The sequence below is a fragment of the Manacus candei genome, unplaced genomic scaffold (genome assembly GCF_025592945.1).
Source record: "Manacus candei isolate 608988 ecotype Guabito, Panama unplaced genomic scaffold, ASM2559294v1 h1tg000050l, whole genome shotgun sequence".
Lineage (NCBI taxonomy): Eukaryota > Metazoa > Chordata > Aves > Passeriformes > Pipridae > Manacus > Manacus candei.
This window is the reverse complement of record NW_026138098.1, coordinates 2,506,331-2,650,028: the sequence shown is the minus strand read 5'-3', so window position 1 is coordinate 2,650,028 and position 143,698 is coordinate 2,506,331. Positions and strand designations below refer to the sequence as shown.

The following is a 143,698-nucleotide window of genomic DNA, read 5'->3' as shown; positions in this document are numbered from 1 at the left end:
GTGTATTTAGCTTTTCCCACCACCAGTTATGAACAGGGCATTAAAATGCACTGGGTCCTCTGCACAAACCCTGGATAAGCAGATTCCTGTCCTCCTTATCTCCTGGTCATTCATTCTGTATCTGTAAGTGCTTCCTGTATCATTCCCATTAATCTCAGGCTGCTTTCCTAAGAGAAGCCCTCTGACATACTGCTCCAAATGCAATTATTATTACTATTATTGCTGTTATTATTGTTATACAAAAACCCCAAGCCCACATACTTCCCAAAGTGAGAATTCACTTAGTGGGAATTCTTTAAAACATATTTATTTTATTTAATTTTCCAAATCCAAAGGTAAGGAGAATTTTGTATGCAGCCCATGCAGCATTCATGGCTCGGGGCTGTGCCTGTGGGCAGCTGGAGCCTCCACACTGCTTCCAGGGGAACACTGCTGCACACAACCCAACAGAAAACTGATATTTTTACTGGCATTCCTGCTGCAGCAGAATTTGGAGAGAGGGCATGGAGGAGCTTTATGGTGTGGTCTTCTTGTTCTCATTGTCACTGGTGCAAAAAAACAGATAAATTTTAAAACTGCAGCCTCTGTTCTCTGCATAATGATGGGGGAAATGGTCCTCTGGTCTGCTTCCCTAGCTGAAATGTCACTCCACACCTGAGAGAAAAAGTAAGGTGAGTAAAATGGAAAAAAGAAACATGTTTTTTTCCCTTTCTTTCCTAAGTGTGTGTAATAAGTATGAAAGGTGAAGGTGTATTTTTGCTGGGACACTAAAACTGAAGTAATCACTGAAATTTATGTTTATTGTTGGATCACATAATATTTAAACTACTTCACTCACAGAATGATGTATTTAACTCCTAGAATGAAGTCCAGTGGAGCAAAATGATTGGTTTTACTCTGAAATAGGTGATCCTCACAAGTTCTCTATTATTTTATTAAGAAAAAAATTAAGTCTTTGCACAGAAGCAACTGATGCTTCATCAGGGTTTGGATGTCCTCTCACCTCCCCTGTGGGACTATGATCTCAGAGATCTGACAGATTTCCAGCTAGAAGGGAATGTTATCTGGGGGTGTTCCCAATGCCCAAACACACTAACCAGGGACAGGGGCTGGACAATTCCCCAGAGAAGGCAGGCCATACCAAGAAAACATCACTTGCAGTAAGTCACTGGAGGGGAGGTGCATTTTGCTCTGAGGCTCTACCTTTCTCAGTCTGGATCATGAATAAAGCTGTGTCCAGTATAAAAATTTAGATATTTTTTTTTTAAAAAATAACTGGGCATTGAATTTGTTTTCTCTATTTGTCTTTTTGCTGACTCATTTGAATGTGTCAGGCAAAGTTGTGTACATTTGTTATAAGCACATGTTTCTTTCTATGCCTTGAGTTTCGTTTTATTCTTTCCATTCCTTTACGTCCATTACCTTGCTTTGTTGCAGTTCAGATTGTAAAATCTAAGGGGTAAAAATTTTACTTCTACAGAAAAAGACCCACAGTGGTATGTAAACCATGATGCAGAAGGCACAGTGTGTATTTTCATGGGTTTGTTAACAGGAAAAAGTTCTTTTTTTGCAGATGAACGAAGAGGATGCAAGTCAAGTGGAATTTGAATTTCGTAGAATCATTTAGGTTGGAAAAGACCTTTAAGATCATTAAGCCCAACTATAAATTTACCACTGCCAAGTCCACCACTAAACCACGTCCCAAGTGCCACTTATAAGCTCACAGAGCTCAGTAATGCTGTGCCCTTTCTCATGTTTGAACTCTCTGGAGGACCAGGACAATGTCAGATACCACGTAGGCAGTAGCTGGGAGGAAAACCACTCACAAAACCTCCAGAATTTGGGTGTTGATGATGTTAAACATAACGTTCATCAATTTGCTTGGAGCAAGGAGGAGCTGGAGTCACTCCCCTCCCTGGGGAGCTGTCGCAACAGGACCGCGATTGCTCCCGACCCACTGAGGTTCTCACTCCAGCCTCTTGGCCCACTTCCCAGTAAGGATAATTGGATTTTTATTTTTTTTTTTTTAATTTTTCTCCTTGCCTTTGCACTGCTTGTTAAATGCCACACATTATTCACTCCACATTTGCTGCCTGGAGCGCTGAGCGATATTGGTGAGGGCTGGTACCTGTCCCGGCAGTGGAAGGGCTGGGGGGCTGGTGAGGCTGTGCAGGCTCCCTCAAGATGAAAGACCCTGTCTTAGGAATATCGTGTTTTATTATTTATTTAAAGGATGTTTTCATGACACTGCAATTTTCTAACCCAGCATGGCGAGACCATAAAATAATAGTGGGTCTGTTCGGAGGAACGTGTTTTATTTGGCACATTTCTGGGATAGCAGTACAAAGGAAGAAAATAAAGTTGCAATGTTTATGGCAGCTGGGCTCTCTGTCCGTTGGTAACCACTCACCACAAATAACTGCTTGCTGGTGCCCACACATGATATTTTAAGATCCAAGCTCTTAAAAAGAAGGTCTTCAACATCAGCAATATTTAGTGCTGTACAGCCTTCTGGCCACCACATAATGACTGCAGTGTTTTTTATGAAAATGAAACTCATCACATTCTGGGCTTTGCTTAAAGACCTCACATCAATCACTCAACCCCAAGCTGTGCCTCACACCTTTTCAATTCCCACAGCCTTGGTCTTTCCGTTACCTTAGTCTTAATGTCTCCTTTTTTTTTTGCTTTCTTCCTTGCTGCCTACTCCTTGAGGAAATATCCTCTCTCCAAAACTGCCTGCTGAACAATCCTCCTACTGATCTGGAGGAGAGAGGGAAACCTGGTCAGGTCTATAAGGCAGATGTAATTAGAGCACAGTTATTGATTGTTACAATAAAACCAAACATAAGCAGTAAAAAGATCAAGCAGCAGGTAAGACTAGTAAAGGAAAAAGTATTTTTGTCCACCACAAAATTAATGGTGGGACTCATTGCCACAGGATATTGTGTGGGACAGAATTAGAAATCACTTTTAAAAATTAACTAAGAAAATGAACGAAGGCTGAATTCATCACTAGTTATGAAATGCAGTGACTCAGATGAAAAAGGCCGCTGAGAAAGCGCCCAGGAAGTTGGTAGGAGCTGTGAGGACCAGGCATCCACTGCTGCTCCCGTGGGAAGGGGGATGGATCTGACTCAGCCACTCCCACGTGCTTTTCAATCATGCCACCTGTAAGGAATAAAACAATTATAAACATAATTACAAACTGTTACAGACCATATAAATGCAGTTAATTTAAGGAAAGGGATCACCTTGCTGATGAAATGACCCAGTTCTTTAACTTTTTCATCTCTCTGTTTCCTCCTTTCTGCCTAATAATGTCTTTCTCCTGCTCTGCCATGATGAGTTTTGTTTGGCTGCTCCCCAGGGCTATGCCTGTGGCTTTCTGTCTGTAAGGTTGTCTCATGCAACTAAAATAAGTACAGCAGTTTATTCATTCAGTTTTACTTTCCCCCATTCCCTGACAACCCCACATCCTACGGTTCTCCTTGCTCCTCAGTCTCCCCCTCTCTACACAGAGGACAATAAATGCTGCACAAACCCTTTCCATCAAGCAGGAAAACTGGTTGGACCTTTCCAAAGTGCTTTGCCTCTTGTCACAGACCCTTGTGGTGAAGCTGGGGTTCAACAAGCACCGAGGCCAGTGCTGAGTATCTGAAAACTCTTCCCACCACTCCATTTCACTTTGAAACCCCCCCACCCGCCGGTTGTTTTGAATTATGGTTTTGGCCTGGGATCGCTGCATCACACGACGTGACGTGAGAATATATATTGCAAACAGAGCACAAAGCTGTTCTGTGACCCTGGGTTGCCTGAGCATCTCTTTCTGTGCTGTGACTAGGCCAGTGCAGGATGCAGCCAGCCGAATTTCTTGCACGGAGACGGCGGTTTCCCATCCAGGGCTGCGATACCACGAAGGAAATGAAGGATAAGACACTGCTTCAGCAACCTCATTTGTCTTGTCCCTGCTCATCTGAGATGCTGGTGTACCAAGAGACACTGATGGGCTTTGTTTCACTGCCCTGCTGAGGATGCTGGGCAGCGGGGCAATGCCCAGTGCTGCCAGTCACCAGATGTCCCGGCGCTGCGGAGAGCGAGAGCGCCCGCAGTAAACAACCAGGGACAATGGGCACTCTGGGGAGGAGGAATGGGGTTGTACCAGGGCTGGGAACTGTACCTGACATAACAAAGGGGCAATTCAGCTCCTTGGGACGGCGGCACACTGCGGCACAGCGCGGGGAGAACGAGGGAGGAGAGATTAGCAAGGCTTGGCTTGTGCAGGCTGGCACATGATAACATTATTGGTTCTGTCATTTGATGCCAGGTGAAGAATGCAGGAATAAAGTGCTTTTAGTCAGCTAAGTTAGCATATGATGTTGGTAAGGTTATTTTATGGTATTTTTCTGTCCCCCCGAGTCATTACTCTTCTCCTCTCATCAGGTGATATTCCTGGTTTTCAGGCAGCAGCAGGATCACAGGATTCCTGGCATAGCATCGCCAGTGCTGACCCAGTAAGGATTGATACACTCAGAAATTTTTGGGGTGGTTCACCAGGTGTCTGGGCAGGCTTTCAATGGATCAAAAACTGGGTATCTGGCCTGGGGCATTCATAATGGAGGAAAGGTAACTCACACCTGAGGAAAAAATGGTCTGATAAAGTTTTTCCTCTGAGAACTCTGGATAGCTCTGCACAGCACTCACCCAGAAACCCAGCACTGGACACCTGGGCTTGAAGATGTTGGTTTGTACTCTCCGTGACACACTTTGTAATGTAAATAGTAGCAGACAAAGGATTTTTTAAAATGGCCCCTTGCCATGAAGAAAAGGAGCTGGGCAAGCAAACAAGCAAAGGCAGCTGAGAGAATGGTCCCATAACTCACTGCATTTGTTTACTTACTTTGGCTTGAGACACAGGTGTGAGTTTGTTCTTTGTTTCTTTCTGCGGGCTGAAGGAAGGCTGCCTGCTCCTTGCCGTGCAGGTAAAATAACTCCAGTACTCTTTAGCCACCTTTTTTTAATGAAAAGCCTTTCGGGGGAAAAAAAAAAAAAAGAAGTCCGTGGACCAGCTGAAGTTAAACAAATAAAGCCTGTAAAGTGTTTCACGTGTGGCTCTAACAATGGTTTTCATTTACTCCGCTCACCTCTCTCTGAAACAACATAAACTGAATGTTCATGGATTACTCTCTCCAGTTTTGTTTCCTAGCGTAGGTCTTTGCACATTTTCACCTCCCAGGTGTTGCAAATCTCCACAGCCCCTCCCCAGTGCAGACTCTTTAATAGAAGCAAGAAGAAAGTGTGCAGTCTTTCGTATTTTAAACGTATTTTTTGGCCACATCAAATTGTAAGGATTTTTTTTCGTACACACTTTTTGATCTTAGACCCTTTTTGTGTGAGTTTAATGATATCTTCACAGAGAGGGCAAAGTGTAAGAGCAGTGGTGAGGATGGCTGAGCAGAGCCCAGGTAGGAGCTGCTGGCTACAGAGGAACTGGTTTTGGGGAAGACTGGCCACATCCAGCCTCAGGAAAGGGAGTTTAATTTTCAGAACTTCATGGAGCTGTGGGGAAGCTCCTGGAGCTCCAGGTGGAGGAGGTGTACGTGCAGGATCACAAGGCAGCTGCATAACCTGAACACCTTTCCAGTGGGCTGGATATCAGGGAGAAAAGGAACACTCAGAGAGAGTAACCTGGGTGGACCGACAGCGTTATCTAATATGTGGAGACACCGAGGTTGGAGAGCAGGAAGGGAGAGGAAGAGTGGGAGAAAGAGGAAGAGCAGACAGCTGCTGTGTGGATGGTCGATGTATTTGGCTAATGATGGTAATAAAACAGGATTAGCTGCTAGTCCTGGATTGATGGCCATGGCAATTGCCAGACACTCTGCTTCCCTTCTGTGAGCAAAGGAAGGTGGTGGCTTGTGGGAATTACTTTTAAAAGCTCATTAGCTGGGTGTTAAGTCTCATCAGACAGTTAACATTTCAAACAAGAACAACCTGGGTATAATTGCAGCCTCCGTAAATTTGTTTGCCCCATTAATACCTGTCACTATCAATTATTTAATTCCTCCTCAGCTGTTTGAATGCTTGTTTCAAACCGGGCTTCACATGGATTTGTTTATTTGTTTCTGGCCAGAAGATAGCAGGAGCCTTTTAAACCAGAAGATGTGTTTTCTGCTCCAGGAGCTCTGTAATCTGAAGGTAAGAGGTTTAGTGGGAGACTTGAGAAAGACAATGAGGATGGTCTCCTGATAAATCTTTGGTTTGGTGCTACAAAATCCATGTGGAATTTTTAGGGAGAGGGCAAGACCAGGTTTGAGAAGGTTGATGTTTGGAGGACCTGGCTTGGGTCTTGCAGATGCGACAAGGAGTTCCTACCAAAGCAAACAGCCTGAGTCACGCAGGAGACTTCTGCTGGTGTTTATACCAGCAACGGGAGAACCATAGCAGCAGGAAAACAAACTCTGGGAGAGACGACAGACAAACGAGACAGCCTCGGGGAGCGGGAGCGATTCCAACGGGGATGCCAGAGGGGAGAGAGGGGCGCCTGCCCTGGAGCACTGGGGAAGTGCAAGAGGGGTGAATTGTCCCTGCCAGCCTGATAAGGAGAGCAATAATCAGGAAAAATCTTTATTAGTGCTGACTCAAACATTTTTGCCATATCTCACCTCAGAATGTTTGCTTTCACTGCTGTTGACTTTTTCCTGGCCGCTGCATCTCTGCTGAAAGTTTTGTGGCACAGATGGCTCCCCAGTAATTTCTGTGTGTGTGTCCTTTCAGGAATATGCTACTCCAGGACAGCTTTTTAATTATTTTTTTTAATTTTTTTTTGAAGTGACACCTGCTGTATGTGAGTATTAATTGGAGACAGCAGTAAAGTCGGCTGATAGGTGAAAACCCTTCTCTTGATCACCCCGTGCTTATCTTTAATGCTTTAAAGCTCACAGAATCAAAATAATTAATTAAGGTGGCATTTCTGTGGTGGAAGGGAGAGCGTTCCTTTGGCTCCCAGCTCTCCCCAGCTGCTCAGCTGACACGTGAGCAGGCATTTCTGTGCAGTGCATATGTGGCACTCTGCGGTCCTGGCGACCAGGAATAGGGGTTTATTTTGGAAACTGCTAATGGCTTTGTTTGCACATTTATTCCCTTTGCTGAGAGAGGCTGCAAACTGTTCCTGTGACCTTTTGTGTTTCTGTGACAAGAAGCTGTTTTGGAGGGAAGCAGGATCTGATGCTTTGGGCACTCAGGAGCCTTTGGAAAGGCCATCCATGCAGAGGGAGGCACATGCTGGTTGCAGCTGGAATCCATAGGCTGGGTAATGTTTGCTAGGGTAAATATTTAGAATGTAGGTGTAGGAATTTAGAAAGAAAGAGGTACATATGTAAGTATGTACTTACTCAAGGCACCGGGCTGCTGATTTAGGGAGTTCTGGAGGCATCTCCAGCCATGCCAGGACTGCTTCAAGGTGATTTCCTATAGCACAGAGAGATGTATATGGAAGGGAATGTGCCTTCCTCCCATCTTCACTGAGAAACCCCATAAAGCTGTTCAGATGCCAACTGAAAAGGGGCTTTTGGTTTCTAAAAAGGGAAATGGCAAACCACCCTGAAGACAGAGCAGCACTAGACCTCACAGTGTTCTTCTGTCTTTGTGCCATCTCTTAAATATAGCTACAAAAAATTAAAGTTTAAGTGTTAATTTTTATATAAGAAGCAAACTATAAATTGTGCTTGTTCTATATTTTGACACTAGAGCTTCAAACAACAAGACATGTCCTATTGCCTTCATAAGTTAACCCCCAAAAATTAGCTCTAATTTACTTTCAAGTTTTGGTAACATTGGTTTCTGTATATGTTCCCAATTTATATTAGTAAGGAAATTCTAGTTACATGAATCATAGTTTATGACAGGGAAAACTGCATTATGAACACATCCACGCTGAAAGTACAATGTGTTGGTTTGGGTTTTTTTGTTCAATAAGTAGCTTGAAACTGGTCATTTTGAAAAAAAGAGAAAGAACAGTGCTTGTTCCTTTTTCAGTGGCCTTTTCAGATCATGCATGTAATAGCATATAAAATGAGGCATATTTCCATAGCTGCCTTTCTGGAGTGAACAGAGCTTGTTATTAGCTTGTCTAGCCCAGTTTGTTTGATTTGAACTGCAGTCAGGGGGATGAGTGCATGCTTGACATTTCTTCTGCACTCAAATGTCTAAAGCAATGCCAGCCTGGGCTCCATTATGGGAAACCAGTAAAATCCATTCAGTATGTTCATGAGCAAGTATTCTAACTTCCAATAACCCTACGAAGTATATAACCACTTCTGGCTGTTTATGCAGCCAAATGTTTTTGATGTTTAAAAAAAACCCCACTAGCGTAGGTTTTCTTAGATATGGGAAAAGTACCAGCAAAATCCAGTTTGTTTTATGCAGCTGAGCCTGTTTATATTGCCCATGCTAAGGATTATATGCCCTCAAACAGGAGAGGAATCTTGTCTACAGCTGTTGTGGGGAGCCTTTACTATAAAAGAAGATGCAGAAAAAGTGAAGAACTTTCTTAATGAGTATATAACTAATGAGAATAGAAGGCAGATGAGGAGCAACTTGATTGAACCCTGGAAGTACTCTAAGTACATCCCTGAGCTGATCCTTGTTGAACAAATAATGTGAGTGCATCTTTAAGTTTTATAAGTTTAAATGGGGCTTACACATGTGTTCAATAACTATGTATAATAAAAGCTCTGCTGAATTGGGGCTCCAGGTTTGCTTTTCAGGTCATGGATAATGGTGTTTGTCCAGCTTGCCCTGACAGTTACAGATAAAAGCACTCCTCGTGTTCAAACTATATTCTCCATGCTTAAAAATGTTAAAGAAGTAGACAAAGTGTATTTCTCCCTCTCAGATTCCCTGGAGATGTCTGTCTTATTTGACTGATGGCTTGCCATCCTTTCTGGTGTATCTGAGCACATCAAACTGGAGTATAGTGCTACCTAAAAGATCCCCAACTTGGCTTCTCTTTTGCACCTTCACACCAAGGATGCTGCATGTCCAGCTCTCTGTCCAAGCTCCAGGAGCAAGTGGCATTTCACTGAGGTTGCTCACAAGCCACCAGCTGCCTAAAATGGGAGTGGACTGATGTCACTCTAGAAACGTGATCTCTCTTTCTCTCTCTCTCTCTCACTTATATCCTGGGAAATCAGCAAAGAGAGAAGCATCAAAAAACAGCAGAGCCCCAAGACCAGGGCAGCTATTTCAATCTTTTTGGGGCTTCTGTAGCTCAGCCATGAGGGCTTGGCAGGTTGCTGCTGGGGCAGGGGAACACAGGGAGCTCCACTTGGAGCATTTGCCCTTTGTTTCTTCAGTCCCTATTCATTCATATGCAGAGGAGAGACAAGGGAGATAAAGAGGGAGGAAACCTGATACACCCTCCAAATCCTTTGCTAGGTGATTAGCAAAACCTAAACCCTGACAAGAACTTAATATGGCTTTTGAGTTGGGGCTAGGACAGAATCACGGAATCATTAAGGTTGGAAAAGACCTCTAAGATCGTTGTTGACCCAGCACTTCCAAGTTCACCATCAAACCACGTCCCCAGGTGCCACATCTGTATGTCTTTTACATCCCCCCCAGGGTTGGTGACTCCACCAGTTTCCCAGGACAGCCTGTTACAATGCTTGCCCATCCTTTCAATGAAGTAAGTTATCCTAATATCCAATCTAAACCTCCTCTGGCACAACCTGAGGCTATTGGCTCTTGTTTTATCACTTGTTACTTGGGAGAAGACAGGGATCCCTGATGATATCTGTTGCTTTAGATATTACTGTGCAAGCTGTGGATCCCTTTTACTTAATGGCATTATTTATGGATCTTTAACTATGCCCAAACCTTTTTTTTTCTTTTTTGGCCACATCAATTACTTAACCAGCCTAAAGGCTGATAAAAATGGGAATGAGTAAGACCAGAAATCAGTGTGCAGAGGTGGCCTCTATCACACACCTTTACTGCTGGCTCTGCTGGAGCCCTGTCAAGGCTCCTTCCCACAAGCTGGGTTGGAATGGCTGGAGAGATGGTCTAATTCTCACCCAGTGGCTACAAGCTCAGTCCAGACTGATGTGATGGGAGGCATCCAGGCACTGCCCTTTTCCAGCAGCAGGAAGCAGTTTCAGAGTTCCTCCTTTGGGTTCACGCCACCCAAACATGGATATTTTTTTGGTAAATAAAGAATGTGTGCAGCTTACTTGACCTTGGTAAATACAGCATGAGCGTGTGTGTAAACTCGAGGCCAGCACAGAGCTGGTGACTTTGAGAGGCTGGTCTGGCAGCCAGGGAGCTGCCACCAGCCACAGCCTGCTTCAGGGCTTCAGCCTTTGCCAGCAAAGCAGGCAGTGTTCACACCAGCAGGGCTGGAGGAGCAGCACTACCACCACAGCAGAGATCCGTGCAGGGAAGATGATGATGGACCAAAGGCAAAAAGTCTAGTTATCTGTGGGATCCATTTCTAAATGAAGTAAAAAAGAAATGTTTTCGTGCACAACAGTGCATGAAGATGCCTGGAAGAGCAGAAATGCATCCTCCCAGCATCCCCCCTGGGAGAGCATCCTGGTTAGGGATCCATCAAAGGGTCTTACCTGCTCTGGGTTTATTCTTTTGGGCAGTTGCATTATCTGATCATTCTAGGTCCCTTCCACTGAAACATCCTATTCCCATTCTATTTTCTAACCACTTCCCTCCTCTGATCTAAATGAGGCACTTAGGCCAGGCTCTCTAACACAAATGTCTCAGCAAGTCATCACTAGTGTGATGTGGGATCCTCCAGGCACAGGCAACCTCTCAGTAGGAGGCCTTCCAGGCTGCTGAAGGCTAAGTCCTAATATTTTAAATAATCAATAAAAACTCCAGGTGAGGAGTATGCTGATGACAAAACACTGCTGTATGATGTAACTAATCTGTGCTACTGTCATGTGTGCACAATAACATCACATCCACACCTTTCCCCAAATTAGCCACTGTCATTTTTGTCCTGCTGGCTGGCAGCTCTCGTTTGAATCTTCCTAACTAACTAGTTTGAGTCCCAAATAGTTCCAAACTGCACCTTAGTCAGTTTGTTATGGAGAGGAGATAAAGCTCTTCATGCACAAATGCTGTGAATTTGTGTTTCCTTCATGAAATCCCTCCTTTGGAATGCCCACGAAGTCTTTAAGCTGTCTGTCTCCAAATCTTCCCATAAAAGTCAAGGTTAGCAGCTGTTCGTAGTAGTTTCCCTTAACACTTCACATCAGACAGTGCAACTAACATTTTACTATTTATTGTTTTGTTTGGGGGAAATTTTACTGATTTTTTTTTTTTTCTGAAGGTTAACCTGGACATCCAAAACAGGGGATGAAGTCTTCTGTAAACAGAATTATGCTAATGGTCCCCCTTCCAAATGATTCTTGGCACTGTTGCATTTCTTAAATCCTCACTATGGACTTCCTAACAGTTTTTGATGGTGGGATGTTTTTAGTCTCTGTGCAAGAGCAGAGAGCTACTGCCCCTGCCATTTCTACTGTCAGCTGTTAATCTGTGTTCACCTCTGCAGGAGTGCAATGAGTTTTTCCACAAGGCTTCTGTTTTTTGCATGTATATCCATTCCTTTTATAGATTTTTTTTTTTTTTTTGGGGGGGGGGTGTGCATTTTAATTAAGATAATCTGTCAAACAAGTGTGTGACTGGCAGTGATGAAATGACCCTTGTGTCATCATTGGTTCCTGTCAGGACAGTTTCAGTAGTGGTCCACTAGTGTTAAAGATGGAGATGAAGGAAGACAATATGGATCCAATGAAGCTAATTGGAAAAACTCCCATGAACTGCAGCAGAATCAGGATTTAATCCCTGCTATTGTACAGTAAAGAAAAGCTACATGAGAGAGAAGCTTTAAAAAAATTATTAGAGAACAGTTGTGATCTTGCATGTCAAATGTATTTAATTAGAAGAATTTTTCCAGTATCTCTAGAGATTTAGGGACATTCAGTGGGACCTTCTTTTCTGTTTGGAAAATACTTTGCCCATTGTGGGCACTAGGAGAGGAAAAAATTGAAATAAGCTGTCTCCAATTGCAGTTGGAAATGTAATACAATGGGATAGGGCTGAGACCCACAGGGAAGCAGTGGCAGTACTCCCACTGACCTTAATGGGAACTGGACCACATCCCACACGGCCTCAGAGACGTTTGTGGGGGGAAAAAAAAGTCTTCTGTAAAACTGAAAGATGAGAATGAAGAAACGCATGGATTTCAAAACTTTGTGGCTCGAGTGGGGCCAGGGCCAAAACCTGCTAAAGCAAACACAAAGTCAACGGTCAGGCTGGCTCTGTTTGACTCCTTCTGTCTGTCCTTTTGTTGTGCAGAAAATTTTGTCAGTTGGTCAGCTCCTGCTCTTAGAAAATATCAGTTTCCCGAGCAGATAATGTGCATTAGCAACTCCTTTTTTGAATGACGTACTGGATTTTATCCAAAATCTCAGGAGAGAGGTTATTGGTGTGTTTTCACTCCTCACTAATGAAGTGCATCAGGAGCTGGTGACCTCCACTCTCGGGCAGTTCCCTTCCCTGCAGGTGATGTGAGACCTGTGGGCACAGACTGGGTCATCCTGCAGCCTGAGGAATGGGGCTCTCACAGTGATGGGGTCCCTGTTACTGCCAGCTGAGGTAGACCAGGGTGCTGTACAAATGCTGCTGTCCTGCTGGTTTGGAAGACAGCAGCAAAAAAATGAGGAGGAATGTTCCCTGGAGGTCAAATATTTTCTGGGTTTGAAATACAGCTGAGGAAAGGCTTAACGGTGAAAAGGCATTTGCTTCACATAGAGGGGAAAAAAAGAACACCCAAAGGACTGCAGAAAGGGAGTGAAAATACCTTCCACATCGACAGTTCAGGGCCAGCAAGGGCCAGAAAGCCCTCAAGCTGCTGTTGCTTCCTTGCCTCTTTATGAAATTATGGAAAGATATCTCCACCACGGTTCAGTTCCCAGCAATCAGGTGTCTGATGCACAAGTGTGGGCAGCAGGGAGCTAAAAGGCAGTAAAACCACAAAGCCTCATCCTGGGTGCCAGGATGAGCTCTGTGCTGTGTCTCTCCAAGTGCATCAGTTCTCCAAACTACATGGAAAAACTTCCAGAACTTCCAACAAAGCAGGGCTCGCTAACACCACCTTTGTAGGGAATTAGGAGGGTCCTCACCCCCAAACAGCACTCAGAGAGGCAAAGCCCGACTAAGACACGGCAAACAGGCAGGAAAAGCCCAGCTCCCGAGCAAAGGGCTGCTTGTGCTTTCAGAAGAACTTGCCACAGTGCATCTTGGAAGGGGCTGGGATCGTATTTCAGCCTCGGATTTTAGGCACACGTTGTGACAGCCCGCGGCAGACCTGCCAGGAACTTCGTTCCGTAAATCACATTTCTTGCAAAGGAGGCCTCTGTGCTCAGTAGTAGTAGCATTTGTTTCTTCTTTTTCTTGGCTGCTTTGCTTGGAAGTAGTGTAAAGACTTAACCCTGGTGAGAAGGACCTGCAGAGAAATAATGGAGTATGTGAGAGCTCCGGCTTTTGCCTTGTTAAATGAAACTTGGTCTATATAAACACCCTTGAAAAAACCCACTGGTAATGCTGCAAACACAGGATTCGGCAGTGGGCTGTTTTCATTTAGCTTTTTGGCAGCATTTTTAACAAGAATATGTTTTTTTGCGACTTTCAAACCAGACACATCATCTTGGATGAACTATAATGGTAATAAAAGCATTGCAAATATCTCTATTTCTAACCCAGGTTTTGCTGGAAACATCTTACTACCCAGAGGAGAAATAGAGCCTTTGTGTACTGAGTGTAACAACTTGCTTAGAAGTGAGTGTGTACTAAAGCATATTCCTGTCTTTACTCATACTCCAGCTTTACTCTTGGTGTTCTTCCTTTGTATTGCTCACCTTGCTATGGGTGGCTTTTACTTTCATCCAGCCACACTGCAGAAACTTCAGAAGCTACTGATGTATGTTGCCTTTTCCCTCTGAAGTATGTGATGTGTTTAGTGTAACAGTGTTTCATATACACAAAGGCTATCAAAGGCTGCCCCAAATTATCTGTTTGTGGAGAAATATCTCTTCAGTCGGTTGGTGAGGAATATCTCTGTTGTCAGGTAGGAAGATGCCTCAGTCTGGAGCAAGGTCTTTGAACATTGCTGAATAAATATTTTGCAAATAAATGTGTATATGGAAACGTGACGTTCAGTTTGACTATAGTGGCAACCCTGAAAAATGGTAGTGGAGATAGACCCTTTCTAGGATGACTAATTAGTAAAATCACCCCCTGATTTGTAGAATTTGTGAGCAGCTGCAATTCAAAGCTCTGAACCCCATAATCAGCTCTCCCTTCATCACCTAGTGTACTCCTCTGCATATCCAGGCTAAGGTTAGGTAGGAATTTTCCCTCCCTGCCATATAGAAAATTATTTCAGAATCTCTCTCTGTAGGTAGAAACTTGCTAACTTCCACGTGTTCTAAGTTCTCCTGTCATTGCCAGCTGGTAAGCCTGGCATAAATTGTCCTTGCTAATCCTGAGCTGCACAACTCTATTCACTGTACCAGTGAATTCAGTCTACTTTTTTTTTATTCTGGTCTGTTCTGATCCTCTTCTCCCAGAATGGACATTCCCACCTTCCTCTATTTGACAGTCTCTCCCAGTCTTAGGCTATCAGCAAAATTCAGCAAAATAGTGCTTCTATTTCCTGTGCCAAGAATATTAATGAGAATATCTCATATATTCAGCTCCAAGATCCAGCTTCTGGGAACTCTCCTCTTTGATTCCCTCTATGCTGATGGCCATCCCTTCAGTTTGAGATGATACCACCAGCTTTCCTAAGAAGTTCCCTCTGCCCTTGTACCCTGCTAGTTACTGAGCAGCCCACTGAAAGGTGCTGATGGTGGGTCACCAGGACTAAAATGGCCAAGGGTTTGATTTGTGTTTCAATAATTTTGCTGGACAAAATACCGTAAGAATGTAAAGAAGCCCTACAAATTCATTGTTTCCATAGTGAGTACTCCTGTGGTATGAGAAAAATAGCCAACTGTTGATTTCAGAGGCTATGCCTAAAAAAACCTGAAGGCAGTGTGGAAACAGGTGAAGGAGGGAGTCGATGGGGAGATAATTCAGGGAAGTGAAGCTTTGCAATTTTTTTGCATTTTATAGTCTCCTGAGGTGGCTGAAAAGTGCTGTAATTGTCCTCCACCCTTTGACAGGCAAGCAACAGTTTCATTTTGTAATGACAAGGCCAAGAAATACAACTTTTTATAATGTACCAGTCATAGAATCATAGAATGTTTTTGGTTGGAAGGGACCTTAAAGATCATCTTGTTCCAACCCCTGCCATGGACAGGGGCACCTTCCACTGTCCCAGGTTGCTCCAAGCCCTGTCCAACCTGGCCTTGGACACTTCCAGGGATGGGGCAGCCACAGCTTCTCTGGGCAACCTGTGCCAGGGCCTCCCCACCCTCACAGTAAATAATTTCTTCCTAATATCTGATCTAACCCTGCCCTCTGTCAGTCTGAAGCCATTCCTCCTTGTCCTGTCAATACATGCCCTTGTAAGAAGCAAAAAAAAAAAAAAAAAAGGCAGAACTCTTGAAACTGGAGCTGTCTTAGAGCCAAAACACATCTTAATAATAAAAGGCTGAGTGTGAAAATGTGTCGCCTCTCCTGCAAAATGGCTGGGTTTATAAGAATTACATGTAATGGGATGTTTATCACCAGTAGTTCATTGCTTTGATTAAACCTCAGCCTTGCTGTCCATGAAGGTACAGATCTGGTATATTGTCACACAGCTGCTGTTTACCAGCACAGCTTATTTCCTTGTAAATGTGTCCTCTGCACGGGGAAGGCTCCCTTCCTCTGGAGCAGAGCTTCCTTCTGGGGATGCCAACTGTGCTGCCCCAGCAGCTGCCAGGCAACCACCACTGACCACAGCAGAAACCATCAGCTCCAAACTCACTGCCTGCTCCCAGGCAGCGCTGTGGGCAGAGGATTTGCTCTTTCCCCTCTGTCCTCCTGCACCCAGCCAAGTGACCAGCTCTTGCACACCCATGAACACCAGCCCACTGAGGGGGGTTTGAGCCTCACAGCCCGAAAAAGGAGCGAGGGTGAAGCGAAGCGCTGTCGATGTGCTGGTCACTGTACTAGTCTACACAGTGTTTCATGAGGCAGGCAGTGATTTAAATTTGTGCTCTGCTGCAGCTTGGAGTTACAAGCCAGCCTCTGGGCACGAACACTGCCCACGCATCAGGGAGAGCTGTCAAGCCGCAACACGCCGGAGCCACCGCGCCACACCCATCGGAATGGTGCCTCTGCTCCCCCTCGCTGCTCCTCGCCTCAGCCTCCAGATTCCAATGGAAAATAACAACCAGGTACTGCATTGTTTGTTTTCAAATCCTCTGTGCCAATGCCAATAAGCATTCCCTGCGCTGTGAGGTGTAGACAGGCACAGGAGCAGCCCGCTCGCAGTGTCCTGCGGGTTTGTGACTCTGCACGTCTAAAGCTTCTTGCATTCTGGGCTTGTGGTGACAACAGCAGCCACAGCCCTGCATGTGCTTCAGTTTTGTGTTAGTATTGCTATTTCATAGAATCACAGAATGTGCTGAGGTCGGAAGGGACCCATCAGGATCATGGAGTCCAACTCCTGGCCCTGCACAGGACACCCCAAGAGTCACACCCTGTGCCTGAGAGCGTTGTCCAAATGCTTCTTGAACTCAGGCTTGGTGCTGTGACCACTGCCCTGGGGAGCCTGTTCAGTGCCCAACCACTCTCTGGGTGAAAAGCCTCTTCCTGATATCTGACTTAAATCTTTATAACATATATATATATATATATATAAATTTAATGATGTTTGACAATAACAAAACATATGAGGATAAGCTCCAAGAACAAGGACAGCACAAGGAGCACTTGGTGGTAGGAATGAGCCCCCCATGAGCACTTCTCTGTGTGGTGGGTATGCTCAGGGCTGTGTCTGGCCCTGGGACACTGCTCTTGGCTGGAATGGTGGGGATCAGGGAGGGAAATATGGGAGCAGAGATGACGTGTGACTCCAAAGGCACTTTCCTGCCTGGGGCCACCAGCAAACCTGGGATGTGCTGTGCCTACTGTCGGTCATACACTGCAGCTGGTGTGTGCTGGAAGCACAACTGACCAGGCTTTATTTTCTTTCAAATGTTAAATTGTTCTAAACAAAAAAGATTGGGTAACCCAACTTAATTTAGGTTACTGAGGAAATTCCTGTAAACGTAGTGAATTTACACTGAGTTTACTGGCTATTCCATGCCAGGTCTATCTCTCACAGCGTGTGCATCACCCCACCATGCTCTGTGTGGACAAACCATTAATGCAAAAGGGTACTGGTGTGGGGAAAGGGCTCCTTAATGAAGCAAAATTATAATGAGGTTTTGCGGCTGAAAGCTGAAGCTGAAGAATTCCGACCTGTAATAAGGTGTGCATTCTTGGCCACTGGAGAATTTAATATCTGAAACAATTTGCCTAGGGATATGACGAATTCTCTCTTTGAAAACTTAAATTAAGATGGGGTTCTTTTTTTCTAAACCATCTGGTTCAACCAGAAGTTATGGTCTTGATGCTGGAGGTTCTGGGAGCAAGTATATGACCCAGGAGATGCAAGAGTTCAGACTAGAAGCTGCAAGTCTCCACTTGGGTGAAATAAAATGTTTAGAATGGTGTACTAAACCACTGCTTACCTTCGTGCTTTAAATCTTAACTCAATCTGGAGTTAGGGGGAAAAAGTGAGAACAAATGACATTTTCTGAATTGTTTCTTCTGTGATGGATCATTATTTCTTTAGCTATTCCTTCAATAATTTCTCACTGACATTAAATGTGCTTGACCTAAAGGGAATCAGCTCACTTTTATAGAGCCTCCTGATCCCTTTTGTTGTCCTGGGGAATTGGTTACTACTTGCCTGCTAGAATACCAGTGCTAAGGGATAATTCACCAGGAAATACCCCAGGCCAAGTAATGAACTGCACACTACAGCAGCCCTCTTTCTACTCATTTTCCTGCAAAAACAATCCTTATGCTTAGATATTTAAGGAATGCAAAATAAAATGGTGGTAGTGACTTTGAGCTATTAAGTACATTTTCCTACTGTCCCCTTGGCATCGAGGGGAGTTTTACAAAAGCCCCTGTATTGGGCAGGGCACAGACCTCCCTGGCTGGAGTGGGACTGCTCCTTCTCCTCCTCCTCCTTTTAGAAGAGCTGTGGCTGAAGTGCAGTGACATCCAAGCCACTGCTACCTGCCCAGATGGCTCCTGACTCCATCATCTGCTGCAGATGAGCTGGGGAGAGTATGGGCATGGAAATGTTTGCTGCATCCCTGGAGCCACCTGGGCTGGCAGGAGCTAACAGGGCTGCTACCACATCAGTGCTGACCAGTCAGTGACAGGTTTTTGATGAGAAGGAATTAAAAAGGCCAGTAAGAAGAGGACCTTTGTTTGACACAGTGCCATAGAAGCACCCCCACAACCCAGGAGTACCCGACATACCCTTCCAGCATTGAGTAGATCTACTAAATTAATCCAGTATTGATGACTTGCATGAACCCTTGTACTTATTTCAACTCTTTCTGTAGAAGGGCCTTGAAGGAAAATGAAGATAAAAGCCTATATATGAGGTCTACTTGACTTTTCTCTGTTGCTATGATAGTGGTGAATGAGTGTCTACAGGGAATGCCAAACTTAATTGTGTTGTCTGTGAATAATGAGTCTTCTCTTAATACTCTGGAATTAGTAGGTAAACAAGAAAGTGCTTTTGGGGGAAATAGATGTAGTGTTTCCAGTATTTCCCATGATTTTACATTTAAATTTATTCAGTGAGCTGGTTTGATTAGTCCTCAGACCATGTCTCCCCAGTTACATCAGTCAGATTCCCTCTCTTATTCTTTAGGAGATCATTATAATAAATGTTGCTAGTTTTTTTTAACCTGTGAGTGGAACAGGGATAGGGGAGAACTGAAATACCAATTTACTACATGTGAAGGTCTTGGGAAAAGCAGATAATGTCCAAGGGATAACATACTGGAAAATGAGTCTTTCATTTGTTATTGTGCTAAAGCCAGGATCCATCCTTTTGCCAATGCTAAATTATTCTTTATTGTGTATAATGCAGCATCACAAATTTTTATTACTTTTTCAACCTTATTCCTCAGTAACTGTTGGAATGAACAAAAAAATTCATACTTTAATTTTAAAAGTGTCTCACTTCAGGGAAACAAATGTATTTACCTACAAGAACTTTAATTTCTGAAGCAAAAAAAAAACTTTGTGGATTTGGGGAAAACTGCATGAGTTCATCTCCCTGTATTTACTGAAAATAGACAGAAAAATCTTCCTTACAAGGTACCCTTTACTGGCAATGAGGTACAGACCTGAAAAGCTCTGCTGGCTTGTGAGCTGGCAGCTGGGAAAGTTCCTATGTTCTGCTTTCATCAGCAGAGATGTGCAGGGTGGCATTTTAAGATTGTAGCTCACCAGGAGACTGTGTATTAATTTGGGAATCACACCCTCTGGACAAGCAAGGCAACGAGATTTATATGAGGAATTGCAGAGCTTGCAATTCAGTACTACATTCAGGTAACTTTTGCTGGGCAGATGTTTCTTTATTGGCCTCAGACACACACTTTAAAATGCTCTGTGTTTGGCCAGTAAATTATTTAATGGAACAAACAATCTTCAGTGTCCTAGCCTTGACTCTGGCTCTGCTCTTCAAGCTCATACTTACTCCAGAGCAAATGTTTCTGCTGACAAATTGACAGTGATTTTTCATGTTGTTGGCATGGTCTGGCACATTTCTGCAAGGAAAATAAGTCTTGATATCAATTAGGGAATATTCACCTCAGGAGGAACGAATAAAGGCTGGTTACCAGCTATTTGTGTGTACCTTCCATCAGGAGAAGGAACTCATCCTTCAGTTTAACTCTTGGAAGGCTTTACTGACTTTAAACAGAAAGAAAAAATATGTTGTTAGCAGGAAAGGGAAAACATCATAATCTCTTGACAAACATGTAAAATCCTGTCCATTTGTATTCCCAGAGCAGAGCTGGAACCAACCAACGAATAAAGACCATCAGTAAACTTCCAGTAGATGAGGCAGCCTGCAGTGGTCAGGAACTAGATGGTATTGCCAACTAGCTGCTTATACCTTTTTTTGGATGATATTGTAAGATGTAAAGGGCCTGGCCTGGTGGATGCAGGGAAACACTGTAAGAGACTGCCCTATCTCAGAGGAGTGTCACCAGGACAGAAAGCAACAGAACTGGCATGAGACCTCAAGCCATGTCCAGACATTTTTGCCTGCTTAGAAAAAGGGTTCCAGACTGTCTGAAGCATTTTTCCTGTATGCACTAACATTAACTTAAAGTGTCATTAGCATGCAAACATCTCTTCCTTCTGCTGGTCTTCTGATTAAAGGATTCCTTGACATAAGGAAGAGGTTTTTTTTTCAGTGAGTGTGGTGAAACACTGGCACAGGTTGCCCAGAGAAGCTGTGGCTGCTCCATCCCTGGAAGTGTCAAGGCCAGGCTGGACAAGGCTTGGAGCAACCTGGGCTAGTGGAAGGTGTCCCTGCCCATGGCAGAGGATTGGAACTAAATGATCTGTAATGTCCCTTCCATCTCAAATTATTCTGTGAAGCATAAAGGGAGATGTGACCCTGAGGTGCTCTCTAGCAACATGGTCCACCCAACAAAGTGGACACAACCAAGTGTGTGTAACCAAGCCCCAGCCCAGCACACTCTGGATGGAAAGCTGCTCTCAGGAAGATTAGCTGTATGGAAGTGGTACCCAGCCCTCACACAGAAATAATTTCCATGGCTTATCTCCAGGCCCCTTTGCAGTGCTGGGTGACCTGAAGTCAAATATTACCTTTTAAAAGACAATTACGTGTCTTTCACTTCCTCGAGTCCCTCGAAAGCCAAATAGTGCTATCTAATCTAAACCACCCCAGCTCTCCTCCATCCCCTCAGACACATGCTGTGCATTACATTTCTGCAGAGATTCATTGCAGTCTGGTTCAGCAATCCCTTTGAAGTCCTTGGAAGCTTATCTGTACTCCAGCAAGCACGGGTGTGTCTCCCGGCCGGCTTGCAGGAGACCCTAAAGCAGAAATTTATCCCAGAGGCCACAGGTGCCTCTCTGGGGATTTTTTCCCCTGAGTATCAAGAAATCTCCAGAAGTTACCCCAGAATAAAGGGCTGCCTTCTGAGGCTGTTTCTTGGCTAAAGTGCTGCTGGGTGTGAGTGGGAATGTAGTGTGGGACACATCACAGTGTCTTCTGGGCGTGGCCCACCAGAGCTTAAAAAAAAAAACACAAAACCTTCAAGAAATCACTGAAAATGGTCATGGGGGCATTTTGGTACAACTGAGCAAGCAGAGACAATGTAGGGCTGGCAAGAGGCATCTCCCTGTCTCCAATCTCAGGCAAATCCTGGTGTATTAGAGCACTGTAACCCTCCATGGGCACCCACCAGCATCAACTTTTCCCTGCCTAGCTCCACTCCCATTCTCCAGAGGGCATCCAGACCCTGCTCCCCCTGTCCCTACCCCAGGGTCCCACATCCATCACCATTCTCACCCCCTTTCTAGTAACCACAAATGCCTTCCCTAAAAAAAGCTGGAAAATGGTTTTACTGCCACAAGAGAAAAAAAAAAACCAACAAGTCTGACATTAATCCTGAGATGAAAATGGCTGAGCAAGTATTTATGTTGATTTAAGGCTGTTCTTGTTACATTCTTGAAAGTACTGAGGTTATCTTGTAATCCATCTGAATTGCAGCTTGTGGCATTTTGAGCTAATTTTCAATTGTGCTGCATTTAACTATTCTTTACCTCCTTCTGCCTCCCAGTATATGTGGAAAAACATACATAAGGCTAAGGAAACCCAAACCTATGCCCTGTGAGTTGTCTCTGCACCAGAAAATGGAAACAGAGCATTTATTAAAAAGAGAAATTTTGGGTTCTGATGAGACTCTGCTGAGAGGAGACACTTTCCCAGTGCTGGGCTTTGGCTAGAAGAGAGTTCACTGAGCAGCACTTTCTCTGTTTATTTTCTGAATGCTTTGAGAGAATGCACATCTCTGTAGATGTTTAGAGAGCAGCAGCACTGGAGATGAGGTTTATTTATTCACAAGATATGTATCATGCAAACAGCTGTGGGCTGCTTCTCCTCACTGCTCTGCTGGCGCGACTCAGCTCCCAGCCCAGCAGACCACCCGATCCGGCAGGGAGAGGCAGCACAGCCCCCCTGGGAAATGGGGTCTGCATGGCCTGGAGGCTGCTGCCTCTTCTCCAGCAGCTCTCACACCCTTGGCCTTATCCCTTTTTGGAGCTGGAGCTCTGTGCAGCAGCCTGAGAAGTGGGTGAAAAATTGGGCATGACCTGGCATGACCTGGGCACTCGCAGCCCAACGAGCCAAGGGGATCCTGGGCTGCTCACTGTGAGAGGGGAGTAAAACACCCTCTGTGGGTGCTCCAGCCTTGGAAGTGTTCAAGGCTGGGTTGGATGGGTCTCTGAGCAACCTGGTGTGGTGGAAGGTGTCCCTGCCCACAGCAGGGGGAGTTGGACTGGATGACTTTTAAAGGTCCCTTCCAACTCAAACCATTCTATGATTCTAACATGGACACAAAGATTTTGGAAGATTTTTTTTCCCCACTGCTGAAGTTAATCCCCTTCTCTCACCATTCTCTCTATTAAGAGAAGAGCCCCAAATGTCCCATCCAGCTGGGTGGCACATTTGTCAGAATTTTGGATGAAAGGCATAAGGAGGAATTTTCTCCTGGGCCTGCTTGGTGATCTTCTCAGCATCCAGAAAAAGGAAGCCTTGGTACTAAATCTGGCATGTGACATATCCAATGACCAGACAAATTTCCCTGAAGTACAAAGCAACTGGATGTCTCTAAGCAAATGGAATCACAGTGTGATCTTCCTCTGGGATCTTTTGCAAGTCATTCCCTGACGAAGGTGGGGGTTAATCCCATTTTTCACACGCCTCTGGAAAATGCTCTTGGTCTGCTCCTTACCCCTTAAACCATCAGAAACCTGGGTATTCAAGGCAGGGTATGTGCAGAGAAACCTTGTATTTCCACATCATGTCTTGGCTTCACAACAGTTTTAGTAGAAGCACCCTATGAGCTCCTTACTTTACTCCTGCAGCTTCTTTTCCCTTTTGTCCCTGCTCCTGACCCCCAGGCATCCCGTGGCATGAAGAGAGACCCATCACTTCTAGTTACTGCTGCCTGTTTGTTTGCAGAGACAGGGTTAAACCCTGTGTTACGTTAAACCCTGTGTTATGTCTTATCTGTAAATGATGTTTTCCCGGTTGAGCACAATTACAAATGCAGCTCCTTTGCTTTTAGCTCAATTTTTCACCACTTGCTTTCCACCCCCCCCACACCTCTTGGCTGCACTCTGGTAATCACAGTAGTTTCTGTCTAAAATGTTTCAGTTTCTCTGTTTTCCAGAATTAACTGGGAGCCTGTTGCTACACGCTGAGCAGGGTGGGACTGCTGATTCCTTCTTTTTTTTTTTTTCCCCCATCAGAAAGTAGATTGCTGAATGTAAAGCTCCAGGGAATAAAATTTACAGGAGAGAAATTGCCTTGCATGTTTTTAGCACAGAGCTACCTCACTGGCCAATACAGAATTTTACCCTTTACCTGCCATGAAAAACTGGTATTAGTGCTAAAACTTTCTGAAACCCAGGAATTGGTGTTTCTCCAGTTCCTGACTCCTTACTACTCTTTCCTCTGTGGCAAAAATGAAGTTCGCTGCTTTCAGATGCATCACTGAGTTGCTCTTATTTGCATGTCATGAGGCTGAACACGACAGTAAATATTTGGACCCCCATTTAAAAAGCTGCTTTTTTGAGAGATTTTTGAGATTTATCATCTGTCACTGATCCACGTTAGGGCCCTTTTCGAAGGACATGCAACATTTTGGGACCTGTCCAGCCTGGGAAGGTGGGGAGAGGCCATCTCTTGTGAGCCCCCTGTGGGGGACACGTGTGGGACAGGGTCCTGTGGGGTCCCCAGCCAGGAGCCAGGGCTGCCTGTCTGTGCCCAGAGCGAGGACCACTGGGGACAGCACAGCAGGTCACCCCTGCCCTCCCACACACACACTGCTTCCTCACAGGAAGCATCGTGGGGGATCTGCTGGGATGTTTGGGGATTTTTTTCAGCCTGTGTTTATGCTCTTAGGACCTGATCTTCCCGAACAGCTGAGGGCTGGGGCCAAGAAGCACTGCAACAGCAAGCGAGGTCCCTGAGTGCCTGGTGCTCTTCCCAGCCAAGGGAACATGTGCTGCAAGGTGGGACATCAGATGCCTCACCAGCATCTGGTCACATCCCTGCTGGCTGGGATGTGTGACCTGGGACCCAGCCATCCCCATCCATGGCAGGGCTCAGCTGGGAACACTGTGCAGCTTTCCCAGTCTCCAAGCTTTTGTGCAGCTTGTTCCCAGTCTTTGCACTCGGGATTACTTCAGCTGAATGAGCAACAGCTCTGAGACTTTACAAACCTTATTTACAAGATGATTACCGTCCTCTTGCCTCAAACGGCCCCATTACCTGCTCATCAAATGCAAGGTGGTCAGATAACCAGGTCCTGCTGGCTCTTCAAGGCTCTCTTTGGCAGATTAAAGGGGCACTAACATTACCAACCAGCGAAAGCATTCCTGCCCATCCGTGCAGACCTGCTGTATTCCTCCCACTAGAGGACGGTAGCCGGTGTGCACAGCCACCAGTAGCGTTTTACAACAGAAGCAAGAATAAAACAGCCCTACCCTTCCTGTAGAAACATGTTCCTTTCTAGTGGTTTTCACATAATGAATCCCAGTGAATATTTAACTAAGTCTCCCCTGTAATCAACTTTCTGGCCTCCTTACTTGTCTCCACAGTGCAAAACACTTCCTGGCCCACTGAGTTCCCCAGCCCTGGGAGGCTCTGGCAGGATCTGTGTCTCTGCTCAGTTGGCAGAAGAGCAGCAAGATCATTGTTGGGTTTTTCTCATCCAGCAATCACTGATACGACCTTTGCTATCCCTTCAGAGATGGAATGGATCCTTACAACCTCGACTTGGCTATCTAAATCAAAAGCAGGCCTGCTCTTCAAGCTCTGAAATATCGCTCTATGTTTATACATATATGAATATTCATTGCTATGCATATGAATATTCAGTAATGCAAGTCTAGATTTCATGCAAAGCAAGTTTCCCTGCAACAGGAAGGAACGAAGGAGGAAAGTGTGTCTCTGGGTTTGTGTAAGCAGGGAAGGACACTCTGAGTCTGTGTGGTGACCTGGGAAACCTTTCTATGGTAAAACCCATGATTTTTGTTTAAGGAACTCCCCATGCCTGTATAAAATAGCAAATCCCTATTTGCCTTTGGGCTTTATCTGCCTGACCATTGCCTTTTTCAGCCTGTTTTTGGGACTGCAGCTTGTGAACTTGGTTACAGAGTGAACAAATGAGGGCTGTTAAACCTTGATGCATCTCCGTTTATGTGGAGACTTTCTTGGGCAGGTCACTGGCTTCTCTCCAAGGCCATCCAGTTTCTCAAGTGAAATCGTGGGTACCTTAATCACCTGGCAAAGTGGAGGAGGAGGTCATCTTACAGTGGGGACTGGAGCTGATAAAAGACATGGCTTTCACAGAGGAAGATAGAGGAAAAAGCAAATTCCTGTGAAAACTGTGGTAGGAGATAGGAAGGGGAAATTATGTGCAAAGGAAGGGGAGAGAAGAAAGAATATTAACTGACTTAAAAGATGTTTGAAGGTTGAGTAGAATGAGGCAGGGAATAGTTGTAGGCATTTAGGGCTTTATTACCCAGGGTTGTGGAAAGTAAAAGAATTATTTTTACTTTATTTTTTTGAACTGCTACAGAGTGACTGTGCCTGCTTGTGTCTGCAGCTGGGCCTCTGAAAGGGTGAACTGGAAACACAGAGCTTGGCACTGCAGCGAAGGATGTGGGAAGCAGGAGGGATCTGTTGGGATTCAGTGGTGTGGGATGGCTGGATCAAAGAACAGAATGCCTACACTGTGGGTCCCTGCCACTGCTCCTTCCAGGATTTGAGCTGTAACATGAACCCTGCTGCGAGCCTGACTTCACACCTTCTGCTCCGAGGTTGTGCCTGAAAGTGAGAGCACCCTTGCTGAACCCTGTGGTGTCACCAGAGAAGAATCTGATCTGATGTAACTGTGGCAGGGGAAGCTGCCACAACCACCAGTTGGTCTCGTTAGACAACAGAGCTCCAGTAAAACAAACCAGCGTGTATCGATCAACTGCAAACAGAAATAAGAGGTGCACGGGCCAACAAGCAAAATATATCCAAGATCTGTAACAGAAGGACAAATTGTCTTCGCAGTCTTTGTCTCCTCAGTTTTATAAGTCTGGCTCTGTCTGTCTGTGCCCTGCTTGGCACTGAGAAGGAGTTTATTCATATGGCTTCTCTGAGGTTGCTGTTAAAAGATCTTCTCCAATGCATGCTGCTTTCCACTCTTTTAGAAAAGACACCATTCCCCAAGAGCCAGAGGTGCTCTACCAGGACAGCGTGTGACAAATTCTTTATGAGAGAATACATAATAAATTGAGGATTTTCTTTTATTTTGGTTATTTAGTATTCAATATTTGCATTATGGAAGTGCCTGGAGGTTCCAGCTGAGATCAGTGTCCTATTGTTCTAAGCCATGCATAAAAACATGGTCAGAGATGAGGAGCTTACCATCTAAATAGATGAACTGGATAAAGGCTGGGAGACAGGAAGCATCTATTATTCTCATTTCATAGCTGGAGAGCTTGGACACAGACAAATTAAGTGCCTTTCCCAGGACTGTGTAGGAAAGCCAGTGTAGAAGGGCAGAAAGCATTGAATGTCCAGGATCCCAGCGTAATACTCTGCTCATAACACACCACATTTCCCGTTTAGACATATCTTGCATCAGTGTCATAAAAACAACAAACATTTTTTTGAATATTTTCCGTAATATTCAGCAGTATTTCCCACCAAATATTTCCACAAAATGAGAGGAGCAGCAGAAAGGTTACATGGCTACAAGGCATAACAATCCAAAGGGAGTGCTGACACTCAAATGCCATTGCAAGACATTGACACAACAGCAGTGAAAATAACCTTTTTTTCCCAACTACTTGGCCTTACTGCCTGAAGAAGTATCTCTTAGAAGATTCTGCTGTGCATAATGCAGAGAAAAATAAAAAATTGATAGACAAAAGTAATTAATTTGCCACTCTCTCTAGCTTAACCAAAATGAGGGTTTTTTTTGTTGATAAACACCCAGTAAAACCATCCCTTTACGGGCCAGGAACTGCAGACCCCCTTCCTGTATACATTTTGCTGCAAAATAACTTGATAGCCCATCTGCTTCACAGTTTGATGGATAATTATTGTTGGATCTCTTGGTATTAAAATAAATTAACTTTTATCTCAGTTTTTCAGTTTAGCAGCACCTTGAAGTAATACCTGGTGAGGACTAGTGTTGGAAGTCTCTCACCAGTAGTTTCTATGTTAGAAAGGTTTTGTGTTTATATGAAATGACTTTTTCCTAAGACACTGAGAAATATATTGAGCAACTTTGCCTATCTTTGAAAAGAAAATGATTTTCGGAAGTGGGTTCCTATGATTTGCTTCTTGGGTACCCTAAAAAAAAGTTCAAAGCTGCCAGGAAAGGAAGCCATAAACACTTTGGAAACCAGGTAAATATTTTAGCTGGCAGAGTTTGGGTTTAGGCATTTAGTTTTAGAAGAACTTTAAAAAAAAAAAAAAGAAATTTGGGACAAGCTTTTAGTTTATCCATCATCATGATGAGATATTTTTGGATGCGACAGTTTGAGTAACAGGGGAAAATTGTTGCTTCCCACTTGAGAAGGTAAACCCTCAGTGATGTGCGTGGCTGAATTAGAATCTAGAGAGTTTCTCCCCACAGATCTCTAAAAATGTGTGACTTTTCATTTTCTTTTTTTTTTTCTAATTTAGCTTTCTATTATATTCCTATTTTCACCAGATAGAACTGTGACAGGTTAGCAGGTCCTGCACCTGGAGAATAGATCAGTACTGCAGAACTTGCTTCCCCGTGGTACCCGTGGCCTCCCTTGCCATCTGTCTGCAATGTGGCCGGAGCTGCAGCTTGTTCCTCACTGGGTTTCCATGGAAGAGCCAGTTCCTGTGGAGCCCTGGCTGCACTGATATCTCCTGCACTTAAAAGAAATGTCAGAGATTCTGTAAGGATTAGAACTGAGGAGTGTTCAGAAGCTCTGTGTCGTGTTTTTTTCTGAGGTGACTTTTCCCACATTACTCGGAGGCATTGGTGGCCCATCTTACCTCATCTCTCTGCAAACACAAGTTCTTTGTCACCTGCTTAACCTTCTACCTTCATCCCTAAAAGTTGAGCTTTCTAGGGATGAGTTGGGCTCTTGTGGGTCCAGCCCAGGAACAGCCTGAAGTCAGGCACATCTTCACCGTGCCCTGCCGGACGAAAGAGATGTCGGGAGGAAACTAATTCATCTCCCCACCTCTACCTGCTCCTCGCCGGGGATTTGGCCGAGCCCAGCTGTGCCTTCCCTGCAGCTGGAGCCCCTGGCTTGTACCCTGCCCCTGTTGAACATTAACTGTATCCCTGCCTGCGTGCGGAGGGAGGACCAGGGTTCAGCTGACAGCGACGACAAAGAGCTGGCAGGGCTGAAAGATTCAATTTAACTTTCTTTCTCCTCCCCCGCTTCCATATGCGGGGGGACACAGCACTGTTCCTGCTTTTGAAACTTGCGGGGCAAAGGAGCATTGGTGTCCTCATTTTCCTTCCTCCCTATTGATGTATCATTGCCAGGATGAAAAAGGACGTCTCAAGAGCTTTTGAAAAAATGGGTGACTACTCAAGACATTTTATAAAGGAGGAAGAATGGGAAAGAAAATAGGACTCGGTAGGGGGTAGAAGGAGCCTGAATGTGTGCCTTGTCTGTCTATTCTTTCGCTTGAAACCTGGAGCTGTTGTTCCTATTTCAGTTCAAACTGTCACCTTTAGTTCATGATGGCTTTACTGCCCTTGCTCCTGAACCTCAACAGATTGGGGCTTATTTACCTATTCACACTCTGCTGTGGAACCTCATTAATAGGCTTATTAGCCACACCATTCACGTGCAGGAGGGCTCACAGAAAAGATCCCAGCCACTTTGAGAGGAGGAGGAAAAAACTGTAAAGAGATTATGCTCTCATTCAGCAGCCTAACTGCTATGAAAGGCTCCCTGGGCCCACTGAGATCTCTTGAAGCCTAAATATGATGACAGAATTGATCCCCCCCCTCCCCTTTAATTCCAAACATGCTTCTGCTTTTCTCAGATTGAGGAGCTGGGCTGTTGTGGGCCACTTTAGGAGAATGTGGCTCATTTAAGAGAAAAGGCTGCTATTGATAGACTGCTATCTTTTCATCCCCAAAAAGAATAAATTCTGACAAGTGCTTCCAGACCTTGGAAATAGGTGTTCTGATTTTGTAATTTTTAGTGGAATGCTTCCTTTTCTTTCAGAGTATGCAAAGATATCGATGAATGGGGAAAGGTATTGCAGCTTCCTGTGCCGGACAATAATTTATGTGAGAATGTGTTAACAATGTTTTCAATGGGCGATGGACATGCCCAGAGCTGGGAAAATTGGATCTTGACTGTGACATCTCAGCTTCTCAATTAGAACATTCAGATGTCTGTTGCTTAAGGAACAAAAAAAATATTAAACCTGTGTCTCTAATCAATTACAAATTTGTTTGCTGTCCCTCATAAAGCCTGAAGTACTGGTGGGAAAATACTTTCTGGGAGGTAAGTACATATTCTACAGAAAACTTGTTTTCAAGTTTTTGGTGTTTTTCAAGTTTTTGGTGTTTTTCAAGTTTTTGGGAGTGTGTAAATAGAGTTACATTATGCTGTGTGGCCACAGTCCTTGAAAATCCCCTTGATCAATATTGCACACAATTTATAAAATGTACAGTAGAGCTATGCTTAAAGAAAGTAACATTAAATTGATCAACACTGATTTAATTTGAGGCACCACCACTTATTGATTTTGTTGTCAAGTTGATTCTACACAGCAAGCATTACGCAGACTCCATATTCAAAACCTTTTAGTTGATGGTATCTAAAGCAAATGTTTTATTAAGCAAGGATCAGGCTAAGCTATATTGAGTTTTGAATACACGTATTATGCCGTTTTGAATCTGTGTGTCCAGGTAAATGATGTTTACCTAACTTTTCGACAACTTTTCCCGTTTGGGCACCACACAGACAGGTATTAAAGGTGCACTGTCAGATAAATTCACAGGGCAGTTTGAATTGGGCTTTGGACTGAGAGGCTCCTGAGGGTGATTTTTGGAGTGGACGTTATCCAGCCATCCTCCAGAGCTGGAACCGGCCACAGGCCAGCCAGAAACACTCTAGGAGAGGTTTCGGGGAAGGCTGTTGAGCTGGTACCATTTTAGTGTGAGGATGCAGACGCTGCCCAGCGCCGGACTGTCGGTGCCACAGCCCGGGCTCAACCACTCCGGCGGGACGTGCCGCGCTCCCCGTCTTTTCTTTCCAACCCATTGGAAAACTCCTGAGTGGAGAGACCCTGCGGGAGCCGCGCTCCCCTCCAGCCCCGCGGTCCCTGCGGGATGCGCTGCCCCGCTCCCCGGGGGAGGCAGCGGCCGGAGCGGGGGGTTCCCTGCTCCCCTCCTGCCCTCCTCGGTCCCGCTGAGCCCCCCCTGTCCCCGCCTGGGGACCCCGCGTGGGGTATTCGCGACCCCCGGGCGGGGTGCGGGCTTGGGAGAGGAGCCGATCCCGCAGCTCCCCGGGCCGGGCGGGCGAGTGCGGGGGAAGGGGCTCGGCGGCGATTGGCAGAGCCCGGCAGCGCCGTCCAGGAAACGGCTCGGGTTGCAGCGGGGGGAGTGACCGGGGGAGGAGGAAGGAGCCGGAGGAGTGCGCCGAGAGGGGGAAAGGGGGGAGAGTGAGCCCACCTCCCACCCGAGGGGGCTGTCGGCGTGACAAAGCTGCGGCGGCTCGGGGCGGGCGGCTGGATGGAGCGGAGCGGGACCCGCGGCGCGGAGCTCGGCGATGCCCGCGCGGGGGAGGAGGCGGCTGCTGGCGCCGGGCACGGCGGGCTCGCCCCTCTGAGGCGGTAGCCGCTGCGGCCGAGCGAGGGGACGGGACGGGACGGGACGGGGCGCCGGGCCGGCTCCTGCCTCGCCTCGCCGCCCTCCTGCCTCCCTCATCCCGCGGGGGATGCGCCCCGCTGCGCCGCTGCGGGATCGCCAGCCGGGGCCGCCCGACGAGTGACCGCGGCCGCAAAGGAGTTTCCCCCCCGTCCCGGGAGCCGCCGCTCGGCACCGAGCCCCAGCCCCGCGGAGCCGACCCTGCCCGCCCAGCGCTCCCGCCGCAGGTAAGGGCAGAGGAGGAGGAGGAGGAGGGCTGGGGGTCCCGCCGCTCTCTCTGGGCTCCCTGTGCCCGCAGCAGCGCTCGGGCGGCCGGAGCGGGGCCTCGCTCCTGGTGCCCGCCGGCCCCGGGCAGGGATGTGCCCGTGCGGGACTCGGGGCTCCCGGGGCGGGATGTGCCCGTGCGGGACTCGGGGCTCCCGGGGCGGGATGTGCCCGTGCGGGACTCGGGGCTCCCGGGGCGGGATGTGCCCGTGCGGGACTCGGGGCTCCCCGGGCAGGGATGTACCCGTGCGGGACTCGGAGGTCCCCGGGGCCCGGGTGTCCCCGGGCGGGCTGTGCCGATGGGGGCTCGGTTGCCCCGGCGGGGCTGCGGGTCGGTTTGTCCGTCGCTTGGTCGCCGCTGCGGTGCGCGGGGAAGCCCGAGCAGCACCGCTGTTTCCCTGCCTTCCCCCTGCCCGTCCCCGCTGGTTCACGGCTGTCTCTGGGGATGGTTCCAGGGGTGACAGCAGGACGGGCAGCAGGGGCTGAGAAAGAGGTACCACCCGGGCAGCCCGTCCTTGCCCCCAGTGCTGCGGGGCCACGGGGCAGAACCGCCCCGCCTGGGATAAGGAGGGAGAAATCTTCAATGAAATATATATTTAAATGCAAAACGGCCCCTTCAAACTGGGACTCATTATGCGTTTGGTGTGAAACGCTATCAACATTTAAAACTTCATTGTCTCCTTTGTACCAAATCCCTGTAAATCTTCCACTAGCCTTTTCTCATTTTCATCTGAAAAGCCTGTTTGGGCTGAATAGACAGCAATCCGCAGCCTCTGGACTTCTCTCTCTCTCTCTGGAATGTCAATTAAAATGCAGATTTCCACACCCCCCCATCTCTTGGTGGCAAAAGACTTGAGAAAAACAGGATGGTAGTCCTGGAAAGCAAATGAAAGAAGTTCAAACAATGAAAAAGTACTGAAGCTGCCAGCCGGTTCCCATTAGTCCTCCAGAATTAATGTTTAATAGCTGTGATGCGCAGATTTACTCGGAGATTGAACTGTGATGAAGAGTCCTGTTAGATATATATGTGTGTGTGTATATATACATTTATGGTCTTGTGTATTTCTATCAATTTCTGTCAATACACGATTCCCCTGCCAGTGGAATTGTGTATACGATGTATGTGTGAAGCTTTAAAGTTTCGTCTACCTGGATTTTTCTGATGAAGCTCTTGGGCTTTATAGGGCGCTTGAGGTTTCTTTGTGGAGGGAAGGTCCATATTTCATTCAGGTTTTGCTATTCCCTGCCTAACAGAGAAAGATGCTGAAAAGTTATACAAAAAGCAATGTATTGATTTGGTTAACATACTCTACAAATTGTGCTCTCCCTGGGGAGTGATAAACATCTTATAAACAACAATGGAAGTAGATTAAAAAGAACACTGAGCATTGAATTTAATTAATGCCACTGCTGAACAAGTACTACTTGTTTGTGTGTGCGAGTGTGTTTAAACTGAAGTACAGCTTGGAGGAATTTGGTTGGGCTCCCAAACCAGTCTGCTTTCCCATGCTTGTCAGTTTGGCAAAGAAAATTTGGGCAGGTATATGACGAGGTGAAAATTGAGTTGATGAGCGAGTGGCAAGGAGAGCCATCAATCATTGGGGGCTGACAACTCCTCCCCAAAGTGTAGGCTGAGAAGAGAGACAGAGTTCCCTTTCAAGGGGAAAAATAAACACTACGTGTGGCTTTCACTGAGTCTGAGACTCCAGGAGGGATTATGGTATTGTAGTCAGGAAGCCAGAATTGTGGAGGCCAAAAAGCATGCTGGGGCTGTGTTCCAAACATTGAGATAGAGGTACATAATTATCCAGCACAGGAGGTCTTTCCAGAGACTCGTCCCCCAGCAACTGTGGCAATTAAACTATGAAAAGAATTTGGTTTTTCATCTTCGTCGGACTTCACTCCTTTTGGGAAAGGGCAATCCTTGAACCCCGGTCACTGCTGTGGTGGTAGAAAGTGGCTTGGCTCTATGGATGGGTCCAGAGCTCTGATTTTTGCTTTGCTGCACCTTTGCAAGCTACAGTTTTGAGTGTTCTGCTGCCCTGTGGATGAAGAGTCCCTTCTTTCTGCTGGCAGATGTTCAGGTGCAGAAGCCAGCAAAAATCTTCAGGTGAGGAGACGCGTGGCCAAGTAGGCTTGTGCTGCACTTCAGGATTTAGGGTGCGGGTAGGAACCATAAACATGCTTTCAGTGGCATTTTATGTAATCTGCAAATCTGAAACAGCAGAAATCTCGGTGGAACTAAAGCTGTTGGGAGTCTAGAATATATGCTTGCATTCTGGTATGTTTTCTTTTTGCAGAATTATGATTGAATTTTGCAATTATAGAATAGTCCTTTAAGCAGAGTTTACAGGATGATGTATGGAAATTAAATCAGCATTACATCCAGCCTGTTAATTAGGGGTTTCTACCCACTTTACAGCTGCATAAACTGAGCTGCAGAGCCGTGGCTGCCAGACGGGTGGGGCGGGAGGTTGAGCTGGGTGGCAGCATCCAGGGGGTCTGCTCTGCTCCTTCCCCAGGCACAGACGGGTCCCAGAGACAGAGCTCCCTTCAGCTCTACACCTGCTCTGTGCTTATTTAGAGAAGGGCTCGGCAAGCTCTTTGCAAATGTTTATGCAGTGGTCTGGTGGTGTTTTCACTGGTGATTTAATAGTAGTTGCTAGCTTGTGGTCTGGGATGCTCGTTCTGTGCTAAAATCTCCCAAAGCAGGGAGAGAGCTTTGAGGTGATACCAGCTGAGGTGAAAAACCTTGCCCTGAAGTATCAAGGATTCACCTGGAATACCGTGTATTAATTATTTTCCCCGAGTGCCTTATTTTTAGTCGTCTAAAATCTGTTACTGCTGACTCCAGAAGTTACTCTATATAGTACCCAAGATAAAAGATGCCTCAACAGCACTCCTGTCCTTAGCACTGTGAGCTTTGTATGTAGCAGGTAGCAAAAGACTAATAAAATCTGAATCAGCTATGTAATGGTTGGCTTTTTAAGGGGAGAATATTTGTCCCTGTTTCTATATGCTGAGATACCATACCATCCAAATGACAGGGAGTTTGGAGAAGTTTGACTTTATCTCTACGTTCCCTGCCTTTTTAAATTCTTAAGCGTGAGGTCGGGAGGGAAAAAGAGGTTTTCTGTTATTTTTCCCTTCAAGCCAAGTGCTCTCTAAGTTTCAGTTGGGTTTCATCACATCTAAGATGAATCATTGACCAGATGAGAGCAATTGCTGCAGTTACTTGTTTTATCCATCTACTGAGCTTTACCATCTTTTATTTTTGAAGCGGAAAATCAGGTCTAATTTTCTGCTTGAGTTGTTAAATCACCCTGTGAGGAGGATGCTCTTCTGACCCTCACCTGGCATCTGAGTCTGGTGGCAACAGGGTCCCCTGAAGGGAGTGCCAGATACTTTTCTGCCACTTCTCTCTCCCATCAGCCCATGCCTGGGTTACCAGTTGACTCCATTAATTGAAATTAGTTTTGCTGTGAATAAAACAGACTGTTGAAAAATATATATCAATAAGCATCATTGAGAGAGGGAGAAAAGAAGTGTTTGTCCACACAGCTTGGCATGTATGGATGGAAAATGATGCTGGGCAGGTCTCCCATGAAACTGCAATCTGTACCATACTTCATACAGATTTTAATTGCCTGTAACGTGGTGCAGTGAACCAGTGTGACTGTGAAGATAAGAGCCTTTCACTTGTTTGGGACGCTCGGCTTTAAAAGGATACTGAACCGAGTCAGGAGAAGGTACATCCATAGGGGAGCTGGAAGTCCTGTGGTGAAATAAAGTTTTACAGATTTTTCCAAGTCTGAGGAGTATATTTTTCAACTGTTTTTCTTGTGGAAAATTACCAAATTCCTGTAAATTCAGCTGGCTGCAGAACCGCCTAGGTGAAGGAATGAAAAACAAGGCAAACTTACATAAACCTTCAAACAATAACAAGAACATAATTTGTATAATTGTGGTAATTTTGTAGCATTACAGGTTATGTGCCTGCACATGTGTGTGCCTGTCATTTTTTTAAAACCTGTATGTTTTTCTGTCAGTAAAATAGCTCTCTAAATATGTGCTGAGAAGTGATTTCGTGAAAACAAGGAGGACTTGGTTACGCCTCAGGTGATGATGGAAACTGCTAACAGAAGATGAAAAGTCACTCACTTTTCACATATTCTCGAAGCTGGAAAACTATTTTTCCCGTCCTCCTCCTCCCCTCCCTCTCACCTCAGCTCTCTGTTCGAGGCTTTATGAAGTTTTTTGGTGTGTGCTGTGAGATGTTTCTGCTGACAGTGTTAAATCTCTCTCCTCCCCACAGCAGCCGCCGTTGTTCCAAGGGAGGAGGCACTACCCTGGCCGAAGGCACGGCTTTCTCTCCATGCTTCCCTAGAGGTGCTCAGATGGGATTAAAGTCCACATGGAGATATGGAAATGGACCAAGAATTTACTCTAAAAAGATGGTCAGCTGGGATTCAGGTTGCCTTATCTGCCTGGTGGTGGTCACCATGGTTGGACTTTGCCTGGCTCGACCTTCATTTAATTTAGTTGTTGAAGACACCACGGTGGAACCCGAAGGTAAATCACTCTAGAACCCTTAATTCTTTAAAAGGAGTTAATTTTAAATGCTTGAACGTCTGAAACAGAAGTCAACATCATCTGTGCTTGGGTAAATCTAAGGCAAGTAACAGATGAGCCCTCGAGAGAGAGTCCTGGTTTTTGACTCTCCCTTCTCTCACATGGGCTGTGTTTGTACAAGCACTCGTTTGTTTATTCTTGTGCAAGCAAGTGGTGTCAGTGATTTCACTTGGGACTGTCATCACGTTGTACAATCAAAGTGCATGGCTGGAAGTTTTCAGGAATGGGTCTTTAAGGAAAGCAGCCTGTTGCACTTGCATACGTGTTCCGTGTCGCTGTCTCGAGGAACGCAGCGGATGAGTGGCTGCGTGTCTTTGTCATTGCCTTCACCTGAGAAGTCCAAAGAACTTGGTTTTTAATCGTGTGGCCTGAGTGTTTAGTTTTGCCAGGCACTCTGCAGAAATGCACCTTTGGTGGTGTTTGCCCTTAGAGCAAATTTCTCTCTCGCTGTTCATATCCAGGCACAGTCGGTGCCATGTGTGGATTGCAGGTCCTGAAAGTGTAAATGCTGAGATCTGAATAGCAAGGGCTCAAGTTTGTTACTGTCAAAGGCTAATTGAGACCTTCACGTTGGAAGAGGTGTTTGGATAAAATCTCCTATTTTGAGCCTGCACCTGTTGGCATGTTCTTCTGGGTTGATCTGTTCCCCAAGCTTTGCAAAGTGGTTTTCTCCTCTGAGGGGCTAGGGAAGGGCTGCTTTTTTATTGTCGTGAGCTGATTGTGTCTAAGAATGTTTTTCCAGTGTTGTGCTGCATCTTTGCTGCTCTCTGAGCACCTGGGGGGGAGCAAGTGAGGCTTCCTTCATAAGGTTATACCTGTCTTTTGGGAAGTGATTGCAGTTCTAATAACTCTCCAGCTGATATAGTGGTCCGTAGAGCATTTCTGGTCTGACAAGCTTGCTGGAGAGAACTTGGCCTTTACACGTTCTGCTGCTCATGTCCACGAATACACTTTGTTTTTATTTAATATCTTTTCACACAAAACTTACTTGTTTCTATCCACTGCCTCTAAAAATAGGCATCACCAGCTAACACATTTTTGGAGTCCGTTCCAAGTACATTTTTATTGATGGCAGGGGATGAACTATTTAGAGATGATGAGCCCTCTTCCCTAGCAAGCATTCCTGAATAGAACTCATAAAGTATAGCAATACTGTCATCTGTCAGCCATAGAGATTGTTGATAGCAAAGATCTTGGTTTTTTTTTCTTTTGAAGGTAACTTGAGAATTAAAAAAAAAAAAAAAAGCCCAACTCTCACCACCACTTGCTGTATGATTTGTTAATTGAACATCTGGTGCCTTTTTGGCTTTTCAGGGGAATGACAAAATCATGAATAATTCTGGTCTCAGACTAGCTTTGTAGTGAGGTCCCCTAATTTTAGGGTTAAGTTAGAAAGAATGTGATTGCAGAATTGGTGGAGTATTTTATGGGAAGAAGAGTAATATTTTTTGAATGATGCCTGATAATTTTTCAACTCTTCGGTGAAAGAATAGATTTTATTGTCTTAGAAAGCACATTTTAAAAATATATGTTTCTTCCACGGTGAATATGGAGGGGGTGGAATCTGGGTTTTATCCAAGAGTAAATTGTTAAAAGGGATTTAAAACTTCTTCCCTGGGCAGGAATGTTACTGACATGAAACAATTTTAGATGTGAGAACCCAAATCATTACCAGAAATAAGAAAAAAAAATCAGAAAGCACTTCTAAGTTAATGGCATAATAAGAGCTTTTATGCTGCAGAATACAGGGAATTGTGTGGGATTTATATCTGAGATTTGGGAAATAAAACCTCCTTTATGTGCTTTGTTAAACCCCTTTTAAAAAAAATCAAAACAAAACCAAGTTTTTACACAATCACCTTCTCTGGGTTCTATCACTGCCACCCACAAGCTCTTCAAGCCAAAACCAAAAAAAAAAAACAAACCTTCAAATAATCTCTTCAAAGACAAAGCAGACTTCTCTTTTAATTTAGTAAATGCCAAAACATTTTGACCACAGCTAATCTGGGGGGTCAGGTGCTCTAATAATGTAAATTTTCAGTGGGGCTGCTGACTGTGCAGTCATTAGAGCTATGACATTTCATACCAGCTGAGAAGGTCAGCAGGGCCATGACCTTTGGTGACACATGTTGATCTGTTCCCGAGTCTTCCTTTTTTTTTTTTCTTTTAGTATGTTAGATGCTTTTTATTGTTATTGTTTATTGTCTTAGTGAGTCAGAATATTGGAAAAGCTGTTTGCGACATTAACAAGAATTGAGATGGTGGCTGTTTGTTCCTTAGGTTGTAACAGAGAATATACCTTTTCTCGACTAAACATAACTTTAGGGATATTTGCAGTCATTTTCTTCAGAGTCTCTGGTTAAGTATGTGCTTTAGTATAAGCAGTATTCATCTAACAGGGCAGTCAGCCCTTCAGTCAATCTTGAATAAATAAATATCCATCTGTGACCACTGGATATGACTCTGGTCCATATGAAGGTATTTACACTGAGAATGGCACACTGAGCCACTGTGACTGATACTGTTGGTGTTGGTATCCTGGGTGCTCACTGAGGGCTGGACCCTGGGTGGGATGGCTCTCAGTGTGGTGCTTTTTTCCTTCAGCAGAGGTGGTAAAACCCGAGGCTGTTCCTCGGTGTGAGCAGAAACAGGACCTGTAGGAGTTAGTGTGGGCACTGTCAGCCGTCAAACCGTGTCTTGCATCACGTGTTTACATATATGTTTTTTGTCCTGGGGAGCATAAAGACTTTCTGCTTTTAAAACTTAGACATAAATCCACCTCAGTGTGTACAAAGGAGCCATTCTGTGTGTGCCCAGGCTGTGAGGACCTTTGATGATAGCCAGCATTTCACAAGGGCTCTGACCGCACACATGGGTTGAAGGGTTACTTTGTGAACTGAATAATTAGTTTAGACATATATTTGATAAATAGCAAGCTCTCCCTTGACCTTCCCTTGCCCAGGCTGTGTGTTATCGTTCTGCTGGGGAGCTAATTTGGTCTCTTCCCCCCCAAGTGCAGTGCCTCGACACTGTCCTTGGAGCACCCACTTGGTGGAGTGACATTGTGTTTCGGTTCTTTTAATTTAGGTCATATTTCAGAAGATTAATTTAAGCTTTCCACAAGGCTGTTTCTGTGTCCTGTGAAAAACCACGATGGTTCAAAATGGCCTTAGATTTGTGTTTTGGAGCAGTGGGGAAGGAGAGAGAGACCTCCTTTGGTGGGTGACAGAGTGTTTATGGTGGGGTCCAAAGCGAGTAACAACTTGTCGTTTGGGTTTTAACTCACTCACAGGCATTTTCTGCCTTTGAACAACATACAAATATAAACACTTTCAGCGCAGTAGCTTCCTGTTTGTAAAAATGCTGGATAATATGAGCAAAATACCTTAATTTTTGTAAAATGTTTGCAGTGCTTAAAAGACGAACGTCGCCTGTGGCCGCAGTGGTCAGCACAGTCCACTTGGAGATCCCTTTTAGCCTCTGTGAGCTGCCTGGATGAGGGTGTGGGATTTTAGGAGCAGACAGGGCTGCAGCATGTGGAGGAGGGATGAGTGGTGATGGGATGTCCCCTGTCCCACGAGCAGCAGGGTGCTCTCCATCCTGGGGTGCCCCCGTGGATCCTCTCCAGCCAGTGCCACCCTGCTAACAGGTGACCCTACACAGCCATCATCTTCCATGGACAGAGGCAGTGTAGAAGCACCAGGATGCTGCTTCCAATTTGGTAGGAAAAATAAAGCAAATAGTTCACTCAGGGTTTCCTTGTTACTGTTGTGTTTTGGCTTTCTTTTTTTTTAACAAGAACGGCGGCTTTGATATCTGCAAGTCAAATTAATAATTAAAGCCAACTCTGACTTAGCTAATCAGTTTTATCTTTTTACTTTATTTTACTTTTAATTTCATTTTAAGGAAGGGCAATTATCAAAGCCCATTAGGGAGGAATGTGACATCCCCACAGCTTCGGGTGAGGGCTGGATGCCCTTTCAAGGATCCGGTTCAGTAAGTTATTTGGCCCAGTACAGGATTTGCCAGCTGAGGTTCTGGGGAACAGTACAGGCAGCCGGATTAAATCAGTCTTAATGTGTCCATTCTGTGTTTAAAATATGCAGTGCTTTAGCAGGGGCATGGTCTTGAGCTGCAAACTAATTGGGCATGGGTAGGGTTGTTATTTACAGTCGGTGTTGATGAGACACTGGGAGCTGGTGTGTTGGTGTGGCTGCTACTTTGCAAAGGAGCAGAAATAATTGATGTTTTGTGTTTATCTGCCAGTCACAGCTTTTTGAAGGGGTACAAAAATTATTAACTTTTAGGAATTTGATTCCTTTAGTAATTTTTCTTTCATTTCTTTTTTTTGAGCCAGAAGATTTTCAAAGATGCTGAGTTGTGAGGGGATTTTTTATCCTTTTTTTTTTTTTTTAAACTACTTTTATAGATAAACTCCCAAACCAGCGGCTGACTCCAACGAATGCATAGTTTCCTAATTTTTAAAATAGTTCTTCCTTGGCAGAGAACTTGCAACAAGTTTCAGGCCATAGTAAATTTTTTTACAGACAAGTTACAAACCTTTGAAAGCAGAATTTGCCATGAAAATGCTGACATTTCCACTTATGGAAGGTTGTGTGCTCATGAGATGATGGACAATAGTCCATAGTGATGTTTTAATAATAACCATAACACAGCTCTTAGTGAGCATATGTCTATATCCAACTCCCCAGCTTCAGTAGAAATGATCACTTGGCTTTAAACAAAAACATTCAAAGATTAGTATTTTCTTAGAATTCATATTTAGTTTAGGATCAGATGGGAATGCAGGAAAAATAGTTAACTATCCATTTTTCTATTGGAAGCATCAGATTTTTAAGTGTTAAACATTTTGAGCGTCCTCAATGTTGAAGCTTTACAGTGAAACAGGGACTTTGTTCAAAGCAACGCTCCTGAGCAGTATAAATCCATGTTTTTAGAAGAACCATCACCCACTTAAGCAAGTTACATCTTGTCTACTTGTAATAGCACACCTGGTTTGACTAGAAGAGAAAATTTATTTCAGCGTAGTTAAAGAAGTGCAAAATTCAGGCTGAAAAGACTCCAAAACATGAAATGATGAGAGATCTAGAGTTTTGCACCAGTGTGACTGAGGGTTTGGTTCCCCAGTGGCAGTGGGACATGCTGTGCTCTTCCATCCCAACTGGACAAGTGGGAGCATCCTCTGCAGAGTTGTCAGGACAGGCTGCTTGTGTTAACTGGTGGTGGTGGGAAACGGGGCAATGCTTGGTTTGGCACGGGGCCTGCCAGTGTAAAATCATCCTCACAGCAATTTGGGAACTGATTTGAAACTCAGACCTTTGAGTTCTGGTTCAGCACATTGCAATGTGTGCCTGTAGTGGTTCCTGGGAGTTTTTGGCACAGCGTGCTGCCCAAATCAGAGATGCCGTCTTGTAGTACCAGGGACTAAACTGACTTGTGAGCTGATTGAAAGAGAAGTTGGAGCAACTTTGTAGGAGTCGAATCTTAAATAAAGACCAGATTTTCAGGAGAGCAGCAGCCAACAGCTCCTGTTGTAATTACGAAACGTGCGCTGGGAGTGCTGAGCTGTTCTGGAAGTTTGGCCCTTCGGGTTTCAATCGGAGTCGGGAGCGTCAGCAAATCTGTGATCTGTGTTGGCATTTGCTCCTTGGGGACTGTGCTTCCCAACAAGGGTAGTTGCAAAACAAGATGTTCAGTAAGAGGAGTGGATTTTTTAATGTGGATTTTTTTTTTTTTTAACTTTTAAAACCAGCTTATAATTCATAAAGCAGTTAAGTACGTCTCCAGGTTGTCCTTTCCCATCTCTTAATTATCACTCCTGGTTTTCCTGTGCTGTTTTGCTTGGTTGGTTTGGTTTGTTTTGTTTCCAAAAAAACCTTTTTTTTAGGGGTTTGTTTTTTCTGGACTTCTGAGTACTAGAGTAGTCAGCACCTGGTGTAGGGATGTGTCTTATGGGCTTCACTTTCTGCTGGTTCAGGTTTTTCTGCTGCTTGTCACCACACAAATATCTGTATGGAGGGAAGGGACAGAAAGCTGAATTCTATGGTGCCACTTCATGTGCTTGCCGTGCTGTTATTGTTTTAATTGTATTTTTGAAGTGGCTGTAAGTGAAAGCATTTGGTGAACCTCAGCGAAGCTGAGGAGTTGAGATCTGACCTACTTTCATTCCCCTCCTCACACGCCGTTGCAAGTTGTGTGTAATTATTGCTTTTCCTCCCCTGCCAAAGAACTGGCTCATCAGTTTGGGACATTACCCTGTGTCTAGCAAAGTGCCTTACAGTACCAAAGCCACAAGAACAGGGAAGAAGGGAAAATTCCTTTGTTCCGAGGGAACAGCTTGTGTTTGTGAGGGTTTACTGGAAGGGGCAGTGTGCTGGGGGACTGGAAGGGAGAGAAACGAGGATGAGAAGCTGGCTGGGGAGGAGAAAAATCTCTTTTCACGAGTTTCTATTTGGAAAGAAGTTTTGTGGCACAGTAGTTATTCCCTCAGGCTTTCTCCCAGGGGGCTTGTGGCTGTTTCTGAGCAGGGTTGGAGTGGGATGCTGTGGCTGGGGGTACCTTGGTGGACTGCACAGACCAGGACAAGTCTGCAGGTTAAATTAGGGTTGTATGGACAGAACTCGATCAGAGCACTGCGCGACAACTTGGTTTTCAGGTGTAATAAAAAGTTTTTGGGTAGAAAAGCTCTGTGAGGTTCATGCTGTGCTTCCTTTAGGATGGGCTGTATGGATGGGTGAGCTGCTGGCAGGACCTGCTGCTGGGCAGCAAGGAGAGCCTGCCTTCGTGAGACTGGCTTTGCAAGTTTGTACAGTGCCCTGCTCAGTGTCTCAGTGTTGCAATATTTAATTTGTTTCAAGGAAAGTAATATGACTTCTAATTCTGATTGCCACCCAGCAGTTCTTAAAAATAATTTTAAAACCCCAGTTCAGATTTTGAGTCGTGCTTCAGCTTGGTTCTCTTAGACATTGTTTGATCATGGAAAAATAATCCTGTTTAGATACTACAGAGAAGTACCCAGATTTCTCTGATGTTGTTTACTCAGCAGGGTAGCACAGGTATTTCAGACGTGCAGGATTAACGTGGAGACTCTCTAATAAATCTGCAGTGAAGCACTGCTCGGTAATAGCCCTTCTCCTAACAATTCAGAAGCGTTTGAACCATCTTCCATTAGTATGGCAAAGTGCCCAGGAGCCACTGCTACCGTCAGGAGTGACGGGGGTGTCTGCAAGTTAAAATTAAGCGTTGTGTAAATGGTTGTGTTCCACCTGGAAGGGCACAGAGCCAGCCTGGCTTTTCACTTCGGGGCTTGTTGTGCTGCTTTTTTTCCCCACTAGAGACTATCCTCCCTGTGGAGCTGGACTTAAACAAGTTATGATGCCTTTTGCCTAAATATTGCTAAAAGACAGCCTGGTATGCCTTGAAGCTTCGAAGTATTTGGAGAATATTCCATGGTTTATGTGTACTGTGGATAAGAATTTCAAAAGTGCTAAGGGGATGTTTTGAGGATATTGTTTCCAGTGATTTTTTTTTTTTCAAATCCTGCTTTAGGAAGTGGGGGAAGATGAATTTCAGGGGAACAGGCAAGATGAGACTTCCAGATGAGCTGCTAAAATTAAGGGGATTTGTATAGTCAAGTAAAAATGGGACCGTGTACAAAAGAAACAACTGCTGACTTGCTTGTAGGGAATCCGAAGAGAAGTTCTCTGCATCCAGAACTAACACTGCAACACTGAATTGTGCAATTTTTAACCTCACAGTTGTAATTTGTTTCTTTTGCACGTTGAGCAGTAATAGTCTTGAGTGTGGCCTCTGGCAAACCTGGAAGAAAAAGGTTATGTTTTTATGTTTGGATTTATGCTATGTTCTGTTATGGTTTTATGTTGCTCTTGAAATGCAAATAAAGAACCTCAAAAAAAGCTACGGATTGGAATAGATGCAAGAAAATTATAACCCAAGAAAAACCCTTTGCGACCAAATATACATGCTCATACATTTTCCCAAGGCTGTATATTTTATTATGGAGCCTTTCCCAAGCAGACTATAAGGCTGGGTTGAACAATGAGACTTGGTTAAATTACTCTGCCGGTTGGTTATGTGCAGAATACAGTCAAGGAGATTTGAAGTTTTGCTGCTGCTGAAAGAAATGATGAGAAAGTGGTCCTGGTTTTGAATTCTGCTTTTTCGAGAGAGAAGATTAATTTTTTTTTTTTTTCAGCTTTTCATTTGAGGTTCTGGCAAAAGGTGATATATTTCCCCTTTGTATTGTATAATAGATTACATGAGAAGACTCTTCTGTAATGGGTTTGAGGAGTAGTTAATTATTTTTGAGATTGTGTTACACGTGTGTTAGGTTTTTATTGTACTCCCCAGTTCTCTTAATACAGAGACTCTATTACTTTAGGCAGATGGTGGAGTTTGACTTGAACAGAAATAGTCAAGGTTTGGTGCCTGGAACCAGACGTTCAGATCCTGAAGATGGCCTGTAGTTCCTCATCGTCCTGATGAAATGATAAAAGGCAGCACAATAACGTTAGAGGGTTTGGTGTGGCCTCTCAGGGTTGGGGGTGTTCTTTCCCTCCATGGTTACACAGTCTTCGTGCAGAAGTCATCCTGTTTCTTGCTCTGTCCCATATCTGGAGAGATAAATCCTGTGGTGACTGCTGTGTAAAGAAGTCTTGGTCCTGTCAGGAGCAGACGGTGGAGAACGGGGACAAACAGGAAGAAATCGCGGGCAGTTCCCAGCAGCAGGAGGTGGCCTCGCTGGTCTCTCTGCTGTTTACTTTGAACTTGGCATACTCCGAGTCTTCCCTGGCTTGGCTTCCAGAAGCACAAAGCACACAGCCAAGCCCACGAGCATGTGATACTTGGCATTTTTGACGCACGTTGGGCGGTTGTGCAGCCATAACTCAACGATCCCATCTATAAAGGCAGGTAGGAGCAAGCAGGCCACAAGCTGGAGGAATTTTTAATCTCTGCACGAAGCCTCGACAAGTACAATTTCTTTCTCTCTCTGAGAAGGAGTCCTCTTCCTTTAACCACGGTGGGGGGAGTGAGGCACATCAACCCAACTGCTTGGCAACCGTCAAAGCCAGGCTGAAACAGTTCGTGTACCTCACCCTGTGTCAACCAACATTACAGGGTTATGAGGTTTGCTCCCACTTATGAGGTTTGCTCCCACTGCCCTCTTCTGCTGAGTGCAGTGGGGCCCATGTGGCTGTAGCCAGGGCTTCGGGGTAGCCACCTCAAGGAGTAGCAGTTCTGTAGTTACTCCTCTGCCAAGGAGCATGACACAAGGCAGATGGATGTAACCACGTGGGGATCATTTTTGGGTGCGTATGCAGAGGTTTTTTTTTTTTTCTTGGCCAGGGGATCCTGCAAGTGGCAAAATGCTTTGCTGCTCACCAGAACTTTTTATTTTTCTAAGTCTTCAAAGCTTAGGAAAACAAGTTATAGTGCAGTGTAATATTTTCCCTTACCCGTGATGACATTGGCAAGTTATTGCAATTGGAGGAGATTCACTTTTTTTTTAATGAGCTTGGTATATGTAGCACTCAATAGGAGTTGACATGATGCTGGAGGTCCAAGCTCTAGCAGGTCAGTGTGGCTGGAAGCTCTACACTTGCTGGAGCACCAGGCATGTGTGATGTGGCAACTTTGTTTTGCAAATGTTCACTTCCAGGCAAGAGGATTATTCCCGTTCGTTAGGTTTTTTCCTGTCTGGTTTCATCTCTTTACCCATCACGTGACTAGCTCCTTATTCTATAAGGATAACAAGATTAAAGACAATGCCAGGAAAAATATATTTTGGAGAATCTGGCACTTTGTTTTGTGGAAGTTGCTGCTTTCACAAAGAGAAGCCCAGGAGCTTGTGTTAAAGGAACAGGTGAGGACTTAGAATCTGCCACATGTTGATGTTTGGAGCTATCATGGATAGCTCTTTGATGCTTTGTGTTTGAAGTTTTTCTGCAAAGCCTAAATGTTTTTCATCAGATTTGAACAATTAATGTTTCTGTACATGGGAGGGGGGGAAATAATTCCTGCTCTTCGTGGTCTTGTTCAGGGACAAGGGATTTTTAAAAAAAAAAAAAATCATTTAGTTGTTTAATGTTATAGGAGGAACTGTAGCAATTTGGAAAGTATTTTATCAGAACAGAGACTTCCTGACAGTGCCTGGCGGAGGCAGAGCTGGGCAGAGCTGGCAGCTAATGACGGAAACACAGCACAAATAGGACAGCAGGAATCCAGTGACTTTGGAGCAGCAGATGGAGGAATTGCAAACACTGCTTTGTCCCCCTTTGTGTGAGGAGACGTGCTTAGCCTTTGTGGCTTTGGTTTGCTGTTGGCTAATGGAAGATAGTCACCATGGCCAGGATTGACTCTTTGCATTTTTTAACTGGTGGCCGTGCCTTTTGCAGTCTGAGTTTATCCTCCATTGTCAGAAGGGGACATGGAGCTACTCTTATTGTTGGCCTGCCAACGTAAATGAAGGAGGAATCCCACCAGCTTTTACCTGGGAGGTGGGAGGGGTGGTTGCAGAGGGAAGGTTGCAGACCTGGCTGGTGATACCTGGGCTGCCTCCTGGAGAGAGCATAAAGCCTTGGGTCTGACTTGGGACCCGTTTGAAATCCCCATTCCATGTTGTTCATCCAGTGTGGTCTTGCTGGACTTTTCCTCAATGAGAGGAGAGCCGTGAGCAGGGGGTAGGAGAAGCAGGAGCAGTGGTGGTGGTTGGCAGGCTGGCATTCCCTGTGGGGACATTCAGTTTTGCAAAGAACCTCTTGGATTCTTGACAGGTCAGGTCTGTTGACCCTTCTGGGCACACTGTGGTGAGTGTTTAGTTATTTACTAAAGCCTTTTGAAGCGAAAGTGGCTTGATGGGGTCTGAGGCTTTTGTGTTCTGCAGAGCTGTGTGAGAATCTTTGCTGGGGTTAGCTATTAGCTGATCGTTTAATTATTTGGCTCTGTAACTAAGTAACTAAATGACTTGAGACTTAAGATAAGCAGCTCTTTGTTAACATTTTATTAAACGGAGAAAAATAATAACAATAATTTGAAACCTAAGGAAGTATAAATCTCTCAGTGACCGAGTCCTGAACAGAAACATGATTTGGAATACAATCGTGTATCACAATAATCTGAGGTAGAGCAGTCAGAGTGTCCCCATCCTCTATTGTGGTCATGGCTTTTGTACAAACAGTCTTTACTTCATTTGATGCCTGGATGGCATAAACCATGCTGTGAGGCTGCATGAGCAGGCAGAGAAAAAGTTCACAGCTGTTTATTTAGCAGCAGCCTGGTTTTCAGTGGCAGTGTTGTTCAACAGCTCCACCTATAAAGTTTAAATACGTCGTGTGCACCACTATTACAAATAAGGATGTAGCTGAGAGCAGACAATGGCAGAAGCAACGTGCCCTCCTGTGTCCCTCAGCGTTTCAGAACACCCCCAGAAATTTTGCACATGCAGTTGTTGCTTTTTTTGTTTTTTTTTAAGGGGTGATAGAAAGGTATAATTCACATCAGGTGGTGCACCTTTGCAGGAGGAGCTAATGGCATTATTACAGGGTTTACAGGAGAACTTACTTGGAAAGGAATCCTGTACTGCCTTAGAATTGTGGAATGGTTTGGGTTGGAAGGGACCTTTAGAGGCCATCTGATCCAACCTCTCTGCACTGAACAGGGACATCTTCAGCTAGATGGGGTTGCTCAGAGCCCTGTCCAGCCTGGCCTTGGATGTTTCCAGGGATGGGGCATTGTGGGCAACCTCTCTGGGCAACCCGTGCCAGTGTTTTACCACCCTCATTGTGAAAAAACCTTCCTCCTTATATCTAATTAACAAAGCAAGCAAAGGGCTGGTTCACAGGCTTCTGGCCATGGCTGAGGATCCCATTCCAAGGCAGAGCTCCAAAGAGGGCTGGAGGGGCATGGATGTGATAGCAGATCATCAAGCCTTGCCTGGTGCTGCAGGCTCTGCAGGGCAATCTCTTCCTTCTCCCCCCAAGCTATTTTCACTAAGGGAAAGTTCAGGATGCTGCTGAAAACACTGGAGGATGTGTACAAGTGATGGCTGAGCAAACTCACAGCCTTATGTCTCCAGGTGTGGAAACAGGGAAAGAATCCTGTTGTCAGCCTCAGGGGAGCCGTTGATTTGATGGTACAGCATGGACATGAGTTCAAAATCTGTGCCTAAATTTCAGAGCACTGTAAAAATCCTTATGCAGTCCTGGGGAGAGTTAACTTTTGCAGAGCAGGTTGTTTGTGTGCTGCTGGGAATTTTTTAATAGTTTGAAGGGGTTGATTTTCTCTGTGAAGCTGTTGGGTGGACTCGTGCCTCAGAATCCCACCTGTTCTTTGTTTGCTTTTGGGCACCATTTCAAACCCACACTGGAAAAAGTTTATAGGCAAACATTATAAAAAGTGACAGTCTAAGTGCTGCTACATTCTAGTTTGGCAACACAAAGGCTTACCTGAAATAACTCACAATTTCCAAACATGACTTCATTATTTCATGACAACACTTTGCTGCATCTTCCCTGATACTCTAGAGGTAAAGAAATAGAGAAAGATAATATTTATCAAATGCTAATACCTATTTGGAACTTGATTTCTTTAGTATACTATTTTCTTTGCAAAAAGAATTTTTTTTTCTTGTAATTTTGAAATAGATTACTGTTCTTGAGTTTGGATTTGGATTTTTGTTGAAAGGCTCAGTGTAAACTTGGGGTTAATAGTTTAAAAAGAGTTGAAATCACGGATTTGAGGTTAGAAAATTATTTTCCTTTTAATTGTGTGTAAACAACTGATCTGCCCAAGAGCACACTGCAGCCTATGGGACCATCCTGTGAGTTGGCTGGCACTATTCAGCAAAAGCCTCTAATGCACTTAGAGTTGAGTTATTGTCAGCCAAGGTGGCTTTTAAAAAGTTTAAACAAAGACAGTTTTAGACTCCAGTGCACTGTTGGCACAGTGTAAACTCTGTACAAGAAATTTTCTTTGCAGGTAGAGCTTTACAAAGGAGTCTTATTAACTTCAAAGTAAATTAGGTAACTGGCTTCAGGTACCTTTTTTTTTTTATTTGACAGTGAAATCTAATTAAAAGAAATCTCAAGCAGACTCAAATATACTCATTACTGTTACAAAATATATGTAGAAAGGAGCTCATACTCCTTCTGGAAATTAGATTTCTAACAGCATAATGTAGCAATCAGTGAAACACCTGCATTGCAGATCTGTGGATTCGTGACTGTATCAGCAAGACTGAATTAGTTTATAAGGGGTATAAATCTGTGCTGGAGCTCGTCCTAAACTTTGAGATGTAAGTCTGCACGCTAGAAAGTTTAGAGACCTTGTTCTAAGCTCTAAATCCAAGAATCTTTACAGTCTACATAACTGTGGTTGAATGGTTTTATGTGCCATCTTTGTGTGATGCAGGTGACCCGTCTGTTGTTTGAAAAAATGTGTTTGCCCTAAGAAAAAAGGCAGAATAAGGTCTGAGAGGGCACATCCCTGAAATTACATGATTCCAGGATGAGTGGGGAAGAGAAATTGGTCATGCTGTTTTCAAGTCCATCAGCATAACCCGATTATTTAAATGCAGGAGTGTCCAATTGTGGTGGTCACTTCTGGTGCTCACGGAATCATAGAATGGTTTGGCTTGGAAGGGACCCATGAGGATCAAAGAGTCCAACTTCCTACACAAAACTCAACTGCTGACAGAACTTCAGCGTTTCCAGGCTCCCATGCACAGGCTTGCTCAGATGTGGTGCTTGTTTCTGACTTCTCTGTTGGAGGCGTGACACAAGAAATGCCAGCGCTGTGCCCCAAGGACAGGGAACACGGGTTTCAGGGTTTCGGTATCCTTAGAAGGAAGGGTGGACATCAAAGACTCACCTCTTTTAATACTCCCCCAGACTCCCAAGCAGACAGAGGTGTGTTTTATTGCTGTGTGCACACAGTGGTGCACAGCTGGTGGCTGTGCAGGGAGGGATGTGCGCGGGGAGCAGCTGTCTGTGCGGTGTGACCCTCCCCGTCAGCAAACAGAAGATGCCCGTGTGCTTCTTTCCTTTATTTACCATTCCTGCCACCCTTGGCGAGGCCGAGAGGCTCATGGGAGAGGGACAGTGTGTTTGTAGGGAGAATCCAGTGGCAGGAGCAGTGCCTATATCTGGGACAGCCTGAGTTCATCCTAGGTGTGCCGAGCCTTCCCACTGCACTGCGGAGACTGTCTGGAGTGCCCGGGGCTGCAGTTCCTTTCCCCATGCTGAGAGCCAGCCTTGGAAGGAGGGGGGGTGATGAAGTTCTAGTAACTATAGGCAGATGTAGTTTTCCAAGGATGTTTTTTTGGAAAAAGGCTGTGGTTTGACATTCTTCTCGTTGTTTGGTTACAAAAGGGAGCTGATGGATGAGCCATTTCGTTTTGAACTGCTGCGTATACTTTGAAAGCTTCGCTTGCGCTCCTGAGTTTCTGCTGTATTCCACTTGGGAGAGGTTGTGAAATAAGTAATGAAGCAAAAATAAAAAGATGAAAGGAAAAAGTTACTGTGGTAGAGAAAAGAGTTGGCAGTGTAGAAGGCAAACATAGAGACTTCGGGGTGGGTGCAGGGAAAAAAATGGAAGACATCATATATGCTGCGTATAGGAACTTATGTTTATTAGCTTAGTTAGTGAGGGGGTTTTTGGCCATCCTCTCCTTTCAAAAGAGCACTTCTCAGGCTTAAAAATAAAAAAGCAACTTAAAATAAAATCAGATGGGGGGAGATAATTATTCATTTGAATTGTGGACCCAAACGCTAAGACGTAAAACCGAATTTGCCTTCTGAACTCCTCCTGCTCCTCCAAGTTCTCTGAAGCCCCCCATTCAGCAGTGCTCACCTTCCCAGGGTCAGTTTGCTGTGTCTGATGAGGAGGGTCATGCCTTTGTGTGGCACTGGGGACAAGGCACATGCAAGATAGAAATCAAAACTGAATGAACTTTGTTTGTGGTTAACTTCTTGAAAAATAAAGCCTCTCCCACTCCTGCACATGGCTCAGTTTAACAAGACAGATTGCTGGGCTAATCTGGATGAAACTTTTTTTTTATTTAACATAACTTGATTTCCGTGGATGAGAAAGGCCTTCACTGACTTTTGTTGGAAATTCTCTCCTTTCCCTTCTCTTTTTCTTCTTTTTTCCTCCTTTCCTTCCACCTTCGCAGAGCCGCCAACCAAATACCAAATCTCTCAGCCAGATGTTTACTCAGCACTTCCAGGAGAACCGCTTGAGTTGCGCTGTCAATTGAGAGACGCCGTCATGATCAGTTGGACTAAGGATGGGGTCCCTTTGGGGCCCGACAATAGGACAGTGATTATTGGGGAGTACTTACAAATTAAGGATGCTACAGCCAGAGATTCGGGCCTCTATGCTTGCACTGCTGTTAGGACCCTAGACAGTGATACTCTGTACTTCATTGTAAATGTTACAGGTGAGTGAGTTAAACATAGGTGTGTTTTTTTTGCATGTAGAAGCTGTAAAATGTGATATAAAAACACATTTTGATCTGACATGAAACAGTGCACTTGGGCACAGTGAGTTAAGCTGAGTTCTGTAGCCGTTACTGGGATTTTTCTCCTTGTCCTGACCCTGAAATGGACTCAATTTGTATATACTCCTTTTGCTTCGTGGGCTCTGTAGTGATTAACAGCTGCTGAAGAGCTCTCTGTTTTATGCCACTGTGACAGGATTCAATTAGACAGAGTTGCTGTGCTGATGATAAAGACAGTAGAATGAATATAAGCTTTTGCATCAGAAGAGGAGAAGGGATGTCCTACATCCTTTAAGTTCAGAGACAAATTGTTCTGGAGATGCTCAGTTCTGTTCAACTGAATGTCTTTAACAAAAGTTAAAGTTGCAAGTGGAAAGAAATTTTTGGAGTTAGCAAGCTCCCTTGGGAAACTTAGCAGCATTTCAGGATTATTAGCTAGTTTTGTTACAGTTTTATACCAAATAGCACGTTTTGTGGCTGGATTTTCTTTTTTCTCTCTAGCTTCTGCACAACTAACATGAGATCTGTTCTCCTTGATATACAATCTAAGATGTAGCTTATTGGTTTTTTTGTCTGTAAAAAAAACCTAGGCTGGTTTAAAGACTTGGTTATTTTTAATGTGCAGATGCTCTTTCCTCTGGGGATGATGAAGACGACAATGATGGGTCGGAGGACTTTGTGAATGACAGCAACCAGATGAGTAAGTAACAGCGAACTGCCAGAAGTCACTAGCAAGATCCACGTGGAAAATAATGTCCCATCTCTTGCACTCCTGTCTTCAGAGCTTCTTGATTGTTAACTGCATGTGCTGTCAAATAGTGGTATCTTTGTCCTTCTCCATTTTCTGCTTCGTGTAGTTCGTAACTTGAAACAAAGAAATAAACTAATATTCTTTTGAACGTGCTTTTCTGGTCTGTACTTTCTTTTCTCCTTCCTTCCTGGCATTTCTGCAGTTTCCTTTCCTCCTGAATTGGAGATTGGTCTTTGTCTGGTTTAGACTCTCACAGATGAACTAACTTGCCCTGTACCCAAGCTGAAATTTAACAGGAGAAACAAAGATCCAGCTCATTTTGTTAAAAGGTAGTATGGAAACTTTAAAAATAATAAGTTGTAATGAAGCAAATCCCTCAATCCTTAATCTTGGCAGAGATCTCTCTGGGGAGAATGAATTTGGAGACAGTGAGGTTCTTTTGTTTGCGAAGGACCTCAAGGTTTGTTGCAAAGAAAGCAATTCAGCGCTAAACCCACGTTTTATGTTACCTATGCATGATGAAAATGGGCTAAAAGAATCTTAAACCTATCTGAATGTTAAACGTCAGCCCCTTTGGAGAATTCAGAAAGCTATTAATAGGCTCTAAATAGAGCAGCCTCTAAGAAGAAAGAAAAGAGAATGTAAAATTCGTATTGGTTCCTTGTGCCGCTCTGCGCTGTCGCAGAATCCCCTCGGTGGCTGGTGGGTTGCTGGTGCTGGTGCTCTGTAAAGTCAGTAACACCCAAAACACAGAAATCCTTCATGGGAGATGTCAGCAGGTGCCTGCAGTAGCCAGGTCGTGTATTTGCTCCTCGGCCTGATCAGTAATTGGCAGCTGTGCTGTACCTTCAGGTGATAAAGTAAGAGCCCGACTGCGGCTCCCCTGGTTAGTTCCTTTTGTGAACCACTGCTGCTGGTCTGAAGCTGTGAAACATTAGATGCTCTTTAAAATGATATAAGTTCTTAGCTGCCTTTTTGGCCCCTGCCATCTGTTGGTGTGATTAACCCCGGGCTGATTCACAGGTGCTGCTGGAAGGGGCTGATATTGGGCAGCTGGAGGCTGCTCTGACAAAGGAATGAGGTGGCAGAGATAATTGGAGAGTTTGGAAAAGGACACTGCTTTTAGAAGAAGTTGTCTAGGTAAATCCCACCAATCCTGAAATGGAATAATGGGGAGAAATTCCTTTTAGGAAACATTTCCAATGTCTGCTGTTTCTTAAAGCATTGTTGACGTAGGTCAGAAAGCGGCTTGCATTATTTTCAGTGACAGTTGTGCTTCTGATCTGTGTGACGGCTTGGGTGATTCATTGTGAGCACAAATGGCTTCTGGAAGTAGGTATAACGAGGGGAAAGAAGTAAAGGATGTGATCTCAAGGCAACTGTGCTCTGTAATGGTGCCATAATGATTCTTGCCCTTCCACGTGCGAGGGAGAACTGACGCTAGCGACGTTCCTGTAGGACGAGCTATCATTTTAAGCTGCTGTTAATCAATCTTGATTCAGGAGCTGGTGAAAGGCCGGTGACAGTCTCCGTCTGCCAGGGTGGGGGGGCTGTGCTGCAGCAGGGGTCAGTCACACTTTCCCTGCTCCAAGTGAAAGATGCCTCTCGAGCGTGAGCGTTCAAACATCTCGGATGGCGGGGAAAGTGCAGACTTGCAGAGCGGAAGGGAGGGAGCTGCAGCAAGATGGATTGCTCCTTAGCAGAGCCTTGCACAAACAAGTCCTCGTTGGATTGCTCTTTACAAGGTGCCCACAGTCTGCTGGGGCTTCATACAAGGATGCAGGGAGCAGCACAGCCTTCCTGCCGGGCTCTGAGCTGGAACCGGGAGAACAATCGTGGCACCGCATCCCTCCAAGTCTGTTTTCAATGAAAAGTTGCATCATGGCAACTCTGGATTAATACAAGGTTGATGAAAGAGGGCTGTGATTTGGCAAGATTGGAGCTGTATGAAAGTGAGGGGTGGGACTTGGTGTGGTGCTTTTGTAAAGCACTGGAGCTCGTGTGTCTTCTAAGCCTTCTGTTTCTCTTACACATTTTATATCCCATCGGAAAGGCCACATCTCAGTTAAGATCCTGTGTTACAGGGCAGGTTGAACAGTGGATGAGGAGCTGTGGGGTAGTCCCAAGTCTTCTCTGAGCCTTCTGTGGGGCAGGCAATGTATCCAATGGCCAAATGCCCCTTTACCTCCTCCTCATACCTATGGGAGGTAAAGCCTGGGGAAGTCCAGGACCTCACAAGGGTCCCTGGTTGCTGCTCTTTCAGAGAAGTCTTTAAGTGTTTCCTGAATCATGATTTGAGCTTTGCAGATCTCAAACGATTTAACTGATAATTTACATACAAATTACAGCTGTGATCATTAAGGATAAGCAATGGAAATTGGCCTGGTTATGCCTTTACTGATGGAAACAAAAGACCATAGTCTTCAAAGGTTGTTGCTTTTTGATGAAACAATTCTGATAAAGTCCAGCTGTCCTGGCACGTTAATTATGATGAGATGAAGCAGGAAATGGCTGTAGTGCCTTCCACAGGAAGCTGAACCTTGGCATTCTCATTCCTGCATATTTAAAACAAAGCTTTTAGAGCTGTTTTATTTATGCTGCTAAGTATTCTTTTAAGCTGTTTTGTTTTCTTTGCCTCTGTTACAAATATAAATTCCAGAGGCCAAGGTTTTCAAATGCAGGCAGAGAGGCTGTTGAGGAAATCTAGAGTCAATTTTTCAAGGCTACCCAGAAAATGCAACTGTTCCTGGAGTCAGTGGAGGCTGTGACTTGGTAGCTGTGAGGAGCAGCTCACCCTCTGGAGAGGAGGGCACTCGTGTGTACACATGTGCATTTGACCATTTGCCCTGTGTGTATTTTTAAGTAAAAGGCATGCACAGCAGATTTCACTCTGTGTTTGGTGTCCTTTTAGCTTGACAGATATTTTAACTGTCTGAAAAAAACGCTGTGGTAGATTTGTTCCAGACTGCATCCTGAATAGCTTTTTATTACTTCCAGCTTTTGTTGAAGGGATTAGTGCTGGTGGGGAAGGTGCAGGATTGGTTCCACTGCAAAAGAGTCCCCTCTTTCCACAAAATGCCTTTGTTGGCATCTCAAGTTTTCCCCTTTGTTACCCTAAAGAGGTGCCTTAGCTTGGTTCTGGAGGGTCATCTCCAAGGACACTGACCTGGAGCTGGCTTTTACAAAGCTAAGGGCTGATCACCATCAGTTCATTCTGGCAGCAGTGGAAGAGCCATGCTTAGTGCTTGTTGCCTCGTCCTCATCATGATTTTAAGAGGTAACCCTAATTTAAGGGGTTTCTGTAATCCTGACTTGATGCTGGCAAAGCAGCAGCTGTTGTGATGGTTGCAATGAAATCCATCAACTAATTTATTCTGTAGACCCCTGGGTAGCCCTGAAGATGTTGCTGTTCTGCCTTCAATTCTAGTCAGGCGACTGGAAGCTTTATGACATTTTTTTTCTTATCGCCCTTTAAACAATTTCTTCTGGGCCAAGCAATGGTAAATTGGCACCAAGAACAAAAAGTATCTAAATGTAATCCACATGCTGTTCCTTTCATGCCTTGAAGAGTTTCAGAAAGGATGAAACAAGGTTCAAATTCATCAAATCCTGTAGAGTGGAAATCCACTCAGGGGAGCAGCAAAAATTGGATGTTGCCTAGAAGTGTTTTTTAATTAAAGGTCAAATACAATAGTACTTAAAACCTTGGAGGGTTTGATGTGGTCACTTCAGGCACACTATTGCCTGCTTGAGGTGCTTGTCAGGCAAGCTTGGAGTTGACTACTTTTGTATTTCTTTGTGTTAGATAAGTCCAAATAAAAATTGAAGAGTCCTGAAGTGAAGTGGTCCCCTGGGCTTCCTAATTTCAATTTCACATGCAGGAGATTTGGCTGATTAGATGTAATGTCTTTGCAGTGGAGTGCAGTGTGGGTCAGCAGGATATTTTCTTCGCTAATGAGAACTCTAAAAGCAATCAGGAATTCCCACCCGTTCCCCTGCTGCTCCTTACTTCTCCATGCTGGAGTCTGCCCTGTTGTTACTGTGAACTTTTAGCAGCGGTGTTACCCTCCTTCCACCTGTCCTGGTGGCAAAGATGGGATGTGATAGACATGGTCTGTGAGAGGAGTCAGCACTTGGTGGTTTCCACTCATTAACTATGTTTGTTATTGGTTTTAGTGAATCTGGGTGGTTTTCCGCTCAAGGAAAAAGAGAAGCAATAAAAAGGTACTTTTAGGTTGTGATGAGTTAATCTATAAAGAGAAATGCTGTGTGTTAATCAGATCAACTGCATGAAAGCACAAATTGAGAGTGATTGTGATTGTTTGTGGGTGTTGCTGCCTTTTCCTCTTTTCCCTTAAACCTACTGAGGAGCTGCCCAGTCTGTGTTGCTGTTTGCTAATGAAAAACCTAAGATGTCTTAAAGCATTTTCAGATGGTGCTTTCCACATGTGATGTCTGCATGCTCTTCTCCAAGCTGACCTGTAATTCAGGAGCATTGCAGGTTATGCTGAGGACTGTGCAAGGGGAAGCTTTCCAAGCAGAATCGTTTCTCCTAGTCTGATCTGTTTGCTTTCCCCCCTCTCTCTGTGGTACAAAACCAAGCTGCTTCATTCATACCTGCATCTTCCTGGCTTCTTTTCTGTACCCACCTCTTCCATAGATTTTCCTCTCTGTGCATTTGTCGAGTGCGAGTCTTACTGGAGCTTTTCCAGGGGCAGATTTTTAAAGGATGAGGGTTGATGGAAAGGATAGTTATTTATAAGAAAAACAGAGGATGAGTTGCACTATAATGTGGTAGAAACCTGGCTGCATGGAGCAGCCTTGTTGGGGGGCTGCAGGTGGCTGTATCCTGACTGACTGGTGCTCTGGTCCCAGTCTGCGCCCCGGTGGGAGCTTCCCCAGAGCTTGGTCCATCCAGCACTGCCATGGGCCAGTTTTGGAGCCTGTGGCTCGGAGGCTGTGCTTGCCAGCAGCTGCATCCAAGCTCTTTATGCCCTGTCCCTGTGAGAAGGTGCATGTGATGGATGTGATGGGAGGTGACCGTGCTGGCTGCGGAGTTGCTGGGTTGGCATCACCCATCTGGAGTCTGAACTGAGCCCTCTGCCCTGTCTGAGATGCTGATATAACTTGTGTGGATGGCTGACTGTCTTGGACCTGCCCCAGTTTGCTTTGCCTTTGTGGGAGTTGTGGGAGCAAGTGGTTGCCTTGCACTGCCCGGTGGAAGATGTTTAGCAGTCCACAGAAAACGGCCTCTTAATCCATCAGTACCAGCATGTAATTCTGCCTTTGCCTGTTCTAATGTAATTTGGCCTTTGTGTAGTAGTTAATTCCTCTGGTTGGCTTTGTTTAAAGTCTTCTGTTGTTTTAATGTGATCCTGCTTTTAGCAAATAATGTTAACAGTGATTTTCCTTGCATCCCTAATTCACTTTAGTCTGTGTAACAATTTCTTAGTGTTGCAGTTAAATTTTCAATAGTTACCTGATTTTCTATTTTGATTACATGCACAAATTTGCTTTGCTTTTCTACTTCATTAATTTTAACACTAATTGCCACTTCAGGCAAAAAAAAAAACCCAAACACTTATCGTTTCTAGCATCATTATAAGACTTACTTTTAGAATGTTTTCTTTATACTGAGAGAGATGTTGTTAAAGGATTTATTCCTGTATTTTCTGTCCAGCTGTATTTTTATTTAGAGAGGGGGGTAGCAGGATTTGTGAGTTTGCACTGATTGTAAGAACTGCTATAAATATTTGAGGAACGGAAGAGTTTATTTATAGTGGAGTGTTGGGCTGCTAATGAAGGAAATGAAACAAGGCTGAGAGAATTGGAGTTATTTTTCTGGACCACTCTAGTCCTAAAAATTCCACACTAATCTGATTTGCTTCAGGAAAACTCCATTGTAAAAGAAATTAATGTTTCCTACTATTAAACAGATCTTGAATATTTAACTTTTTAAACTGCTATGGTGAGATGACTGAAGCGATGGCACGAAGACATTGTGAAATGTAGCTGAAGTGGTTCATGGATCCAGAGCATGGGATAACCTTTGTCTCGGTCCAAATTTACTTCTTGGTGGGGGTAAAAACAGGATGGGCTGTTGTATGTTCTGTTCTGCTGTGTTTCCTCTACTGCTACATAACAAACAGTTAAGAACCTGGATGAGGGAGGGGTTTTCCATGTGCTTCTCATGCTGTTCATGGTGGCACAGGCTGGGCCAGAGCGTGGCAAGGAGGGAGTGAGAGCCAGGAGAGCCATGTCAGGGTTTGGGAAAAATGATCAATTTGCTGGACTGAGAGAGACACACTCATTTCATGCCATGTTTGTGGACGTCACTGAGTGTTTGTGCTTTGACAGGCTCATTAGAGTGGGAAATCCCTCCAAAATGATAAATGCTTTTTCTGAGTTTTGCTGATCCACATTTACTTGTTTTTTCTTCCTCTTTGGTTAAGATTTCAGAAATATATTCCAGTTGTAAATATATTTCAGTGGTTTCAGTGACAGTAACAGCACATTTCACCTTGGCATCGCACACTGTAAGTTTTGATGTGCTGTCCAACAGGTAGGTATCTTATCCTCCTTCTAAAAGAAGGGGAAAGATGAAGGATGATGCTTCCAACAGGTCTTCTGTCCTGCTCTATCTGGCTTCCCTTCTGATGTCCAAGAATTCAGAGTTTGCTGAGCACTCACAGTAACTCAACTTGAGGTCAGAAGTGTCCAATGAAAACTTGGTCCCTCCATCTTACTTGACGTACACAAAACAAAGGTTATCTGTGGCTAATTATTGGAATTTTGTCATGAATTAAATACTCATAGCAGCAGACTGAGCCCTTTACAAAACTCTGGTTGACACTTGTAACATGATTTCTTGTTGGGAACTCTTGCTAAACTGTGCGTGAAGCTCTTTGCCTGTGGAAGCGGCTGGAGGGGGGGCCTCGGTTTCCAAGTACTGACATTTCTGGATGTGTCTCTTTGAAACAGGGGCACCTTACTGGACACATACAGACAAAATGGAGAAGAGGCTACACGCTGTGCCAGCAGCCAACACCGTCAAGTTTCGTTGTCCGGCGATGGGAAACCCAACACCGACCATGCGGTGGCTGAAAAACGGGAAAGAGTTTAAGCAAGAGCATCGTATTGGCGGGTATAAGGTAAGGTCTCATGGTGGGAGTTTGTAATTTCTGTTCTTGACCAAAGCTGTAAAAAAAACAAACAACAAAAAAACCCAACCCAAACAAAACAACCAAAAAAAATCCAAACTTAAGAACTTGCTGAAGTCGACAGAAAACCTTTTAATGGCCTGGGATCAAACGTGGAAGCAAAAAACAGTAGTTGTTTTCCTCTGGGGAAGGGTGGGTGGTTTCTTTGGCGGTTACTGAGCACCAATTCTGTATTTTTTTTTTTTTCCTGAAATTCAAGCTTGTAGCATAGCAGTGCAGCTAAGGATTATTTATAGAGAGTTATTTGGAAAACTAAAGACTGACTTTACAGAGCAGGTTAAGACTCTCTTGCTCTGTTCATTTTCAGCTGCATTGTTGGCCATTCACTCTGGTGAATGTAGGCAGCTTAATAAAGGAAGGGTTGGAAGTCAAAAGTTATTATTTTCTATAGGGTTTATGATCTGTGAAACTGAAGTGGGAAGAAGAGTTTGAGGGAAAGTAGCAGCAATTACTTGGAAGGGTCTGTTTGAATTTTAAACAGCTTCAGATTAGATGTCTTATTCTAAATTGGTGGTTACTGATTAAGGGAGAGTTTTAGGGAGGCCAACTTGCTCTGTGTGTTAGTGCACGGACCTTTAACCTCCTGGTATCTGCCTGGGTCAGGTCAGAAGTCAGGGTTGGGTCATCTTATCCCGCTCCTCACAAGGAATGGGAATGCGTGACTTTGATGGCAAATTGCTGTCCAAGCACTCGCCACCCTGCCCTGCATTTCTGAGTTACTTGAACCTCTTCTGCAGATCTTCTGTCAGCGGCTTGCTCACGTCCCCGACACCTCAGCAACTTCTCTCCAAAGATGAGAAGTTTCCAAGGCAGTCACCTCGTGTCACGGTTGTAAGGCACAGCCTAGAACTCCTGCTGAGCTGCTCAGAGCAATTTGTAATGGTCATTAAGACAGGAGTTAACTTTTGTCAGGCAATGTGGCGAGCTCAAGACTGAGTCCTGAGCTCCCCTGTCCCCTACTGCCTTACCCCCACGATTGCAGTATTTTTGGGGTGCTGCTTGATTGAGCCAAGGGTTGTATTGCTTTGCGTGCTGTTGATTCAGATGCTGCTTGGTGCAAAAAAACCCCTCTGTTTTCCAGTGCAGAGGAGGACAAACCTCAGTCTCCTTTCTTCTCTCTCTGGATTTACTGCAGAAAGTGTCAGTTTTTCCAACATTTGTGTTAGTGGAGAGCGGAGCCCAGAAAATCTCCCCGCATGAACGCTAATTATCTAAGTAGACTTTTCCATCTATGTTTGCTTACACCATAAATTACTGTTGGTTATGAGTGTACACCTGGCAACACCTTCTGCCTTTCATAACGCTGTGGAGTGTTAACGAATTGGCTCCAGTTCAGTGATTTTTTGCCTTTCTCGGTGCTTTTTTAAAAAACAACAAAAAAAAAAGCCAATTAAATAAAAAAACCCAACCAAACTAATCCTGTCTTGGAAAATAACAGTAACTGCTCTGGTACTAACTAGGACATTATTAACACTTTGCATCTTATGAAGGGGAAATGCAGATATCACTCTTGAAATCCATGAAGGAAAATGTGTGTCTGGAGAGGCAGGATGGAGGTACCTGGTCTCTGCTTTGGAGGGTGACCTTTGGCAGAGTAAATCAGCCCCTGTGGGGCTCCATGCTGGCACTGCTGTCCTGTTAGGGAGAGATCATTTAGATTTGTGCCCATTAAGTGGCACAAGTTAAATTTTTTTTCGTATGTATTAAATGTGTACAATTTCCTAGGTATGTGTGTACTCTGGGAAAAAACCATGGATGCCTGTGTCTAAAGCCAGCTGGGTTAGTGAAGTCTGTACCTCTAATTATATATTTTAACTTCTTACATCTCTTTAGTCTAAACTAAAAAAAAGAGGTGACACCGCTGAGGGTTTTAGGCTTTCCTGTTGCTCAGAAATACATTAAATTATCTGGTAGGATTTACTTATCATTGTCAACTCTACCAAATCTCTACATATTCTATATTCTGTCATTTTGAATAGTCACCTTTTAAGATGGAAGCTTGTTTCCAGTGAATGGGTGTTGAAGAGTGAGGCCCCCAGAGCTCCTGGAACCCGTGTCCTTAACTTACTAGAGGGACATAACGAAGTCACTGTGGGCTTATTCAAAATTACACCAGAATAAAGAGAGAATTGTGTTTTCTTGACACCACTATACCAACAAACCTTTCAGGAAGGAATCCCCAGGAAGGACTGAGTCTGTCTGTGTTGGTCTGTGTTCAGGGAGGTATCACAGCAACCCATGATAGTTCCTGCACGCGAGTTTGTCTTGAGCCTGGGCGTTGCTCTCTGTAAAGCATTCCTGTGGAGATACAATACTTTTTGGGTGACTACAACAAGCTGGAACCAAACCTGGCCATATCTGATGTCTCATTTTGGAAGAGACAATCATCCCCTTGAAGGCCGAAGGGACAAAGCAAAGGGAAAGAAAACGTGAAGCTTTCCACTAATCCTCCAACCACCTCTTTCCTGCCGCCTTGAGCTGAGAAATCTCTTCTTGTATTGTCTTTATCGGAATCAGATAGTGGCCTGTAGCGCTTTGTCCCTCTGACTAGGAATGTCTTGAGTCAATTTGCACTCAGGCAGGGTAGCAGGAGGGTGTATGTGCTGGCCAAGATAGCTTCCAGAGTGAAATTCCTCCACCGTGACTAATTCTGGGTGGTGAATTTCAAAATCGATCCTTTTATGATATTTCAAGATAGGCCCAAATTTCTTACAGTGAGGAGAATATGATCAGTTATTGAATGTCTAAATCCCTTTTAGTCTTTTTTTTATACCTGTCTCTGAAGCGATGATGGCTCTTGCGTGTGCCTTTAAAGGCATTTTATACTTTCTTGAAGGTAATAATCTAAATCCTCTCTGAGAGATCAGAGGAGCCTTTACTTTCCTGTACACCACCCAGAAAGCAAATGTACTTCTATCAGCTGTTACTGTTTAAGCTTTAACAGGTGTGTGTTTTCACCTATGCATTTTGATAACACTGCAGTCGTCTTACACACATTTAAATTCAACCAAGTAAATACAGAGTAAGGAAAATTCTGACTACAGGAGCAACTGCACAAGCCCATGGCTTTTGCAGGGATGTTCTGCAGTTGTTCTCTTTCCCTGAGCAGTACCACTATATGTCTGAACAGTGCTGATTTTAGGGAGAGTTGTATTGTGGTTTCTAATCCTTTTCTTTTGAAATTATTGAAAATTGTCCCCTTTTTACTAATTTTAATTAAGTGGCAATTATTTGTGACATTATCTATTCAATGAAGACACATATTTTAAGACTTAACAGAGCTGTCCACTATTTTTTATGTGATACTCCAAAAGCAAAATGTTTCTGTGAAAAATTCCTTGCCCCTTCCTCGGTTTCTTACCGATATTTCTTGGCATTTTGATTCCAGTTTAAGTTTCCAACCTCCAAGCTATATCTTAAGGGTGCAGTAGTATGAATTTGGTACTGAAAATCTAGTTTAAATATTTAATCTTTGGGAGAGCTGTTTGGAAGAATCGGTTAAAATTTTGATGGAGAAAATTTGCCAAAAAACCGTGTCAGTAATTTGCTGGAAGTGTCCATAACTGGTTAGGAAAAAAGCACGTTGAGATTATATTTATTATCTCAATCTTTTTGCAGATGAAGTACCATTTTTGGGTGTGAAGCACAGATAAAACATGAAAATGGGTTTTGCAAAGTGATAGGTAAAAAAAAGAGAGGGCAGAATTCCCCAACAAAGGGGAGTTTGTCTGTGTTTTGCAATGCTGCACTTGTTTCTGGAAAGCACTAAGCCAACAAGCTGAATCTAGTTGGATCCAGAGCCATGGCATAAATCCAGTTGTGTGACAATGTGTCACAACTGCTTTGGGCCTCTACAACAGTTGTTTAGCTTAAACTGAAGTGGCTTAAGCTGTTGTTTCATTATAAAGATATCATCTCTGCTCATTGGAGTTACTGGAAGAGGAATTGCACAAATACTTTTTAATTTTGCAATCCGGTATATCCACTTGTGTCAGTAAGCTAGTTACGTTTTCTTATTGAATGCTAAACAATTTCTCGTGTTTTCCTATCAAATTAATGAGTTGCAGTTAATAATTTTTATTTTGTTTTAACTTTTGTGGAACCATGATCTGTTCTTCCTGTTTTGCAGTCAAATCGGTTAAAAACACTTGTTCTGATTCCGAGGAGTGTGTTTTAACTTGTAATGGCAAAAGTTCAGGTCACTTTGACCATGTCTCCTTCAAAATAACTCATAAAGAAGTAAAATGTTCAAAACATGTTGCTGTTGTATTTGTTATTTGCCAGTTGTTCATGACAGTGATTCTTCCCGACCCAAATTATGACTTTCAAGGTTGCTTAGCAGAATGATGAGACATTAAAATAACACTGATAAACTCTTTCTAACTTTATGAACTTATTCCTTAGCTCTTCATAATGTGAAGAAAAATCAATATACAGTTTTCACATGTGCCATCAAAAGGAGGGGCTGAGGAGAGAGGCCTTAAGTCAGGTCTGGCAGTTTTGAGGTTGTGTCACACAGTGCCCTGACATTAGGTTAACACCCACGTTCTTCACCTGCTGCTGGAGTCTTGTCTGTACTTTCTTCTCTTTTCAAAGCCCTCATGGTCAATCTTTAGCTAATATTATTAGCCCATGACTCAGCAATAATAGTAATATTGAGATATTGAGCTAATTACTAGTTGGGGGAACTAGGAAAGCCAGGAGCCCCTGGCAGAAAGAACTTTTCTTCCAGGCTTTGAACTGAAGGCACTTTTACCTCCAGCAAGTGTGAGGGCTAAGCTTTTGGCACTGGGATGCAGCCCTTTGCTGCCTTTTCCTGCTGGATAAGGACCTACACAATAGTCAGGCATGAAGCAGGATTTCAGAGCTATGGTTGTAATGATGTTTTAAGAATGTATGGTTCCTGGAAGTGTCACTGAATGGTCCATAAATTTTCCTGGTGTTCTGCACTGAATTACTACTTTCCATTTGGCTGATTAAAATGACTGTACCAGATTGTGCTTTATTCCATTTGCTGAAATATGTACTTTGCAACTGAAACGTTGTACCTTACAGCTACATGATGTTAAACTTTTTGAGAGCTCTGTCAAAAATGTAATGCTAAAACAAGGGATTAGTCGGTCGCCAGCAGAAGGTCATTTTGGGAGCCAACTTATGATGCAGGAAATATATGTGTTCCGGATGACTCTGTATCCTTCCAGTATTGGGCTGGATCCTATTTTCTGTGAGACCAGTGCCAGTGTTCCTTTTGAGTTCAAATGGGAACAGAATCAGCACTTTTAATGCATTCTGTCTGAGGAGGATTGCGTGAGATAAATGTATATCCTTATGCTCCCTTTCCATGGGTGTTTTCTTCAGGCGTTTCTCATGAGGCAGCATCTTCATTTCTTTCTTGTGGTACCCCAGAGCAGCAAGAGGTCTGTCTGCTCCATGTGTCTGGGGGAGGGATCCCAAACATCACCCCTTGGTACTCTGTTTCTCCAAAACACGAGGTGTGTAATTGAGCTATTAGGGAAAGATGGAGACGTAGATGTTAAGGGATCATATCCATCCTATATTGCTGGTGGGCAATTATTATCAGATGATTGTTTGGAGACGGATGGGAAATATCTTGAGGGTGTGAATTCACTTTAGAGTGGATTGAAAGGTAAAGTCCGATACGACGAGTGCTGCTAATTGGTGCCATCCTCAGCAGGGCTGAGAGTGCACCAATGTGTACAGTGCTCAGAGCAGGGGCAGGGAAATTTATAGCAGAATGTGTGGAAACTTTCAGTGCTGCAGCCATGCTGTCCCAGATCAGGCATAAATAATTTCAGTGTCCAGAACGGTCGAACACAGAAGAGGCTTTTAGATGTGGATTATACAGGGTTAACCATTCGGGGAACTGTGGAGGCAGGGAGGGTGAAGCTGTGCTAGTGAAGATCCAAACATCTCTCCTTCCACCCCCCAGGTCCGTAACCAGCACTGGAGTCTCATCATGGAGAGCGTGGTCCCGTCAGACAAAGGGAACTACACGTGCATCGTGGAAAACCAGTACGGCTCCATCAACCACACGTACCACCTCGACGTGGTGGGTGAGTACAGCTGGCACATGGAACACAGTGGTTCTCACTGATGAGTTCCTCCACTAAAACATTTAGAACTAAGCTGGTGCATTTTTCATTAATTTTGGAGGTGATTTCACAGTACTCCAAAGATAAGATTTCACTGCACGGCCAATTGCTACATAACTTTATATATTCACCCGTCTCACTCGTGTCCGTAGGACTAATCTGCCCATGCCTTGGCAGAGGTGTAATATCCATGTCTAATATCCACCTACAAGCTTACCATGACAACTAAATAAGAAATGCTGATGCAATTTTAATCACTGGTATTACAATTTAATTATTACTTTCACAGTTGTACTAACACAAGTTTTAATAACTGCGGTTATGAAAACCGTCGAGCAATCCTTTAGATTGCTGTTATTATAGCTGAAATGATTTTTCTTGTTTTTTTTTAAATGAAAAGCTAGATGTTGAATTTGGTGAAGCTAGAGCAGATCTTCAGGAAAGGTGCTTTGAATTCACAGCAGTCTAAGAGAGATCTGACTGTAGCCTGTTGTGTGGGCTCTGAGCAGTCCCTGAAACACAGATGATAAAAATTGTGGAGAAGTGTTTTACCTGAGGACAAATTCTAAACAGCTGTGTGAAGTCTTATGTAGTAGCAAAGCTGTGATTCAGCAGGACTATTAAACACATGCTTAATAATGTTAACTTATTAATACCCAAATCCTGTTGACTTTAATAAGGCTTGCAGATATTTATTTAAGTGCTTAGCTAAATTAGGGCTTGAAATCTCAGAAACCATTTCTGTTCACCTCTGCTCTTGTTGATTAGCCTGGATGGGTGTGAGCAATTTTATTGACTCTGAAGGCATTTCTGTCCACAAGTAATGGATTCTAATAGGACCTGCTGGCAGGACCTTTGGGGATCTGAGCTGCGGCTTCTGAAGCCTGTCTTGAATGGGCTTTGCTCTCTCCAGCTTTGTGAGGTGATCGTGAATAGAACTTTTGATTAATCAGTATTGAAAGCAAAAATTAATTTGATTACTGTAAGCTGGTTTTGGCTGGTGACTGACGCAACTCCATACGTTCCCTGTGGAGAATGTGAGTTTGGGTTTATATGACTAAAACAGTGACAAAATTTTCATTTCCCTAGTTCTTCATTGGTTTTACATGAGTAAAAATGCATCCCTTGCGTCGTTTTGGATGGTCTTTAAAAGTAGTGTCTTATTTTGTCTGAGGCCACTTAAATCTGCGGAAACCCCCAAATCCAAAAGAAAACAAGTGCCAGCTTCTCAGGCAGCAAGAAAGGAAAAGGTTCCCCGTGAAAATGCTGAGGAGAGGCAGCCTTTGTGGAGCAGAGGAGGAAGAAGGATCATTTTGTGATGGGGTTACCATAGGACTAAAGCCTTACCACCAGCCCTCATACATTTAAGCCTACAGAGAACCACCCAGCTCACCTCTACTTGGTTTTTAGGTAGTCAACACTGAAAGCAGTGAGGATTTTCATAGCCTTGGCGATATTTTTGTCATCCTTGGTGTAGAGTGAGCTATGGGTATGGATGAGATGAACTGAGTGACTGGCATAGCTATTTTTTTGTTTGAACACTTGTTTAAACAAAGTTTATGGAGGGTGCAGCAGCAACGGCTGCTGGAGGAGGTGGGAAGTTGTGTTCTGCATGATGTGGTTCTCTGCTGACCACCTCACTGAGGGCACAGGCTGCTGCCATGGGCTTGCCAGGGACCAGGCTCCACTCAAAGCCTGTCCTTGCTGAAATGAAACTGGTTAAAAATTCCCTTTCTCTGCCCCCCTGTCCTTTTTCCCATCCCACTCTGGCATGTTTCTTGTTGACCATAAATTTCTTCACCCAAGCAAATGTGTTCATGGGTGATGCGGTCACTTGAGCAAATATTTGTCAGGAGCCTTCTCACCTCCTCTCCTCCCCCTTTGAGCCTTCTGAATGTCTTACATTGAGGAACATTTTGCCGAAGTTTATTTTTTCTTGCAGTAAATTATAGCGACCTGCATGAATGAATGGAATGGTAGTAAGGATTATGTCATTTATTTAAATGTCTAGTCCTTTCCTATAGAGAGGCAGAAAAGTAAATAATGAGGCTTTTCAGAAGTGACTAGTGATTTGAGGTGCTGGGTACCCAGCTGATGGCACCCAGAGGACCTTGCTTGGGTCCTGTGAGACATGAAACCAGAAGTCCAGAAATTACTTTTGCAAGTCACCACCTGCATTTTGGAGTCCTGGGTATTTAATGATTTTACTACTTTTTTTTCATTTAATTTGATGAGTTCAAGGGTGTAACTGATAGTTTACTTTGCAAACCCGTGTATGGAAGGTGCACCCTAAGATACTTTGGTTGAGTTTAGTGTGAGTCTCTTGAGACACCATGTTGGGACTTTTAAACTAAATGGGGATTGATGTTTGAGAGCTCAGCCATTTCTGTGTGGCTGAAAGCTTGCAGTAATCGTGGAGCATAAAATTGCTGAAGCAGTAAATTAAGGCTGGCCAGAAGGGGAAACTCTGACAGTTTTTCTAGTGAAGACAGTTCTACAGAGTCAATTTTATGCCTTTTTTTTATGTTTTCATATGAATTTTCAGTTCCCACAAGGTCATGGAGAGTTATGAATGTTTGTTTAGAGGCAATTGCGTACGCAGACCGCATCCTACAAACTTCAGGTCGTAATTTTAGGTCAAGTTCTGTGTAGAAAACTGTCAGTTGAAAGCCTCTGAAATTACTTTTCCTATATGGTTTAACTGGTTCCAGAGCTGATTAAGTGTAAGTAATAGCAAATGGTATTAAACATGGTAACATATTACACTAACATGAGCATCTGACTATATGGTGTAATGTAGAGAACCCTCTGATTATGTCACAGAGTTGGGAGGTATCCCAGGAAAAATCGTGCCAAATAGTGACACAATGCTAGTTAGGAATATGCCAATAACTTTCCAAACCTTGAACTCTTTTGACAATTAAAAGCCTGGAGCCAGCAGGGCTGAGAAGTTTTCAGTCAGAATGTAGGTGTGAAGTATTCTCGTTTTTACCTTGTAATTACTTGCAAGAACTCTTTAAAGAGTCAGCTCAGATGGTCTTGTTCAAACTTACAAACCTGGCAAAACTCTTGCACTTAATTTTTTTTTTTTTTTATTTTTACAATGGGAATAGAAAACACAGAAGAAAAAAGCAGCAAGTCATTGGCAGCCTCTCTGTTGCACAGGATACTTGTGCACAGTGATTGTGTTAGCAGGGAATGGTCCATTCAAGTTGGCCAGGATGTTCTATGTTGGACAAAGTTATTCTTTAAATGTTTGGGATACCCCAATCAATGGCCTTTTTCTTCCTCCTCCTCCGTTTCCAAACAGGGATTTAAGGAGGCTGTTTGCTCAGGGGTTAAATGTGTTTGATTGCAGTAGTGGCAAATGGTGTCCATACAAAACTCCTTTAGGATGCTGGGAAAGGGAGAGGATTCGATTTTAGCTTTTTTATTGGAGTACTACCCAGAGGCTTCAATTAATATCAGATACTTACTGTCCAAGGCAGTGTGCCAGGGCACAGTAATTGCTCACCACTGAAATGCGTCAAGGGCAGGGAGAAGGAAATGTCACTGTCCATTTTAGAGATGAAAACCCGAGCTGGGGAGTGATGAAATTTCTTGCCCTGGGTCACACAGGAAGCTGGCGACAGAGCCAAAAAGTAAAGCTGGTCTTTGAATCCTAATCCAGTACCTTAATTAAAAGAATGTTCTTTCCCTTGTATGGTTTAGCCCATCAGCTGGTTTTTTACATGCAGCTGAAGTGCCTCTCTCTTCCTTTGTATTTAACAGTAGGTAGAAACTTGCATTTTTACAGTAAGCTTACTAATAGACTAACTCCATTCTCATTAAATGTATATAAAGTCGTGCAGTCTTAAGGGAGGGGGAACGAAAACGATGTGGTTTTCACTTATGAGTTGCACTGTAGTGAATCCGGGTTGCAGGAAGCAACGTGGGAATGCAGCCACTGAGACTTGTATATAATTAGATCACTCTTGGATTGCAATTATCGCTGGAGTACAATTTCAGCGGCGGCAGCTCTGTTTGAGCATGGAGGAACTAATTGAATTTGTATTTTAACGGTAAAAGAAGAAAGGTTGGGCTTTGAACAGTCCTAGTGCAGGTAGCCATTTCTGCCCTATTTAATGGCATCATCCAGGGAGACAAAAGATGGTTTGGTTTCAGATGAAGTTCCCCATGTTACCTCACTTACTGAATTTTGTAAGCAGCTGCTATAGCATGACACATCTTCCAAAAATCTATAGGATGACCCTGCTGTTTACTATGAAAATGAACATGCCACAAATGCATTTTTTTTTTCTAAAGAAGTCCTTTTGCAGCCAGTTTAGCTGTGCTTTGACCAGTTTTCCATTTGCCTAATAGCCATGCCTTTGACTCTTGTTACTGAGGAGTGAGCTCCAGGGGTGGCAGAGTACAATTCAGTTGTCCCTTAGCAGTAATTCGTATTTTCATATAAAACCAGTGTGAGAGTAACTTCTCATCCAGAAAGCATTTTAAATACCTCTCAGTTTAAAGCTTGTGCCTCAGAAATCTCATGTATGAGTGATTTTACTGATGGGCTGTGCAGAAAAGCACTTTTGTTCTGAACTCTTGGAGGTTTTAGAGCTCTAGGATGAATTTTATTCTTGTTTTTTATAGCACGTTGTTAAAAATCTGATTAAAGTGGAATCGACATTTTGCTATTGGTACTTCACTGTTTTTATTTCCCCTGGTCTAGGCAGAAGGGGAAACTTTTGCCTTTGTTTCTAGTCAAGTTTTATTTTTGGGTTTTCATGTGCTCTCACAGTCTCTAGCTGTGAACATGGCATGAGCACATACTTTTTTTTTTTAAAAGACATGTTTCCATTTTGTCATCCCTTAATTCATAAAAACATATGTATTGTTGTTTGCCTTTAGCTGGGCCTTGTTTTGTCAAAATAAAGCTCGGAATTAGTTCGACTTAACTACAGTTCGTTCCTTAATTTCCAGAGAGGTGCCTTTAGGATTCGGGTTACACACGAAAAAGGAACTGACACCAGCTAAATACATGCCTGGGACATTGCATCACTGATGTCTGGCAGGAGTGAAGTGTAGGTATTACAACCAAGCCTAAACTTGCATTTCTGGCAGATGTGCCTGTAGTTGTTGACTGGCTCCTTTACACTGACAAGCTTTGGCTTGATGTCTTCAACCCCCGGCGCGGGACATGATGAGACAGGGACAGGAGGCACGAAGGAATCCAGCCTGGTGCTTGCCCTCAGGGATTTGGTTAGGCCGAGGGGGAAGATGGTTTTATCGAGTGTACTGATAAGTGTGTGGACTTTACACCTGGCACCAGGCTTTTTTGGCAAGGTGTGTGTGCATCTGAGAAGGAATTACGCAAATTGTTCGGTGCTGGGGGCTGTGGTGGTTTGCTCCTGGAAACAAAGCCCACAGTGTGATGGTTCACCTAAGGGAAAATAAAAGCTTATGGGTCTTCCCCCCCTGCTTTCTTAATAAGGTAAAAATATTCTAACCCCGTGGTTTTATAGCATTAAAGCTTCTGATTTCATTGGAGTAGTCTGGCTAAATTACATTTTATGGACAAATACTAGTGTCATTACTTCATCTGCTGGGTGAACAGTGAATTTGTCATGTTTGGAATGCTTCCTGCAGAGTCTGCTGGGGAGGACTGGTCTCCCTGTCCCATTTTCTGTCTTATTACAGCCCCAAGGCAGGTATTTCTCTTTCTTTTGATGAGTGATGAGCAGGATATTGTTTCAGCTCTGTTATTATAATTTTTAATCGTGCCTTGTAATTTGCGCAGTATCCTACTCGTGGAAATGCAAGTAGGAATTTGCAGGAGTTGTCTGAAGATGCAAACAAGACTGGTGCCTTGTTAAATCTGCAGTTGGCATATGTCAAAAGCAATGTCTGTGCCTAATAAGAGGGGCTTTTTGACCTCATCCAGGCTTTTCTAACGATTTTATTAGTGAAAAGAAATGGCAGTGTAATTGGCAGTAAATTGGTAAAGCTATGTCCTCTTAAAAATAAAAAGGTATAAATCTTATAAAAAAATACAAAAAAGCTGCAAAGGAACTGGTACAGATTAGATAGATGGACCATTTTAAAGGCAAACACGAGGTTATTAATCATGTCTGTCTAATTAGTGAGGAGGTTCTGCCTATGTTTCTTCTTATTGTCCCAAGCATGGGAGGAAAGGCAGAGGTGGGACAACCCTATGGCTGCAATGGTGGTGGGTGACATAAATCCTGAGACCACCACACTGGTGATTTTGGGGATAAAACTGGGACTAAGAGATGTAGCACAGAGGGACATGGATGGTATTTACAATCCAGGAGAGGAAAAAATCATTAAGGGTTAGGGAGGTCAGGTTGTCGGAGTGAGATGGGTAGGAGGGTGAGAGATCTGACAGGACCAAAGCATGGGAAAATCAGTAAAATTCTGTGAAATTTCTGTGAAATTCATTTCACACAGTGAAATTCTGTGTCCAGTAAAAACCCAACAGGTCACACTTAGAACAATTTGCGTTGTATCCTCTCCTCTCACTGCTCTGCAAACCATTGTGTGACCTGAAATCCAGAGGTGGCTGTGATTTGCAGGGTTTTGAGCATTTTAAGCCATCAGGTCATCTTTGAATTGCTGCTGTTCCCATGGTGCAGCTTCAACAGCAGTTGTTCCACTTAAACATAAAAAAGGCACATTAAAAAATCGTAGTTTGTTAAACACTTTTGAATGTTGAACTGCTCTGTAAACATAAAATATTGAGTTTACTTTTTTCAAATTGCTCTTTTAGAGGTAGCGTGAATAAGTTGAAATTTTTAACTGTTCATGAAAGTAAAACACTGGTGCTGTCAGAACTTGAGCTGAGGGAAGAACTCAACATGACCATATTAGTTGGAAATAAAGGCAGTCTACTATTTTTACAAGATGCTTGTGAAAGTCTAGAATTATGTATACTTTTAGGGATTTTTAGTCACCATCACAGATTAGGTGATCAAAGCATCAGTTGTTCATGTATTCTGCATTTACAAGTGAATACCCATGCCTTGGTTAGTTGTTTATATCTGCAGCATCCTTCCTGCCACTGTTAGATTATATGCATTACAGAGCAACAAAATTTCATTGCACCAGTTGGTTTCAAATGTGCATTGCCTTTGATACCTGTGCTAATGTACTACCTGCAGTGTTTGTGAACATACCTGTGTCTAAATTTGGATGAATATTCCAACAAATGACCCCCCTTCTTCCCCACCCCCACTCTTCAGTGTCATTTTCTCAGAAAGCAGCTCTGGCACTGCTCAGCCAGAGGCTGGTGATGGTATTCCTGGCTCTCTGCTTTGTAGGAAGAAGTCCATTTAGAGTGTCTGCTGAAAGGCAGGAAAATGGGGGTGCAGAAGTGTTGTGGATTAACCTCAGCTGGTAACTAAGCCCCAGGCAACTGCTTGCTTATTCCTGTCTGTGGGATGGGGGAGAGAATCAGGAGGGTAAAAGTGAGATGACTCGTGGGTTGAGATGAGAACAGTTCAATAATTAAAATATAATGATAATAACGAAAAGGGAAAATAATTAAAAGAGAAAGAGAGAAATAAACCCCAAGAAATACAAGTGATGCAACTGAAAAACAGTTTCTCACCCCCAGCTGATGGATGCTCAGCCAGTTCCTGAGCAGCAGCTCCCGGCCAGCTCTTCCCCCTGTTTATACCCTGAGCATGACAACATATTGGCTGGAATATCTCTTTGGTCAGCTGGGGTCAGCTGTCCTGGCTGTGTCCCCTCCCAGCTCCTTGTGCCCCCTGCCTGACAAGTCCTTGACTTAGTGTCAGTCCTGCTCAGCAACTACTAAACCATCAGTGTCTTATCAACATCATTCTCATCCTAAATCCCAACATGGCACTATACCAGCTACTAGGAGGAAAATTAACTCTACCCTGGCCAGAAGCAGGACAAGAAGAGAGGTCAAGAACTGCAGAAAGTTAACAGATAAACTTCCTTGTTTTGGAGCATGAAGTCTGTGTCCAAACGTGACCAGCCTAAGTGCTTTCTCTGAACGCTGTTGCATCTTGAGAACTTTACCTGGATTTATTGGAAATATAATGGTGGATGTGTATAGTCAGGGTCTTCCCAAGAGCTGTTGTCTTCAGCATCTGGTCCAATGTTTAGAAGAGGTTATGGATTGTGTGTTGTAGAAGTGAATGTGATGCTGAGGGAGGGTTGTCTCCCTTCCTGATGTGGGGCCACGTGATGGCAAACTTCATCAGCAGGGAAGAGAAACCCTAAGCCTGAGTGAGATCTGACACAGACATGTCTTGAGGCTGAGCCAGGGTTACCCAGCACAGATCATTGAAATTCTGGGTGCTGGAGGTTCTCCTGCCCCAAGAGCCTGCACAGTGGTTATGGTCAGTCAGCCTGGCAGGGAGCTGGGAAACGGCGAATTCCGCAGTCCTTCCAATAATTTCACACCTGCATTGCTCAATAGAGCAAGTGTGCTGTGTAAGGGAAGGGGGTGGGAAGCATAGAAATACAAGAGGGCTTTTAAAGCTTTACATAATCTTTTCCATTTTACTTTAAAGGCAGAGCTGTTTTCAGGAAAGGAAATTTGGAGGATGAAAAATGTGCAGTCGGGTCACAATAACAACAGAAATAATAACTCCCCCTGTGTGTTTTATGGCATCACTGGGTGCGCTGGTGAGTTAAACCCACTGCAGCTGGAAGAGGGACATCATCCCTGTGGGAGAGATGCTATTTGCCAGGCATACAGTAAACCTTTGGCAGAGCCTGTTGGAGGGCCCAGTCCAGAGATGCTGGACCCAACATTGTCTCTGCTTATTATCCAGCAGCTGAGTGCTGGGAGCTGTGCACAGTACAAAGGATGATATCTCTGTGTGTAAAAATTAATGCATTCTCTGGAAACAGCCAGAACAATAAAATTTTACCACTTGTCTGTGAGAAGTCACAAGCTGTTTTTCATAGTCTCTCGTAGCCTTTTTCTTTTAGGGTACACTGAAAAGAATTTCAATGAAAATTTTAGCTCCTCATTGTTCTGTTTCCGTTGGTTTTTCACACTAAAATAAGGCCTCTCTGCCCTTTGTTCAGACATGTATGAAGCTTTTGCTTATGTGCCTGCACTGTGTGAGGAATACTGCAAGGCAGCTTCAAGATTACTGTTGTACAACTCTGGCTGCAGTGACTTTTTCTGCTCCATGAGGCTGATGAAACCCATGCTGTGTCAGCCTGACAATAGGGCTTTGCTTAAGGGACAAACTGGTCTCAAAACCCTGTTGATAATTTCATGTTTTAAAACAAGAACATTCATGTTGCCTGCCTTAGCCCCGGGCTTGCTGAACGTTCTTGTCTCTTTAACCCTCAGATATACATGTGATTTGAAAGAACAGCTTTTAACTAGTTCTGATGGTGATTTTTTTTCCCCCCACCCCTACTGTTTTCACTGACATCAGTGGGTTTTTTATCAAGCCAAATAAGTCAGTCTTGCTTACTTTCTTTTCCCCGGCTTGCTGCCATATGGGAAAGAGGTGTGCAGATGCACTTCTGCTGTAAAGGTGTGCAAAGATGGATTTTTAGCTAAAATGCACATAGGACAGTGAGCTGAAGGTATGCTGTAGAGCTATCCAAGGAGACAGATGGGATAACATCAGTGGGAGCTGTGCCTGCTTGAGAAACAGTGCCATTACTTAAAACTGGAGGTGAAGGTGGTGAAGCCAAGGACAAAGAGTTTGAATATACCTGATTAATTTCTGTGAAGATTTTAAAAAGGCACTGCCTTTTACTTGGCTGGCCTTGGTGAGTAGGAGGGTTTGGGTATCACAAGGAGGTTGGATGGGGCAGCAGAGATTTTACTGTGGGGTAGCAAATGGGTCTGCTTCTGATGTATGGGACAAAATTTTAATCTTTAGCATTAAAATTCTTAAATAGTCAGTGTTGCAATGTTCTCAGTTTCTTGAGAAAGTATTCAGTGACATCAGGGAATATATGGAGTCTGGTTCCCTGCTGTCTGGGTACTGTCCACAGACCAGAGCAGAGCTGGGTGTTGGAGCCCAGTTGTTAGCAATGATGGAGTGTGTGACACAGCAGCAGAAAGAAATGCCTCAAGTTTATATGAGGCTTCTAAATTAGAGGACAAAGGGAGTTTAGAAAGTGGTTATGGAGGTTGGCCCCTCACTCCCATCTGCAGGAGCAGATCCCTGTGCCAGGTTCACTTGAGAGGGAGCTCCAGCTGCAGCGATATCCCTTTGAGCTCTTGGCCACTGAGGTGGCTTCTTCAAGTAGTGTTGGGCCAATAGGAAATGCTATACATGGAGACTCCTGCTGTACTGGAACACTGAGCAGCATGGACATTTGTTGGCTAATGCCCATGGGTAAAAGATGCCAAAATTTGTAAGGCGTGATATCATCAGTGCTGGTTATGCTGGTCTGATCCGTAAGCTATTCTATTAGTCTGCCTGAGAGGCCCCTGTTCTTTATCAAGTGTTCTTGCCAGGGATGGTCTTTATCTCTTAGTGTTTTATGACAGTGACACATTATTCCTTCTAGCCTTAGAGCATCTTGTGATTTTGCAGGGTTTAGGAAGAGAGCACTGTCCCTCACTTGCTGCGGGCACTACCTCATCGTGTATAAATTACCTAGGAGGCAATGATTTGAGGGGTGTGTATCTATGTACTTATAAATAGAACATGACAGTTCAGCAGCACTTCTGAATTGGCCATAAACAACATGCAGTGCTTCATGTTATGCAGAAAGAAACCCAAACTGACGTGCAGCTGGTAGAAGCTGCTCAGCTCCTGGCTCGGGTGTATCTAGCGTATGACATTAATTAGCAGAGGTGTTTTGCCTACACCTGCTTGGTTGTTTCTGATTTTTTTGAAAGAGCAGCCAGTACTCAGCCTTACTCCTCCACACCATGGAGCAAAAGAGTGGAGTTAGGAGTGTTTTGCTTCCAGCATTTCATAGAGCACAGGCCCCCATAAGCAATGGCTTTGTGCTGGGGAGAGGAAGCGAAGGTTTAACTTGGCCTGTGTGTACAGAGCTACTTCGAAGGAGGAAATTCCTGTGGGGACTGACATCTGTTTGGTTAGACCCCTCCTATGCCACTCCACCTAGGGGTATGGAGAGCAAGTGTAGTTTCAAATTGGGTCCTTTGTGTGAACTTGGATAATGCTGGATTTATAGAGAAACCTGAGTTGCAGTTCCTCATGCAACTCCTCGTGGAGTTGTTCCTGGAACTCACCTCAGAAAAAGCTCTCTAGTTCAGAGAGCAATAATTAATCCAGCTTCTGAGTGCTTGTGAACTGATTTGCAGCTCGTGTAGATGGGATCTTTCGTGAAAGATGGTGGTACTTGTGTTTCTCCTTGCAAACTGGTTCCTTTGCTGTCAGCTAGCACAGGATAGAAACCTGGAGGTCTTCACTCACTGAACAGTGAGAGATTGATAACCTTATAATCTTTTCTTTTAGTAGTTGATATTTAGCCCAAATAGGTAGTGATCAGGGACTGATATCCTGTGGCTGGCCCTGTGGCTTTAATAAGTACTCTCATTCAGTAGGAGGTGTCCACACCACCAAAATCATCATCAGAGCCAACAATAATAGTATATACATGTACAGTCTCATAAGGGATGCCAGAAAGGGAGCACAGAGACAGAGTGGCTTGCAGAGATAGAGAGAGCTGTTCCCCCAGACTGTGACTCAAATGGTCATTAGTGACATTTCTTCTGAGAAGAAATGATATTTCAGCTTTGAGGTGCACTGGTCCTGTGGGAAGCTGAGCTGTACCTGAGAGAGATTTCACCTTCATGTCACCTCCAGGTTAAATCACCTGAAAAGTTACTGTAGAGCTGCACTTTTTGTTGGAGCAGTTTTGGTAATCCCACAGATACATTTTGGAAGAGGGCACGGGGAGGGGACTCTGGGTGTCCCAGAGATGGGTGACAGCACTGGCTTCCCACTCCATGAGGTCCGTGGGTCAGTTGGGTGGCATGAGGTGTCAGGTGCCCACCATGTACATCCCTAAAATATCTCCCAAGGGAATTCCCAGATGCTGTGGGATAAAAGAGGATACCTGCAGTTAATCTGGGGACAGAGCCGTATATTGACATGTTCCTCCATCAGCAGTGAAGATGGAACACAGGAGAGGAATATTTCAGTCCAAGCATATGATGAAAGGGTTGTGGTTATTTTTTTTTTAAGGCTGAAGAGTCAATCTTACAAGTTCAGTCAAGCTTAGTTTTTTGGCTAAGCCAAAGCCAATGCAAGAGACTGTGATTACAATCTGGCCTAAAATGCTGTAGGATGCTTTTGAGACCCATAATTTACAGAATATTTAGCATCTTCCACAGCAACAGATGTTGCAGGATCCAAAGGAAGGTGTTTGGGAGTGGAAAGTGTTTCCACCAAATAGGGTCCAGGCTGCTGCTGGAATTCCCGTTTGGAATTGGACAAAATAAGCAACTAGAGCTGAAGGTGCTGTGCTGACCAGTGCAAGTGAAGAAGAGGGCATGGCAGGTCTGTGTTTTCATTTAATAGAGAAACAGCTGGGACCACTGCATTTTTCATTCAGTGATGACTGAATACACAGAAACTCCACCAGGGGCTATTGATTGTCATCGTTTGAGGGATCCCTGTGTAGCTTCTCAGTGGCAGCCATCAAGATGAGTCCTTAGAAGTCAGTAACATTTCAAAACTGGTATTAAAGACTCTGATAAATGTGTCTAGTTAAAAATTGTGGAAAAGAATTAGGTAACCTTTTTCTCCCTCTCTCCCCCTCCTTAGCTGAGGATGTCTCTGTTGTCCCCAGAACTCGTGCTTGGTCTTGCATTTGCTATTCAGCTTTTATTTTCCTAGCCTGCACTTGAATCACACATTTGCAAGGAGAGGAAACAAGCACATTCAAAAGGAGAAAATAAGAGTAGTTTTCATTTTTTTTTAAATGAATCGGATGCCTTATGCAAAGCCCATTGAATTCCATGTGAGTGTTCCCCCTGACTTCAATGGGCTTTGGTTCTGGCTTTTAGCTCCCGTGAAAGGTCCTGAACTGTCTGTGCTAGGGTGACAAGGAGGCCTGGAGAGACAATTCCCGGAGCTCTTCTCAGCCCCTGGCACAGCCAGGTTGCTAAGGAGACTTGGCCTCGCCAGGGTCCCGGAGCTCACCCCTTCCGGGGTTATTGTCCCCTCTCCCTGCCAAGGCACTCCAGTCGCAGCAGAGCCACTCTTTCACTCACAATACACTCCACTTGGGCCTCTGACAGCAGCAAACCCTGCCCTGCATCTTCCCTCCGGGGGTGTGCTTGGCGAGCAGCCTCTCCTCCTGCAGTCATTCCATCCTGTGCTAGGACTGGGGCGGTGGGATCGTGTCTTCTGGTCTCTCTTGGCTGTGAAACGTGGGGTTTGGGCCCTGTGACCCACCTCCATACCCCAGAGTCTTCACCCCATATGGTTGCATCATGAGTTTTTCCTGTTTCTCTCCTCTCTGGTTTCCCCTCTCTGTGGGCTGCAGCTGGTCAGGAAAAAAAAATGGAGGAGATAAAGCCAAGGATGGGAGAGAGATGATGCCCTTTTGTAGGAATCATCTGCTTGGGGGCTTCAATTTCTTCAACAGCCAGTTCTCAACACTCCTTGCTAAGTGTGTAGGCTACAGTGGTCATTCCCAGTCACTTCTGCCTTCGTCATCTGTGGCAGGACAGGCTCCCACCATCTCCGTGTGTCCTGCAGAGCTGAAACTTCCCGGGCAGCTCCTTCTGTTGTGCCAGTTTTTTGGAAACTTGAAGTTTTCCAGCTTTCCTGGATTCTCTGTAGTTTTATCTCTTGGAGGAAAGTATTCTGAAGTTTTAACATTAACAGGCTAAATGACAGTTTCCTCTAAGCCTTTGGGCAAGGTCTCTGTGTCCTGTTGCCTCCTCAGATAGCGAGTCTGTTTGTCTGTAGATAAGTGAGCAGAAATGCTCAAGCCCTGGGCACTTTTATGGTGGTGTAAAATTTAGGTGCTTGTAGCCTTGAATGTGATAGTCCTCACGTGAGCAGTCATTTCCATTCTGCCTTTTGTAAATAATTGATTCCTCAAATGGGGATGATGTTGGTTTTGTATCTAAGCTGCAAGGGGGAGAAAGCAAGCTGGTGTTTGTCTCTTAAGGTGGGATCCAGCATTAAGCACGCTGGGGGGGATTTTCTGACTTGGTTTTGTAATGTGAGACTAGAACACTGAAATTTCAGTGTTCAGGAAGCAAGGATTTATTTCTTGAAGTGGTTCTTCAATATTAATGAACAAGGGGAATATTGAAATCACTAAGGCTACAGAGCTGTGACATTGGTTGCCGACTTGTTTTGTATAAAAGTATTGTTTGAGTTAAATAACTAGAGATGTATATGGTCACTATATTTTAGTGATGATCCTGGTTGTAATTATTAGGTAATGATAAAATTAGTTTTACCAACCTTTAAGATTTTTTTAAAGAGAACCTCAACTTCCTTTGCTAGTCTTTAGTAAAAAAGAACATGCTGTTTCCATCTAATATTAGTGTAACTAGCTGTTTGAGTGATGAGATCTGCTTACAAATGTACAGCTTGTATTTTAAATGCTAAATAATGATGTGAGATTTATGAGTATGGCTCTGACAGTACCTGTGCTTAGCAGAGTCCTTAGGTTTGTGTGGGTTTGCAGAGAAGTAGGCAAGACAGAACAACATCCTGGAATTACTATTTCCAAGCTACGATACTGTACAGAATTAAACCTGGTAATTGGTAATTAGTGGAAGTTTCTTCATATTTAGTTATTTTCCACAATACCAAGTTTATTTCCTGTGGTCCTTGGACTCCAGGTTTGTCCTGAAGCCCTGCTGTATTTACATGATGATGATGATGTTCTTCTGTGTGGGCACAGGAATATTCCCCTTTGCCCAAGCGGGAGAGTTGGTGAACATTAATCATTGCTCCGTGTGTTGGAGGGCAAACAAAGTTTATTTTTAACACATTTACCCTTAGAGAAGAAATTCTACAAGCGTCCATACATATACACCTATACATATGCACACACTTCAATTTTTTCAAAAGGAATTTGAGACTAAGAATGTAAGAACTCTGCTTTTACTTCTCGGCTTTGCCTCCTCTTTTTTGGTAGAGGAAATGTTTGACAGTCATCAATAAAGGATTAAATCATTGATGGCTATCAGGATAAACTAAACACATTTCGTGTGTTGATGCTGGCATAGTAGGAACTTTTCCAAGATGTTTCAGGCCTCATTCTCTGGTTTGTTTAAGGGCAGAGAATAAGGTCACAAAGGAAATCAAACCCTGATGTGGAGAAATGAAACATGAGGCCTACTGACTTCTAAAAAACATTTTAAATAACATTCTCTAAGGTTTCATTTTATACCGAAGGCAGCTGTAATAAGTTTTGGAAGATGGTGTAAGGTTTCTATTAAAGAGAGATTTTTGCTTGCTGGTTTTGTACCCAAATGAAGGAATGAGGGAGATGGAATTAGAGCTTATTTAGCATAAGGTGAGAAACTAAAAGTTCTCTCCAGAACTGTAAAATACTAATTTATATGTTCTACTGTAATTTACAGATTAAAAAATGTGAAACTGTTCCTAGATCTCTGCAAATGACACACATAGCCATGGAATAATTTAGTAACTTGTAACACAAATGCACTTTTGCCACAAGTAAAGTAAGACTGCTGCTCTGTGGTGTGCTGCCAGCATAGCCTCAGTGAATAAATTCCCAGTAGATGTTTGCTGCATGCCAAATATATTGGACTGTATAAAAGATCCCATTGTTCAATGGGCATCATTATTTGCTATTATGCTCACAATGTTTGCTTGTGAAACAATTTATTGGAAACTAGTATGTTTAAGAAGGAACGCTTGATTTGAAATTCAGCTGATTTGGCTCGTAACGTCAAAGCTCTCACAGAATATAGCCTCCAAAAATAAACATTTAGGTCTGCTATTTTTTACTTATCTTTGAAAGGATTCCTGGAGCAGGAGAGAGCGGAGAGCTGAGGCTGGGCAGTGAGCATTTCACTTCTAATTCGTAGAATCCTTTAGGTTGGAAAAGCCCTCCAGGGTCATGGAGTACAGCCATTAACCCAGTCCCCAGGTGTCACATCCACACGACTTCTAAGTGCCCTCTCTGGGCAGCCTGTTGCAATGCTTGACAACCCTTTTGGTGAGGAAATCTTCCCTAAAGTCCCATCTAAACTTTCCCTGGCACAACCTGAGACCACATCTTTTTGTTCTGTCACTTGTTACCTGGGAGAAGAGACTGACCCCCACCTGGCTACACCCTCTTTTCAGGGAATTGCAGAGTGATTAAGTCTCCCCTGAGCCTCTTTTTCTCCAGGCTAAACAACCCCAGCTCCCTCAGCTGCACCTCGTAAGAGACTGAAAGTATGTGTAGGTCAGTATTAACTTTGCATTTTTATAAAAAGAAATGGACAGAATTAAGTTTACCTGAAGAAGGTGGTGAGTTCCCAGCGAGGCTGATGGAACCTCACCTGTCTGAAGGCTTTCTGGGCAGGGTGGCATTGTCCCTCCTGCTCGCTGGGTAACAGAGCAGTTTACTCAAGCAGAGCTGTCACTTTGAGGACCTTTCTTTCAGGCATCACTTAAGAGAAAGTTTTTATGCTTTGCCCCACTTGCCTTGTCCAGCAGAGAAGGGCTGTTGGTGGCCCTGGAGGCTGGGGAGCTGGCTCATGTGCTGCCCACTGCCCAGATGTTGGTGACTGTTAGACCAGGCTTAGTGAGGGTGATGGGAAGTTGCCTCCATGCCAGAGCTGAGGACAAGGTCCCATCAGTGCTTTCCCCAAAGGCTGTTTATATCACATCCACAGAATGCTGGCTGCAGTGGCTCTCTGGGCACCCAGGTGGTCCAGGGAGCAATCAGTATATCCAGTAATGTGAACTTGACCAAAAATATTTGATAAATGCTTCTACAAGTGCATAGATTAAAAGCTGTATTGGCTCACATGGGAGTTCTGTATTTCCCTGTGTCTTGCTCAGAATAAGAACTAGTGTTTCTGCTGCTGTGTCTGGGTAAAGCAGAGAGCAGTGACAGTGATGGAACTGGTCAGAGTATTTTAGAAGGTTGAGCTGCCTGGTAAGTGCATCCTGCACAAGGAGTTTCAGGCTTCTGCTGCTAGTTCTGGGAAATTCCCTTTGGTTTGTTTTAGCACAACAATCAGTTTCTGAAATTAATCTATAATATTTCTTCTTAATTCGCGAAGATTTAGTCGAATCAGAAAGTTTTAGAACTCAGAGGTAATTACTACAACAGCATTAAAAAAAAAAAAAGGAGATCTTTTACTTAATCGTTGCTGAGTTGAAACTATGGATAATGTGTAAAGTTTTTAAGCATGGGTTCTCCCCTCCCCCCAGATGGCTGTTCTTTAAATTACAAGTGTAGCGCTCGAGTCATCATCTCCTTCGAACTGCAGTTCTTGTTATACGTTTTGGCTGCAGTGTTATTTCGGAGGAGTCAGCCAACAGGCTTACAGGGCTTTTTGGCTCGAGTTCACTTACAGTTTTCTTGGCAGCTCCACTTATTTATGCATCTTTATTTCTCTCTCTCTCTCTCTCTCTCTCTCCCTCTGTTTCTTGCAGAGCGTTCCCCGCACCGGCCCATCCTCCAGGCCGGGCTCCCAGCAAACGCCTCCGCCGTGGTCGGAGGGGACGTGGAGTTTGTCTGCAAAGTCTACAGCGATGCCCAGCCCCACATTCAGTGGATAAAACATGTGGAGAGGAATGGCAGTAAATACGGGCCGGATGGACTGCCCTACCTTCAGGTTTTAAAGGTGAGGCTCTGCAGGTGCCCTTCTTTAAAGGAGTTTTGAGTTCTGAGCTTTTTTTGAAAAGTGGAAGCGTTTGTGTTACATATGAAACAGTATCATTTGGTTGGCTAAATGCTAATTGTGCAGCTTATTTTGTTCTTTTTTACTCCCTTAAAACTTCCTTCATCTCTGAATGTTTCAGGCGTGAGTTATTCAGAAAAAAAGTTAAAAACCCTCTTAAAGAACATCATTGATATTACTGTGTGGGCAGAAAGCATCCAAAACGTACCTGGGACAATCTACTCCATTTCTTTCGTATTTCTTCAACCCCTTTATTTCAAAGTAACGTGGCACCTGCTGCCAAAAGCTTGTTGGCAGGGTTGGATCATCTGGATGCTGAACCTGCAGAGATGTCTGGTTTTTTACTGGTGTATCAGTAGTGTCATTCCTGCCAGCAGGCATTTTGAGCAAGCCTGACCAAGGAAACCCTAAAGTTTTCCGAGCTGGCATTGCCAAAGCTCAGTGTGCTGGCAGATAGGACAGCCAGTTCTGCACCTTCTTGCTCCACAACAGCCAGTGTACCTGCACAGGTGCTTTTTTTTCCCCCCACGCTGCTGTTTTCTAACTTTTCACGTGATGCTTTGGACGTAAAAAGACTTCAAACAAAAAAAACCCTCAACAAACCCCAAACTTCCAATGTTTTGACGCTGATCCCTGTCTGAAGTGGAAGCCTTGTTCTTGTGACGTGTTGGTGGTGGGACCATAGACAGGTTGGTGTGGGTTTTGGGCAGCAGTGACATTGTTCTCCTGTGTTATTGGTCTATTCTAGCACTCGGGGATAAATAGTTCCAATGCTGAAGTGCTGACACTGTACAATGTGACAGAGGCGGACGCTGGAGAATATATTTGTAAGGTCTCCAATTATATAGGGGAGGCCAACCAGTCTGCCTGGCTCTCTGTTCTGCCAAGTGTACAAGGTAACAATGTTTTTTAAAGCAAGCTGGATGTAGAAGCTGGAAAAAATGGTGCTTTGGGAGACTGCAGGCAGCTTGTAGGATACTCTCTGGCCTTGTGGTATATGTGTAATCCTCCTTCGGTGATGCAACTGGTGTTACACCAGCAGCCATGGAAAAATTCCCACAATATTCTGTGTGTGCCATAAGCACTGGTTTCTGATGCTGATCTTTATTCTCTCTCTTTGGTGTCTTTGTGTTTGTGTGTTTATGTCCAGTTTTGGTGTTAATTCTGCATACCTTGCAGTTCATACGTAGGGTTCACATTGAATAATGGAATTACAACCTAATTAGTGTACATTTATTTATACATATACACACATAGGTGTACATTTATTTATTTATTTATCTATCTATCTATTTATTTATTTATTTATTTTAAATGTTCATATAAGTACCCACTAAAGCACAGGTCAGGTCAGTTTAGTCACAGTTTCCCACCTCACCTGTGACTCTGCAGGGCTGGGAGGGGTTTCCAGTTGTTATTCACCTCTTACTAGCTGGTGGTTACTCAGCAGTAATAATAAAGACTGGCAACCGTGTGACTACAGCTCACAACTAAATTTACTTCAAAATGGTCTGGTGAAAGGGTATTTATTCCTTCATCGTTTATTTCAAAGTAGCATTTTTGAATGGAACAAGAGACAAAAAGCAGCAAAGATTAATTTCTCTGAATCTCCATCACAGAGGCCTTGGTGCTGGTGCCCCGGTGTGCCCATCTGGGACAGCTGGGAAGTTCCAGATCTAAGATTTACTCCACTTGTATGAGTTTGGATAATCACTGATCCTTGGTTTGCTGCACAGTGACTTGTCAAGACAGAGATTTAGCAAATTTGAAAGATGACTAGAAAAAACCCGAAAACATGCATATTTTTTTTAAAGCTTTAGTACGTAGAAAAACGTATTTCATTTCCATCTCATGGTTCTCGAGCTTTTTGAGTCTATTTTTCTTCTCACCTGTGAGAGCCACAACTGATTGTTTTTGAACACGAGTTGAGATACCTTCCACTGTGCTTCTGAGCAAATATTACCAAATATTACCAGACTTGAGATTAAAATGACATCTGGTAACTCTGCACAGCGCACAGTAGTAGTTGCTACACAAAAATGTAGTGCATTGGTTGATTCAAGGATCATACAGTGCTTAAAACAGACACTAAGTTGTGTCTTTTGGAGCAGAATTCACACCTCTTTTTTTTTTTTAGTCCTTTTAGAGTATGTTTTTATAGTAAATTCTTTCCTCTCAAACAGGTATCTACATGTGAAGGACCCCACGTTCTGTCCTACTTTGTTTTCTCCTTGTTTTTCTTTCAACTTTCTTTTATTAAAAAAGAAGAAGGAAAAAAAAAAGCAGCTTTGTGGGTTAATTTTTCCATGTCATTTGATTGCATGCATGTCTAGGTGGTGAGTTTAGGTCTGGTGAAGGGTGTTGATTACTTTCTGAGGTGAGCTGGGACCTGTTGGTAAATGCCTTTTGGATGAGGGACTGTGGATGGGGAAAGGAGCTTTGCATCTCTCCACCTCTGCCTTTACAAAGTGCAAAGCCCCGTGGCTCCACATCTCCCTATCCACAACAATTCTCTCAGTGTCTAGCTTTTTTTTTCTCTTGCTTCCCTCTTGTTTTTTTTTTAGGCTGCCGGTGTTAACACCACGGACAAAGAGATTGAGGTTCTCTATATACGGAATGTAACTTTTGAGGATGCTGGGGAGTATACATGCTTGGCGGGTAATTCTATTGGGATATCCTTTCACACTGCATGGTTGACAGTTCTGCCAGGTATACACTGCTCTCTTTCTGTGGTTTTTCCTCTTTTTTTTTTTTTTTTTCCTCCCCTTGTTGATTGCTGCAGAATTAGCACAGCTTCTGTCTCAAAAATAAAAAAAAAGGCACTTTTACAATGATTTTGGTTTTTTTAAACACAGTTGTCTCAAGCCAATTAATTGTTTTGTCGTGTATTTGGAACTCCAAAAACCTAACAACAAAAACATAGGAGGGGGAGTGTGTGGCTATTGCACTTATTGAAATATTCTTACTCTTAAAATCTGTTAAATGTTCATCAGAAATGCTAAGGAACTGCATTTCCTTAGCGCTTCAGTGAGACAACTGAAAATCAGCACGTAAATCATTGTAAACTCTTTCAAGAGGATGAAATTCAGTTTGTTATGAAGTCTGGAACAATTTGGCCACTGGTTCGTTAAAATACCTGAGCTATTCAGTGTACTTAAATTCACTTTTACCTGTCATGCAAATCTGGAAATTCTAATTTCAGTGCCAACGGATCACGTACAGAAGCAGTGCCTTCCATATCTTGGGAATCAGCTCCGTGCATCTTTAAACATTGCATGCTCTAAGAAAACAAGTAGTCATTTGCTTTTGCTGCAAAGCATGTCTTGCTGTTCTGGTGTTGATGATGTTTCTGTCCTTAAAAGAAACAAACATCAATGTGCTTTGTTGCCTGAAAATTGTTATCAGCTGTTAGAAGATGTAACTGTAGCTGGTTTTGACACTGGTCAAATTTTCTCGTTTATAACTGTTGGCAGCTGCTTCAGGAGTTCCTTTGAAAAAACATGAACCACCTGAGGTTTGCTGGGTCATCTTGTGCTTAACATTTATTAATTGTTTATTAATTTATTAATTAATCCTAAGTAAGAGGTACGAAACCTGCATGTGCGTATTGCTGAGGTTCATCGTATGGGAGTTAAACAGGCCCACTTTCTGCAGATAATTTCTTACCCTTTATTAAAAATATATTCAACAATGCAGCTTGATTCCATCCCACTGTTAAGTGAACACCAAGCCTGTGTGGTCTGTTACCAAGCAGGCAGAGCAGTGTTTGTGTAGAGCTTGCTTCTGCTAGCAGTGTTTGCATTTTGCAAGTGCTTGAACAGCATTTTTTTTTTAACCAATTTTCTTGACCAAAGTATTTTTATAAGCCTAGAAAGGCACAAGAAAATTTCGGCTTGAACGTGCATTGCTTGTGGAGTGACCACTGATTGCTGTGGAATGCTGTTTATCCAGGGGTTGAATCCCAGATAAGGGTTTAGGGACAGTGTTTGCACATATAACTGTCTCGGAGATAATTTCAGAATGGTTTCAATCAGAGTAACAGCTATGGTGAAACCACTCCCACTAAAGTCTAATCTCATAGACCAGTAACCACTGATGAGGTTACTTGAAATACACAGTCCTCACAAAAGAGGACTGATTCATTAGCATTTTTCACTTGAATTATGATTTTTTAATCCAGCACTGGGCTCCTCAAAGGAGCTCAAGGAAGCTGGGCATCCAACATGAGGTGCAACAGGTTAAGCAGCTGGACAGCCAGGTCCTGAAACCCTTTTGAAACCCCTGGGTGTATAGACATGATGAGGGACTGAGTCATCCTCTCTTCCCTCTGTATTTTGAGATGCTACTGAAAATTTATGTTAAACAAGCAATGCAGACTCAAGCAGAAACGTCTATTTGCGAATTTAGACACTTTTCTTTTAGTCTAGCTAATTCAATGTTTTAACTTTAGTTATGTTTTTGTGTGGTTCAAAAGAATTATAGTGCTTTAGAAGTTTGACTCCAGTAACAAAATGAAGCTGAACCCAGTTTGAACAGTTCTTCCACCCCCTAAAATTATGCTTGATCGTGCAATATTTCAATATATATGTGTAGGCAGACACATGTATATGCCTATATGTGTATACATAGACACACAGTTTCACACTCAGTGGCAAACTGAGAAGTCAAAGCAGTGATCTAGGAAGAGAAATTACTCTCAGATTGCAAGATGGCCTAAACATTTAACAGTATCCTGAATGTCACACGGTCACTGCAGGAACTGATTATGTCTTACCATTTCAACTCGTTCCACGTGCGACCATGCCTGTGCCCTGTGCTAACCCTGTGGCATGATTGTTCCCTCCTAAAAACTTCCAATGCAGCTCCTGAGAAGGAAAAGGAATACCCAACGTCTCCAGACTACCTGGAAATAGCAATTTACTGCATAGGGGTCTTCTTAATTGCCTGCATGGTGCTGACAGTCGTCGTGTGCCGCATGAGGAACACCACCAAGAAGCCGGATTTCAGCAGCCAGCCCGCTGTCCACAAGCTGACCAAGCGAATCCCTCTGCGCAGACAGGTAACAGAAAGTAGATAAAGAGTTTAAAAAACTTTTTACCAAACAACCCAGCCAGCACGTCCTCCTCCTGAAAGCTATGGGAAGGGGAATGCAACAAGTGTTATGTACCAAATTGCGATGGGGGTGGGATTTAATCCGGCGTGGGAAGGAAGTGCATCCTCAGCTCAGCGGTTGTCTTTCAAGGTGAGGAAATCAGGGCAGGGAGAAATGTGAAAAATGGGGTAGGTTCTGTATTAACAGCCTAGAGATGGAAAAAATATAGTTAAAGTATTTTATGGCCCGATCCCACAGCTCATTGAAGTCCATGGAAAAAATTTTGCTGACTTAATGGACTTTGGAACATAATCCTGTTTAATTGTGTATTTATAATGTTTCTAAGGTGATTATTATTGTGGTAACTAGGTACCAGACACAGGAGGTACTTTTCAGGAAGGATTTTGAAGACCGAGGGGAGGGAATTTTATAGCTAAGCATCCAGAGAACACCCCAAAATAGAAAAAAGACTACAGTAAAGTAAAAATAGGGGAGATACTATATCAGATCTTGGACAGTTTGATTAAGATGTTGATGCTTTTGAGCAAGGAACAAAAAGCAAATGTCAGACTTAAAAGGTGCACAACATCATTGCATGAAATATGTTTTGTGATTGTTTGTGGCTGGCAACGAGCATTTCTGGAGAGGGCAACACCACGGGCAACAAACCAGCTGAAGGAGTAACAGGACTTTGGCTTTATCACAGGAAAAAACAGCCTCCATTCCCACATGCTATCCTCTCCTGGAGGACTTGGTTTTTTAGAAGCTGGAGATTAATAGGTTTTGATTTTCATGCAGTAGATCTTCAAGAACAGACCTCTGCACCCAGTAAATCCTCCCTCAGGTTTCAGCCCTGCAAGACTGGGGGATGTTGGTATCTGAGGCTGTGGTTCACCTTATAATCCAAAATAGGGACCATCTAGAAGGGTTGGGTCCAGGCTCTGGTCTTGGGGTTTGGAGATGAGGGCTCAGTTTGGGTCTGTCAGCACCACAAATAAGTGGTGCAGAATTTCTGCAGATTGTTTTTACAGCCTGTCCAGACTATTGTCATTGTCATGTACCTTAAAAATCCTTCTTCAGTGTGGGTAGGTGTTTGAAATTAGATGCACAGGCACACAGAGTGGGAGGTTTTGAACAGTATTACTTTTTACTGAACCCATGTTTCATGGTTCCTGAATCTCCTTGGTTAAAAATACCAGGGAGTAGTAATGCTTTAGCCTTCTTCCTCTGAATGCAGTATTTTACAAAATCTTAAAGTGGAGGACATGAACTTCGTCCAATCTGAAAAATATTTGGTTTCTTTTATGAGCAAAAGTGTTAATTCTTATTTTTTTTCTGACTTTCTTGGCCACTTTGGGGGTTTTGGTTTGGGTTGTTTGTTTTTCTGGGATTTCATGATTTTACTCATTTGCTTGAATATCACTAGGGTGGAGAGGGACTTTTGACTCTGTATCAGAAGGAGTGATGAGGAGCCCTCAGCTCAATTCACACATCTCTGGCTAGAAATCTGTGTATCTTTCTGGACAAAGGAGGCTTTTCAAATGTTGTGTATTTAGCCAGAGAGAGAGAGATCCATATCAGCTGCTCAGATAGAAGACATTTATTAGATTTCTGCCTGAATATAAAAGCATCATGATGACTCAGAGATAAGTTGAGGGCATAAAAAATACCTCAGTTTTGGTGTGAGCTCAGTTGTGTCAGTGGGAAATGGTTCCTCAGGGGGTAGTGTTATTTCACTTCATGTGACAGCAGTGCCAACCACTGCCCTCACTTTAGCTGTTTATCATTAAATGATGCAATAAGGACCTTCTCCAAAGCTATTGTTTTCACAGAGGGGAAAAAAACCAAACTGTCTTGCAACGTGTTTGTCACATTGGGTTTTATCTGTTTTGGTTTTCTATGTTTTCTTATCTGAAAGGGCATTTTGCTTTCAGAAGTGGGAACAATTTTTTTTTAAAAAAACTGTTTTGTATTTGAAAGTGCAAATGCTGTTTCAACCCCTGAGCAAAAATTCCACTACTCTCAATTATTCCTAGTGCTGTTTTGTTAACAGGAGCTTCTCATTGAAGGGCTCTCTGCCTTTTTGTCTTCATGGAGGAAAATGTAACTACTGTGTTACGAGCAATCCGTGTTTCTGGTTTGATGATTTCACTGGTCAGGTTGCAGAGGCAGGACGAGACAAACAGTCACTGAAGACTTGCTTGTCAGAACTGAAGATTCCTAAAATTTTAGTTAGCATCTCCTTGGTACTGAGGCTGCAGTAGTTGTTTAGCTTCTGCATCTCTTAAAGCTGGTTTTGGATTTCAGAATTGTTGCCAGAAATGAGGAATTGAAAAATAATCCCTGTTTTATTTGCTGGGTGTGTTTGTTTCTGGATTATTCAACTCTGCTTTGTTGTACCACCAAGTTCACTTTGTTTCAGTTTATTTGTATTTCAGAGAGTTGTATTTAAAGCCTGGTGGGGTTTTGTCACTGAACCTTTATTTATCTGTTGATCCCAGAAGGTTCTCCCTTGCCTCTGTGCTGTGTGTGGGAGGAATAGAGAAAGTGGCTGAGTTGGGAGGATGGGTGAGAGTGAGCAGGGAAGATGCTCGTGGCAGGTAGACTGTGAAAATGGGCCAGAGATCCAGGGTTGGGTGATGGGATTTGTTGGAGTTCCAGAGAAATGAGGCCATGGATTGGGAAATTCTTGATATTGTTTTCAAAGCTCTCTGCTGCTGGGTCAGGCTCCCTAAGGATACGGGTATGAAAATAATCCTGGTTCACAAGGAGGCGTTTGCAGGGCTCTGATGCCATCCTGTCTGAGCAGGAGAAGAGTCTTGCTGAGCTACATGTGGTTTGGTTTGCAGGCCTGGATTCCCCTACACTCTTTAGTCTGAGCCACTGCAGGATTTCATCGTTCCCCACAGGCAGGCGTGTTTTTCCCTTGCCAAAAGGCGGCTCCTTTCGCCTTCACAGGAAGGGTCGTGATGAAGTCAGGAGTTATCAGTTCCCTCCCCCTGCAATCCTCAGCCTCACCAGGATCTGCTGCTTGGTTTTCAGGTTTTTACTGGGAAATCCAGCAAGCAGCTCCTTTTCTTTCCATGCAAGCAGGGAGCTGCAATGCCCTGTTGGTGTTGGCCATGGCCTGCAGGGAGGTACCAGCTTGTGAGGGTGTTTGTAGGATTGAACCTCACAGGCTGATTTGCAATACAGGCTTTAAGTGACAGGTTCAGTGAACCAAAAGATAAATTGTAGCCTTCAATAGGATATACTTTTACTTTATAGAGCTTTCTCTTAACAAATAAATTATACTTGAAACAGGCAAAAAGACAGTCCCATCCCTTGTGACTTGCCCAGTCAAAGTCAAGTGTTTGTCATCACTGGAGTGTTTTATTAGGGCTACCAGAGGCAATCTGTCAAATTTGGACCCCCTCAAGTATGTTTCTTAAATAGAGAGCAGTGATCTTTTTATGCTTAGTATTTAAAATACATTCCCATTAATTTATGTCTAAAGTTGTTGTTGCGTCTAATCCTTCATAAAGATACAATGAGCATAATTGTGATGAACAAAGGCTGATTGGTTTAAAGTAAGACTTGAGCTCACCCAGCAAAATAGGTAATTCAAAATTATAATAGATAATTCAAAATAATAATGGCAGCTGGAATCTGGAAAGAAGAAAAGTAATCAGGGAAAAGGAGAGAGTCATGTAGTGTTTCTCCTGGTATTGAGCTGTGAAAATATCATTTATTTAAAGGAATAGACTGTGAAACACAAAGATTAATACACAACTATTTACCCTAATACCTATTTTATTTTTTCTTTATCCTTGGTTTTCTCTATATGTAAACCATTGTCTTGCCTGGTAGTACTCATAGGACTTTATTTTGTGTGGAGGTGTTTCAAAAGGAGAGCTTTTCATGCAGGGGTGGTGCATGTGTTTTAAACATCAGTACTTAACATTAGGGTTACTCAGTTCTGTATAGTGCATTTAGCCTTATATTTTCCTAGATCTGGTCACTCAGGTGGACTGTTTCTATCAGCAGCTACCAGCATCACTTACTAATTATAGATATACATATATGCATATGACTTCAGATTAACTTTTATAGCAGAGCCTTCACAAAGACTGACAATTATAGGAAATCACTGCATGGCTGCTAAAATCTCACAGCCTGACTGCCAGAGCTAGGCTTCAGGACATGGTATGAATTATCAGTGGAGGAAAACACCCTTCATAATCAATTACAGACAATTACACACTGCTCTGCAGCTGATTTTGCCACATGGCATTTAAAGATTCCAGCAAAGATTTGTTTGTTTTAAATGCTCTTCTGCTTAGAAATGCTTGTAAAGCATTAACTGAGAGCTGATTAAACACAGCCAAAGGAAAAATATGTTGTTAAAATGGGGATATAATCATGCATTGATGCAGGAGGTTTGGACACAATGGGCTTTTCTCCATCCCAAGAGCAGATATGGAGCTAAAGATCTATCTGAGGCTGGTACTGTTCTTAGTTCTATCCTCCTAAAAGCAGAAAGGAAGCACACAGAGAATATTTTCTGGTGGAGGGCTGCCTTCCTGTTGAGGTTAACATATACCATAATAGGTCTTTCAGTGCTCTGCTCCATTCAAGCTGACTTCTGCCTGCCTTGCTTTAATTAAGCACTCAAAATACCTCTTTAGTGTAGTGTCATCACTTAAAACAGGTGTCACCAATGTGCTGAGTGGACCTTGAAGGTGTCTAATTCACCTACATCAGGTTAACCTGCGTGGTAAGGGGTTGGAGGGCAGTGTTGCAAGTGGCAGGCTGGAAAAAGGCTTTCTATGTGCTGTTACTTAAATGTATAATGTAGATTACAATTGACCGTGCCTACTGACCTTGGAATAGGTAGGATTTTCCTCCCTGTTTTATGGTGTGCTCTAAGGCAGTGAAAAAAGATGCTTAAGGGATGGGATCAAAGGTTAATTCTTTATTATTGCAGGAAAGGTGAAAGGCCATTTTGAAATAGAAAATCTCCTCCAACCACAGGCCAGACTGCGTTGGCTTCATCTTTTTTGGAGCAGATTTTTATAGCCCTTGAGCTCCTGTAACTCCTTGTACTGCTCCAGTTAATCAATCAGAAGAATATTCCCTGGGAGTACAGTCCATTTTTCTTCTCCCAGACACTGAGTAGTTCCTCTGGATTTCTCATCATTCCTATCCACATTAATGCACTTTGGTTACCTACAGCATCTCTGGTCCATCATCCAGTTCTTCTGTGAAGTAAAAATGTGCAAAAATGTTAAAAGGAGTGTTTTAGTTTATTGCAAGTTTACATTTATAGGCTTTACCCATGCTAAGACTGCTGGATGGGGAATGTAGAGCTAGTGAAAAGATGAAACTCTGGAAGAGATCCAAATAATTGTCTGATACAATTATTGTGTTTCATGAAAAAATAAAAGACCCCAGAACATTTTGAACCATTCCTCATGTGTAAGGTATATAATCTAAATTTTTTAGCTTGATTTTCATGCCTTCCTGATGTCCCTGAAGACAATGGCTATAATGGCAAAGACAGGTATGGAAGTAAAGGCAATGTTAATAAAGAAATAATAATCAAAACTTGAATAAAGATCTTGGTAGAATGGCTGGAGAATAGGAGGTAGATTTTGGAAATATGGAGGAAGTGGTCATAGAGTGTTAATAGGATTATGGTGAGAGATGAAAAAATGGAAACAAGAAGTAATAGAAAAATGGAATTCAGGAAAGTCAGGGGTAAGGGCAGAGGAAGTGCCACATTGGTCATGGAGATTTGCACATTTCTCTATGCTGAGTTGGTTCATTTTGTGAAGCATCGTTTTTAAACTGTAATGAAATAATGAAAATGAGCAAAAAAAAAAAAAAAAAGGAAGTCTGATTCCAGCCCTGGTTCTCATGCTGGTTTGTCCAGCAGGTGAGTTCCCCTCTGCAGACTGGCCATGGCAGCATCTCTCTAGAAGGACTCCGTTCAGTATTCACTTATGATTTATTTAGAGCTCCATAGTCTGCCTTAATAGTACTTTTCTGTTTGTATCCCAAGTGGTCACTGGATTTATTTTCCTAGAGGAACGTGCCAGGTGCTTATATTTGCTGAAAGTCAATATTATCATTCATGCTGGTGGGATGAATGAGGAGGAAGCAGTCCACCTCTCTTTTTTGAATGGTGGCCTTGTTTGTGCAGTTAGACTCTCTCCTTCCATAGACACCACATCTTGCCTGCAGGAGCTGCTTCTCATGCCAGGAAAGGTCTGTCAGCTGCAAATCTGGTCACCAAGATTAATTTTCTCATGGCTATCCTTGACACTTTCTTCCCAATGAAACCCTTCCACTCTTAATCTCTGATCTTAGAAAGTTGTGTCAAGAAGACAAATACGTTTAATGAGATGGGTTTGAGGATGTCTACCAGCAAAAAGAGCTCACAAACAAAGCAGATGGTGAGAGTTGTGATGAGAAATTTGAGAGCCTTAGTCTTGCCAAAATACTCTGTGTAACAACATGACTTACAAAAACCTTTCAGTCCCATTCTGAGGAACTCAAGTAATTCTGTGGGCTGAGACACTAATTCTTAATTGGACTTAAGGAACCACAAAGTTGGACTTCCCATATGTCATTGAGACAAGTGGATTTTGTGTCCATATCACTGTGTCTCCCTGATTTGCACTTGAATGCTGTTACGATCTGTTTGCTTAGAATTGCTTTTTTAATCTAGTTATAAGGCCCATGGAACCAAACTGTAGCCTGGTGACATTTTACATGAGCAAGTGTGGTGTCAAAGTCAAGTCCAGGTGATGAGGGTGGTAGTTACTCTGGTGTTCCAGGCTTCCAGCTTGGGCAGGGTCCAAGAGAAGAACCTCCTGCTGCCTGGTGTGAGGATGGGTACCAGAGATGTCACTGTGAAACAACCGGCAGCCCAGCTTGGCCACGGGATTTGGGCTTGGCCTGAAGAGAGAAGGAGGATTCACACTTCAAAGAAGGGAAGACTGGCAATACAAGCATTTTTTTTTGTGTTAGTATTCACTTGAAACTCTGAAGTCAGCAGATGACAGGCTGCTGCTTGCAGGTTTGAGGAAAGAGCATTACAGAAGGTTCACACCATTCACACCAAAATTACACAGGTGGAACAGCTGTCTCCTTTTTCAGTACATTTATCATTAAGTGCCTTTGCTGCTCTGAGGAAAATGTTGAGGCTGATGAGAAATCACACTCCAAAGTTTCAAAACATCGGGCATTAAATTATTTTTAGGACCTCTTCTCCACGTTGCCTGCAGAATCTCTAATTAAGAATGTGGTTAATTGAAAACTTAAGTATCTCCCAATTATTGTAATAGCTTCTTCATGCTCTTAATATTGAAAACGTGAAAAATATAGTATAATAGAATCATGTAGGTTGGAAAAGACCTTTAAGATCCTACCAAGTCCACCACTAAACCATGACCCCAGGTGCTATATCTGCAGGTCTTTTAAATCCCTCCAGGACTGGTGACTTCACCACTTTCCTGCACATCCCGTTTCAAAGCTTGACCACCCTTCCATTGAAGAAGTTGTGCCTAATACTCAATCTAAACCTCCCCTGGAGGCCACTTCCTCTTGTCCTATCACTTGTTCTTTGGGAGAAGACACCCACCCCCACCTGGTTGTGTGGGAAAAGCCATGGTGACGTGGGCAACTAGAAGTGAGTGGAAGAAGAGAATTTATTGGTCAATTCTGCTTATGGTATAAGCTGCCCACTTAGATATCTGAGGGTGGTGATGTAAATGCTGTCAGTTGATTAAAAAAAATAATCTTAATTTGATAAACAAATTAATATATTCTGAGTGAATTTATGTAAGATTTGCATGGATTTTGGCCTGTGGGGCAGACTTAGAGCTTTGGCAGCAATGAGAGTCAATATTGTGCTTACAAGGGAGGGTAAATGAGAGAGCAGTGCACTAGAAAAACGACTGTAGATTCAACCACCTCCTAATACCATGGTTCTGAGCTGGCTTGGTATCAGGTACTGGTGGTTTTCAGATTTTGGGTCGAGATTACATCTCTGCCTTCTTTTCTTTTCTTCCTGCACCTTGCATTGCAACACCAGGTGTCTGCGGACTCGAGCTCCTCCATGAACTCCAACACGCCCCTGGTGAGGATAACTACCCGCCTCTCCTCCACTGCTGATGCCCCCATGCTGGCAGGAGTCTCGGAATACGAGTTGCCAGAAGATCCAAAGTGGGAGTTTCCAAGAGATAAGTATGTAGCCCATTTCCTTTGGCACTACCTACACATGTCTGAAAAACCTAGCCTATTACAGGAGGAGGCATCTTTCCTGATATCTCCCAGGGTTTCTTTAGTTTTAAAGAAAAATCTCAATTACCTGAAGCTCCTCTGAACATCAAGATTCAATTAAATAACCTGGAATCAGTTTGGTTAAATAGTAGCTAAATTTTCTCTGCCTGTCCTTCTGATTATATTTTCAGATTTCTTGTGGGTTTTCAGATACTCTGATGAAAGGTAACTCCTCTGTTAGGAAATGAGTGACTATTTCAGATTAGGTATAATCTAGACTGGGAAAAATGTCCACATAAAAGCATTGTTGAAGGGCAGTCAAGCTTTCCCTAAACAATACCTCTGAACACGAAACCACGTTTCTTAGTCGACTACTTAATTGGTTAATATTTAAAAAACAGGTCATACAATATCATGTAGGAGATACAGAAAGTCTAGGTTTTGCTGTTAGACAACCTTTTCTTTCTGTCAGGACTCTGGCTAGGGTTTGGTGTTGATTTTGCATTAACCTGCCTTAATGGAGATGATGATTTTTGATTTAGGGCAACATTTTGCATGTTGTGTGCATGTATGCACAACTTCTGTGGTTTAAAAGTATTAGGTTTCAAGCAGAACACACTGAATTCTGATATATTCAAATTCACGTGGCTACATAATATTTTCTTCAAAGTCTGTTGACTAACATACAAAATGAGTTTTTGAATAATATAATTAAAACTGTAACCATATTTCTTAATATAAAAAAGACATGCAGAAGAGAGAGAGTATTAACACAGGTAGAATCGTGATTATTTATCAGAGTCAGTACTAACTCTAAGAAGTCTTTAGGTGTCTTTGAGTAAATAACACCTTTTATCATGGACAGTTCTGTTTGAAAGTTCAGGATTGTAACTTCTGAATAGAAGAACTGCAATTTTGAACCTTTTGACAACTGTTCTGGAAATTGTTTTATTGATGTAGCTGAAAACTAGTGTAAAATGCTGTAATTGCCACCTGCAGCATTCTAGTCAACAGTGGGGGCCTGTCTGTGTGCTTCTGTCAGCCCATACCCTGGGGGGATACACTAAATGCGGAAAATTTTAGAGTTGCTAAACATTTAAACCCAGCGTTCAGCACAAATGGAGGTGGAGCAGATTTGCAATGAAAGGAGGCTATTTAGAGGCAGTTTATTAGGTTGGGGGGCAGGAGGCACACAATGAGGGGTTTGTTACTTTGGTCCTAGCAGGGCAATGGCACATAAATTAACCAGTTTCCAATGCAAATGTTTGTTCTCTGCCAAGATCCTAAATTCAATTTTAGTTCTGGAGAAAATGCAGGATGACCTCAGCATAGCATATGCTGCCCTTCAGTCTTTGCACCTTTTTAAACTCGCATTTGCCTTAGAAACCAATCCAAAACAGCTCGAGGAATTCTCACCAAGTCAAAGCCCATATTTGACAGAGTGTGCTGGCTGCCCTTGGGAGGAACCACCTCTGACTTCTGTCCTGTGCCTGAGCAGATAGGTGAGGATTTCAGATCACTTAGCCCTGGTCTAACACTCTTCTGCTGATGGCCTGACAACCTCTCGCTGTGTTTCACTGTGGAGGACAGAAGTCCATGCTTTTAACAATGAGTCCATGTATCACATCTGTGAATCCTCCTTTTGACCATGGAATACCAAGTCCTTGAGAACTTCTTTATGAAAATGTTTGCCTGAATCTGGCCCCTACACTGGGTAATGTTAGCAGCATCACTCTCATTGAGCACCCTCTCTGATTCCTGCACAACACTGTTCTGGGTGTTACATGGTATTCTCTTCCAGTAAAGGAGAACAAATCTGGCCCTTAAGCACTTAGGCTGGAACAAAAAAGATTTTGCCCAGAGGCTTTGAAGTTTGTTTTTTTATTCTATATCTTTCTCCTCATGAAGTCGAGGTCGACATCTCTGTGTCTGTCAGAGCCGAGCAGGTTTTGCTACCAGGTAAATGCCACACAAAATGCACTCTGCAGAGCCCACTTAGTGACTGCTCCTTTTAAAGAAGTTTTATGTTGGTGCTGTGATTACAACTCAGTTTGTTTCCCCCAGTCTCTGCCTCCCCTCTATGAGCTGAGCCCAGGAGCTGCAGGCAGGAGGTACCTTCTGGTATCTTCTGTCTGGCCACCCCATCAGCCACTAGAAAGAGAAAAGGGTGCTGTAACTACCCACAGCTGGGTGTCAACTGACTTGCTGTCTCTGTCTTTTGGCACAAGAGATCATTAGGCAAAGGATCCCCAAACAAAAAGCAAGAATATGGATTTTGAGCTAAAATATAGCTGCCTGACAGTGTGTGTGATTTTCCTTTCTGTGTGCACTGTGCTGTTATGTCACAAGAGTTAATCATATTTAAAACATTCCCCTGCTCTTGACACCACCCTTAACGTAGTTCTCAGCTCCATCAATAAAACAATTTCCAGAACAGTTGTCAGAAGGCTCAAAATTACAGTTCTTCTATGCAAAAGTTACAACTCTGAACTTTCTCAGAGAACTGTCCATGACAAAAGGTGTTATTTTCTCAAAGCCACCTAAAGAGACTTCTTAAAGTTAGTACTAACTGATAAATAATCATGGTTCTACCTGTATTAATATTATCAGTCATCAGCTGCCTGAAAGCAACCACAGGGCAACACACACAAAGAAACTTTTCTTCCACGTCCCTGCAGTCCATGTGAAAATGAAGATGAGTGGCCGTGCTGCAGTGACAGGAAAAGCTGTCCTGTTGCTGGCTGCTCCTGAATTCCAGCTGCAGTCTGATGCTCTCTGAAAGCTCTGCCCCTCCATGCTGTGTCTCCCTGCAAGCCATCGAGTACAGCCTCTTGTTACAAGGAGAGGGAGAGCTTGAAAGCTGGGTTTGGTGACCGATGTGCCTTTCTAGGTGCTCTCCCATCCCTAAGAAAACACTCTCGGGCGCCCACGAAAACCAACGCGGGCCCGGGGCCTTATTGGTTCCATGTGATAAACGCTTCGTGCTGCTGCAAGCTGCCGAAAGCTTTTTATGTTTTAGCCCTGGAATTTCACTGGCTGCATCCCTTGCCCAGCTGCTGTGTGTTAATCTGCTGTTTACACCTCTAGGCTGACGCTGGGCAAGCCCCTGGGAGAGGGTTGCTTTGGGCAGGTCGTCATGGCCGAAGCGGTGGGGATTGACAAAGACAGGCCTAAAGAAGCAGTGACCGTGGCAGTGAAGATGTTGAAAGGTAAGAAAATTGGGTGATTAGGGATCAGAATGGGCGATATGGCTGTTCTCATATCCACAGAAAGTTTCTTTTGTGGCATCTGAACTCTGTCATCGTTGTGGGGGGGGTCAAAGAGCACATAGCTGACCTCAGCCTTCAGCAGTTTGGGGTGTAAATCTGCGCCCTTGACAGCCTGTTTATCTTGAGCAGTGAGTATTTAGGAGCCAGGAGATGTATTAACATCGTGTGGGTCTCTCTGCTTTTAGTTTATTTCGTGTCAGAGGCTGTCCATGTGTAGATCCTACCCCATTCAGTCCAGGTGGTTGGTGCCTATTTATTTTGAATTTAATTGTGAGGGTAGTTTGCAGGAGAGGTGTAGTTATTGGAGGTTTGATAGCTAAAGACAGCTTTTTTTATGTCTGATATTACTCTGCTGCCTTTTAATATTAAACACTGAAGACTTGGTTAGTCCATCAAAGAGGTTGATACTATTTTATTTAAAACATAACATATGACTTTGTATAACATATGATGTGTTCTGCATTTTAAGTCATGTCTTTTACACCAACTGCTGAGCCTTAGTGAAGTTCAGGCTGGCATGCTAGAAAATATGAACTGAACCTGTTTCTTCTACAGATGATGCCACAGAAAAAGATCTGTCTGACTTGGTGTCAGAGATGGAGATGATGAAGATGATTGGGAAGCATAAAAATATCATCAATCTCCTCGGAGCCTGTACCCAGGATGGTAAGTAGAGAAAAGAAAGCAAACCAGGACTTTCCAACGGGTCTGCGAAAGTCTCATTAATCATAATTTTTTGAGAGGTTTTAAGGAAGCAGTCATGCAGTGATGGGATTTTTAGGTATTTCTCTAGCTTAACAGCAATATTTTAACTTCTGTGTCTCATTATAGCTGCAGCCTTAATATGAGAAGGGGTACTATATCATATGAAAACTCTCTAATCCTTTGCTGTAGGGAACAAATGACCTTTTGCAGGGGCTTTACCCACGCCTGTTGTTCTGAATAGTCAGTCCTGCTGTAGGAGAACTTTTATCCCATGAATTTGAAACGAACACTTTTAGTCCAGGAAAGCTAATTATGCCACATAAAGCCGTGCAGAACGGCATAAGACTCTGGAAATGAAAAAAAAAAAAATTAAGGAGCACTTTCCCCGTGTTTGAGATCTCACTATGTTTTTTGATTGAAAACGTTCATTTTTCAGTACATGGCGTGGTCTGAAAGGAACAGGCACGGGGTCAAAGTTTAGGTTCTTTAAGCCACTAATTGTATTGTAATTTAGGTACTTTAAACCACCATCCTGCTGTGGAGCTTTGGGCCAGTCACTTCACCAGGTCCAAACCTCCTCTTTTTTTCTTTTCCCCTTCAAATGGTGTTTACTGATTTCCCCACGTGACATTTATTGAATCAGTTAATTTACTACAGAACGCCGAAAAAAACTTCTTTACATAAAAAACCCTTTTCCCCTTGGACCTGACTCCCATTTTCCCCCTGTTTCTGTTCCTCCCCAGGCCCGTTGTACGTGATAGTGGAATATGCTTCCAAAGGGAACCTGCGGGAGTACCTGCGAGCTCGCCGCCCCCCGGGCATGGAGTACTCCTTTGACATCAACAGGGTGCCAGAGGAGCAGATGACATTCAAGGACCTCGTGTCCTGCACGTACCAGCTGGCAAGAGGCATGGAGTACCTGGCTTCACAAAAAGTGGGTAGAGCTCAGCAAACACCTCACGAAGCACCTGACGTGTGTTTCCTGGGCGCTTTTTTTCCGGTTTAGTTTTGTTCTCGCCTCGTCTGTGTTCAAGAATTTGCTGGCAGAGTGAGCTTTCTCAAACAAGTTGCATAATCCATGCTCACGGAGATCAGTGGGAAAATTCGTGCACTTTAAGTTTTTCATCTTTTGTTTAACAGTATTGCTAAAATGAGGCCCGGAATGGATCATTTAAAGTAAATATTGCATGCATATCTGCAGTTTGAATTCATAAGCACAGGTGGTCACTTGATTACACAAGTCACATTACTCCACCCGTGAGACAGCAGGCTCTGTTTGCCTTCTGTTTCCAGTCAAATCAACCAGATCCATTCACATAGTGATGTAAAACAAATGAATTCAGTTACTGAAAGGATTTACAGAATAATAACAGGCAGAGTTAAGAAGGCCCAAGACACCAGGGCAAAAATAGTCAACAGAAGAGGCAAAAATAAATGGAGTGTATTAGTCACTTAAATTATGCACTTTACTTTAAACTGGTGTTTGCCAGGAGAGCAAGTTTGTTGAAAGAATTTATTTATCCTGTCGTATCCCCAGACACTTATTTCTTAAACTTGGTCTTCAAATGTTATTTTTTTAACCAGTAATTTGATTAAATTATAGTTATGAAACCTTAAATAACCCTGTATAACTAACTCTGTAAACATACTGTGGCTTGGTGGACAAGCAATCATGAATACCCTGGGTGGTGTTTGGGACCCAATGGTTAAACCAGAGCAGCAGATATTGATGATAAGTGCTTCCTGCAGGGTGTGGAGTGGTTAGTGGGATTTATACTGATTTCCAGTCATGCCCACTCCCAAGCACGGAGCTGTTTTTAACCAAAGACCAGAGTTGAGAGTGACTCTCCATTCCTGTTGCGTGGAGTCATGATTTTGTTACTGTTTTTTTCTGCACTTGTAGAGGGTTGGGGGAGAGAGGGAATCTAGGTTTAATTTTGCTTTTTATTCTTTTGTTTTGAAACAGTAAATCTTAGTGTAATAGGGTCAACAGGGTGATGTGCATGACACCAAAACTCTTCCAATGGAGTAAGCAGGAGTATTGATTAGGTGACACATCTCAGGATGTCTCTATCTAAGATTAATGAAACTCTTGCCTGGCACTGAGCCATGTCTCGAGAAAATAGAGCTGATGTGAAAGGCAAAAATAAATCTTTTGATTGGCAGATCTTGAGAATGGTGCTGTTGTAGGACACTGCCAAGAAGGTGTGTGCTCACACAGATGGACACACAGCATCCTTGGTGCAACTCCTTTGCAAAAACACTTGATTGGTGCTGTGCTGAACTTGCCAGAGTGTGAGGCAGAGGGAAAACAAAGGCAGCACGGAGCAGAACTGTGCATTCCGGTGCCTCAGATATCCCACCATTTCTGTTTGTGTTTCACAAGTCCTTTTCCCCTTAGGGATCCATTTACTGAGCTGGAATAATAAGAGAGCTGGTCTTCTCACGGTATTTCCATCAAGCAGGAGCTGTGAGAAGGCCAGTGTTCTTGTTATTTCAATCCAATAAATGGCTCACTGAGACTTCAAAAAAAAAAAAAAAGATGGTGTTTGTGCACCTACTTTTTGCCTTTACAGAAAGTTTTTGCCTTACAAGCAGTTATACTTCGAAACAATATCCCATTTGCAAAGTTGTTTGGGTGCTTTTGAAAGTAGAAAGGGTGTCCCATGTTGTCTCTGCTACCATAGCACTGCTGAGGCTGAATTAGAGGGCTGATTGGATGCTGAAATCATCTACTGTTGTCTGGTCCTGGGCACGTGAAGGCATTGCTGGAGCAGGATTTTCCTGGCAGTTCCCCATGGCTTAACTGAGTGAGGATCAGAAATTTCACGGGCTCATTTGGCCCATGTGGGATAAGAGATCTCAGCAGATTCCTGGGGCAAATTACAATGCAAGAAAGAAGTTGACTGTTGTGTTGCTTTTTGTAGTGGCTTTTTGGTCCAGCATGTCTGTGCACACACTGAAATAAAGAGTACAACATAGAGTGACCCAAAACTGAGGAGGGCGGGAAAAATATATGTTTAACTTGAAAATAAGCAGAATATCCTGGTGGGATTCCAAATGCCACATTTCTTCCCATGCTCCACTGCCACATTCTATCAACCCTAATAATGCTACTTAAACAGAAGTAATATCCAGAGCAACCACAGAGTCCTTTCAGTGTCAGGGTAGTGGTGACATAAGGAAACATCTCTCAGGAGATAACATGTTTAGTTTCAGTATCAAGGCTGTTTTAAAAGCAAACAGCCAAGCCCCAATTGTTTTGGTTTTTTTTTTCTTCTTTTCATCATTAAATTATTACAGTCTCATGGTTGAAGTAAATATACACACCCTAGACATCTAGTTTCCAATTATATTAATATCTTTAATGCTAAGAACAGTTGCACTGATCCAGGTTGTCAAGTTTGAGCTCTGGTAAGACAATATAATTTAAGAGAAGCAACACAATAAAATGTTCATTAACAGTATTTGTAGTGAAAGTGCTACAATACCTGTACCTGGGCACATGTAATGGAGAGTGAATTGCTTGGCACAATTTGGGTCACCTCCCAAGCTTTCAACCTTAGCCAAAATAAAAGTCTTAAATAGACCAGGATTTTCTAAGACACTGCTTAGGGCCTGTGTTCAACTTGGAAACAGCAGCTGAGGGGATGGATTGCAATAATTAAGAAAATCATATTTCACGGGCTTGTTATCAATGTGTGGCTTTCCCACCTTGTTATTCAGGTTAAATCTGCAAAGGAGACTTTGTTATGGTGCTGGAAGCATTGGAAGTGCTTTCACTTTTTACAACAGTTTATTTCAGTGGCCTGTTTTTTTCTTCTTTCTTTCCAGTGTATCCATCGAGACTTGGCTGCAAGAAATGTTTTGGTAACAGAAAACAATGTCATGAAAATAGCAGACTTTGGTTTAGCCAGAGACATCAACAATATAGATTATTATAAAAAGACTACTAATGTAAGTGGATGGTTTTCTAATCTCTGGAAACAAGTGTTTCTTTCAGTGATTCATTTCAAAACTGTGGTTGTAAACTTAATGGGCTTCTTGTACAGCAGCCTCACTTTTCATCGCTGACAGAAAACAGGGATCAAGGACATAAGCATTTCTGTCCCCTCTTACAGTGACAGCTAAAAAGATAAGCAAAGAGGCTGTATATTATAGGATTAGAAATGCTAAAATCCAAGAACTTTTTTTTCCTGTGTCCCTGACTCCAGCCACTTGAAATAAGTGGAAATTAATAATAAAAATCCTGTTTATGTGTGGTGATGCCACATACAGCTTCATGCCTTTGCCTGTACTTAGTTTGATATGTACAAACTGTGGTGGTGATATCAAAGTGGGGCTAGAGGTTGAGAAAATGGATTTGTCCTCCCCACGCTGTCACTGGTTTGCTGTTTAACCTGTTCCAAATCAAGAAGATAAAACGTTTTGGATGTAGTATTGGTGCCTAGTTTGAATTCCTTGCACCCCCTCAGGGGATCTCTTAAGGTCCTGCTGAGCTGCATTTGGGTTTTGATGGGAACTCTGCAGAACTCATGGAGTTCTTCAGACTTTATTATGTATGAATATGACTTAAAGTTAACAATCATGTTAAGTGGCTTGTCTATGAAAATCACTAAGCTATTAGTGGCATTTTGCTGGTAATATTTGCCTACTTCCAAAAGCCAGAAGAAGAACTGGTTACAGCAGTCCTGGAGGGAATTCAATCTTCTTCATGTCACACTTAGCACAGTTCCTGAGCTCCAGGCAGACTTTGTGTGCAAAGCAACAGGCAGCTCTGACTGTGAGCTTTGGATCACTGCAAAAGGAACAGAAAAACAAAATTCTTGGGTTTAGTGATCAATTTATTTTTGCAGGCAGGCCTGGTTTTCAGAGGTTTATTAATTGTGGTGTTTTTGTCTTTAAGGAACCTGTAGTAAAATGGTATTTTTTGTTTTGATCTGCTTATCCTATCGTTCTCCTAGCAAGCAGTCTGGGAATGTTTTGGGGAAGTCTCAATGCTTTTAATTTTATCTTCAGTGTTTATATCCATTTAACTTAACAGTGTCCCCACTTTTGCACATTTTACTAATTTTTCTGAATATGTTAGAGGTAAATTATGTGCTGATTTGCATTAACAGACTTCTCTTTGAGAATTGATTAATCTTTAAAAAAAATTATGGTGCTGGAATCGTCCTGGAAATCACTGCCATTGTAATTTTTTCTTCCCTTCCTCTCCAAATTCACAGGGACGGCTTCCAGTAAAGTGGATGGCTCCAGAAGCTCTGTTTGACAGAGTTTACACACATCAAAGTGATGTGTAAGTGGTCTGATTTGAATGGGGTTTGGGGGGTGGGAAGGGAGGTTGTTTCGGTGTGTATCCGTAAAAGTTTGGGATATTTCAAATGTATTTTGCTGTTGTCCTTTACCTTTAAGAGTTTTCATTCTGCTTCACATATTAATAGATGGAACAGGACTGGCCCTTAGAAAGTGAGGATTTTATGGTAGACTGCTAACCAGTGCTCTGTTACTAATCTGCCCAGCTTCAAAGCACATGAAAGGTGGAAAATGCTAACCTCCTTCTGTCACTGCGGAAGTTTCCCCCCTTGAACTTATTTACGGATGTGCAGCTACAAAGAGTCTATCTAATTTGCTTGGCTTTTGACATACTCTGGACTTCCTTCAGGTTTAAAAAAAGAGAGAGAGAGAGAGAAAAGAAAGTAAAAAAAAAAAGGGAAAGTTCATGAAAACTTCTTATAAAAATCCGTGCTAAGATTAGGTATAATAAAACATAGGCTGGGCATACTGGAAAAGATTTTGCTGGTTTTTAGAAGTGGTGTTGCTTCCCAGCAGTAGTTCATAGGTAGTAGGAAATCATTGGACTCTGACACTCCAAAATCTTTTCATGTGAGCACAGAGTTGCTGGCTGATGCAACTGCTCAGGGTTTATTCTGCTTGCTATTAGAGTTTGGTGTGCATTGTGCTTGAAGTAGACGTGTATTTCTTATGCAATACAGATGAAGATCTTAAGTTTTTTATTTCTCCAAGAGAAGCTGTTAACTGTAAAGGGCTGGATGCTTCCCAGCACGGGTGTAAAAGGTTATGCATGTCAGTGCAGGGTTAAAAAGAGAAAAGGCAGGATGGAGAAAATAAGAAGTGTCTCCTCTGTCTTTAACCCGCGTGCACTTCCCGAGCTGCTCTCTCCTTATGAAAACCATTTACTGAGGCGTTTCCTGCAATCTTTACATCATTTACAGAGGAAACTATACACACAGGTTAAGGGTGGATCAAACTTGTGTTTTAAAATAACATCTTGGCAAAATATTTAGGTGAATGCGAAGTAAACCACTTCACTGGTTCGGGACTGAAAGTCAGTCCGAGCTCCTCAGCACGAGGATTTCAGTGCCGGGCCTTGGAGACTCTTGGCCCCATGGTGGCTTTGAAGATGGCTAAAGATAATATTATTGTAAGTTTGTGCAAACAGTTTACTAAAATGCCCTGCTGCAGAGCTGGGGGAGCTGCAGAGGAGCTCAGGAGCCAGTGCAAGCTGTGTGCTGTTGCTCACCTGGCAGAGCTGCCTGCCAAAGAGCCCCAGGTTGCCAGCAAGACGTGATGAGGCAGGCAAGCAGGCAGGAAAACTGCCTTAAAATTATCCTCCTTCATTTCCTAGCAAAAGTTAACAACAAAAGACAAAAAAAAAAAAAAAAAAGAAGAGCAGGGTGATGCAAAATATTTTTGTTTTGAACAGCCTGCTTTTTCCAAAATATCCTGCCACATAATTGCGATCCAGCTGAGCTGTGAGTGTTCTGTAAGTCATTAAGCTGTGAAGATGCAGTTCTTTGCAGTAGCTCAGAGCACATCAGACAAAGGCAAAGGGTGTGTTTGGGAACATGCTGGGGTCAGTCCCCATTCTATATGCTGTCCATGCAGCTGATGTACTTCCCAGATCGCTGTCCTGCTCCGGGCAGTCAGAGCTGGGCAGAGGCTCATTTAAGCATCTCCTAGGAGGGACTGGAATTCTCTGTTTCCAGCAGTCAGGCAGATCTACTAATGCAGTTTTCTCTTTGATTTGCAGCTGGTCGTTTGGTGTGTTAATGTGGGAGATCTTCACGTTAGGAGGGTCACCCTACCCAGGAATCCCAGTGGAGGAACTTTTTAAGCTGCTTAAAGAAGGGCACCGGATGGATAAACCTGCCAACTGCACCAATGAACTGTAAGGACCCTGATTTGCTGTACCAGGGTTGAAGGGCACAGTTGCACTGAATTCACATGTTTAATGCTGCCCCCAGCAGAATCAAACATTTTCAGAAGTGCTTGACTCTAAAATTGTGGATATATGTGTGGGTATAGATATGTAAAGAAAGAATATGAAAAGGATTTCAAGGAATGTTTGGAAGAGGAGGCTTCTTTGCACACCCTGCTGTGATCCTATTGAAAAAAGAAGAGATTATCTGCAAACCAGTCTCTGACAGTGTTTTTACGCCCATATTTGTTTTAATATTGTTAACATGAAAATTCATAAATGCTGCACATACCACTGATCATATGTAAGGCACATCAGGCTGCTTTTGTACACCAAAAAACACATGTGGGAACTTGTGTGTTAACACAGCATTATCTCCTGGTGATGAGGGGAGTGTGCTTTCCCTTTCTGGTATTTCAATATAGACCTTAACTATTTTTAATTATTTTACCATTTTAATTTCTTCACAAAGACTGCAGTCCCTTACATGCAAAAAATACTGATTCATGTGTAATTTAGTACCTTTGAGATTGCTGGCACAGAAGGCTGCAGAACTGAGTCCAAAACAAGGCAATTTAGGCACTGAGCTGGGGAGAGACAGAAGCAGAAAGCACCTTTGAGGGCAGGGGAGTGTTGCACGAGTTTGGGAATTGAGTGGTCCGTGTGTAGGGCTGCGTGTGCTCCCTGCTTTGCTGGTGAAGAACAACGTGGGCTGTGTATGCAAAGGTTTGTGAGGAGGATGCGTGATTTTAATTAAGCCAGGCAAATGTGTATTTCTTGCAGCTATATGATGATGAGAGATTGCTGGCATGCTGTGCCTTCACAGAGACCGACTTTTAAACAGTTGGTAGAAGACTTGGATCGGATTCTCACCCTCACAACTAATGAGGTAGGTAAATTGTTCCCCTCCATAAGCCGCTGATCAGGACAAATGGTTCAGAAGGCAGATGGAATTTATTTAATTATGAAATCTTGCTCAAGCTCACTTCTTGTTCTGTTTGTCGTTGTGTCCTCCGAGGTTACACACAGCTAAACTATGTATCCTGTGAAATCCTCGGTCTCTTGCCATTATGCCTTGATTTATGTAACTAAAAAGAAACACACCACTAAACTGGTTTTGTTTATTGCATCTCTTGATGTTTTGAGGGACTGCAGGCGAGAGGTTGAGAGGCAATATTTGCGTTTCAATGTGAATTTCACGTGAAGGAGAGACGGAGAGTCCGTGGTGCTTTTCCATTTATCAGCTCGGTTCGATCCCCACCCACGATATGTAGGTCAGAAGAGGAGAGATTGTCAATGGCAGATTTCAGATGATGTGTCTGAGAGTGAATTAGGTTCAGTGAAATAGCTCTCTGTGGAGGGAACGAGGACCCACGGGGGACGTGCAAACAGCCATCCAATTATCCAAAGGTCCTGCCTAACACTGCTTCAGGTTGGGGTATGTGAATGCAGAAAGGTTTTATTTGAAGAGCGTTCTTTCAGAGGTCTGAGATATTATTAGTTTTAGCAGGGAACACACTGATTAGGGTATTCACACAGGAATCAGTTCTCTTATCACTAAACCACATGCACCTTTGAGGAAAATCACAAGTGATGGAAACGTTGATTCTTTTGGTGGAAACTTCTTTTAAGAGAAAATACTTGGTGTCCCAGAAATATTCTACAAACTCCTGTTACTTCTGAGAAATTATATGTATAATGGGAGGAAAAAAAAAGAACAAAGCACTTACACAGGAAAGTTGCAACAACTCATTTTGACTCATTTCAAAATGAGATTTTCAGATTTTTTTTATTGCTTCTTCAAAAGGGGAGAAGGATAGGAGAAAAATTTGAATCACTTTATATGGCCTCTCAACATTACATTCTAATTTTTTAGAATTATCAGAGAAACAAAGAGTGGATTCTGGAGGAGCTTTAAGAAAGCCTGTATGCAATGGAGATGACCGGAGAACCCGAGTCAAGAGATGCCCTTTTTTTGTAATCATCATTTGCCCAGTAGATCTGGTTGAAAAAGATTCTTTGGCTTCAGCAGCAGCTATAAATTTATCTTGGTTCTGGTTTAAAGGCTTACTCTACAAAGTGGCATCTTCAGGAATGGCTCAGAGGTGGGGCAGGAATATGTGCTCCCTCATGGAATCGGTGACGCAGCTCTGTGTCCTGGTACCATTTTCACCTCCTCCAGTGCTGGCTGCCTCTTTTCCTGCCTGATTTATATATGATTTCACAAGACCACTTGGATGGGCTGGCTGCCACTGCGGACTGCTGGGTGGCTTGGACTGGATACGTGTTTGCAAATTCAAGAGGGAGGTTCTGGGCTGCAATTCTAAGCCTGGGAAAGGATACTGCTTGCTTTCTTTTTTGTGTGTGTTTAACCGCCTCGCCTTCCCAATTCCGTACTGCTCATAGACCTGGAATGATCTCAAAGGTAACCTGAAAAGGCCTTTGGGGTTATGTAAATTACTTAAGAGTAGAATCATAGGAAAAACGGATGGAAAAAGCTTAGGAACAAGTCCAGTCCATCTGACGGGCCTATGGCGGGATCCACTATAGGTTTGTCATTCCTGACAGATGTTTATGTAACTTGTCCTTAAAGATCTCCACTGCTGTGTTTCGGCATCGCCCCTTGACAGCCCCTTGCTTTGTTCCTCTAATCTTTCACCATCAGGCATTGCTTTTGTCCTATTTACTCTGGACACAGAAAGTAAATTATTTTGCTTGTCTTTGTGGCGCATTTCACGTTCCTGAAAGCTTGTCGTCATCTCAGTGTCTCCTGAGAACTCCAACATTTTCCTCCATAGCTTTTGAGATCTCTGATTTTGTGTAAACTGCACAGTTTTCCAGAAGTGGAGGTCCTTCATGCTTTGCTGTGACAGCACTTCTGATTATCCTCTCCACAGTGGGACTTTGCCTTTCCTCCCAGAATCATACTTGACATAGGGTCAACCTAGTATACCCAACAACCTAAAGAATTCCTAGGACAGCCAATAATATCTTCCTCTGTGTTTGTGCAAGTAATTATTTCTGCTTAAATAGTGAAGTTTTGTTCTTTTCTGTGTTGAATCGTCACCTGTTGAGTTTTTAATGGGTTTTCTTGTTAGGTTTTTTCCCCAAAAGACCCTATTTCCCAAGTTTCCGTGAACCACATGAGCAGAAGTCACCAAGAGTCAGTGTCCTGACTGTGTTGTATCAACATCAGGAACCAGCTTGGGTGTTAGTTCTTATGCCCCTTGATGTGACTCTGGCCATTGACACTGGATAAGGATGTGGGAGAGGGGATATGGATCCTCCCTTCCATACTGAATTCATGACTGAATTACATCAAGTCTTTTGATATGACAAGCCTCATCTTGATAGCCCTTGAGAAAGCCCTCTTGCTTCAAATACTGGGATACTTTCCCATTCTGTCTGTCTAAAAAGTGGCTGATTATTTCTGGTCATTTAGGACTGATTTTCTAATCCATGAATACGTGTCAGAATTGCCCTTGTGGATTTTTCAAAAGCCTTGGCAACCACACGGGCAGCAATCAATAGATCCAAACTCCCTTCTTTTGCTCCCTGTTGTATTTCTCAGCATTTTAAAACTTGCATTCCACACCCTCCTTTCAAAATGGGGACCATTTTTTAACTATAATATGGTAATGATTGAATGTCTGACTTAAAAAAAAAGGATGTTGGCCAAACAACTAAATTACCCCAAACCTAAGCACAGCAGCATAAAATACTGACTGAGGTGGAAGACTTGTCTCGTCAGTATGATCATAACTTGTGGTTTAGCAAATGAAGAGATTGCATTTAAATGAATGCAGCTGCCTTTAGAAGTTGAAAGAGAAGGAACATTTCAAGGGGAAAAATAACTTTATTCTCTTGCCAAAACTGTTGTTTCTAGCGAAAGAGCCTTAACCCAAAACTTGGATTCAGCAGATGATATTTCCTTTTTTAACGACTGCTTTGGTCATGGCTACTCTGGGACACACAACACACACACACACACAAATATGCAGTGTAAAAAACCCAAATCTTGTGAGTTTAATTTTGTTTTTCTTTCTGTTCTTTTTTTTTTTTTGCACGTACGCCACTGCGTGTTTAAACACAAATTTAATATCACGAAATATAAAACAGATATTCGAAGTGACCAAAGGAATATAAAGTTGGAAGTGTCTTTCCCTCTCCAAATCACTACCATGTGCTAAAGAAAAAGTGGTTCTATTTAGGATGAAATTTCATTTTTATCATTGCGAGTGAAAAGTCCCCTTTTGATGTGGTTGCCATGTTTATTCCCGCTGACACAGCTAATGCTGGTGATGTTGGACTTCAGAAAATACCGTGTTATTGGTTTGGTTTTTCTTTCTCTGCTCGAGCTCCTTGTTTCAGGAGATGTTTGAGCAACAGGCAGCTTTAAATGCAGCTGATTTGCAGAAACCAGTGTAGTTTTTAAGCTACTTTGTTTTGCCCACTGGATGATCAACCCAAATCTGAGCAGGGGTGACGTGTTACTGTCGGCTTTGCTCGCTGTCTAAAAAAAGCACTTTATGTGTTCTGTTACAGGAGTACCTGGACCTCAGTGGACCTCTGGAGCAGTATTCACCCAGCTACCCCGACACGAGGAGCTCGTGTTCCTCGGGTGATGACTCGGTGTTCTCTCCCGACCCGATGCCTTATGAACCTTGCCTTCCCAAGTACCAGCACATGAACGGAAGCGTTAAAACATGAAAAGGAGTCATGCAGAGGAATAAAGAAACATCAAGCTACCTACCACCTACCACACCAAAGCTTTCCTCCAGGATCTTAAATGTTTCTGCTTGTACATATGAAATATGGGGGGAAAAAAAAGCCCAAACCAACAAAACCCAGCTTGGAGGAAAGCAGTCAGAACCTGCGTAAAGAATCTCATCGTTTGCAACTTTGAAACGTTCCCAACAAAGAATGTTTGTGGGCTGTGTCCAGATACCCATTCCCAGGAATTTTCTGGCTTCCTGAAAAGCTGCAACAGACTTTTGTTTGTACAATGGACCCAGTTGGACTTGAGGCAAACTCGGGGGGGTCTGCCTTTCTTGTTTATTTTGTAATATTTGGAGAAAATATATGTTGGCACACACTTACAGAGCACAAAATGCAGTATATAGGTGCTGGATGTATGTAAATATATTCAAAATATGTATAAATATATATTATATATATTTACAATGAATTATTTTTTGTATTGATTTAAAAAATGGATGTCCCAATCCACCTAGCAAATTAGTCTCTTTTTTTTAACAGCTATTTGCTAAATGCTGTTCTTACACAGAATTTCTTAATTTTCACCATCCAAGGGTGGAAAATACTTTGCTTTCAGGGAAAATGGTATATCATTAATTTATTAACTAATTGGTAATGTACAAAACAGTTAATCGTTTATAGGGTTGTTGTGTTTTTGTAATTTAAATGGCATTTCTATGCAGGCAGCACAGAGAACTAGTAGATATAATGCTCAGACTTTACTAGTTTTCAGATCTTAAAAGAAGAAATATTTACAGTATATAACTAATTTTGGGGAATTAAACTTTTGATTTATTTGTGTTTAAATACTGCAGTGTCAGATGATTATTCTTATCAAAACCAAATCCTTTAACAAGAAAGTCTTTTATTCTCAATACCTGTCACTTTAGCAATTTAACTCTTTAGCAAGGTTTCCCATGGCCAAAAAGCAGAGTCATTCCACACCAAAAAAAAAAAAAAAAAAGAAAATTTTAAAAAGGGTTCTTAAAGAAAGGAAAGACATGAATTTGTCTATAACCATAGCAGAACATGCTGCTCTAAAAGGGACTGAGCCTCTACCCTGAGTTGCACATGCATCAAATTAACTACAATTCTCTTCCCTGAGTTGGATAATAGGTTCCAGATCTTTTGGCCTGGATCTTTTGCCTTTCAGACTATCCCTCTATTGTAACTTAAGTTAAAAAGAGAGAGAAGTTGTTTATAATGACAATTTGCCATAGGAATATCAGCGTCTTTTTAAGGGATTAATTCATGCTGACTCCAGTATTTCCTTCTGATCCATTCCATAACAGTAGGTATAGCACTGGCCTCTGCTAAAATATCACTGTTGTTTGTATCTTTTTACGGAAGTCTCGTGTTTTTACTTTCAGAACACTCACACTGATGTGGCCATGGAATATGAATGCAAATTACACTGTTTTATGTGGTGGTGTGTTTGTTTTGTTTTATTTTTTTTTTTAAATATTTTTTTTTTAAATTGGGTAAAATAAGTATTAAAATCTGTTAACTTTTGTACTGACAATAAAATGTTTCTACAGATCTTAATGTTAAAATTACAAAATAAATGTCATGCAGCTTATTTTTCCTAATCCTTTGTGTCATACAAAATGGTTTCCTGAACATCAAGTGATGGAACATGTCCAGAAATGCTTCCTTTTGACCTTATCATAGATCCTATATTACAAAGCAATCCTTTCAGGAATAGTGCTTTTGCCTCTGTCTTGTAAAATGCCCACTCATGAATAGCATGGGTTCTTTGAGTAAACATATGTACAGTCTTTGGTGGAAAATGGTTTTAAGTGCTCATAATGTAGACATAAAGTATGTTCTGTTTTTCTTTAGTCAGGCTATGTCCTTTAATTAGTGAGATTTCTGATTCGTACTGGAGAGGCTGAAGGACCATTTGCGTGGGAGAAGTAAAAAAAAATTGTAACAGATGGAAAGAGACAACATGGAAAGAGTTTTTTTATTATTATTATTATTTGGTTTTTTTACTTGAAAACAGAAGGAAGACACACCAAAATAGCTAGTGCTTGAGACAGAAATGGGGACTTTATGGCATATTGCTGCAGGTTAGCCAGGAAAGAGGTTTTGGATGTGGTCTTCCACCACACGCTGTAAAAGTTCTTCAGACACTAAACTGTTCTTTCGGGGGTTTTTTGTCTCTTTCTACTTTGACTAAAAATCCCATGCCAATCCCCAGAAACTTTCTCAAAAAGTTCCTGTTAAAAACTAGATTTTTCTACTAAGAATTATCTAATTGCAAAATTCCCACTGACTTCACTAAAAAACATATTCCCTTTCCCCACGACATCTATTAATTAACATCAGTGGTGGCTACTGTTGGACAGAAAGCACAATATTTGTAATGACACACCTCTGGTTTTATAGAGTTCTTTTAGAGGCTCTCAGAAGATCTTGAATCTTGCTCTGCTTGTACTGAAATGGATTTAAATGCATCTTTCCTACTTTGATGTCTTTTTAAAATAACAGTATGTAAACACACAGAAAAACATGGTGAAGGGTGCTGCTAAATAATTTTCATTTATTTGGTTACCCTGATTTTGTTTTAAACAGTTTGTTTGCTTTTCCTTTGTTTGTTTTTTAGCTCTCCAAGAGTTAGATTTGCACCTTGGTGATAGCTCACAGTTTCACAGATGTTGGTTGAGCTGTGTTACACCATTTCCCTAATTTTATAGCATAATCCTTGGATTATTTTTATTCTTTCCTGCTATGTGGAGACTTTTTTGTCCATTGAATGGTGACCAATTTCCTTCTCTGAAAACCCTGGCTCTGGAGCAGGGCACAGAGGTCTCAGTTTCTGGGGTAGAAGCAGAATATCCTCTGTGTGTGGAGTTGCAAGAGAAAGAAGGAAGCAGAAAATCAAATCTGCCACTGAAATTTGTTCAAAGGGGAAATATTCCTTATCCATGCCTACCTTTGGAAGTTTCATGAGAAGAAAGGGTTAGGAATTTGGATTGCTATCTCATCTAAAAATGAAGTTGCCTTTAATAACAGGAGCAACAATGAAGAGTAGCATTTTTTCAGGGAATGGATTTATATTGATATGGACAATGAGGGTTATGTTCTGTGAATAATCAGTTTCCTGCAGCACCTATTTGTTTCTTATCCCCTCTTAAAATATTGACTTGAATCAACTCTGCATAATATCTGAGAAAATATGAATGTGGAAATAATGTTTGTTATGGCTCAAATCCATAAACAAGTTCTTATTGCCTGTTTTGTTGGTTTTTTTCACTGTTTTACTATAATATAGCAAGTACTATGGGCTCTATCCATCAGGTAAGAATATAGCATCAGTTCTGTCTTTCTGATGATTTAATACCATTCAATATCTGCTTCATTATGCTTTTGCAAAAGTAAGAGTTGAGCTGTGTCTTGAGTTTCGAATCTGTCTAAAGACAAATAAGTTTACTGTTCTGTTTCTGGAAGTAACAGGAGCCAAGCTGTGTGCTCAATCCAGTAATTCTCATGTCTAGCCCTTGAGAAAAGAGCAGTACAAAACCCTGAGGTTTAGAGACCATCATTTTAGTGAAAGGTTCAGTGATCTCTAAGTAATTAATTAAACCAAGAGAAAGTTAAGAGTTGCCTTGATCAAGGTGTTAAAGATGCTCTTTAACAATTCTTCCCTAAAAGCTCCACTGCCAGTTGGAGCAAACATCCTCTCCTGTGGCTCAACACTGAGAAAAATCCATCAGGCAGCTGGTTTTCATGTTTCCTCCCATCCTCCAAGTCATGTCCTGCAGATCCCCATTAATAAGTTTTGGAGATTTTCTGTAGTCCAGGGAGTGGCTGCTCAAATCAATGCCTGTTCAGGAAAGGTAAAGAACTGTTAGAAGACAAATCCCTTAGCAAACCTCCTCCAAGAGACTTTAATGTGTTTTAATTTCATTTGCATTTTTTTTTTAAGCAGCCTAACATACTTGAGGGAAAAAAAAGGTAAAAAAGTTGCTATTCATAGAAGAAAAAAGCAATAGAAGGGGGAAAAAAAGCCAACCAACCAACACTTGTTTTTGAAAGGTCATCTGTCCATTCTGTAATCAGGAAGTTCTGTAGCTGCATAATTTGATCTAATAATTGGAAAAATTTCATTGATTTTTCCACAATAAATGTAGTAAATTTGTTTTCATGAGGCATAAGTTACTTCCAATAATTTGTGCTTGGAAAGACCTGTGCGTCTTTGTACTTCTGAGCTTTTGTCACTCTGAGTCCTGAATGTTCCGAGCAGCTTAAATGCACTAGACTTTGTGGAGCAAGTCTTCTTTTTTGTCCCCTTTTACCCGGTTTACCTTTTAACCGGATTTCCTGTAAGACTCCTAAAGGAGAGAGAAGCTGGACATGGTCATTCTCTTCACAGGAATGCAGAGAGAGAACAAGGGAAGAGGCACCAGTTGCTTCAGGGTATTTCTATGTGAATTTTAGAAGCAATTTCTTCACTTTGGGACCACTCAGAATAAGCTGCCTAGAGAAGCCTGGATGAAAATATTCCAGACTTGGCTTGACAGGGCTGTGGATAACCTCATCTGGATAACCAACACAGGGTTGGCCCAGACGGTCTCCGGGGTCCCTTCCAGTTGATTCTGTGATGGTTCCAGATTCTCTGTGGTTTTGCAAATCTGTGTTACTGGCCAAAGGTAACCCAGATCTGCAGCAGAGTTCTGGAAAGCTGCACTGGCACATGTTGAGGTTGTCAGTGGGATGTATTGTTCAGTAAATTCAATTTAGTGATGCACTTAACGAGGGAGATGTCCCCCTCTATTAAGGATGTTAAAAGTCAGGTTCTGGCTTGCTTTGATTATCACAACTGGCTAAAAATTTTGTGATTGGATTCCTATGCAGTGGGAAACACTGTTTTGTCAAAAGCTTTCTAAAGCATGTGTCCTGCAGAAGATGAAGTGTTTTGACTTTATCAGAATGACATGACCCTGTCATAGTCATCTTGTCAGAAGGAAATGAAGTCATTTTATGTTGCAGCTGTTTAATAGTAGACAATAGCATATAAAGTCAAAGTAAGAATGGAATATTTCGATTTTATCAAAACAGAATGGTTAGACTAACCCAAAGTGACATCCAGGTACTGCAAATAACTGCATTTTTATAATGTTTTATTTCCAGTTCTGGCTGAAGATGAGGTTTCCTTGAAGAATACATTTTAAGTATCAAAGGTGTTTATATTGCTCAGACTGCCTACTAATATTTTGACAGGCTTTTTCCTGATGCACCCGCTGTTGTCCCTTCCCACCAGAGGCTGTGAGTGAGGCCAGGGGCCAGGATATCTTGGGATGGTTTGTAAGGAGCCTGGTACCATTTCCACTGCCCAGCACTGTGTGCTAATGAATTACTGGGAAAGCTTTTCCAAAGCCTCAAAGGATTTCCAGGGAGGACTCGTATTTCTTTGTGGCAGAGGAGCAACTCTTCTGCTGTGGCATTTGAATTGTCTGAGGCAATAAGGAGAAGGTAGAGATAGGGCATCAGATGAGAGCCCTGATGTCACTTCTGTCTGGGGAGATCTATGGCCCGTTACACTGGAACCTATGTGAAATACAATTTATGGAAAAAAAAAAAATCAATACTGCCAAGGACTGTTTTAAAGACATCTGAGAGAAGGTAGCTGAGGTACAACATTCTGTCTAGACATGTGTCCCTGGCACAACTATAATTTTTTTTAGGGCTGTTCAGCAGCAGGCAGGGCTTTCTTTTCCAAAAGTTTGTTGGCACAGAGGTGCACAAATTGCCAGCTGAACACTGCTGTTTGGCTAAATTCAGTTAGTGGCAATGATGCTTTGGGTGTTCAGAGGAGCAGCCACACCCAGGGCTGGACAGAGGGACTGTGACAGCACTGGAGTAAATGGAGCTGCATCTTCTTGCATGGTGCCTGAATTCCAAGTGGTATGTGCCAAATCCTAAGTGCCAAGAACTCTTGAGAACAGTTTGCCAGCACGAAAGCTCCTGAGGAAGTGCTGGGCTGTGATGAGGTCTCACGAGGAGAGCAGTGAAGCCCCGTGGCAGAAGGAGGCCCTTGTTCTTTTGCTCAACCAGCTGCTTTTGGAGTGGATAGGACAGAGCCCTCAATGTGCAGTTTCTGCTGGTGCTGAATTAGTTTGAAGACTAGGAACCTTTTGGTGCAACCTTCCTGCTGACAGAAGATGCACACAGAGGCCTTCAGCCAGGGTCTACCACCAGCCAGAAAGGAGGGGAGAGAAGAGAACTTGCACAGCTGGCACTGAATCTTAATTCAAGGTGTTTCCTTATGAGACTGTTCATTTTCTCCCCATCATCCCCATGTGTGCTTCTCTCCTGTGCAGCTGCTGATGGTTTTGAGCAGAACTGCTGGCAGGCAACTTGCCTGACACATCCAAACCTCCCGAAGCATCTTCTGTCATGAATACCCCCTCTTACTAGTTTTCTAGAGTAGAGATTTCATTTACCTCTCGGTAAGTTTTTTTTTTTTTAAACTGTTTGCATTTTTCAGGTTACAGATTTGAGAAAAAAACCCAATCATTTTGCGTTTCTGCTGGGAATTGTAAGTCATAAAAATTTGCCTATAGAGTTTTTCAAGTTCACATTTTCCCTCTTCTTTAAAATTTCCAAGGCTTTTTTCCCTGACAGCTGCTATAACAAATGGTGGGCTTCTTCAGCTGATGTAATCCAAGTCTTCCTTCATGTCAGAGGAGATGTAATGCTTACTTATCAGCTGGTCAATGAAGAATCTGTTGTTTTGTTCTTTAAAGGTAAGTAGCCCTTGAATACTATTTTTCAGTCACAATAGTATATTTATTTCTGATTATGTATGCAGACTAGATTTGTACAAGGTTTTTTGTAGGTCCAGCCTTACAGGTTGCTCAATCGTGAAGGTAATGCCATATAAATGTTCAGTAATCACATAATAGACGTAATCATGACAGGGTTCTGGAAGAGTCACTAAAAATGTTACTAACCAGATAAAAATGGTGAAGGAAAAAATGTTTTTATTGTGAGTTAAAAGTAGTGTGTTTTTTTTTCCTTTATTATTTGGCAGCATTTGCTTGCTCCTCATTTGACTTTTTACTCCATTGTTCACAAATGCTCTGGATCCTCATCTGGCTTAATAGCTGGGAAACAACAGCTACATTCAGGATGCTTCCAAACAGCCTTAAAATCCCTCCAGAATTTCATACCTGGTGTCTCTTGCAATAGTGAGTGCCCTAAATATGAAGGATGTCACTTGGATCCAGACTGTTATCTTGTAATCTCTGTTTTTCTGTGTATGTAAGTGTTGAATTCACAGTTACACAGTACGTGTGCTGAGCTCCCTTTTTCCTCGGTGTTGCAATAAAGGAGGGGGAAAAATCTGCTGTGGTTTTCCTCAGGCTTTTTTTTCACTCATTGCAGACAGATGAGGAGGGAAGAGGCAGCAGAGCCTCCCTTTTGTAGAGCCACATTCGTTGTCTGTCTTGCTGGAGCCTCCACCACCTCCTGCCCTGATTTTGGTACACCCCAGATCAGTAGTTAAAAAACATACATCCTCAAAGACTCATATTTGGTGGAGATTTCTTTGCAACTCGACTAGTCAGCCATTGCTCCATTAATCAACTCCCTCTGTTTGACAAGCAGTAGATTTATGGCTCTGCATTGATGAAACCAAAAGGCAATTAAACACAATCCATCAGTTCAGCTGAAGTTTCCAGATACTGCTCGTGAAATCCTTTTCAAACGTCATTAGAGTCAGGGCTTCGAGAAGCCTGGAGTGAAAACAAAGAAAAGAAGGCTGTTTTTCCAGGTTTTTCCAAGGTATTTTCAGTCTCTAAAATTACACCCACAAAGGTTTAAAGGGATTTTTTTTTTTTTAAGAAATAAAGAACCAAGGGGAAGACAAGCATCTAGGGTTTTACTTTAAGTCCTGGGGTAGAAGTGGGGGTAAAAGGAGCATCGGATGACAAAGTGGTAAGTCCCTAAATTTGCCTGGTTTCTGCAGGCTCAATGTCTGCTTTTACTCTGAGCAGCACAGCAGTCATGAATGGTATGTTCCTTTTCAGGGGGAAACGTTCCCACTTCATTAATTAACAGCAGAGATACGATACAAACATGACAAAGTTCCCTACTGGATCTGTAAACACTTTCTTAAACAGCTCTGGAGTACTTGATTTCCACAGTGTTTCTATGTAAAGACATAATCCACTGACTGACTTCCAGGAAGTTGACTACCATCAGGTAGAAGCAGCTTAATTTCATTTATTTATTTATTTATTTATTTACTATTGCGTGTGATCCTTTTTCCTCAAAGCAACTGCAATATATGTGAAATGGAAAAAAAAATATGAATTTTTATTCTTCCATCCACTGAATATCCTTTGAGGAGAAATGCTTGGTATTCCTTGGGATTTACATTAACAAATGTCAATATTGTTGTTATATCTGTTACAACTACAAGCATGTGTAAATTACTGTGTGCTCTTCATATCATATGAAAAGAGAAAGACACTCAGATATTAGTTCCTGTGCTCATATACACTCCAAATATTGGGTTAATTCTTATAAAAGGGATAAAGAATATATTCCTATACACACCTGGGAAGGTGCAATGTCCCCAGAGCTTTTTAACCCAATGAAAAAAATCTTGACAATGAAAAAATTCTGGCAATGAAAAAAAAAGGGATTTGACTTCCATTGCAATAAGCAAAGTTAAAAGAGAAAATAAGCCTTTGTCTTTTTCCTTTTTCTATGTGTTAGGTCACTTAATAAACCTTTTTGGGTTTCTTGCACCTAATCCTGTGTGTGATAGACAATGAAGGCCAGTATCCATTTTTGCATATTTGTTTTTCCTTACAAGCCCATCATTACCTAAAATACTTCTGTTTCGAGCCAGCACTCAAAACCCACCATAAAAAAGTAACAAGGATCTGTCTCAACAAAGTCCATGTGTATTTGATGCCATTAAAAGTAGGCCTTTTGCCAGCAGCCACATGATTAAGTTTCTCATGGTGCCAGAGTAATGTGGTGAGGAAGTTGTCTCCATCTCTAAATCCCCACTTTATGCTGTTCTTTGAAAGGCAAGGAGTATTTGGAGGGTGAGATGCTTGACTTCAGCACACCACTCTGAAAAAGGGAGCCAGTGACATTCTTCTGATGATGGAAAGGCCATGGACATCTAGATTGTGATCTTTTCCCTGTAATTAATAGAGAAATGTTGGATTCTCTGAAATCTTGTGCTAATTTTGTGGTATGGTAAGTGTTCACATCATGATAGGAGGTTTGCTGGTTGCAATTCTGGTCCAAATTCTTGGACCACCCAATCCAGCAGCTGCTGCTGCGGGTGCTCAGTACCTGGGGCAGTTTGCTGTCTCCATAAGGGCTGCTGAGAGACTTTGGAGAAAGGCAACTCCAAATCCATGTCCTTGAGAGGAACATTTCTTTGTAAGATTCATCTTCTCTCTGTGAGCACCTTCTCTCTTTTTTGCTGCAGTACCCCCCACCCACAGCTTCTCTGGCTGCAGCAGCAGCACCAGAGGAAGAAGCAGCTGATGGAGGGAAGGTGTGTTCTCCCACATTTGATTTTTTTCCCCAAAAGGGAACCCCATCCTTGTTAAAGGTCCTGACCCACACATCAGCACCGCTGGCTGCAGTAGCAAACAACTTTCATGCTGGTCTTGCTGGCTGCCACTTTACCTCCTAAAAAAATGCATCTCACTTTTATTTTGGAACAAAATCCCCACTTCCAGTGTCTCTGCAGTGTGATCCTCTAAAGACAGCTACTGCATCGACCATATAACCTGGACACTGCACACACTCAGCTGGATTTTGGATTTGTTTTAAATTTTCCAATTGTTAATTTTCTAATGTGTCCCTCAGGTCCCTTATTAATGGACAGCTTCTGGAGGAGGTCTGGGTTACTGTTTACCACAGCCCTCAATACTTTGGCATCCCTTGAGTCAAATTGAGCTCTCAGGCTTCTGCTTGCCAAGTTAAATCCTTTTAGCATTTTTATAATCTCCAAACACACGTTTCTTCATCTCTCAGACTCTGTCTCTGCAGTTCAGTAAGCATTTGTTGTTTGAAATCAGATCATGATGAAATCGCTTAATAGTCACTCTATGAAAATATTTTGTTTAAAAAACACTCAAAACTTAATTGGAATGAAAATACCAGCAGCTGGATTGTAGTTTGAAGTCAAAAGTCTGAGAAGCAGCTGGAACAGCAGGATTCAGAGAGACACTTCTAATTCTTCCATTTCCTACAGGAGCGTTTCAAGGCGACTCTATTTTGGCAGGCAGTGAAAAGGACCCACTTGAGCTCAGCCTTCTCTGACCAATATAGTTTGCTGCTGGTACATCTGTCACTTGGCTATGCAGGTAGAGCACAAAAATGTCCTGTTTCCCTTTTTATTCCATGCTTTATGAAGGGTTCCTATGAGCTCCATGTATCACCAAAACATCCTTGCCATTACTGCCATATCTGAATAATGACTTTGTCTAGTAGAGAAATTAATTTCTTCTCGGCTCCTCTAATTAGACTTACTGAAAAATACACTGTAAAGAAAGATTTTGGATGACTTGCTCATTAAATGAGGGCTTACTCCTTCAAATGTATTGGGCTCTTAACTTGTCCTAAAGCAGAGATCTAATTAAAGAAACAAGCATTCCCTGGCACAGGTTGCTCAGAGAAGCTGTGGCTGCCCCATCCCTGGAAGTGTCCAAGGCCAGGTTGGACAGGGCTTGGAGCAACCTGGGCTAGTGGAAGGTGTCCCTGCCCATGGCAGGGGGTTGGAATGGGGTGATGTTTAAGGTCCTTTCCATTCCAAACCATTCTGAACTTGCTAGACAATTTTTGTCATGTTTTATTTACACTTGATTGGAGAAGTTAAGATTCAGATAATTTGAGATCTTGGATATGCACAGTAGTGTCCCTACCATGAGTTCACTGGCAAAATACTGTAAGTTTTCAGACCAGATCTCTGTCCAATTTCCACTAGATAAAATTCCTTCCATCACAAGAGCTAATTGATAAGGCTGCAATTAGTTACCTGGAGAAATTGCCTTCTGGGGGTAGAAGTAATCTCTACACACAGCACAGCAGCTTCTTGTTTCTGTCTGAAAAGTTTGGCTCTTCAATTTGATCACTGTAGGACATTCTGCTTTACATAAAGTGGAAAATGAATGTATAAAAAATGTAATTTTGACACTGAGGCTCTAAGAGGTACATGCAAAATACCCCTAAATTAATGCAAACTTACTGGAGCTGCCTTTAGATAAACTCTTCTCATTGGATGTTTACTTTCAAATTGCACATCTGACCAGCAGGGTATCTGGATGCCTAAAACCTTTTTTTTTTTTTTTTTTTTAAGTTACAGATATAGTAATACAGTGGCACATAATGCAATGAGAATGTCAGCAAATTCAGAAGTCTAAAAGCATCCAGGGGATGAAGCATCCTGCTCTCTGCCAGCAGCGATAAAGAAACTCCAGCGAGGACTTTTGGGAGTTTAAAGAGGCATCCAAAGTGATTTAGCCACGACTGCAATTGTCACAATATTGACAGGCTTTTTGGTATGTGGTTTTCTTGAGTTGTCTTTTTTTTTTTTTAATATAACACGGCGTGCAAACTGAGATCAGGGAACATTAATAACAGAGTGTAGTTGCAAAAGTAAATGGTTAAGGTTATAAACCAGACATATAACTTGAAGGTGTTGTCTTTATTTTATCTCCTGCTGAACAATCTATTTATCCTAGACTATTCAGAACTATGAGGATGTGGAGAGGGAGCAAGCATGGTTTAATGCAGAAGGGGAATGATTATCTCCTGTTAACTCTTAAGTCACTCCTGATCATACTGCAAGTTATTTATTGGAGGATAAAACATGCTATTTTTCTTATTCTTTCCCAGCAGTATTATTGCAGTGGCTATAGGCCACTTGTTTTGTGCTTCAGGTATCTAAGACAAAACTGTTTTTTGCTGGATTTTTAATTCCTCCCTCGAGTTTGATGAGGTGCATGGACACTATGCCTGCAGATAAGGCTGTGATACCAAAGGAGAGGGAGGTGTCAGGTGATGGGATGGGAGTGGAAAAGGGCACCTGGGGCTCTACAGCAGGTTGTTTGCTGTCACTGCTGAGAGTCTGTGTTATTGTAGATGATGTTTGTGTGCTTGTGTGCAAGCTGTGTGAGGGTTTGTCCCCCAGGTTGTCTCACATCCATGGTAAATGTGGGTATTGCTCTAAGGGAATGGGGCACAGCAACCTGGTAGCAGTGGCTGGAAAATACAACTGGGGAGGCAGTGCCAGATAAAATGGCTTTAGCACAGAGTATTTAGCAGCTCTGTGAACAATTGATGAAAGAAGGGCAATAACGAAATACAAGAAAAGAAATCCCGTTGTGGTTTCACTATGGAGAGCATCCAAACAGGCTGTAATCTGTTCATGGAGTCTCTGCATTCAAGGAAAAGTTAAACCTGTCAAGCACTTTACTGTCTCAAACATTCTTTTGAACAGTCAAGGGGTTCATTCAACTCCTAAATAAGCTCCTAAACCAACAGATAAGTGTGAATATCTAGAATAGCTGACTGTCCTAAGGCCAGAAGCTGAGATTCCCAGTTGCAGTCTGGTAAATCTGTTTTCCTTTACCCTTCTGGAGTAGCTAGAATCCTGAATTGCTACATTTCAGAAGAGAGTGATTTCAACCAAAATATTTTATCACACACATCCCAGCACTAAGGACAAGCCCTCAATTGTGCTCTGCTGAAATTCATGTGAATGCCATCATTGTATTGATCAGTTGACCATCACTGCAGATGTTTGAGGGTTATGGATTCTTTCCTGAGATCATATTAAATCTTAAATTGAGTTTCTGAATTACCAAAGTAAATGAATAAAAGAATATAAATGGATAACCAAGGAAGTTGCATCAATTTACACAGCCTTGAGGTTGTGAGCTGTACTTTGTTTTGTGCCAGCTCTGTGTTCCTACATCATTAAGTTATTCTCGTGGTATCTGGTCGTGGCATTTGATTACACAATAATTTTGTCATAAAAAAAAAGAGGCTATCTTCTAATACAAATCTATATTTAGAGTTCAGGATTTTTATGTGCTGTGAGGATATCAAGTAAGAAGCAAACCTTTTTTCACGATTTTGAACCCACTCTTGAGCATAATGGATTTAAAAATCCGCTCTAACCTCTTGCTGTTGGCACACAGCATGTGTCTGACCTCCTGACCTCACAGCTGTACTCAGGGAATTGTATACTTCAATGATTTCTCTTCATACAAACCTGTGTTTGGTTAATTTTAAAAATAATTATCCTGGTTGTTGTAGAAATGAGAGTCAGAGCAGCAGCACATTCCAGCCTACAAAACACAGCTACTAAAAGCACTTTAGTTAAAAACCTTATTTTTATCATGATATGAGTGTTATTTACTACTGCCCCTCCTTATCACTCTGAGTATGGTTAAATATGCCACTTTTAACTACAGTGCTGCTGCTGCTCTTTAAGAGTAATATGCCATGAAATAGAGCTTCAGTAGGGTTTTATACACTGGTGTTGTGTCAAAGGCTTTAAGGCTGAGAGGGTCAGATGAATTATTCTGAAATACAAGGAGGTTTTTTATGTAGTGTGGCATCAGATCATCTGGCAGGCTTCCCTTTGCAGTGAGTGGTGTGCAATCACCTAATTACTGCAAGGGCTCTTTGAGAATCCCATTCTACAGGCATGGGTCTGGATGGTGATTGCACCCACATTTTTGCTTTATGTTTTATAACTTTTATGACTTCACTAATCCAGTTTCTAGCAGACCATGGCAAAATGCTGCACCAGTGCACGTGGTGGGCAGTGAACAGGGATGTTGGGCTGATAAGGCATGTGTGGAGGGTGTGAAAGTAGAAACCTTTAAAAATCATTTTATTTTTGGAGGAAGACTGATATTGTTCCATCCTCATTGCCATACTAAACCTACAAATGAAAATGTAATTTCTTCAGAACACTGAACAGGAAGATGTAAATGTGCATAGACAAATACAAATGTAATTGAAGTTCTACTGGTGGACATCTAGAAATAGATACATTTGGTTTTAAATTTCATGTTATGGCAGGGCTTCTAACAAGAGCTTTAAACATAGGAAAGTGAGAGCAATATTCTGAGTTTCACTTTTACCTGCATCTCGATGCCAATTACTTTGTGCCTAGCATTGCTTTAAATAAAACAGGACAGATATGTGTTTTCAATGTTAGCCTTTCCACTCCTTTCTGACTTACAGAATGAAACTTACTGTTCCCATCTGTCTTTCTCTCTCCCAAAAATACCAGTGGACCCAGGTCTCAGCCCTTAGGCAGCATCCAAGCAGTTCCTTCTTCCCACGGGGACTCCACTCACAGCAGTTCACTCGCTCCAGACCTCAGCCTGTCTCCTCTGCAACATCTTGGTGAGTCCTCTGCCAATCTGATCTGCAAGGTGTGCTTTCCCAATTATCAGGGTGTTCACAGGTTATTTTATGTGGGGGGAGGGCGAAATAATCTAAGAAAAAAACCAACGACCCCATTCATCTTCAATATTGCCATATGCCTGGCACGTTGCTGCATACAGTTCCTAATAAAATGAGCCTGTACAAATGGCATGGGCACAAAAATTAGCATTACATAGTCGATAAATCATGCAAGGAATTTGGTATCTGTGTACTTAATCTAAATTTGTTAACACTGGCAAGATAAAGGTCATTTTGACTCCACGCCGACTCTTGAAACTGGGACGCTGTTCAGAAATTTGAGGTTTCTTCATCCAGCTGTGTACATGTGCCTGGTTATCTAATACTTTAATTGCTATCAAAACAGCGGGTAGTGGAGAATATACTGGTCTGTGTCAATATTTAAGCAGGACTTTACTTATGGCTGAAGTTTATTCACCTTGGAGAGAGAAAATTTTTGCCTCACTTGAATAATTGGGCAAAGAAAAAAGCAGGGTTTCAACTTGCTCCTGTGGTTTGTACTTACTATAGGCAAATAGAAAAATATGTGAGCTATTTTTGAAACCTGTGTCTTTCAGGTCCTTTTATTTTCTTTTTCTTTTTTTTTCCCTTTTTTTTTTCTCTCTTTATATTTCAAGAACTGTTGAGACCTCACTAGTGTTTGGGACCTTTCTCCTTCCCTCTTCCCAATGGCTAAGACAAACTAAATTTACTGGCTTGTTTCTGATGAATATCTGCCTGAATTCTTAAAATTCTTTCACAAAGGAGGTTAGCAGTTGTAATTGTCTTTCCTTCTCATCATTCCTGGAAAAGCTGAGCATGGGGATGGGGACTACTGTGGGAATACATGCAAGGATACCTGAGAAGAGACAGGATAAGCTGCTGAAGTTTAGGTGCAGCAATCACCACCACTGTCTCTCTCCGCCCCATTCTCAGTGGCTTTTCCTTAAATTTGCTTTTCTTTAAGCTTCTAAAGGCTAAATCTTGCTGTTTTCCATGTTCAAAAGTCTGATTCTTGCTGTGGAGGAAGTTAAAACGAGGAAATGCCATCCTACTCACATAAAACCATAAAACATTTGGAATTACTAAGGTTCTAGAGGTGGATATTTTCTAACTCAACCTGGAGTTGCTCATGTGGGATGAGCAGCAGTGTGGAGCTGTGAAATCTGCCACGTGCAGAGGCTCAATTTGGGTGATTTTTCCTGGAATCTGTTGACGTGGCTGAAGGATCTGTTTGTTTTTAATACCTCATGTTCACCAACCTGTGATAACATTAACAAACCAAGTCCTGAGGATGTTCCATACCTTGATCATTCCTTTATGCTTCCTGTGAGCCTCTCCTGAGTAGATCCTACTTCAAATTTCCCCCTCCATACTGTGAACTGAATCCTTGCCTCTACTTTTTCCCATTTCTGTTCTATGTTGGGGCTTGGAATAAATATGTAGCAAAATGGAACCCCCATATCAAGGCAGAGAAGGTGCATTCAGTCTTTGTCCTGTGAAATAAGACAATATTGCAACCCAAATGTAGCATAGCTTGTGGCTATGCTATACATCACAGGACCCTAGAAACTAGGAATCTATGTACCAGACTGCTGGTTTTAATACAAATCTCATTATTAGTGTAAGACCTGGCTTATGGCCATAAAAGTGGTGGGTTTGTTGGGTGTGGGGGGTTTTTTTCGGAGGGGTTTTGGTTTCTTTTTTCTCTAAGCAGAGGAAATGTGCAAAGAGCACACACACCATGAGTTAAAGCTGTGTGCAGATAGTTGGAGAGAGGAAGAAGAGGCAGCAGAGCTTTAGACAAAAGACCTTTTCTCCACAGGAGATGTGCACATGTGCCATGCCTTTAAAATCCTTTGCCAGCTCTGACCAGGCTGGTTAGGGGAGCTGACTGGAACTTGTCCATGTATCTCCTGGAGTAGATGGGGCTCTAACTATCCCTCTGGGAGGAACTGGGGAGGCTCAGAACAGTGATTCAGGGGTCTAGACTGATGTTTGTGGTGCATGGAAATGTAAAGGGAATATTGGATGAGCTGCATTTAGCAAGCTGACCAACAGTTTTCAGGCTTTTTCAGTGATGCTCAGCTCTCCACTGGCCTTCAAGGTGAGCTTTGGACATTTTTCTTAGCTGGTTTCAAGCTATGGCAAATCCCAGTGTGGCTTCTGTTTGCCAGCCTGAATTTTCTTCTGCATACTATCTCTAATCTTACTGATAGTCCAATTCCAAAACAATCCCAAACACTAGATTTAGGTATTTAACTGCTTTATAATGACTTTAATTCTCATATATATAAATATTTTCAGTAGGAATACTTATTGGAAGGACACCATTTTGCAAAGTCACTACATTATGGCATGATGAGGATCTGAACTGAGCAGTGTTGAAGTTAAAATTGACATTATCTACTCTGAGAATAAAAGTTAAATCTGCAGCTCAGTATTGCTAAACCTGAATATATCAAACCCCTTGTCTGTCCTTCCTATCCCTAATATTTAACCATGTGCTAGACCAGCTAAAATTTGAGGTAATTTTTATTAAAATTCTGGGGTTTGGACCTTTAGAGTTTATGTTTAGAAGACTTTTTTTCTGATGAAGGCTGAAGTTCTCATGTGATCATTCTAAAGTATCAATGATATGTTAAGAAAAAGTACTAAATTCTCCTTAGAATTAGGAGTATGGGAGGTTATCCAAAAGGATGGAATTAGAAAAATTTCCAGATGCAAAGGAACCAAGTGAGTGTCAAAGAAAGCTCAAAACCCAACCATATTTAAACGCTGTTTTATAGAGGTGTGTTTTCTTTAGGATTTGCTAAAAATGATAGATCCAGCATCTTTTATCATGTCAGTGATTTTGGCTTTCTAGGGGAACTGGTGTGTGGTGGCAAGAAAGAGTCTTCCTGCATGGCCCATGATAAATGTTTGGACACAAACCCGTTTTTGTAGTTGGGACAAAGTGTTTTCCTTCTAATCCCAGTACTTTTCTTCTTGCATTGTCTGTGGTACCTTGCTTCTCAAAGTCAGGTTTTTCCTCAGCCTAGCAGACCTTTGAAACACAGGTTATTAGTAATGTTTTTCCTTTTGTTCCTCCTAACACAGTTAAATCCAGGCTGTTTTACATTTCCTATGCCTTCAATTTTAAATATGCATTTTTGGGTCTTTTCCCCACTTTTGGGTCCTGGCAGGCTGCAAAGAGCCACGTGTTGCACTATGCCAGTTGTTCTCAATCATTCTTGTGACAATATTATCCCTGTATTATGGCCAAAGCAGAGCCTGTGGGGATTATCTGATACTTAATTACCTGAATTACAAGATATAAAATGTACTATGAGAAATCATAAGGCATGTAATCAAATTATTTGACTGGTTTTGTATTCTCCCTTGGTTTTTTCTTCTTCATGGTTTGCATTTTTGAACTGTTATTTAAAAAAAATCCAACAAACCGAAACAAGTGATTTATGTTTCTGTGCTGGTTTAGACTATGTAAATAATGTAAATATAAGAGTCAATTTGTGGGCTTTCATCCTTTCCTGTATTTGAACCCAGGGCAGCACAGTTGCTCTGGACTGTTGGGTTTTCATATCTTGTGCCTGCCAATATATGTGAATTTTTTTTAATCAGTGGCTGATGAATGACTTCCATGACTTTTATGTAGTTTCATGTACCTGATGTAGCTCAAATATGGATCCAGAGACCCTAAAACTCTGGAGGTATTACTAGCCAGATGAGTGCTTCAGGGCAAGTATTTCTTCAGTAATTTTAGAAATATCTACATCTCTCATTGCTTGATTTGTTGTTGTCACTAAGCAAATGCTACATCATGTGCACTGCTAATATAGATTTGGGGACAGCTTTGACAAACTGTGTTCAGAGGTCAGTCCTGGTGTATCCTCACCTTTACAAGCCACTAGATCATTCAGAGTGGTAATTCTACAATTGTCCAAACTTTTATATTGGGGGAAAAAACAACCTGGTGAACTCTTATCCTTTCTTTTAGGGTCACTATACTTCCTAACCAAGTAGCCCCTTAGAGCCATACTACCCTGAATTTCCGTGCTGCCTTAATAAGCAATTATTCAGCTGATGCCAAGTTATTCATAGTAAAGTTCTGAATACTTCTCTATGGTACTTCCTTTTTCCTTTAAAAAACCCTCAGATTTGAATGTGGTCTTCATAGGTGCATAGTTCTTTTCAAAACCATTGCTCTTAATCTCCCCTGTGTGTTACAAGCTGCTCTTACGTTGTGTGTTCCAGAAAATGGAATCTAAAACAAATGGTTTCCCTTGCAGAGACTATCACTTAAAGCTAAAATCATGCCAAAGTCTGTGTTGCTTTGAGACTTTAATCAGCCACCTTTTGCAGTTAATTGCTATTTTGGCAGGCTAGAGGAGGGAAATGGAGATTTTTAACAATTTCATATCAACACTGACCAAAAAGAATTTGATGAGACAAATAAAAGGGCTTTTTCTAACTCAAAGATGCTCTGCTTGCCAAGCATCAGAAGCTTTTTGCAAACATCAGAAGTGGGAGAGCTTTTTTGAGAACAACCTGTTGGACTCCTTTATAACGAAAGATTTTATGCAAGGAAGGTAAATGCATGATATGCTCCCATTTGGAGCATGTCCTGGAGCATGGACCACCTTCTTGGAATGCTTGGAAAAACAACAAACCTCGATAAATTTATCCCTATATCTGTGTCCTAGATTGTATTTCCTACAGTAGCTGTGCACCACAGCATCACTGACTTTCACCTCACTAACCTCACAAACACAGCCAAATGCAGCATTATGAGTAAGGTCTGTCCCCTCCAGATTCATCCAGTAAAAGGCAAAGGTAAGAGCTGTTCATCAAGAAAGTGGCTGTTTGTCATTAATATCCACTTTACTTTAAACTTACTTAAGCACTGGAAACCTCAGAAGCTGCTATTCCAGTTGCTTATAATGTGCTCTTTGTTTTCCCTTTGGCTTATCTTTAAGCACAATACAATCTTGAGGAAGTACACCCACTCCCTGATGTTTTCCTTGGGAGCCAGAAATGTGCACTGCAGCGTTTTTGGGGCACTGGCAAAGTAAAAAGTGAAGTTTGTGTTTTATGAAAGGTGCGGGGGATGGTGGTGGTGGGATGCAGGAAATTATACTCAGCTTTCAAGGTTGCAGATCCAGGCTTCAGACCAGAGCTCTGACACTTTCTGATTTAAAATTGTGCAGCCGGAGTCCAAAAAGCTCAAGCAGCAAACGCAGAACTGCTCGGTTTGATGGATGGCTTTGCAGGGCTGGTACACCTTGTGCTATGAGTACACCCAGTCTTTCAAAAGTTCAGCAGCTAAACTGAAACTGTCCATTGTTCAAATACTTTTGGAGTGAGAGAATCTTGTTTACTTTAACGGTTTCCCTTCCTAAGAAGCGGGCAGGTTTTTCCCAGCCTGCGGTGTTTCTTTCCTCACAGTGTTTCCAAAAGTGACAGTATCCCTGGCTCCTTAAATATTTAATTCTGATTTATTTGCAAATTGCTTTTTAAAAATAATAATGTATTTTATGTATTTATAGAAAGAATATATTTTTTTCTTAAAAGCACTAGTTTTGTTTTAGCTCATGATAAATCCGTTAATGCAGGAATTTTAACTTTGTACATGGCTGGCTTGGGAGGCTACCTAGGTAATCCAGATCTAGTATATTTCTATTTCTATTTCTATTTCTATTTCTATTTCTATTTCTATTTCTATTTCTATTTCTATTTCTATTTCTATTTCTATTTCTATTTCTATTTCTATTTCTATTTCTATTTCTATTTCTATTTCTATTTCTATTTCTATTTCTGCTTATTTGGTGTAGGTAGGACATAAATACAAAACACAATGTTTAAGTATTATGAACTTGCAGAAGGTACCATCATCCATTATCATTACCCACTCCTGTGTATGGGCAATAGTATCACAGCCAAAAGCCTGATCTGGATGGGGATCCAAACTCACATATATGTGTCCCTGTCCCCTCTCATGGCTCATCTCAGAGAGAAAGCAGCCTCTTGTTATATTACTTACTAGATATGCTCTATTTTCAAGATACTGAATCTCTGCTCTGAAAATCTCAGTGCTCTCCAAAGCCCTGTGGGATTGTCTGTACCTTCACTCTCAGCCTCTATTGTGTTTTGGCACATGATTCTTCATTTTCTGCTGCATTCTGAATGTAGTTCCAAGGTACCAAAGAAAACATGATAAAAAATTATTGAATTCAAAAGAAAACCTGCACGTGTTCTGTGTCCCTCCTGCTGCTTCTTCTTAAAAAAAACCCAACTAAGATGAAATTATACAGACACCAGGTATGAGACCTCATTTTAGAGTTCCTTTAAATTTCACAAGGATTCAATCTTAAATGGGGAAATCGAAAAGTCATTTAGTATTTTGGTTCAGAGTCACAGGTAAATATCATTGGAGTCCTGTTTGTAGGCTGCTGAAAATTCAGTTTAAAGGCTGATCTTGGAAAAGCCCTGATATAACAGAAGTATCTTTCAAGCAGTTTAGGGTTTTTTTTTTCTTTCTCTGAATCAAACTCAAACCTTGATTTAGATTAACTTGTAGCTCTGAGTTTTTAATGTGAATGCAGTTTGTGAAGCACTGCTGACATCTTGCTCTATCTCGAGCAAAGCAAGTTAGAGACAAGGCTGTTTTTCTGTTAAATAAATAAGCATTGCTATTTCATTGATAGTTCTTAACTGAAAAGGTCAGGCCCATTGTTTCTAAAGCAGCAGTATATGAATCTGAAACATAAATTATTAGTATCAACAACAAGAACCACCATGTAGTCAACCATTTGTCACAATGAATGGAAAAATAAACAAGTTATTCCCCCAAGACCTCAGTGCTATTTAGAGATTAATGAAAACTTCATTGAATAAAATAATCAGCTTGAATATTTCTTTTATTGTTCTGTGACTGCTGTTTGAGAGATTATATCTTACTGAAAGGTATCTACACATAAAGAACTTGACTTTTAAAAATGCTCTAAATTAGAGGTTAAGCATTAAAAGCAGGTCTCTTCAATCCCACTTTCACAGCATCCCAATGTTTGTAATTTTTTCTAACTAAAAAATCTTAGAGAAATAAAGAAGGTGGACTTCCCTGTATTTCTAGTATCTCATATTATTTCATCCTTTCTGGAGAGAGAAAGGAATAACAGAAGGGAGAGGAAAAAAGCTGAAACTGGAAAAAAGAAAACTGAGATTTTTCAGTTTTCAGGACCCAAGCTGAAACATTTTGCACTGAATTTGAAGCATTTTATTCAGTGAAAAATTAAGGGGGGGAAAAAAACCTCAAAATAAATACGTAGGTCTTGGCCAGCTTCTTTCTTCTGCAGTCTTGGGTGCTGTGAGTACAGCAGTACTTTCTTCTTTTCTTTTTCTTCTGTCATAGAAAAGTATGTTGCAAGACATGGAACTTTCATTTGACTGAATATCCCTCTGAAATTCTTGCTGCACCTCTTCAGAAAAAACAGAGAAAATATTCTGCCATTAGTAATACGTGGTGTGACAAGTCATTGCATCTTGCATTTTTGGTGTATATATACATATGACTGGTCTTACACCTTCCAAAGAGTAATTTGCTGTAAAATATTAAGTTCCACAAATTTCAACAATAATGAGAATGTTGCAGGGAGGAAAAGAAAGAAGGGCACCCTGCACTGTGCAGAATTACTGTTGGTTGGGGCAACCTCTGCTTCAGTGTAGGTCTACCTGGATGTTTGATGGAGCAGTGACTAGAAAAATCATCAAAAACAAGGTTTGAAAGTGGTTTTCTTGTGCTTCTGGCTTTGAAAATTTTCCTTGGTTGATTTTTAAGCCACAGAGTTGGTAGATGTTGCCTCCTGCCTTTGTCCTTCCACCATCACAGCTGCAGCACTTACATTCACATTTCAGAGTTTCTTGTGTACAAGTTAATGTAGGAAGGGAGCTTTTTTTATTCAAGTTTGTTCTTGCTAAGTCCCATTTTGACTACTGGAAAAAAGAATATTGGTCTAGGAAAGCAAAACAGTGCTGATGGGCATACTGGATTTTGTTGAAGTGTTGGTCCCAGTCCCTTACTGGTTTTGGTTGGTCTCTGTGGGAATGTGCTCACTGATGAAGGGTCTTAAACACTTCATATAACTTTTGAATCTCACTTTATCTCCTCAATTATGGGGGCAGATTATAGTGAAAAATGTGATCCTTCAAAGCAAGGATCACATCCATTTGCCCAATGGGTGGCAAACACATGCCTTAAGCAAATATTCTTCAGTTACTGGATTGCCCAGAGATGTTGATGACACTCAAACTAGCCCTGTATTTACAGGCACTGCAAAAAACAGATTTAATAATCAGCCTCACAGGCTTGCAGCTGGATCCAGCTGGTGCAGCTGGAGAAGGGAAAGGGACTGGTCTGCAGGTGCCTAGAGCACAATTTTGGGGCAAAAAGTTTGGGATCTGCTGCGAGAGAAGCCCAATCTACTTGGCAAATCCAAGGCTGAGGAAGGACAAGTGACATGTCCTGAAGGCATCCCCCTCTCCTGTCAACTGTGACCCCAGAGAGACCATCACACTGGGACAGTCACCACTGGTGCCCTGCTCAGAGGATTGGGTGTTAGTGTCATCAAAGGGCCTGAGGGGATGAACACGAGATGCAGGTTATGGGATGACCTGTTGTGGTGAAGGACTGTGCATAAATTGGCTTCAGGAACATCACAGTGGTGTGAGAGGATCACTGGGTTTAGAAGAATTCAGGTTGTGAGACCAGAGGTGGGAGTTCCTTTTACTCACATAGATTTCATTTGTCTTTACACCTGTTCCTGTGAAAGTGGTGGTTGCATTTCTGTGATGTTGTCTTAGTACAAAACCAATTACTTTTCATATGTTATTTTCACAGACTAAATGAAGAGTCTTGTAGTATTTCCATGATTAAATCTCAGACCAGTGAAGGCAGTGCACTTGAAATTACATCTCCTCTGAAGTACCTCGGTGCATCAGGGGCTGCTTTGGGCTTCATTTTTCAGGCTGTTTCACAAGCAGAAACTGGCTGGCCTAAAGTTTATAAACAACTTTAAGTACCAGCTACGTGCTTTGTTAGAAGAGTATCCATCAGGACTACGTCAGGGATGCAGCAGGGTGCTTTGTCTTATCTTCTCCCTCTCAGCAGTCGTGTGTTCTCATACCTAGACGGTTGGCTCATTAAAACAAGTGTGTTTTAATGCTGAGCACAAAAAAAGAAAAAAACTAAGAAAGAGACGCTGTTTTTTAAGACTTGGATTTATAGCTCCGTGTTGTAATCAGACATCACAAATTCTTTCACAAGAAAACTATAAAACAAGTTTTCTCATGAGAAGGAAAAGCAAAAAAAAACAAGGAAAAGGCGAGTGTGCTGTCCCCCATTAAACAATTGTGAGGTTCTGCTTTAGTGCAAGCTTGAGGGGAAAAAGGGGACGGGGCAGTAAATCATCTGTGCAGCTCTCAGCCATAAAGTTTCTTGAACAGTCAAAACTGCCAGGGCTTGTTTGGATGACTTATTCCTAGGCAGGGGGGATGGAAGAACGTTTATAATACAGCTGCAAACTTTTGCTGTCTGTAGTGTCATTGTTGTTTACATTACACGATAATGTGCTACAGAAACCTCCTACCATTTCAAAGGTGACATTTTCCTCCCTGACCTTGCTTTGAGATTATTTCACCCATCCAAAGGAGCAGAAGTCTGGAACTGACTCGGCACTGGGGCACTTTGGTCAGGTCTTTGCAGAGAATGGGGGGTTTGGGGAAGGCTCCAGCAGCCAAGCCTGCTCAGGCTGGGGTGGAGCTGAGCAGAGACCAGTGGGGTTTGGATCAGGCCCTGGGGTGCTTGGCCAGGAGAGCTGGCATGGGCCCTTATCCAAACTGGTGACTGACTGAGTGATTGCTTTGTGTGGAAATTGGAAGGGAGAAGGGTGCCAGTTGGCTTGGGTGGCTGGAGCTCTTGGATAACTCACCTGTTGCTCTGAACAGGCTGCCAGCATCTTGTGCTAAATCATTAGATCCTCTCCATTAGGCTCAGGCTAAAATGTTTGTTGCCTATCTCAATCAAAGACATTTAGAATCACAGCATCATAGAGTGGTTTGGGTTGGAAGGGACCTTCAGGATCATCTCATTCCACCCCCCAGCCATGGGCAGGGACACCTTCCACCAGCCCAGGTTGCTCCAAGCCCCGTCCAACCTGACCTTGGACACTTCCAGGGATGGGGCAGCCACAGCTTCTTTGGGCAACCTGTGCCAGGGCCTCCCCACTCTCATAGGGAAGAATTTTTTCCTAATATCCCATCTAACCCTGCCCTTTGTCAGTTTAGAACCATCCCACCTTGGCCTATCACTCTCCAGCTTAAAGAACTTCATCACTGTACTTGCATTTCAAATTTTTACTACTGGAAACTGTGTGATAGAGGTGGCAAGACCCTTTTCAGTAGGAAGTAATGCTTCTATTTGAGAATGCAGTGATTTATCTGATATCAGCACGTGCCTGGTGCCCGAGGGGGTCCCAGCAGTGTGTGCAGGGCTGCAGTTACACCTGCAGAGTGTCACTGCCTGAAGGAGCAGCGCAGGGGCTAAAGAATTGAGAGAAAAATGCTCCTGCAGAACAGCAGAACTTGCCCAGGATAGTGCCCCCTGATGCAAGTCAACTGACAAGTTAGGGTAGGATAAATGTATTTTAGATACGTGTTTCAGATGAGCAACTTGCACATTTGTGAGATTAATACTAGAATTGATTCCTAAGCTGTGTTTTTTCTGGGGGGGAATGGAAGAAATTAGACCTGAGTCAGGACTGGATTCCTCTTTCTTCTCCTGAAATTCTTCCTCCTCACTTTTTCCAGTGTGCACTGTTATAAGAAAGACTTTCAGTATCCTGAGACTTCTGACTAACGCTTGAGATGAGTATCTTTTAAATTAAACAGAACTCAGCCTGACCTGTCCCTGTCTTAAATTTCTTAATAGTATGAAATGTACCCTTTAAACAATCTTAAACCTGTGGTTCCCCCTTCTCCCCTTAATCTAAGCTATGATTAGTGCTTAATGGACCTTGAAAAGCACCTTTCTTTATAATGGCTACAGGTTGCTCTTGTCTAGATATGATCTCCAGTTTTCTGTTTTCTCTTGAAAGGAAACCCAAAATAGTGGGACACATACTTGGTTATTATGTTCATATATGCTACATTTTTTTTTTCAGAACCACCCTCTTTGGTGAATGATTTAATATATATAACTTCTTTTACACCAGGGGACAATGGGCTGCTTTATTCTGAGCAGTACTGATAAACACAGGATCTCTTACACAGGTACACCAGGGTATCAGGTGCCAAGAGGCTCTTTTAAAGGAGGAGGACACCTGAATCCAGGACATTTATTCTGCACCCGAGGAGGTGCAGTGAGACAGAGAGATAGCACTCTCATACTCACCACAGCAAGAGATAGCACTTCATGCTCACTACGTTTTCCTGCACAAAAAAAGGTCAGAATCCCTCAAAATGTCAGTCAAAGCTGATTATCTGCCCTGTGTTATTTGCTGAAAAACAGGGATAGAAGTATCCAGGACCTAGTGTTTTAAGAAAAGCAACCCAGGCAGGCAAAGACCCAGACTGTGATTCCAGCAACGTTTCGTGCACTGAATAAAACCTTGAGGTAAAAACAGTATCAGTTATGCCTGAGCATCTCCTTATTGAGCACCTGTTTCTGAGGAGAAACCTTCCAAGGGCCTCTCTCAGACCTGCCTGACTCAAGTCAGACTAGAAGGAGGTGAAGCTCTCAGAGCTGGCAGCTGATCCTGTGGGATGAGACAAACAATCATCACCTTGGCTGATGGTGGTGAATCCCTGTGATATTCCAATCATAAGGGAACAGCGCCCACATCGAGGTGCCTAATCAAATTTCCTGGGAATAAATCGCAGTGGGATTGCTGGTTTTCTCCATAATGGTATCAGATCTAATACAAACTAGCCAAAGGTCAGATATATTTGCATTGCTAGTATAGCTGGGACTGATTTCTCTTCTATTAGCAACAGTGTCTGGGGGTTCTGCTGGAGGCTGGGGCTGCACCACTCTCGGGAGCCTGCAGGGAAGTTCATCAATCCCAGGGATACCAGGTGCCTGTGTCAGATCTGGAGAGCTGTAACCACCTCCAGGGTCTCTGTCCAGTTACTCAACCAGAAGACACATACACGCTTTTCAGCATATTGCTTATTGTTTTGAACAATGCTCAAACTTTAACATAGAGTATCTGCTCACCTGCATTATGCCATTTTCAGCTATGCTAATTTTCTAGTAATTAGTATTCCTGGGGCTGAATAGCATCTGTTTTCCACAGTTCCTATCACCTTAATATCTAAGGGCAGACTTAAAACATAAAAAAGGCTCTAATGGGATGTAAGTGCCTGTAAAGCCTGGATTTTCCTGGGCATCTTACTATTAACACATCCAAGGTGGTTACTTTGATTCCCTTCTCCCCCCCAGCCTCTTTCCAAACATAGCCAGTGTGTTATCCTTTGGATGTGCCAAATCCTGAAAGGTGATTTAATCTGTTGAGAGTCAATCACTGTGCTTTAAGCTTCAATACATGACTCAACAGATAAATATTCAAAAACAGAGCGATTTCTCAGGGCTGTTTCTCTAAGCAAGTTAAGCAGGGTGACAAGGCCAGTGAAGTTTTGATTTCAGAAGATCAACGTGGAACGTGGCTGTGCCAAATGAACGTGGTGAAAAGTCACTGACTGCACAACCTACCCAAATTTGCTTAAATATATTTCCAAATTAGAGTAATTTGGAGTTCTCCGTAACTGAAAGCTCTTTCTAAAGTGTTCTCTATTTTTAGCTTTGCAGATCATTCCTGCTATTTCAGAATGTTCTAATATTGCATGATTTAAGTCCGTGAAGCAATGACATTGGTAGGCAAAAATTGCATGGAAGAATGAGGCAATTTAAAATGTGTCATTTGAACAAAAACGAATGGAGAAACAGAAAATATTCATCCACATGTAATAACTCCTGAGAGGACGGCTAGGGAAGCAACCTGGAGAGATGAAAGGAATCCAAAAGTAAAATAATAAATGGCTACAGTAGATTGAAAGGTGAAATAATGATTAAGAAGTGAGAACTACAGACAGCAAGACAGTGAGAGAAACATGATGGAAAGCCATGGAAAACAAGGGTCTTTCACTCTCTGCATTCATTCTTCCAGTCCTAGAGCCCCTTATACTTGATGGGATTTTCAATTTTCTCTTCTAAACATTCTTCTCATAGTCATAGCTGGTTTTTTTTATTTTATTTTAAACTCTTAGGTAAAATATCTAGAGAAAATTCATATAGACCTCTCTGATGCTCGGTGATATTTTAAATAATAGTAGCTCAGTATCTGAAAATCTTCACCTCTGGAAACAATGCTGGGAAATATGTCTATGAAGTCACAGTTTTGTATCATAAAATCTAGTAATATCCTCTCATAATACATTGGCTAAGTGTTTACATGTGTAAATTTGTGTATAAATATTTATATTCTAACTTACATGATGAGGAAAAGGTTATTCTTTTCGTTGTTGATTGTTGATATTTGAGGTATGCAAAGTATTTTTTGCACTGCTGTTTTTAAAATAATGCTCAAATTATTTACACATAAATTACCGATGAGGCCAAGGATTTTATTTTCACTGCTCACTGAAAAATGTAAAAAATGTGAATCTGACTTTTAGGGCTACCCACGTTATCTGGAAAGAGATTAAAAGAAACCAAATTCCTCTCCTGTCTTCCCTAAATACATATGAGAAGCAGGCCAAGGATGCTGTGGTACAGGTTACCAGGCTGTGGACAGAGAACTGGGCAGATGATTTGTTATCTGTGTTATGTATCCCAGACCCCCAGTGTTAGCTGTGGCTTTAAACATTTTTATTTCTATGAGTCATAAAAAAATAAAGTTAAAAAAAATGAGATCTACTTAAATAGAGGTTTAACTTTGATATTACTGAACTATGCAATGAGCCCCTGTGCAAGTAACTTAATTCTCCATATGGGATATAGTCAAGGCAGAATGAATCCTAAAAGCCTTAAGAAGAATAAGGCAGGGATTTTTAAAGAGGATCTGCCCCTGAACAGCTGATGCTCTTTGGGGATGAGCTCTGAGCTACAATAGGTTTGTTTGAAATGCTCAGCAGGAATTGTTTTTCCCCTTTAAAGAAGACAACTTGAGCTCTGAAGGGATCGTAGCCCTGGTGAGTAGTACAGAGGTTGGGAAAGCTTCACTGTCGTCATTTTTGTTCCTGTGCCCAAAGACTGTACCCAATAAATCAGAATTTTTTGCCTGTTGCACTCTTAATGTTCTGGGCTGAGATTAATCAGCTCAGGTTGCAGACAGAAATGCTCATGGTGGGGCTGCTCAGACTCACAGGCATGGCTTGTGTTTGGGGTGGAATGATGGATCTTTAACCCACTGGACACAGCACTTTTCTCTCTAGTTGCTACCTAGTGTGATTAGTGTTTGTAATGTGGGTCTCTTGATTTTTGTATTTGGATCTCTTTGCACCTTTGTTACTCCTCGAGCCGTCTCAGTGTCTTCAGCAAGTTTACTCAGGAGGCAAAGTACTATTTTTTAAGGGTAAAAGTTTCAAGGACTGAACCACTTCTTGTGTAAGTAACTCAGGGGCTGCGACTTAAAACTCTCAGTTGTTTGATATTTATCATACAGTTACCACAGAAATAACCTCTTCCTTTCCACGAGTCTCTCAGTAATGAACAAACACAAATTACGAGCATTACACCTCTCATGTTGCTTTATTTTTGCAAAAGAGCTGTGGGGACAGAGCAGTTCTTCTTTGGTGGACAGGCACCTTTTTGTGCTTTTGCATTTTATCTGGTGCTGGCTTCTTTCCCAAGTTAAAACTATAAAATGAGATGAAGTCCAATGTTGTCTAAGAGGTGGTTAACACCTGATGTGCTGTTGTCTGTAGTTTTCTGGAGGTGGTTAACACCTGATGTGCTGTTGTCTGTTGCTTTTCTGCTACACACCATTCTGTAGGTCCGACCAGCTGCCTCCAGAGGTTTATTCGTGGGTCTGTAAATAATCCAGGGATACTGTGGGAGTCCCCAGAGCTCCTCACACCTTGTAAGGCTGGGATTGCAGCCGCAGTATCAGTGCAGTGCCTTGCTGACAGATTGCTGCTCTGCTGATGGCAAGAGGTCACACGTATTTCTAACTCCTAATTCGCCCGATGAGAGACTATTGAGGTTGAAAGAAACATTTGCTCCATTTCTACCTTTCTCAGATTGTTTTCTCTTCGAGGACAATTTCCTAAACAATCTCGCTGCTCTTTATGAGAAAAGCCCAGAGTGTTTATTGTAACCTGCTTTGAACTGTTCTGAGCTCCAGAGGAGGGAGGGCTTCGAACAGAGCCCATCTTGTGCCAAAAAGTGAGCTCTGGGCAGAGCAGGGCCGAGGCACAGGAGCAGGGCAGCGAGGGAGCAGCGTTAATAAAAACACTGCAAACGAAACGTTAGCGCGGGGTGGTGAAAGAGCTCAATTTTATTTTGTTTTCACACATTAGGTTTTGCTTAAAGCAGACAAGTACCAGGGAGAGCGTTCTGAAAAGAGGCTTTGTATAGGAGCTGGGGCTCTATCCATCAGATTTGTCATTTCAGGAATGCAGCCAGATGTATTGACTTACTAGCAATTGCATTGGTGCCATCTGGCCTGCTGGAGGCTGTATTAAAGATGGAAAAAACGGAGCAGAAAGAAATGAAATTTGTTCATCACGCCATTACCCTGGCTGCTTATTTAAAGAGGGAAAAAAATGTAACTTCTTGGCAGGGGGTATGCTGTTTGAAAATAAAATAGGAGGTCTGAAGGACCACAAGTTTCAAAACCAAGCGCTGATTGTTTATACGTGGACATCAAAGCTGGGCCTCGCTGTTGTCATTTTGTGTATTTTTTTTTAAATGGAAAAATGCTTTCAAATCCTACTGTTCCGAGTCACAGAGCAAAAAAACACCATCAGACCCTGCCTGGTCCACTGCAGCCTTTATACTTGGTCTTTCTCACTTCTCCCCATTCTAGTTTAGATGTCTGAGTTGCCTCCTCCTCTCAGGAACTGAGGTTTGTAGGTGCTGTACTTCCTACTGCTGCTCCAGGAATGTCTGCACAACTTATCAACATCACTCCCCGAGCAGCACTGCCATTCCTTTTACAGCAGAAGCAATAATACGTTCCTTATTTTAATACTGAAACTCCTAAATGTATTTATTTTAATTAATAAGTGCCAGGTTACAAGTATTTCCTTGCATTTCATTTAGGAAAATTTTTTTCTTGGTGTTTGTAG

The 143,698-nt window shown here is 42.6% G+C and overlaps 1 protein-coding gene and 1 long non-coding RNA gene across 5 annotated transcripts; one reads left to right on the top strand and one right to left on the bottom strand.

Moving 5' to 3' along the window:
- Positions 1-385: 385 nt before the first annotated feature.
- Positions 386-4,077, bottom strand: LOC127476925 (uncharacterized). 2 transcript variants are annotated; one of them, XR_007906786.1, is made up of 3 exons: positions 3,953-4,077; positions 2,659-2,763; positions 386-654 (listed from the first exon to the last, which is right to left on the bottom strand). It is a non-coding gene; the product is annotated as an uncharacterized LOC127476925 (long non-coding RNA). The 2 variants fall into 2 exon arrangements; XR_007906785.1 differs by having other exon boundaries at positions 386-545.
- A 29,128-nt stretch (positions 4,078-33,205) lies between these two features.
- FGFR2 (fibroblast growth factor receptor 2) lies at positions 33,206-114,498 on the top strand. 3 transcript variants are annotated; one of them, XM_051800380.1, is made up of 18 exons: positions 33,206-33,615; positions 35,821-36,077; positions 51,349-51,615; positions 52,301-52,375; positions 59,408-59,577; positions 65,597-65,720; positions 83,348-83,538; positions 84,344-84,491; positions 88,458-88,654; positions 96,768-96,919; positions 100,043-100,164; positions 100,780-100,890; positions 101,673-101,863; positions 104,764-104,886; positions 106,158-106,228; positions 107,984-108,121; positions 108,935-109,040; positions 112,697-114,498. In XM_051800380.1, the coding sequence occupies exons 1-18, from the start codon at positions 33,554-33,556 to the stop codon at positions 112,859-112,861; spliced, it is 2,670 nt and encodes an 889-aa protein (XP_051656340.1). In that variant the 5' UTR covers positions 33,206-33,553; the 3' UTR covers positions 112,862-114,498. The 3 variants fall into 3 exon arrangements, with proteins under 3 accessions (XP_051656340.1, XP_051656342.1, XP_051656343.1); XM_051800382.1 differs by lacking the exon at positions 84,344-84,491 and adding an exon at positions 86,160-86,304 and having other exon boundaries at positions 33,208-33,615; XM_051800383.1 differs by lacking the exons at positions 51,349-51,615; positions 52,301-52,375; positions 84,344-84,491 and adding an exon at positions 86,160-86,304 and having other exon boundaries at positions 33,210-33,615.
- The last annotated feature ends 29,200 nt before the right edge of the window (positions 114,499-143,698 follow it).

Coding starts and splice junctions, on each gene's coding strand:
- FGFR2 (XM_051800380.1), top strand. CDS start 33,554: ATGAAGAGTCCCTTCTTTCTGCTGGCAGATGTTCAGGTGCAGAAGCCA. Junction 83,539..84,343: donor CCTACCTTCAGGTTTTAAAG/GTGAGGCTCTGC, acceptor GGTCTATTCTAG/CACTCGGGGATAAATAGTTC. Junction 109,041..112,696: donor TCACCCTCACAACTAATGAG/GTAGGTAAATTG, acceptor GTTCTGTTACAG/GAGTACCTGGACCTCAGTGG.